We start from the raw sequence: 144,179 nt of genomic DNA on the forward strand, positions 1-144,179 counted from the left end.
GTCTTGTAATCTCCAGAATAATGGCTGGTAATTGTTTAACTAAGCCTACGTTTTAGCAGAATTCAGAATTCAGGTCATCCTAACCTGGTGGCCTTTCTTTAGTTTTACAAAGGCAGTTTAGTTTTGAGAAGGGTTACTATCATTTAAACTATAGACAAAATTTCTCCCAAAGTTAGCTTGGCCCACACCTGCACCCAGGAATAGCTTGGAGGTTAGAAGCAAGATGGCACCAACAATGTCAGATTTCTCTTACCGTCATAATTTTGCAATGGCAGTTTCAACTGCACCCTCTATTGTCCCAGGCTCGAGCAATCCTCTCACCTCAGCCTCCTGAGCAGCAGGGACTACAGGTGTAAAACACTTGGCCTGGCTAATTTTTACAATTTAGTTTTTGTAGAGATGGGGTCTCACTGTGTCGCCCAGTCTGGTCCAAACTTTTGGGCTTAAGCAATCTTCCCACCTCAGCCTCTCAAAGTACTGGGATGGTAGGTAGGAAACACTGTGCCCAGCCCATTCAAAATTTTTAGAGAACATTTTATGAGACCTTTATAAAAGCCATCTAGCCCGTGGCCCTCTGGCTTGTGACTGCTGATTTACATATAACCAGTGTATAAATGGGTTGGGAAGAGGAGAGCCTGGGCTCTCTCTTCAGAGGTTTCTCTTCCCCTGTGTACACACTCCTTCAAACTTCATACTTGTCTCTGTGAGACCTTCCATTCAATTTAGCAAGTGTATGGTGACATCATTGTTTGCCCTGGGATGAAAATTCTCACCTCTAGTTCTCACTACTACTTTGAAGACTTGATATAGTAGGTTCAGGTATCAGATGCTATGACAGTGGTTCCAATGAGACTAGATTAGAATCATCTGTGGCAGGGTCACATCCTAGTGTTCAGTTAAGTTTAGCCATGGCTGGGTGCAGTGGCTCATGCCTGTAATCCCCGCACTTTGGGAGGCGGAGGCAGGTGGATCACCTGAGGTCAGGAGTTCGAAACCAGCCTGACCAACATGGAGAAAACCTGTCTCTACTAAAAATACAAAAATTAGCCAGGTATGGTGGTGCATGCCTGTAATCCCAGCTATTTGGGAGGCTGAGTCAAGAGAATTGCTTGAACCCGGGAGGTGGAGGTTGCAGTGAGCTGAGACAGCACCACTGTACTCAAGCCTGGGCAACAAAGTGAGTCTCTCTTAAAATAAATAAATAAATAAACAAACAAACAAATAAATAAATAAAGTTTATCCTAAAGCTACCTCCCTACATATTTTAAGTTTGGCCTAAAGGTTTATCTGTACATAGTGAACTGGATGTGTAACTGGATGTGTAAACAGACTGTAACTGAGTAAGAAGCCAACTCTCAATCACAGCAGCTATACTTCAACCATCCACAGGGGGCCAACGATTTAAGCAAGACAAATGCTGAGCTGTAACCAATCCAGCTCTTTCTGTCTGTACCTCACTTCCATTTTCTGTCTGTCACTCTTTTTTCTGTCTATAAATCTTCTCTGACCAGGCAGTAGTGCCAGAGTCACTCTGAATCTATTTTTGGTTTGGGAAGGTGGGCTGCCTGATTCAGAAATCATTCTTTGCTCAATTAAACTCTGTTAAATTTAATTTGTCTAAAGTTTGTAACAGTAGATCCAAGGATTAGGATCTAAGCCCACCCATAAAGAAAAAGTTGGATGTATCAATATCATCCTTGAAAAGTTCCCTAGAAATTCTCCATCATGGCGATCGTTTTAGACCACCTCTTGCTATGTTAGGTTTCTTTCTGAAACCACCTTTGCAAAAATTATGACAGTAAAAAATAATCTGACGTAGGAAAACTATGACAGTGAAAGAAATCTGACCTAACTGACTCCATCTTGCCTTTAACCTCCAAGCTGCCCTTGTCCATTCCTGGTTGTAGGTCAAGCTAACTACAGGAGGAATTTAGCTTATTATTTAACTTTGAAACAAAGACGATAGCTGGGATAACAAAGGGTTTAAGTGAGTCTCCTCCTGCTTTAGCCTCCTGAGTAGCTGGGATTACAGGCGTGTGCCACCACACCTGACTAATTTTTGTATTTTTAGTAGAGATGAGGTTTCACCATGTTGGCCAGGCTACTCTTGAAATCCTGACCTCAGGTGATCCATCCACCTCGGCCTCCCAAAGTACAGGGATTACAGGCATGAGCCACTGCGCCCGGCTTAAACTTTTAATTGCAATTCTCTTGGCTTAATAAATTGGCTTTATTTGGGCAGTGGGCAAGAAGAACCTGTTGGGCAGTTACACTTCCAGTATTGGAATAGATTCACTGCTTCTTGGGCTGAGCACAGATGAAGTACTTGTGTGGCTTTTAGGGCTGAGTAGTTTGAAAATACAAACTACAGCTTTAAACATGAGAATTGCACTCCATGGAAAAAATGTTCACATTTTGAGAGACCCTCCCCCAGGAAGTGAGACCTCTAGAAGAAAAAGCACATTTATATTCCCAATTTCAAAAAGCTCTCTGAGTGGAATGACCACTATTTCAATTTTTTTCTTTATAATATTTTAGTCATATAATTTAATTCACATATGTTAAGGCATGGGATATTGGCAACTCCACTGTAAATAATGTATCTTCAAGCACTATTGTTTTTTGTTTGATATTTAACTTTCATGTAATCCAACATTTTTCCAAGTATAGCTCAGCTACCTTTCAGGGGAACTGGGCACTGTGGCTCATCCCAGTAATCATAACACTTTGGGAGGCTGAGGCAGCAGGATTGCCTGAGCCTGGAAGCTCAAGACCAGCCTGGGGGCCAGGCTTGGTGTCTCACGCCTGTAATCCCAGCACTTTGGGAGGAGGCCAAGGCGGGTGGATCACGAGGTCAGGAGTTTGAGACCAGCCTGGCCAAGATGGTGAAAAAAATTAGCTGGGTATGGCGGCGGGCGCCTGTGATCCCAGCTACTCGGGAGGCTGCAGCAGAAGAATCACTTGAACCTGGGAGGTGGAGGTTGAAGTGAGCCGAGATAGCATCACTTCACTCTAGCCTGGGCAACAGAGCCAGACTCTGTCTCAAAAAAAAAAAAGAAAAAAAAAAAAAAAAAAGACCAGCCTGGGAATAAAGGGACTCCATTTGTACAGAAAAATTAGCAATTTAGCTGGAGATGGTGGTGCGCATCTGTAGTCGCAGCTACTCTGGAGGCTGAACTGGGAGGATTGCTTGAAACCAGGAGGTCAAGGCTGTAGTGAGCTGTGGTCATGCTACTGTGCCTGGGTGACAAAGTGAGACCCTGCCTGGGGAAAAAAAAATCTTTCAGAGGGTCCATGAAGTCAAAACTAGTTTTTTAAAATAATACTGAGATATTATTTTCCGTTTTTACCCTCATTCTCTCATACATGTGATTGATGATGTTTTTGAAGTGTCAGCCTGGCCAGGATATTGTCTCTAGTTATTCCAGAGCTGTAGTCCTCTAGTTACAATCTAGAAGTTACTGTGAAGTTATTTTATTGATGTGATTAAAGTTGAATTTAAGTAAAAAGGAGATTATCCTAGATAATCTGGGTGGGTGGATTCAATCAGTCCAAAAGCGTTAAAAGCTGAGCTGAGGTTTCTCTGAAGAAATTCCAAGTGGACTTATAGCTTCTTGTAGCCTTAGAATTTCAGATTTATAGCCTTAGAATTTCAGTCAGCCACATCTGAGAGCCTGTGCTATGATTTCACACTTGCCTTGCCTGTCCCCCCAATTGCATAAGTGATTCTTTACAGTATCTCTTGATACATATTTTTTTTCTGTTATGCTTCTCTGATCAAGATTTTGACAGAGGTCAGGCATGGTGGCTCACACCTGTAATCCTAGCACTTTGGGAGGCAGAGGCAGGCAGATCACTTGAGGTTAGGAGTTCAAGACCAGCCTGGCCAACATAGTGAAACCCTGTCTCTACTAAAAATACAAAAATTAGCCAGGTGTGGTGGCAGGTGCCTGTAATCCTAGCTGCTCAGGAGGCTGAGGCAGGAAAATCACTTGAATCTGGGAGGCAGAGATTGCAGTGAGCTGAGATCACAGCACCACTGCACTCTGGCCTGGGCGACAAAATGAGACTCCGTCTCAAAAAAAAAAAAAAAAAAAAGAAAATAAAAAAACATTTTGACTGATAGAAATTTTGGTAGTGGAAGTCGTTATAGAGAAACAGAATCATAACAATGAGTTTTTTTGGAGTTGGTTTTCTAATCTGATTAGATTTGAAGGCACCAGTGCCTCTATTTTCAGTTATAAAGAGGGTACTGGTAGTCTACATTATGATATTAAGAGATATGCAAGACATGGTCCTGGGTACTCCTAATAAAATATCTATAAGAGGCAAGGTTCTGGGTGGCCAAGTATTTGCTTTTACTCAAACTACGGTATATAATGAGATTTGCTGATTGTTTCTAACTTCACCGAGTAGTAGGAAAAGAAAAGGATGAGTTCAAGCCTTCAAATTCTCAGGTCATACTCCACATAAAAGACCTGAAAGCTTCTATGTCTGCCCTGAAATAAACCTTCATCTGCTGTAGCCACATGGTAAAGATTTCTGAAAACCTACCCCTGAGTTTCCCTCTGCCAAGGGCTGAATTAAACACAAAAGTGAATCCTTGATTGAGAAGGAACAGGATCCTGAAATTTGACTCCAAATTCCATGTTATTACCATTGCACCATTCAGCTGTGGAAGAATAATTCTTCCATAACAGTTAAAAAAAAACCCAAAACCAAAACCATTTTGTGGAGTTTGTTTATGAGCAGCAAAAATCACTGGAGAATGTTTGTACTCAGCACACGCAAAGATATGTATTATCTCCCTCATGGGGTAAACTTTGGTACAAGCATTTAACCTCCCTTAGTCATCTTGGTTTGAGGAAATAAAAGGAAAATAAGACTTTTGCCTGAACATATGGTGTTAAAAGTGCCAATATAATCTTTGAAGTTTTGCACTAAATGTATACGGTTTTTGTGAAAGCAAGGACTTTGGGCAGCTTTCGGTAGTTGCGTTTTCCTTGTTTTTCTAAACTAGCCAACCATACAGAGGTTTAGTTTTGAGAGACCAAGCTCCTAACAGTTCTTCATTCATAACCTTTTTTTTTTTTTCTGAGACTAAGTCTCACTCTGTATCCCAGGCTGGAGTGCAGTGGCAACATCGCAGCTCACTGCAACCTCCTTCCCGCCTCCCGGGTTCAAGCGATTCTCCTGCCTCAGCCTTCTGAGTAGCTGGAACTACAGATGTGAGCCACCACACCAGACTGATTTTTTGTATTTTTAGTAGAGACGAGGTTTCGCCATGTTGGCCATGCTGGTTTTGAACTCTTGACTTCAAGTGATGTGCCTGCCTCGGTTTCCCAGAGTGCTGGGATTATAGGCTTGAGCCGCCACGCCCGGCCCATAACCTGGTTTTAATCACCTGGTTTTAATTAAACAAATTATAATTGTTTCTGTTCTTAATGTGGGAAGAGACTTGTGACATCTACCTGGCATTAAGTGCAGAAGGCAAACATCTACATTCTTTACAGAGGGGCTTCTCACTTCCGTGGCTACCCACTTCCTCCACACCCTGGGCAAGGACCATTTTCTCTGCATTATTTACTATCAACACTGTTTTAATTCAGTTTGCTGGCCCTCCCAGTTTTTCCAGCTTGAAACAACACCTGAAAAGTACCTGTAAGAGATTTTGGTCGAATTCAGCGGCAATTTGGAAACCCTAGGTAGGCAGGCTGTTCTTATCTATTGCACTTCTCAAAATCCCTTCTGTTCATTCTTAAAAATAGTTCAAGTCTCTAAGAGAACTGCAATGGAGTAAATAACATACAGGGTTTTGCCCTTCGTTTCTTTAATAAGGGCTGGCGCGGTGGAGGCGAGGAGCCTGAATACCCAGGAGGCGCGTGTCAGCTTGGTGAATGAAGGCTTGTGCTGACCAGGCATTTCTGCTACGCCTAAGCGCGGACAGTATTGGCTGAAAGGTAGGGGAAGGTGTGGTTGGAATCCTCCCCCAGGAAGGGAGTGACACATACTCAGCCGCAGGGTTTCTGTGCCAGGGAGATGGAGGCTGAATGGGTTAGGCGACCCGTGTAGAGAGCTTCCTACTCTCGGGATAAGCAAGATTGAGCCCCACAGCTGTAGGCCGTCCGGGAAGGAGGTGTGGGAGCCTTAAGTGGCGCCCACGGCTGCTGGGTGCGCGCTGCATTTTCCAGTCCTTGGACGCCCCTCCCAAGAGGTCGTTTTACATCCACACAAACAAGACCTTCTCAAGCGTCCCAGATACGTCAGCAGTTCATCTGCGGGTGAAGAAAATATTAACATTTTGCAGATGAAAATTCTCCTCCTGAAAGGACCTTTGCTGAGTGCTGGGGGAGGCGGGGCGCCGGAAAGTAGGGAGGCCGCCCAGGAGGCTGCGGCGCTCCGGGTCCAAGTCCTGCCACGGAGCTTCCCCGTTGGGTGACGGAGGAGGCGGGGTGAGGGCAGCGCGCAGAAATAGGGCGCTGGGCGCCCGAGCGCAGCCAGCCTCCAGCACGGCCCGAGGCCCAGTGCCCCCTCAGCTGGCGACCGGTGTGCCAAAGTGCTGTGCTCCCGCAGGGATCCTGGCTCGGGAAGGGCCTCCGTGAGTCATCTGCTGAGTTATCGCAATCGCCACCCAGAGGAAATCAGGCACCGGTTGGGTCGTGTTCCTGGCTGCGCCCGCGCGCTCTACCAGCGCTGCGGTTTCCCTGGGCTCCACCGCAGCTCCGGCCTCTAGCTAGCGCTACCCAGGTCTGCGGCGGCTTCAGCCCAGACCTGGGCCGCCAGTGGAGAAAGAGTTAACCGGCAGGGGCGAGGAGGAGCCCCGGGAGGAAGGAAGGATATTGCCGTAATCCTGAAAGTTTTTTTCCTTCCTCTCTTCCCCTCTGCGAGGTGAGTGCCGAGCTCGGCTCTCTGCTCCCGGAGCTCCTGCGGGACTGCCTGAGGACAGGGACTGCTGTGGCGCTTGGCCCTCCACTGCGGACCTCTCCTGAGTGGGTGCGCCGAGCCATGGAGGGAGCAGAGCTGGCCGGGAAGATTCTTTCCACCTGGCTGACGCTGGTTCTCGGCTTCATCCTTCTGCCTTCGGTCTTCGGAGTGTCTCTGGGCATCTCCGAGATCTATATGAAGATCCTGGTGAAAACTTTAGAGGTGAGTACCGGGAGGGATGCGGCCAGCCCCACACCACTGCGGGCTGAGAACGCGGGGGTCCAGTTCTCAAGGTCGGTGGTCGCGGATCAGGGGTGTTTGTGTGTGTGCGCCTGTGCATGCGTGCGTGAATTTCGGTTCCTTGTCCGCAGTAGTGCGAAAAGCAGCATCTCGGCTTCTTTCGCGGAGCTAGAGGGATCTAGGCTGAAACCACTGGACTACCCTGTTCCTCTGGTTGAAGGCAAAAAGTCACTCCACTCCTGGAGTATCAGTATTATTTTACTGATTAGAATAACAATGCAACTAACTTTTTGTATCAGGATTTGCTTGTATCCATTATGCGGTGCTGTTGCAGCGTCACCCTCTAGTTTTTACAACCCCAGGTTTCAGAGGTCCTTTTGTGTACTCAGGCATCCTGTTCAGAAAGGCATCATGTTCTTATTTATGCCCAAGATAAAAGACCAATTGCTGGATGGCAGAAAGAAATCTGATTTTATTTTAGTGGAGTCATGGAAATTTTATCTAACCAACAATACTTGAAATGCCATTGAAAAGGTATATATTCTTTGACCTCAGGTCTCCCTACATTCCTGTTTCCAAATTCTGCAAAGAAAAATGTTAGATGGAAGAGGGCCTGGCAGAGAACAACTGGAGCTTACTCTTAGGGTTTTATTAAGTGTCAAAAGGCTGGGTAGGGTAGGTGGGGGCAAGAGCTATCCCCCTTTTACAGACAGAGAAACTGAGAGCCAGAGTTCAGTGGTTTGTTTGAATTAAGTGTTACAAACAGGACTATTTAAAAAAATTTTAATAATATATATGTATTTTTTTTTTACATAAGAGACAGGGTTTTGCTATCTTGGCCAGGCTGGTCTTGAACTCCTGCCCTCAAGCAATCTTCTTGCCTTCCCCTCCCAAAGTGCTGGTATTACAGGCGTGAGCCCCATGCCTGGCCTGAAACAGTAGTCTTAACTGAGAAGGAGGCCCTACAGCCTAGTGGTTAGGAGTAGAGACCCTGCATACAGGTTTGCTTAGATTTGACACCAAAATTGCGGTCTGTTTCTTAATATGTGACCTAACGGAGGTCATCTACTCTTGTGCCTCATGTTCTTCATGTATAAAATAGGAGTAACAATAACTCCTATTTCCATAGGGTTGTCCAAATGAGTTAAAATGTGTCAAGCACCTTAGAAGGCTGTCTGCACCTGCTATATGAATGTTTGCTGCTATTAAAGAATAATACGATTACTGAGATTCTAGCATTCACAGTGCCTTCTAATAAGTTTGGTTCCCATATTTATGACCTTATTTTCTCTCTGCCCTCAAAATGTGGCTTTATCTGCTCTTCTTCCTCAGCTAATTGGGTGGCTCCCAGGTATACATCTCTAACTCACTGGATACTGTCTTGGACCTGCTAACCTCCTCTATTGCCCTTGACCCTTGTTTATGGCTGTTCCTTTGCATGGTCTTTGAAGTTATATGTGATTCTTCATCCTCAGCCCTCATGTTTTTAAAATTATATTGTTTCTACTTGGGAGCTATTTCTGTTTTTTTGTTTTTTTTTTTGAGACAGGGTCTTGCTCTGCCACCCAGGCTGGAGAGCAGTGGCACCATCTTGGCTCACTGAAACCTCCACCTCCTGCCTCAGCCTCCCAAATAGCTGGGACTATGGGCGCCTACCACCACACTCGGCTAAGTTTTGTATTTGTAGTAGAGATGGGGTTTCACCATGTTGGCCAGGCTGGTCTTGAACTCCTGACCTCATGATCTGCCTGCCTCAGCCTCCCAAAGTGCTAGGATTATAGGTGTGAGCCACTGCACCCAGCTATTTCTCAGTTTTAAACTCTTCTGACTTTACATTCTGAGCTTGGTCACATTATGCTGTGAATTTCTTAGCTGCCTCCTACTATTAGACCTTCTTCAGAATCCTTTCCCATAGAAGATGATTCTCTTTAACTGGTGTTCCCTCTTTCTCTGCACTCTGAAATCATTGAAATGTTCTCCCATGCAGCAATGTCTTTTGGAATTTATATCCCATGTGAGATTAGTATAAAGGAAAATCACACCTACTGGCTTCCAGGGGCTCACTCCTGTCTGTTTTGCTTTAGTAACTCAAGGAACAGCTAAGGAGGGAGGCCAGCTAGTTACTCTCAGCTGGCAAATTATTGTAACTGATAGGATGATCTCCAGTGCAGGATCTGACTTTCAGTTTGATAGAGCCATAGGTTTTAATTTTTGTCCTTCTGGACAACTCTAGAGCTGAACTTCTTGTCAGTCAAACTGTCAAGAATGCCAGTTTTCTAATTCTGGTGGGAGAAACGAGATAGCTTGGAAACCAGGTAGGTGGCACATAAGGAACAACCCTGTTTGCTGATGCTAAGTTATTAGGTCAGAGAGATGCTTGCTGTATGTGGAATTTGAATATAGATTCACTGTGTGAGCCAGCTCTAATTTGTTGGTTGTGGCTGCCTGGAACTCCTATGTTTGGGAGCATCTGAGCTCATCAGGAAAAAGAACTGTGATCTCATAGTGATTTCTGCTTTAGGTACAGGAGAAGGAAACAGTAACCCAAGATCTTCCATCCTTCAACTAGACCAATGTTAGATGTTTCAAAGACATTTTTTTAGACTGGGGTTAATATGGTGGATTGTTTTTCTCAACTATAGAACTAATTCCTTAAAGTATTATGCTGATGTTTAGTATTAGAACATCTTCAGTGCTGGACAAATACCCTGCCTTTCTGTAGATTCCATTCAAGGCCCAGCCCTTGTATCACTTTTTGGTAAATTCTTAATTGATTTAGTTGTTTCTTTCTTTACATTTCATTCCCAAGAATATTCTTTGGGCTCTGATCATAATTGTATATTTCTCAAGTTTCTTTGGTTATAATTTATGTATCATTTAAAAAGATCATTTAGTTTTGTCCATGATATGTTTACTTTGTCAAATTTTACTGTCAATGAGTGACTTTCTCATGACCACAAACTCAAATTCTAGAAGTTGGAATGAGTGTAGGGTACCTTCTAAATTGGTGATTTTGGTAATTGTTATTTGTTAACTCACTGAGCTTTATGCTTTTCTCTGACCCCTTCTTAACTCACTGGTTCAAGTAATAATCATTTATTGAGTGCTTACTTCATACTTTCTTCTGCATTGCTGAGTATCTCTAGATGTATGCATAAGTTACTGATAGGCAAGATACTCGAGGGTGAGCCTTGAATATTTAGCTTAGAATAAGTTTAGTGATTCTCCAAGCCAGTGATTTTCAAGGGATATAAAATAATTTGTTGGGTATGTACGTTAATATTACGCTTTATATTTAATAAAATTAAAATATTGTTTCAGGAATACAAATTATGAAAAGTAAAACTTGGCTGGATCACACCTGTAATCCCAGCACCTTGGGAAGCTGAGGCAGGCAGATCACCTGCGATCAGGAATTTGAGACCAACCTGACGAACATGGTGAAAACCCATCTCTACTAAAAATACAAAAATTAGCTGAGAGTGGTGGTGCGCAGCTGTAATCGCAGCTACTCAGGTGGCTCAGGCAGGAGAATCGCTTGAACCCGGGAGGCAGAAGCTACAGTGAGCCTAGGCCATGCCACTGCACTCCAACCTGGGTGACAGAGAAAGACTCAGTCTCAAAAAAAAAAAAAAATTAGACTTAAAGCCATTTTTTTTGGTGAATTTTGGAGAGCTACCTTTTTCCCTCTAAGAGGGTTTGGAAATTAGGTGGAAAGAGAACTTGATTGATAAGTGTCTTTCAACTTTCCTCGTAGGGCAGAGAGTGAGGGTTGTTAGAAGCCACTTTTGTACTTGAGGACCCTTTTGCTGACAGAGCTATCTCTTTTGTGATGCCTTGAGGCAGATGTGTTCCGAGATACCCCTGTAAGAGACTCAGAACCTCAAGAAGAGATATTCTGTCTTTGTATTTGGGTTGGTCTGATTGGCTAGAGAAGCTGGCATGGTGAAAGAGAAATAGCAATTTATAGGGAGAGGCATTGACGGTCTGGAAAAAACTGGCCATTTTGGGGGCCTAAAATGTAGACTATAGGGAGGAGGAGGTGACTTTGTGCCTCTTGTGTTGGAGGCAGCAGCTACATTGCCTCCTTCAGCCTTTACAGCCACCCTTGATATTGTCCTTGTTTTATTTTTATTTTATTTCTTTTTTTGTGAGACAGAGCCTTGCTGTGTCACCCAGCCTGGAATGCAGTGGCACAATCAGCTTACTGCAACCTCCCCCTCCCAGATTCAAGCAATACTCCTGCCTCAGCCTCCTGAGTAGCTGGGATTACAGGCACAAGCCACCATGCCTGGCTAAGTTTTGTATTTTCTTACAGACGGGGTTTCACTATGTTGGTCAGGCTGGTCTCCAACTCTTGTCCTCAAGTGATCTGCCCACCTCAACCTCCCAAAGTGCTGAGATTACTGGCATGAGCCACCATGCCTGGCCTTGTCCCTGTTTTAGAGATGATGAAATTGATGCCCCAAGACGTTAAAGTCTCTTGTCTGAGATGATTGCTAAAGTCAGGAATTGGCAGAACTGCAATTCAAATGTATATCTATCTAGCTGCAAGGCACAGGTATGTTTTTACGTTCACTGGAGAGTTAACCTATGGAAGAAAAGGGTTTTCTAGTGCAAATTCCCTTAGGCATTAAATGTCTGCTTCTTCAACCTTAACATTTGCATATCTTTTTTTTTTTTTTTTTTTTTTGAGGCAGGGTCTCCCTGTCACCCATCCTGGAGTGCAGTGGCATGATCACAGGTCACTGGAGCCTTGACCTCCTGGGCTCAAGCAATCCTCCCGCCTCAGCCTCCTGAGTAGCTGGGACCACAGATGTGTATCACCAGGCCCAGCTAATTTTAAACGTTTGTTTTGTAGAGACAAGGTTTCACACTGATGCCCAGGTTGGTCTCAAACTTCTGTGCTCAAGCGATCTTCCTGCCTTGGCCTCACAAAGTATTGTGATTATAGGCATGAGCCACTGTGCCTGGCCTAAAATTTGCTTATCTTAACACAGTGATTGTGCTATGTAGGATAGGTCTTTAGAGCTATCATTTCAGGAGAAATGCATTCTGAAACTTGTCTGGTGCCAAAACATGGAATGCTTTCGAGCACATCATGCTATTTGAGGAATGTCACTGTATTAGTTTGCTAGAGTTGCCATAAAAAAGTACCACAGACTGGTGGCCTAAACAACAGAAATTTATTTTCTCAGTTCTGGAAGGTACAGGTTCAAGATCTAGGTGTTGGCAGGTTTAGCGTCATTCTGAGGCCTCTCTCCTAGGCTTGCATGTGGCCACCTTCTAGCAAGAAGGTGTAGTGTCCTCACATGGCCCTTTCTGTGCTCACAACCTGTGTGTCTATTTGCATGTCCAAGTTTTCTCTTCTTACAAGGACATCAGTCAGATAGGATTAGGGCCTACCCTAAGGGCTTTATTTTAACTTAGTCACCCTTTAAAGACTCTGTCTGCAAATATAGCCACATTCTGAGGTACTAGGGATTAGAGCTTTAATATATGAATTTTGGAGGGACATAGTTCAGCTCACAATAGGCACAGAATACCAGCATTTTTCATCATATGAGCATGGAATAATAGTTCTAGCCTAAGGTAACTACCATTTGTATAAAATATAAACTCACCCACCCACAATGAAAAAAGGTGACTCTGAGATTAACCATGATTGATTGTTTACAAAATTTTATTTTAATCATATCTTGGGTGGATTACTTACAAATGATAATAGGTGCTAAAGCTTTAAATAAAATACTATGGAAACAAACAGTTACCTCAGTTGAGAAAAGCTGAGTGGTATTAGTCCAGAGTTTGAGAACTCCTGCACTAAATCTGCAAAAGATAACAGGATGCATGCAATCAGATTAAGACTGAGTCTTATTATTTAGTCACTTGTCACTGGAAGCTGGAAAGATTGGCCTCTATTTATAGGCTGTTCCCTAAGTGCAAATGGCATGTTCTTGTTTGGCTCTGTGGGTTGTTTTGCAGGGGTTCTGACGTAGTCAGATATCACGCGTTATTTCCTGACCTTCATGTACGTGTTGGGTTATTTATTCTCTCTCTGTTATGTTTTTATTTGTTTGAAAATTTTTTTAACCTCTCCAGTCAACAAACTCTTTTGAGTCTAGTAATAACTAAGGTTTTTGACTTGGCATATTAATAAATCTATCTCTGGGCTGGGTGTGGTGGGTCATACCTGTAATCCTAGCACTTTGGGAGGCTGAGGAGGGTGAATAACCTGAGGTCAGGAGTTCGAGACTACCCTGGCCAACATAGTGAAACCCCAACTCTATTAAAAATAAAAAAAATAGCCAGGCATGGTGGTGGGTGCCTGTAGTCCCAGCTACTTGGGAGGCTGAGGCAGGAGAATTGCCTGAACCCAGGAGGCAGAGGTTGCAGTGAGCCGAGATCACACCATTGCACTCTAGCCTGGGCAACAAGAGCAAAACTACTTCTCAATAAATAAATAAATAATAAAAAATAAAAATAAATAAATTTGTCTCTGGCTGAACATGGTGGCTCATACCTGTAATCCCAGCACTTTGGGAGGCTGAGGCCAGTGGATTGCTTGAGCTCAGGAGTTTGAGTACAGTCTTGTTGACAAGGTGAAACCCAGTTTGTACAAAAAATACTAAAATTAGCTGGGAGTGGTGATGTGGGCCTATGATCCCAGCTACTCAGGAGGCTGAGGTAGGAGGATTGCTTGAGGTCAGGAGGTCAAGGCAGCAGCAAGACCCTGTCTCCAAAAAAAAAAAAAAAAAAGAATTGGCCTCTGCCTCTTCAAGGGTGCTTATGTTCAAATATAATTATTACAATCCTTTTTACCGCATATTTTGCTCCTTTTCCCTCATCCTAAATTAGTCAGTTTAGACATTGATAACTTTTGAAATGTAATCCTCTAGGTATCATATTAATTGCTTATTTTCTTTTTTTTTTTTTTAGAGAGAGAGAGAGAGAATAGGAAGGAGGAAAAAGGAAGAGAAAGAGAGAGAGAGAATGGGGAGGAGGAAGAAGGAAAAGAAAGAGGGAGAGAGAATGGAAGTATTGCTTTCTTGCTCAGGCTAGAATGCAATTTAGTAATGGGTATTGAAAACCTCTTTTATACTGATAATTATACTTAATGATGTAGTCAGGAAGGAATAAGGGAAGAAGATAACAAACAAGTAGCCAACCAATATTTAATTTAAACCTATGAAATGCTATGCGATTACTGAGGAGTGATTTACTTCCAATTATATAGTCACCTTTGGAATAGGTGTGAGGTAGTAATGTATGTTTTGTGTATTTGAAGTGGAGAGTTCTATAAATGTTTATTAAGTTTACTTGTTCCGGGTCTGAGTTCAAGTTCTGAATATCCTTGTTAATTTTCTATCTCGTTGATCTATAGAATCGTTAGCTCTTCTTGTTGCATTGATCCTTTTGCCATTATGTAATGTCCTTCTTTGCCTCTTTTGATCTTTGTTGCTTTAAAGTCTACTTTATCAGAGGCGAGAATTGCATCTCCTGCTTTTTGTTTATTAGTTTATTTTTACTCTCTGTTTGATTGGTAAATCTTCCTCCTTCTCTCTGAGTCTTTGTGTATTGTTGCATGTAAGATGGGCCCGGATGCAGCATACCGATGGGTTTTGGCTTTTTATCCAATTAAAATATATATAAGTTTAATACCGGCATTTGATGCTAGCTGGCTGTTTTGCCCATTAGTTGATGTAAATTTTTTATTGTGTTAAAGTTCTTTGCTTTTTGATGTATTTTTGGAAAGGCTGATATTGGTTGTTCCTTTATATGTATAGTGCTTCTTTCAGAAGCTCTTGTAAAGCAGGCCTGGTGGTGGTGAACTCTCTAAGTACTTGTTTGTTCGCAAAAGATTTAATTTTTCCTTCGCTCATAAAGCTTAGTTTGGCTGGATAGGAAATTCTGGGTTGAAAGTTCTTTTCTTTAAGGATGTTAAATATTGGTCCCCACTCTTTTCTGGCTTGTAGGGTTTCTGCTGAGAGATCTGCTGTAAGTCTGATAGGTTTCCCTTTATGGGTAACCTGACTTTTCTCTCTGGCTGCTCTTAGTATTTTCTCCTTCATTTCAACCCTAATAAATCTGGCGATTATGTGCCTTGGGGTTGGTCTTCTTGAAGAATATCTTTGTGGTGTTCTCTGTATTACCTGGAGTTGAATATTACCCTGCCTTGCCAGGTCGGGAAAATTTTCCTGAATGATATCCTGAAGAGTATTTTCCAACTTGGATTCATTCTCTTCATCACATTCAGGTACACCTATCAAACGTAAATTAGGTCTTTTCACATAGTCCCATATTTCCTGGAGACTTTGCTCATTCCTTTTCATCCTTTTTTCTCCATTCTTGTCTTCTCGTTTCATTTCACTGAGCTGGTCCTTGACTTCTGATATCCTTCCTTCTGCTTGATCAATTCGACTGTTTAAACTTGTGCATGCTTCGCGAAGTTCTCGTGTTGTGTTTTTCAGCTCCATCAATTCACTTATATTCCTCTCTAAATTGTCCATTCTCGTTAACATTTTGTCAAACCTTTTTTCAAGGTTCTTAGTTTCTTTGCATTGGGTTAGAACAAGTTCTTTTAATTCACAGAAGTTTCTTATCACCCACGTTTTGAAACCTGCTTCTGTTATTGGAACACAGGTGTAATCTATTAAGCGTTGTTCCGTTACTGATGAGGAATTGCAATCCCCTGTAGAGGGAGAGGCATTCTGATTGTGAGTATTCTCTACCTTCTTACGCTGGTTTCTTCCCTTCATTATATATTTGTCCGTCTGTCGTCTTTATAATTACCGACTTTCTAACTGGGTCTCTGACGTCCAACTTGTTGATTCCCTGCGCCGAAATCTGAGCAATCCACTGAGCCGGCCAAAAGAGCGGTGTTAAGATTGATGGTGCTTTTCTGCCCGGGAATATCCGGACTCTGCACCAAGAACTGGCGTGCTAAGGCACCAGCAAAACCGCCACGCCGGCCACAAGAGTCGCCCTGGCGACCCGTGGAGCTCCTCCACTGGGAATCTCGTGGTCCGTGAGCAACTAATATTCGTCTGAAAGTGTGGCGTCCTCTCGTTCTTTGCGCTTTCACTGGGAGGTACATGCCCGAGCTGCTAATCATCAGCCATCTTGGATCTCTCTCCTAATTGCTTATTTTCTAATGAGAATAAGAGCCCTTGGGAATCTCTAGAATGATGACTTGAAAAGTTCACTAGTAGTTTTCAAACTACGATGTTAATAATAAATAATTCGGGAAATGTGTAAAACACGTATAGAGAAAAAAATAAAAAAATATTACATTTGGGTACATTTCTTTATACTCCTAGGTACATTCAAAACAAAGCGAGAGTTGTTTTCCAGTTCTTAAATTCCCTCAAATCTGTAGATCTTCATAATCATAACATTTTCCCTATGCATCTTCATAAGTAACCATGTGGACAGATGATTTTCTGTAGTTAATGATTTCTTTTTCCTTCTTTTTGAGACAGAGTCTCACTCTGTCACCCAGGCTGGAGTGCAGGGGCCCTATCTCCACTCACTGCAACCTTTGCCTCCCAGGTTCAAGCAATTCTGCTTCAGCCTCCAGAGTAGCTAGGATTGTAGGCATGGATTACCATGCCTGGCTAATTTGTGTAGTTTTTAGTAGAGATGGGGTTTCGCCATGTTGGCCAGGCTAGTCTTGAACTCCTGACCTCAAGTGATGCGCCCGCCTTGGCCTCCCAAAGTTCTGGGATTACAGGCGTGAGCCAATTGTGTTCTAGTTAATGATTTCATCGAGTCCTTTCCAGCTTTCTAAGTCCATGCTGCCTCTTTCTGCAAGCCTATATCTGATGCATCTTTGAGTGTGCCTTAGCCCTGAATGTCTAATTTGTTGTGAAAATAATCATTACACTTTATGTCCTACAGTTAGGCCCTTACATGTGTCATCTCGTTTAATGTGGCAGCAATCCTATGGGATAGGATCTGTTATCCTGATTTTACAATGAGGAAATGAAGGCCTATAGAAAATAAGTAATTTCAAACCCAGATGTTCTTGATGCCATGACCTGTACTCATGCCCCCCATGCTTCACAGCCTTTTTAAGGAGTAATTTATTAAGAGACTGATGCGTGTGAGGTAGTTGAGAAAGGGTAAATATTGTCCTTTCCGCATTTTATTAGGGCATTATCAGTAACTGATCGAAAAGTATACTTGGGACTTGGAACACTGCTACATCAGAGATTCACTGGGTTATCTCTTTAGTTCAGATACTGCCAGAGCTTAATGTGTAATTTCACTTCTGTATAATCATGGTTGAAGTACTTTATGTTGTGTTCGTGGGACAGTTTAAATTAATATTTCTTGTTTTTGAACAGTGGGCGACGATACGAATTGAAAAAGGAGCCCCAAAGGAGTCGACTCTTAAAAACTCTGCTTCTGTTGGTGAGTCTTCCTTTTCATAATGATTGTTACCATATTGGGTAGGTTTACATGTGATTCTCAATGTATGTTCCTCAAAATACTCTTTTCTGCTGAAGGCTAATTGGTAATACACGAAATGAAAAATAATTTTCTTGCAAAATAAGTTTAGGAACTTATTTCTTGCAAAATAAGTTTAGGAACTGACTATGCTTTCCTTTTGGAGAATACTATTGCATACTAATAAAGGCTCAGAAAAGTCCTGAAATAAAGAAACATGCTTGACCAGGTGCAGTGGCTCATGCCTGTAATCCCAGCACTTTGGGTGGCTGAGGCAGGCAGATTGCTTGGGCTCAGGAGTTCAAGACCAGCTTGGTCAACATGGTGAAATCCCATCTCTACAGAAAATACAAAAATTACCTGGACATGGTGGTGTGCACTTATAGTGCCAGCTACTTGGGGTTGGGCTGAGGTGGGAGGATCACTTGAACCTTGGAAGTTGAGACTGCAGTGAGCCATGATCATGCCACTGCACTCTCGCCTGGGCAACACAGTGAGACCCTATTAAAAAAAAAAGTCAAACTATTAAACACTTCATTAGAAGGAATTTATGTTCTGGAAGCTTTTCTAAAAGGAATTGTAGAAATTGTATTGTATAATGAGTTTTGGAAATAACAAAATATTAGACTGAAAACATTTGAGCATTTTTGTATAATTGGATTATGATTTTCTTTCTTTTTGTTTTTTGAGATGGAGTCTCGGCTTACTGCAATCTCCACCTCCTGGGTTCAAGAGATTCTTCCTCAGCCTCCTGAATAGTTGGGATTACAGGTGTACGCCATCATGCCTGGTTAATTTTTGTATTTTTAGTAGAGAGGGAGTTTCGCCATGTTGGCCAGGCTGGTCTGGAACTCCTGACCTTGTGATTTGCCCGCCTCAGCCTCCCAAAGTGCTGGGATTACAGGCATGAGTCACCATACCCGCCCACGAAGTGTTTCAATTTGATAGGTGATGGGATTAAAAAAAAAATCACTAGATGAGAGTGTCCCATAGCATGGGTTTTTTTTTTTTTTTTAGCCTATATGGAAATGACAACTTTTTGAATATTTATACTTGTTTGATTACTATTTTTTTATTATAATTTTTGTCAAATGTCTGCTTTTTGTGTTTTTGATGTTTGTCTTTTCCATGGTGTCTCCAGGAAAGAATGGAAGTGAACAGGAGGAGAAAATATAAATCATAATATTTTAGAGTAAGGCTGATACCTGTAAAATTTGTCATATTTAATGCAGAGTGTCTACCATTCCTTTTAGCCTGTGAAATTAGAAATTGACTCTCATAGTTATTGAACATCTGCAACATGTAGGGTTGACAAAGGATCCAAAGTTGATTAAATCATGGTCCCTGTGGGGAGACAGGCATCGGACAGACCACTGTCATAAATACTGAAATAGGTGCATAAGCAAAGGACAGTGTGAGATCTAATTTCAGCTCTGATATGTACTACTTTCATCTCTGCTAATCTCACAGCTGTGCATGGTATGCAACTCCACTCCTCTCCTGACTTTGTGCTTAGGTGTCCAGGGGTACTTAATACCCCTGGGTATTAAGTAAGGGGTGTGTGCCCTGTTGCTACATACTAGTATATGTAGTCATTGGAGAAGCAGGGTCACAATCCTAGACAGACTAATAGCGGGTGATGATGAAACATTTAGTACTTGTGTGCTTGGCTAGTGCAGTTTTTGGCCTTGAGAGCACCACATCTCTGTTCCAGTCAAAGTTTAGGCAAGGGTCACAGGCAGGCCAAGTACCCTGGGGTGTGGGTACAATTTTGAGATGTCTCTGAATGATACAGTCCTGAAAGTAGATTTTGAGGAGCTGAGAGGGAGAGTTATGCTTATTTTCTGCACTGAAAAACTTCCTTCTGCTGCTCTTTCAATTAGTGAAACACATTTTTTTTTTGAAATGCATTTCAAGTCTCTCTTCCCAGTTGAATCCCTCTTGCACTGTATTTCTTCTATGCTTTTATTGAATAAGCCAGCTGAAAGCTGAGCCTAGGCAAATTATCTTTGTGGTTAAGTAATTCTCTTCTGTCTTTTTTTTTTTTTTTTTTTTTTTTGAGCCAGTCTCACTCTGACACCCAGGCTGGAGTGCAATAGCGCGATCTCGGCTCACCTCAACCTCCCCCTCTGGGTTCAGGCAATTCTCCTGCCTCAGCCTCCTGAGTAGCTGGGATTACAGGCACACACCACCGTGCCCAGCTAATTTTTTGTATTTTTAGTAGAGACGGTGTTTCACCATGTTGACCTGGATGGTCTCAATCTCTTGACCTCGTGCTCCACCCACCTCGGCCTCCCAAAGTGCTGGGATTACAGGCGTGAGCCACCGTGCCCGGCTCTTCTGTCTTTAGCCATAGTCTGCTGTGTCTTTTATTTAAAAGCTGTTTAATTTATTGTGCTTCAGATATGATTATGCATAAATCTCGTTAAGAAGCTCCATTATTGCACCTTCACCTTCCTCTTTTTCTCCTTTTATTTGTTTTGTTTTGAGATGGGGTCTGGCTATATTGTGCCAAATTCCTGGCCTCGAGCAGTCCTCCTGCCTCAGCCTCCCAAAGTGCTGGGATTACAGCCATGAGCCATAGTGCCTGGCCATACCTTACTCTTCTAAGCTTAAGGACTTTTCCTCATTGTTAACACAATGATAAAGGTAAATCTTCTTCCCCACTTCAAGTAACTCTGTTATTCTGAGCACTGAACTTCAGTGGAGAATATAGAGTTACCCTTCTACTCTAGTTTTGTCCTCTGAAAGCAGTAGTGCTAGAGCTACAGCATAGAAGGTCAGGACAAGAAAATGCAAGAATAATGGCTCGTTTGCTTCTTTTTATCAGCTGTGCTTTTGTCGCTCCAGCCATAGGACAAATGCATGTCCTTGGACCCTGGGACTTGGTCTGACTGAGATCTTAGCAATTTTTATTTTAGCCTGTTGTAAATATACGAAGGATTGTTTGACTTTTTTTTTTTTCTTTCCAAATTCTTTGGGAAAGAAGATCATTTGACGTTTAAGAGGCACCAGCCTTACTTTTGGGCATCTGATTTCCAGGGATTATGATGCTGTTAGGTTTAAATCGGTTCGTAGTTTTGATAGTAATTGTGATTAATATTAGTAATTATGTAATTTTAGTGACTCAAGAAGAATTCTACTCTAATTGCCTTATGACACTAGGACATTTTAAATGATTACCAAGAAAAGTCAGCAAGCCTGAATAAAGGCCTGCATTTACCTGGGAGTGAGTCATAAACACCACAAATATGTAGAGGCGGAGGCTTGTCCTTTTGGCATTATTCCCTTAGAGGTTGATGCTGGCATGACTCAGCATTGTTGGCCACAAAGTGCACGAAGCCATTGCAAGTCCTGCACCGTGCCCTGCTCCAACAGCACCACACACGAAGACTGTGATCGCATGGCCAGCTGTTGATTTAGCCTCTGTGCTAAACTTCTCTCAGCCTTGTATCTCATGTCCCCGTCTCTGCCCCTTTGTCCACCTAAACGCTCAAAAAAGACAAGATGCTAAGGTGAAACTTCTGTTGCTATGCCTATTCAGAGAGAATTCAGGTTGCCTAACATGGCCCTCTAATTTTACTTTGGGAATTTTTTTCTGTGAAGCAATTGAGTAGCCAGTTGAAGTCCTGTGTATATTGGTTACATGAACATTAATGTCTTATACATTCACAGAAAATATGGGATCATATTTTGTGACGGAAGTTTGAGAAATATCAAGTCAGGTGGGGTCATGCATGCCTATAGTCCCAGATACTTGGGAGGCTGAAGCAGGAGGATCTTGAGTTTGAGCCTAGCCAGGGCAAAATAGTGAGACCCATAAAAAAAAAAAAGAAATTTGGGGAGTATTTTTATATACTTATTTTGTCTTGGGCAGGTTATTTTTGATAGTTTAAATTAGCTAACTTGATTTAATGGTATAAACTCTGTGAATACAAACCAGTATGTGTTGCCCTCAAGAATATGAAGTACAATGCATCTAATGGGGTTATCTTATTGATAAAATACAGAAACTTGACTAGCTACTTGTAGAGAGCAATACAATCCAGTTATGTGGTTGGAAGGATTATAGATTGAGGCTTTCTTTTTTATTTTGCATGTGTGTGTATATATGTAATTATTATGTATTAGTATATGAAATATATATCATTATTATTATTTTTACGATGAGGTCTCACTGTCACCCAGGCTAGAGTTCAGTGGCACAATCTTGGCTCACTGCAACCTCTGCCTTCTGAGTTCCAGCAATTCTCCTGCCTCAGCCTCCTGAGTAGCTGAGATTACAGGGGTATACCACCATGCCCGGCTAATTTTTGTATGTATTTATTATTATTATTATTATTATTATTATTTGAGATGGAGTCTGGCTCTGTTGCCTAGGCTGGAGTGCAGTGGTGTGATTTCAGTTAACTGCAACCTCCACCTCCCGGGTTCAAGCGATTCTCCTGCCTCAGCCTCCTAAGTATCTGGGATTACAGGCATGGACCAGCACGCCTGGCTAATTTTTGTATTTTTAGTAGAGATGGGGCTTCACCATGTTGGCCAGGCTGGTCTCAAACTCCTAACTTCAAATGATCCATTTGCCTCGGCCTCCCAAAGTGTTAGGATTACAGGTGTGAGCCACCATGCCCAGCCCATTTTTTATTTTTAAATAGAGATGAGGTCTCACTATGTTGCCCAGAATGGTCTTGAACTCCTGGGCTTAAGTGATCCTCCTGCCTCAGCCCCCCAGCAGGTGCTTGGATTACAGGTGTAAGCCACCATCCCCAGCTGAGTTTTTCTTCTTTTTTAAAAAATATGTTATAACTAATTTAAAAAATATAGAGATAGGGTTTCACCATGTTGCTCTGGCTGGTCTTGAACTCCTGGGCTCAAGCAATCCATCTGCATCTGCCTCCCAACGTGCAGGGATAACAGCTGTGAGCCCCCACACCCAGCTGAGTTTTTCTTTAGCCTGACCAAATGTCTCCCCGCTTGCATTGGTCTATCCCTGTTTATGAATATTGTGTCTGATGGGGATGATGATAATTTTCAAACATACTTGACAGTAGAGAAAATAGTAAATGAGCCCCATATCACCAGATTCAGCATTTGTCAAGATTTTGCCATGCTCGATTCACTTATGAACCCTCTCCTTTTTTTGCTAAAGTTTTAAAATTTAAATACAAAAATCTCATGTCTTTTAACACATATTTAAAGGACTTTTTCAAACAACCACAATGCTATTATCCCTTTAACAAACAATAATTTCTTAATATCATGTCATATATTATTCATATTTAGATTTCCCTAACAGTCTCAAAAAATTTTTTTATTGATTTGCTTGAATTGAGTTTCAGTCATGGTTCACAAAAACATTTATATTTTAATTTTTGCAGTGCTTTAAGTTGGAAATGTGGAGGTTTTTGTGGAGGTAGGGGTGCAGTTTTATTTCTTGGAACAAAAATTACTTAATAGCAAGTGATTCTGATAAAACTCACTAGAATACCATGCATTTTAATCTTTACATCTTAACATAGCTCTGTAGAAGGCTAAAATTTGATTCTTTTGTTTGAAAACCAACAGGTTAGTCATTTGTATTTTTTTATGTACAATATAATGAAAAGTTAAAGGCTGGGTACGGTGGCTCATGCCTATAATCCCAGCACTTTGGGAGGCCGAGGCAGGTGGATCACGAGGTCAAGAGATCGAGACCATCCTGTTTCAACATGGTGAAACCTCGTCTCTACGAAAAATACAAAAATTATCTGGGCATGATGGTGCACGCCTGTAGTCCCAGCTACTCGGGAGGCTGAGGCAGGAGAATTGCTTGAACCCAGGAGGTGGAGGTTGCAGTGAGCCGAGATCATGCCATTGCACTCCAGCCTGGGTAACAAGAGCGAAACTCCGTCTCAAAAAAAAAAGAAAAAGAAAAGAAAATTTACTTCAATCACTTTGGAGAGCAATTTGGCAATACCTAACAAAGTTAAACACCAGAAAATTATGTGATGATCCCATAGTCTACTTCTCCTAAAATATCAAATGTACTCAGAGTCTCAGCATGTTTGTATTAGGTGACATGTTACAAGTGTTTACAACTAATGAAAATGTGGAGACAATCCATCAGGAGGAAAGTTAATATGTGAACTTCTTTATTTATACTGTGAAGCAGTTAAATTGAAGTAACTAGACTTACATGGAAAAAAAAAGGAAGTGAATTTCAAACCATGTTGAGAGAAAAGAAAATGTATAGCATAATAACATTTATTTAAAATTTAGAATCACAAGTAGATACTATACATTTATGTGAATATATGTAGATAAATATATGTATGGAAATGATATATACTATAAGACAGTGGTTATTTCTTTTTTAAAATTTATATATTTATTTATTTATTTTATTTTTTTATTGTACTTTAAGTTCTGGGGTACATGTGTAGATCTTGCAGGATTCTTGTATAGGTATACACATGCCATGGTGGTTCGCTACCTTCATCCCCCCGTCATCAACATCAGGCATTTCTCCCAATGTTATCCCTCCCCAACCTCCCCACCCCCTGCTGTCCCTCCCCTAGTCCCCCATCCCCCAACAGACTGCAGTGTGTGATGTTCCCTTCCTTGTGCCCAAGTGTTCTCATTGTTCAGCACCTGTCTATGAGTGAGAACATGTGGTGTTTGGTTTTCTGTTCTTGTGTCAGTTTCCTGAGAATGATGGTTTCCAAATTCATCCATATCTCTACAAAGGACGTGAACTCATCCTTTTTTTATGGCTGCTTAGTATTCCATGGTGTATATATGCCGCATTTTCTTTATCCAGTCTATCATTGATGGGTATTTGGGTTGGTTTCGGGTCTTTGTTATTGTAAACAGTGCCACAATGATCATACATGTGCATGTGTCTTTATAACAGAAAGATTTATAATCCTTTGGGTATATACCCAGTAATGGGATTGCTGGGTCAAATGGAATTTCTATTTCTAGATCCTTGAGGAATTGCCACACTATCTTCCACAATGGTTGAACTAATTTACACTCCCACCAACTGTGTAAAAGTGTTCCTATTTCTCCACATCCTCTCCAGCATCTGTTGTCTCCAGATTTTTTAATGATTGCCATTCTAACTGGCATGAGATGGTATCTCAATGTGGTTTTGATTTGCATTTCTCTAATGACCAGTGATGCTGAGCATTTTTTCATATTTGTTGGCCTCATAAATGTCTTCTTTTGAAAAGTGTCTGTTCATATCCTTTGCCCACTTTTGAATGGGTTTGTTTATTTTTTTCTTTAGTTCTTTGTAGATTCTGGATATTAGCCCTTTGTCAGATGGGTAGATTGCAAAATTTTTTTCCCATTCTGTTGGTTGCTGGTTCACTCTAATGATGTTTCTTTTGCTGTGCAGAAACTCTTAAATTTAATTAGATCTCATTTGTCTATTTTGGCTTTTGTTGCCATTGCTTTTGGTGTTTTAGTCATGAAGTCCTTGTCTATGCCTATGTCCTGAATGGTATTGCCTAGATTTTCTTCTAGGGTTTTTATGGTGTTAGGTCTTATGTTTAAATCTTTAATTCATCTGGAGTTAATTTTAGCATAAATTGTAAGGAAGGGGTCCAGTTTCAGCTTTCTGCACATGGCTAGCCAATTTTCCCAACACCATTTATTAAACAGGGAATCTTTTCCCCATTGCTTGTTTTTGTCAGATTTGTTAAAGATCAGATGGTTGTAGATGTGTGGTTGTAGATGGTTGTTACTTCCGAGGCCTCTGTTCTGTTCCATTGGTCTATATCTCTGTTTTGGTACCGGTACCATGCTGTTTTGATTACTGTAGTCTTGTAGTATAGTTTGAAGTCAGGTAGTGTGATTCTTCTAGCTTTGTTCTTTTTGCTTAGGATTGTCTTGGCTATGAGGACTCTCTTTTTGTTCCATATGAAGTTTAAATGTTTTTTTCCAGTAATGTGAAGAAGGTCAATGGTAGTTTGATGGGGATAGCATTGAATCTATAAATTATTTTGGGCAGTATGGCCATTTTCACGATAATGATTTTCCTAACCTTGAGCATGGAATGTTTTCCATCTGTTTGTGTCCTCTCTTACTTCCTTGAGCAGTGGTTTGTAGTTCTTCTTGAAGAGGTCCTTTACATCCTTTGTTAGTTTTATTCCTAGGTATTTTATTCTCTTTGTAGCAATTGTGAATGGCAGTTCGTTCTTGATTTGGCTCTCTTTAATTCTGTTATTGGTGTATAGGAATGCTTGTGATTTTTGCACATTGATTTTGTATCCTGAGACTTTGCTGAAGTTGCTTATCAGTTTAAGGAGATTTTGGGCTGAGATGATGGGGTCTTCTAAATATACCATTATGTCATCTTCAAATAGACACAATTTGACTTCCTCTTTTCCTATTTGAATATCCTCTATTTCTTTTTCTTTCCTGATTGTTCTGGCTAGAAACTCCAATACTATATTGAATAGGAGTAGTGAGAGACAGCATCCTTGTCTAGTGCCAGTTTTCAAAGGGAATGCTTCCAGTTTTTGCCCATTCAGTATGATGTTGGCTGTGGGTTTGTCATAAACAGCTTTTGTTATTTTGAGATATGTTCCATCGATATCTAGTTTATTGAGAATTTTTAGCATAAAGGGCTGTAGAATTTTGTCAAAGGCCTTCTCTGTATCTATTGAGATGATCATGTGGTTTTTGTCTTCTGTTCTGTTTATGTGAGGGATTACATTTAAATTGCTGCCTCAACTTCAGACCTTGTTATTGGTCTATTCAGGGATTCAACTTCTTCCTGGTTTAGTCTTGGGAGGGTGTAAGTGTCCAGGAGTTCATCTATTTCTTCCAGATTTACTGGTTTATGTGCACAGAGTTGTTAGTAGTAATCTTTGATGGTAGTTTGTATTTCTGTGGAATCAGTGGTGATATCCCCTTTGTTATTTTTTATTGCATCTTTTTGATTCTTCTCTCTTTTCTTTTTTATTAGTTTGGCTAGCAGTCTATTTATTTTGTTGATCTTTTCAAAAAACCAGCTCCTGGATTTATTGATTTTTTTTGAAGGGTTTTTTTGTGTCTCTATCTCCTTCAGTTCTGCTCTGATCTTAGTTATTTCTTATCTTCTGCTAGCTTTTGAGTTTTTTTGATCTTGCTCTCCTACCTCTTTCAATTTTGATGATAGGGTGTTGATTTTAGATTTTTCCTTGCTTCTCATCTGGGCATTTATTGCTATAAATTTCCCTCTAGACATTGCTTTAAATGTGTCCCAGAGATTCTGGTATGTTGTGTCTTTGTTCTCACTGGTTTTGAAGAACATCTTTATTTCTGCCTTCATTTCATTGTTTATCCAGTTGTCACTGGGGAGCAAGTTGTTCAGTTTCCATGTAGTTGTGCGATTTTGAGTGAGTTTCTTAATCCTGAGTTCTAATTTGATTGCACTGTGGTCTAAGAGACTGTTTGTTATGATTTCCATTCTTTTGCATTTGCCGATGAGTGATTTACTTCCAATTATGTGGTCAATTTTAGAGTAAGTGCGATGTGGTGCTGAGAAGAATGTATATTCTGTGGATTTGGGGTGGAGAGTTCTGTAGATGTCTATTAGGTTTGCTTGGTCCAGATCTGCATTCAAGTCCTGGATATCCGTGTTGATTTTCTGTCTTGTTGATCTCATATTGACAGTGGAGTGTTAAAGTCTCCCACTATTATTGTGTGGGAGTCTAAGTCTCATTGTAGGTCGTTAAGAACTTGTTTTATGTATCTAGGTGCTCCTGTATTGGGTGCATATATATTTAGGATAGTTAGCTATTCTTGTTGCATTGATCCTTTTACCATTATGTAATGCCCTTCTTTGTCTCTTTTGATCTTTGTTGGTTTAAAGTCTGTTTTATCAGAGACTAGGATTGCAACTCTTGATTTTTTTTTGCTCTCCATTTGTTTGGTAAATCTTCCATCCCTTTATTTTGAGTCTATGTGTGTCTTTGCACATGAGATGGGTCTCCTGAATACAGCACATTGATGGATCTTGACTTTTTATCCAGTTTGCCAGTCTGTGTCTTTTGATTGGTGCATTTAGGCCACTTACATTTAAGGTTAATATTGTTATGTGTGAATTTGATCCTGCCATTTTGATGCTAGCTGGGTGTTTTGCCCATTAGTTGATACATTTTCTTCATTGTGTCGATGGTCTTTACCATTTGCTACATTTTTGCAGTGTCTGGTACTGGTTGTTCCTTTCCATGTTTAGTGTTTCTTTCAGGAGCTCTTGTAAGGCAGGTCTGGTGGTGACAAAGTCTCTCACCAATTACTTGTCTGTAAAGGATTTTATTTCTCCTTCACTTATGAAGCTTAGTTTGGCTGGATATGATATTCTGGGTTGGAAGTTTTTTTCTTTAAGGATGTTGAATAAATATTGGCCCCACTCTCTTTTGGCTTGTAGGGTTCCTGCCGAGAGATCTGCTGTGAGTCTAATGGGCTTCCCTTTGTGGGTGATCTGACCTTTCTCTCTGGCTGCCCTTAGCATTTTCTCCTTCATTTCAACCCTGGTGAATCTGATGATTATGTGCCTTGGGGTTGCTGTTCTTGAGGAATATCTTTGTGGTGTTCTCTGTATTTCCTGGATTTGAATGTTGGCCTGCCTTGCTAGGCTGGGGAATTTCTCCTGGATAATATCCTGAAGAGTGTTTTCTGGCTTGGATTCATTCTCCCGGTCACATTCATGTACACCAATAAAGCGTAGATTAGGTCTTTTCCATATAATCCCATATTTCTTGGAGGCTTTGTTCATTTCTTTTTACTCTTTTTTCTCTAATCTTGACTTCTCATTTTATTTCATTGAGTTGCTCTTCAATCTCTGATATCCTTTCTTCTGCTTGATCGATTTGGCTATTGAAACTTTTGTATGCTTCACAAAGTTCTTGTGCTGTGTTTTTCAGCTCCATCAAGTCATTTGTATTCTTCCCTAAGCTGGTTATTCTAGTTAGCATTTTGTCTAGCCTTTTTTCAAGGTTTTCTGTTTCTTTGCATTGGGTTAGAACATGTTACTTTAGTTCAGAGATGTTTGTCTGAAGCCTGCTTCTGTCAATTCATCTCCACCTCCATTCTGTTTTGTTCCCTTGCTGGTGAGGGGTTGTGATCCTTGGAGGAGGAGAGGCATTCTGATCTTTGATGATTTCATCCTTTTTGTACTGGTTTCTTACCATCTTCCTGATCTTTGAAGTTGGTGATTGTGGATGGTGTCTCTGAGTGGACATCCTTTCTGTTGACGTTGAAGCTATTTCTTTTTGTTTTTTAGTTTTCCTTCTAACAATCAGTTCCCTTTGCTGTAGGACTGCTGGAGGTCCATTCCAGACCTTGCTTGCCTGGGGATCACCCACAGGGGCTGCAGCATAGCAAGGATTGCTGCCTGATCTTTCTTCTGGTAGCTTTGTCCCAGAGGGGTACCCACCAGTTGTCAGGCAGAGCTCTCCTGAATGTGGCATCTTTTTTTGTTATTCAGGATTCAGGGAGTCATTTGAGAAGGCATTCTGTCCCTTGTCTGCCTGTAGGGGTGCTGCTGGGCTGCCACGGGGTCAATCCAGCTGCTGTGTAAGCTTCCTCTGGCTTTTGTTTACACAGGTAAGATCAGCTATGGCAGACGCCCTTCCCCTCACTGAGCTCAATTGTCCTGGGTTGAGCTCAAACTGCTGTGCTGGGTGCCAAACTCTTGAGCGAGAGGGCTTCAGTTTGCCAGTCTTTGTGGGCGTGGGACCTGCCAAGCCACATCACCTGCCTCTCTGCTTTTAGCTCCCCCTCTTTCTGGGGAGCAGGGAGTTCCGTCCAGCAGGCACACTTGGCGCTGGTCCAAAACGTCTGACCAGATCTGTGCTGGCAACCTGCAGCGCGGCAGGCCGGAGCTGCCACTCAGATCTGTGCTAGTAACCCATGGCCCTTTTTAGCCTGTCGGGGATCCCTTGTCTGTGGGTTGCAAAGGTGATGGGAATGTGCAGTATCTGAACTGAAGTACCGAGGGAAGAGTCCTGGATCCTCTGTCCAGTTGCACTTCCCGGTTGTGGCAGTGTCCCGCCCTGCCTCAGGTTGCCCTCCTTGGGCTACACCCACTGTCCAACCAGTCCCATTGAAATGAACCTGGTACCTGGGTTGGAAATGTGGAGATCGCTCATCTTCTGTGTTGCTCTCGCTGGGAACTGCACTCTGGAGCTGTTCCTATTTGGCGATCTTGGTGAAAATCCCTTAAATTTATTTTTTATTAAAACTTTTTTGTTTGTTTGTTTTTTGGTAGAGAGTGGTCTTGCTGTGTTGCCCAGGCTGATGTCAAACTCCTGGTCAAAGTGATCCTCCTCCCTTGGCCTCCCAAAGTGCTGGGATTACAGGTGTTAGCCATCATGCTTGGCTGGGAGTGATTATCTTTTGGAGGGAGGGCAACAGGTGGTGAGGAAGGGCTCTAACTGTATCTGTAATTGTTTTTCTTTAAAATATATCTGGGCTGGGGCCCGGCACAGTGGCTCACGCCTGTAATCCTCACACTTTGGGAAGCCGAGGCGGGCAGATTACCTGAGGTCGGGAGTTTGAGACCAGCCTGACCAACATGGAGAAACCCCATCATTACTGAAAATACAAAATTAGGTGGGCGTGGTGGCACATGCCTGTCATTCCAGCTACTAGGGAGGCTGAGGCAGAAGAATCGCTTGAACCTGAGAGACAGAGGTTGTGGTGAGCCAAAATCGGGTTGTTGCATTCCAGGCTGGGTAACAAGAGCAAAACTATCTCAAAAACACACACACACACCTGGGCTGGGAGTGGTGGTTCATGCCTGTAATTCCAGTACTTTGGAAGGCTGAGATGGTGGGATCGTGAGGTCAAAAGATTGAGACCATCCTGGCCAACATGGTGACACCCCGTCTCTACTAAAAATACAAAAAATTATCTGTACGTGGTGGCATGTGCCTGTAGTCCCAGCTACTCGGGAGGCTGAGGCAGGAGAATTGCTTGAACCTAGGAGGTGGAGTTTGCAGTGAGATTGTGCCACTACACTCTAGCCTGGTGACAGGGTGAGACTCAGTCTAAAAATGAAATAAAATAAAATAAAAATTTATATATACCTGAAGCAAGTATGACAATGAGTATATCTTTTTTCCTTTGTCAACTCGTTTATGGGGGTTAAATTTATATTTTAATCATAAAAAATAGAAAACCCCAACCAAATAAAACATCAATAATCATTCTGACAAGTAGAACTAGTTATATATGAATGGAAGATAGGTACTTTCTTGGGGTGTGATTTGATGGTTATTTGCTCCAAAACACATCTCCATTCAGCCTGACCGGTGCCTGGAATTTCAACTGAAACCTATGGAACAAAGGAGTTTTTAATAAAAATACATGACCTCTAAGAGCTGGTTTTCTCACCCTCGGCACTACTGATGCTTTGGATTGGGTAATTCTTTGTTGTGGGGAGCAGTCCTGTACAATGTGAGATGTTTAGCAGCATCTCTGGCCTCTACCCAGTAGATGACTGACCGTAGCACACTCCCATTGCGACAACCAACAACGTGTGCACACTACAGGTGTGCACTACCAAGCCCGGCTAATTTTTTACTTTTTGTAGAAGTGAGGTCTCATTATGTTGTTCTGACTTGTCTCGAAATCCTGGGTTCCAGTAATCCTTTAGGTTGGCCTCCCAAAGTGCTTGGATTAAAGACTGACTGTCTTATTTATTCAGGGAAGTTCTCTTCACTATCGATAGGAGCGGGTAGCTAGTATCTACCATCTTGAAAATCCAGCTTGTCCTTTTAGAAGTATTCCCAAAACCAGCCTCCCCACCCTCTGCATATCTCCTGGTATCTCTTTTTATGGAGATAGGGTTTCACTACGTTGGTCAGGCTGGTCTTGAACTCCTGACCTCAAGTGATCCACCCGCCTCGGCCTCCCAAAGTGCTGGGATTACAGGCGTGAGCCACCACACTTGGCCCTCTCCTGGTATCTTTATCCCCCAGAGAAAAATCCCAATTAAAACTTCAAATCTTTTTTATTTTGTTTCTATATTTTAGGCAAGAACCTATCAATAATAACAATCATAATCACCACCACTTGTTGAACATTGGCCCCACTGTGCCAAATTATTTATTATGTATGAAGGGGTCTTGTTAATTGTCATTTTACTTGCTCTACATTGCATGGCTGGTCAAAGGCAGCTTGAAAAGAATCCCAGTTTTTCTGTTCTACTCAAAAGTCCCTGTTACCTCTTCCTATTACTCTCTCTCTCTTTTTTTGATCTTCCGAAACTTTCTATTACTCTCTTACTATGCCTTCCTTACTAGCTCCTCTGGTCCATACCTTCTGATTCTCCCTTTGATGTTTAAGGTGACTCTTCTACAAATGGAATGAAAGCTCCTTTTTTTTTTTTTTTTTTTTTTTTTTTTTTCGAGATGAGGTCTTGCTCTGTAACCCAGGCTGGAGTGCAGTGGTGTGATCTTGGCTCACTGCAACCTCTGCCTCCCCAGTTCAAGGGATTCTCCTGCCTCAGCCTCCTGAGTAGCCAGGACTACAGGCATGTGCCACCATGCCCAGCTAATTTTTGTATTTTTAGTAGAGACTGGGTTTTGCCATGTTGGCCAGGCCAGTCTTGAACTCCTGACCTCAGGTGATCTACCTGCCTCGGCCTCCCAAAGTGCTGGGATTACAGGTGTGAGTCACCATGCTCGACCTCCTTTTTTGAGAGTTGGCTTTGTCACTGTGACACAAGAAGAAATATGTATTGGATTTCTGTCCCCTCCCCCTTTCCTGGCACATCTAGAACCTTTGGCATTTCTGCAGTGATAAACAATAGTGTCTTTGTGTATGCTGATGAGATGACTGGTGGCTGGGAGCTCCTCGAAAGCCTCAGGATGGTGGCTGATTGCCAGGTGAGCCAAACTTGTGATTAGAGGGATGGAACTTTCAGCTCCCCTCCACATTGCTCCCCAAAGGGCAGTGATTTAATCAATCATGCGATGTCATGAAGCCTCTATAAAAACTCAAAAAAACAGTGTTTAGAGAACTTCTAGGTTGTTGAACACATCTAAGTGCCTGGTGGGAGGTGCACCCCAGCTTCATGGGAACAGAGGCTTCTGTGCTAGGGACATTCTGCACCTTGTCATCTGTGCAGTCTTCATCTGGCTGTTCATTTGTCTGCTTTAAAATATCCTTTGTAATAAATCAGCACTAGTAAGTAAAGTGTTACACTGAGTTCAGTGAGCCATTCTAGCAAATGACTGAACCTGAGGAAAGGGGCTGTGGGAACCCTCAATTTATAGCTGGTAGATCAGAAGTACCAAAGGCTTGGACTTGCGATTGACACCTGAAGTGGAGGCGGTCTTTTGAACTCAGCCCTTCATTTGTGGGATTTGACTCTAAATCCAGGTAGATAGTGTCAAAATTTAATTGAATTATGGGACATCTAGCTGGTGTTGGAGAATTGTTTGGTGTGGGAGAAAACCCACACATCTGGGGTCACAGGAGTGTTCTGTGTTGTGGTGAGAGTATAGCAGAAGAAAAGTCAATTTGTTTTTTTCTTATTATATAGTCACTTACCAGGACACTCATAACAGTTCATCCTCAAGTCATCAATGAAGTTTTTGAAGAAACAAATCTATTAAGAATATTTAGCATTACAGACCGGGCATAGTGGCTCATGCCTGTAATCCCAGCACTTTGGTAGGCTGAGGCAGGAGGATCACGAGATCAGGAGATTGAGACCATCTGGCCAACATGGTGAAACCCTGTTTCTTCTAAAATACAAAAAATTAGCTGGGCGTGGGGGTACACACTTTTAGTCCCAGCTACTTGGGAGGCTGAGGCAGGAAAATCACTTGAACCCAGGAGGCGGAGGTTGCAGTGAGCTGAGATCATGCCACTGTACTCCAGCCTGGCGACAGAGAGATACTCTGTCTCAAAGAAAAAAAAAGATTATTTAACATTCCAATCAAAGATACCGTGCATAAATGACAAACCACAAGGCTGACATTTTAAGTGAATTGATGTTTCATTTGACAGTGGAGTTTTATGAATGCATCTCTGTTGTGGGATTTCTTGTTTAATCAAATTAGCTGTTTCCAAATCAACAGAGATAATGTGGGCTGCCAGCCAAGATGTGGGTCAATAGTGTGTTGAGTGGGTTGTTAGGATGGTAGTCGTTGGCCAGTCGTGGTGGCTCATGCCTGTAATCCCAGCACTTTGGGAGGCCGAGGCTGGTGGATCACAAGATCAGGAGTTCAAGAACAGCCTGGCCAACATGGTGAAACTCCATCTCTACTAAAAATACAAAAATTAGCCAGATGTGGTGATGTGCGCCTGTAATCCCAGCTACTCAGGAGGCTGAGGCAGGAGAACTGCTTGAACCTGGGAGGCTGAGGTTGCAGTGAGCTGAGATCTCACCACTGCACTCCAGTCTGGGTGACAGAGTGACTGTCTCAAAAAAAAAAAAAAAAAGATGTTAGTTGTTAAAATGGAACTCTGTTGAGACCATTCTGGCCATCATGGTGAAACCTCATCTTTACTAAAATACAAAAAAATAGTCGGGCATGGTGGCGCACAGGTGTAATCCCAGCTGCTTGGGAGGCTGAGGCATAGGCATGAGAATCACTTCAGCCCGTGAGGTGGAGGTTGCAGTGAATCAAGATTGCACCACTGCACCCCAACCTGGGTGACACAGTGAAACTCCGACTCAGAAAAAAAGAAAAAAGGAAAAAAAAACACTAAAAAAAAAGGAACTTTGCCTGTTAGTCTCTTTTTTTTGGCTGTTATTTTCAACAGTTTTTTTTTCCCAGTGTTAACTGACAACAGGTTAGTGTCCACAGCTCCACCCCACCTCCATTTATGCATGAAAATTCACAGTTAATTATGTGGTTAATACTTATATTTGGGGTTAAAATTTCCCTATTATAATCATCATTGATTATTTTGTAAGTTTTTGGAGAATTACTGGAATATGTAATGATGAAAAAAGAAATAGATTCTCTCATCTACCTTTCCCCCAAAAATGTTAATTTACTTTTTCTAGCTTAGTGTTTGTCTTAGTCCACTCAGGCTGCTGTAACAAAATACCATAGAGTGGGTGGCTTATAAACAACAGACATTGAGTTTTCACAGTTCTGGAGGCTGGAAAGCCCAAGCCAAGGCCCAGCTTCCTAATTTGTACAGGGCTGTCCTTTTGCTGAAACCTCACATGATAGGAGGAGTGAGGGATCTTTTTAGGACCTTTCTTTTTTTTCTTTTTTTTTTTTGAGATGGAGTCTTGCTCTGTTGCCCAGACTGGAGCACAGTGGCACGATTTAGGCTCACTGCAACCTCCACCTCCCGGGTTCAAGCGATTCTCCTGTCTCAGCCTCCTGGGTAGCTGGGACTACCAGCTTGTGCCACTATGCCTGGCTAATTTTTTGTATTTGTAACAGACGGGGTTTCACCATGTTGGCCAGGATGGTCTCCATCTCTTGACCTCGTGATCTGCCCGATTCAGCTTCCCAAAGTGCAGGGATTACAGGCGTGAGCCATGGCACCCGGCAGGACCATGCTTATAAAGGCACTAGTCCCATTCATAAGGGTTCCACCCTCATGATCTAATTACCTCTCAGAGATCCCAGCTCCAAACACTCTCACATTGAGGATTAGGTTTCAACACATTAGTGTTGGGAGATGCAAACATTTAGTCTATGGCAGTACTTTTAATTTGGTTTTGATAACTGAGAGATGCTAGCAGAAAATTACTCAGTTATAAAAAAGGGGAGGGGTGCAAACTATTCTATTACCGACATGCAAACCATGTAGAAATGGAAATATTGAAGGTACCTTTATTTTAGTAAAGCTTTTGATTGTATTCTAATCCCAAGTAACAGGGTCATCAGATCCATTCTGCCTGTTCCCTTGCCATCATCCTGGCAGACATCACTAGTTGATGAAGTCTGTCTCTAACTCAGGGGTCCCCAGTCTTGTGGCTTCCCTGGGCCACAATGGAAGGAGAAGCATTGTTTTGGGCTACACATAAAATACGCTAACACTAACGATAGCTGATGAGCTTAAAACAATTGCAAAAAAAATTCATAATGTTTTAAGAAAGTTTATGAATTTGTGTTGGGCCACATTCAAAGTGTCCACATGCAGCCCACAGGCCATGGGTTAGACAAGCTTGCCCTAAACCATGATATGGCCTCAGAACTCCTCTTTCATGCAGTCCAGTAGACGGCTACTCACGTCTCACTGTTTTGGAGTTGGCCTTTGCACCACCTCTGAGAATAGATAGGGGTTCTCATGCTGTGTACCAGAGAGGATCACTAACAGAGGTGGGAAAGCTGTTGAATAGTTGAGTTTTTGCATGCATTTGGTTTTACTGTTTGAGGTAGTATTGATGAATTTGACATAAGGTAAAGGGCAATGTAGTTGATTGGATGCTCTTAAGAGTTTTAAACAATGTAGAAAACTGGAATAGAATTTAAAGTCTTCTTGGCCAGGTGTGGTAGCTCATGCCTGTGATCCCAGCACTTTGGGAGGCTGAGGTGGGTGGATCACCAGAGGTCAGGAGTTTGAGAGCAGTCTGGCCAACATGGTGAAATCCCATCTCTACTAAAAATACAAAAATTTAGCCAGGTGTGATGGTGCATGCCTCTAATCCCAGCTACTAGAGAGGCTGAAGCAGGAGAATCGCTTGAACTGGGGAGGTGTAGGTTGCAGTGAGCCCAGATCATGCCACTGCACTCCAGCCTGGGAGACAGAGCCAGACTCCGTCTTAAAAAGAAGAAGTCATCTTGGTGGTTTTGATGAATGAGCCATCAGAGAGTGGGACTACTTTTACGATTGTTTACCCAAAGTTGATGCTCTAAAGTGGGATTAACAAAAACTAGGCTGGGTTATGTGATAAAGGCTTGCTACAGAATGGCAAAGGCAGAAGTTTAGATAACCAGACAGTGAAAAACAAGGCAAAACACAGAACCTAAAATGATGCTAGAGTGCATAACAGAACCGGCATGTTGAACTACACAACCATGACTGGACCACTCACCCTGGTTTCTGCCATGAGCAATGCTTGCTGAGTGTCTTCTGTGTGCCTAGGTTATATGCTGAACTATATGACACTGGGCACGCTCTCAAGTAATGCTTAGCCTAGTTGAGGAGATACCACTAATATCCATGTGACAATTGAGAACCAGGCAGTGTTTGTTATTAAATTCTGCAAACATATAAACATAATTAAATTTAACATATAAGCATAATTAATTTGAGGAAGAAAATTCTTATATGCAGTATGAAAGGAGATCATTTTGGATGGGGGATATTAGAATATGTTTTTTGGTGGATATGTTGGTGTTGAACCGGTCATGTGGAGATGGATTGGGATTGCATAAAGTAAGAAGACTGAACTGGAGTGATGAGGGAATAGCTTAAGTAGCAGTGGGAATGTGTTTAGTTTATAGAAGGGATGCAATGTAGAAATAAGGTTGTCAGAAGGCAAGATTAGGTTTTGGAGCCCCTACAAGCAGTTTGGATTTCATATAAAAGCATAGATAAGCCCAGGTTTACTGTTCATATCAAGGGTGGTAAGCAGGAAATTCTGAAGCCTGAAAAATGGTTAAAATAAATAAGAAATGAGCAGGTTTGGGCTGCCTGGGCACCATACCAGAGAAGCTTGGAGGCAAGGCCTGCCCACCCTAGGGAGAAACACTGAGGCTCAAACTGGTGAAAAGCAGGCCACATCGAAGACTGTAAATGAGTAAATGACATCTGTGAAGGCTGATTATTGAATTTAGAGAAAAAACCAAGGGATGACTCATATTACGCTGGTTAACTAAGTTGGAAAGAGGAAGAAACCCATGTTTTCTCAAATTCTTAAGAGATGGAACAAAAAGATTGGCTTAAATGGAAATAAAAGAATTATATATAAGAAAAAACTTCTTATTAAAGAAAATCTGTAAAAATTTTAAATATCTGTTTATTTTTAAATCCTCTTTAGGGAGTGCTTATCTCTGTAACCGTGGGACTATCTCATGTGGATTACTTACTCTATAGGCAAAGAAAGCAGGAAAATTTCTTTTTTTTTTTTTTTGAGACAGAGTCTTGGTCTGTTGCTCAGGCTGGAGTGCAGTGGCCCAATAATCTGCTCACTGCAACCTCCACCTCCCAGGTTCAAGTGATTCTTCTGCCTCAGCCTCCTGAGTAGCTGGGATTACAGGCGCATGCCACCACACCCGGCTAATGTTTTGTATTTTAGTAGAGTCAGGGTTTCACTGTGTTGCCCAGGCTGGTCGTCAACTTCTGAGCTCAGGCAAATCCATCCATCTTGGCCTCCCAAAGTGCTGGGATTACAGGCGTGAGCCATCACGCTTGGCATCTCATTTCTTACTTATTTTTGTTTAAAAAATTAAAAAAAAAAATTTTTTTTTTGTATTTAAATGATGTCACAGCCATACATACCTGCTCATTTCGCCTGAGAAATAGGAGTGAACCCTGAAGCATGAGGATGCAGGGGATACTGAGGACAGATTTTGTGGGTGGGATATTTTGGCTCCTTTTACCTTGAAGTGTCTGGGAAAATGCACTCTATGCAGAGGATAGCAACTTGGAGGAATAGTGATGATACAGTTTTGATGTGTGTCCTAGCCTAAATCTCATGTTGAAATATAATCCCCAGTGTTGGAGGTGGGGCCTGGAGGGAGGTGATTAGATCACAGGAGTGGGTTCTTATGAATGGTTTAGCAATATCCCCATGGTATTGTCCTCATGACAATGAATGAGTTCTTACAAGATGTGGTTATTTAAGTGTGTGGCACCTCTCCTCCCTCTCTCTATCTTGCTCCTGTTCTGGCCATGTGATGTGCCTGTCTGCTCTTTTGCCTTCTGCCATGATTGTAAGTTTCCTGAGGCCCAGCAGCAGATGCTGTCATACTTCCTGTACAGCCTGCAGACCCATGAGCCAATTAAACCTCTTTTCTTGCAAATTACCCAATCTATGGTATTTCTTTATAGCAATGTGAGAACAGACTAATACAACTAGTGTCAGGCCTTTATAAAAAGTTAATATACTTCGGAGACAGTGTATACACATAGCAAATGACACCCTTATTCAAGTTATTAGAGAATACAGCACTATGGGGGGTGATTTCTAGTATCCTTTTGCAACCAGCAGTTTACTCTTGGTTTAAGGGGAGAGAAACTGATAATGAATTCCAGAGGCCATCATTTTGATAAACAAAAACAAAACAGAATTTTGTTAAAAAAGGAGATTAATGCCAGAAAGAGATTACAGGCTTTGGCTATGTGTAATCAATAACATGCTTGGTAGAATATGTAAAGTACTTAAAGTCTTTGCAAGGTAAGTATATGTCTTTTTTTTTTTTCAAGGTTTACAGCTTTTTATTTATTAAGTTGGTATCTGTCAGTGTATCATTCATATCCCTTATGGAGAAATTTTGTTATATAAATGCAAATAGTTCAATTTGCCTGTAGTTCCCAACCTTTGCTGCTAAAAAAGGATGCTGAAGTAAATATATCTGTAACATGAATTCTTAGCAATAGGATTGCTCTGTCAGAGAACATGTGTGATTTGGATTGGTAGTGTCAAACTGCTCTCCATAATGCCCTCTATTATGGAGGCTAGTGGGGCTATGAGTTCCCACTAGGAGTGTCTGTCTCCCCATAGCTTCACCAATGTTGTAAATATGTCGAACTTTTGGATTTGTGCCAATCTGAAAGACAGGAAGTGGAAACTCAGTTTAGCCTTAATTAGCATTTCTCTGATAAAGAATGTGCATTTGTACATGTTTTTATATTTAAGGGCCAGTTGCATTAATTATTCTGGGAATTATCTACTCATGTTTTTTGACCATTATTCTATTAGGCTATTCTGTTTCTTTGTTTTCTAGGACCTTCTCATATATTAAAATTAGTAGTGGGTGTGGTGGTTCATGCCCATAATCCTAGCACTTTGGGAGGCTGAGGAGGGAGGACAGCTAGAGCCCAGGAGTTCAAGACCAGCCTGGACAATGTAGCAAGACCTTATCTCTACAAAATCTTAAAAAATTAGCCAGGTGTGGTGGTATATCCCTGTGGTCCCAGCTACCTGGGAAGCTGAGGTGGGAGGATCACATGAGCTCAGGTGGTCATGGCTACAGTAAGCTGCAGTCACACCACTGAACTCTAGCCTGGGCAACAGAGCAAGACTCTGTCTCAAAAAAAGAAAAAAAAAAAGGATTAGTTTTTATCTGTGGTGAAAGAAATATTTGTTTCAGTTTGCAATTTGTATTTTTACCTGTGCTTATCATACTTCTTACTATGCAGACATTTTTTATTTTTATGTAGTCTGATTTATCAATATTTTCTTTTTCTAACTTCTGGATTTTGATCCACCCACCTCAGCCTCCCAAAGTGCTAAGATTACCGGCGTGAGACACCACGCCTGGCCTAGAGTTTTATTTTTGTTTTTAAATCTTTGATTCATTTATTCTCGTGTGTTTTTCCTGATGTCTATCTAGTTGTCTCAATACTCTATGAAAAAATCCTCTAACCAACTGATTTGAGATGCATCTTTAATAATTTACAGAATTCCATTATACATATTTTTATTTATTTGAGATGGAGTCTCACTGTGTTGCCCAGACTGGAGTGCAGTGGCACGATCTCAGCTGGCTGCAACCTCTGCCTCCCGTGTTCAAGTGATTCTCCTGCCTCAGCCTCCCAAGTAGCTGGGAATACAAGTGCCCACCACTGTGCCTAGATAATTTTTGTATTTTTAGTAGAGATGGGTTTCACCATGTTGACCAGGATGGTCTTGAATTCCTGACCTCGGGTGATGATCCTCCCATCTTGGCCTCCCAAATTGCTGGAATTACACGTGAGCCACCACGCCCGGCCTCCAGTTTATACATGTGGATCGTTTCTGAGTTATTTTATTTCATTTGTGTACTTGTCTTCTCACGCACTGTTATATTATTTTAATTATTGATTTTTTTTTTTTATGAGACAGAATCTCTCTCTGTTGCCTGGGCTGGAGTGCAGTGGCAAAATCTCAGCTTACCACAAGCTCCACCTCCCAGGCTCAAGTGATTCTTCTGCCTCAGTCTCCTGAGTAGCTGGGATTACAGGAACCTGCCATCATACCCTGCTAATTTTTGTATTTTTGTAGAGATGGGGTTTTACCATGTTGGCCAGGCTGGTCTTGAATTCCTGACCTCAGGTGATCCACCTGCCTCAGCCTCCCAAAGTGCTGGGATTATAGGCATGAGCCACTGCACCTGGCCAGTAGTTGTTTTAGTGTCTGGTAGGAATAGTTGTTCTTATTATTTTTAATATTTTTTAAAAATTAATTAAATAATTAATTTTATTTTTTGAATAGAGACAGGGTTTTACCAGGTTGGCCAGGCTGATCTGGAAGTCCTGACCTTAAGTGATCCACCTGCCTCAGCCTCCCAAAGTGCCGAGATTACAGGTGTAAGCCACCACAACCAGCCTCCTATTTATTCTTGTTTACTTATTTTTCCATATGATCTTTAGATTCAACTTTCTATGATACAAGGAAATACAATGGCCTATTTTTATTGGAGTTGTATTCAACTTATAAATTTATTGAGGAAGGTTTGACATTATCTATGTTAGGTCTTACTTTCCGAGGATATTATATCTTTCCATTTGTTTAGGTTTTCTTTATTTTCTCCCCGTTTGTTAGGTTTTCTTTTGTATCCTTAAGTGATGTCTTAAAATTTCCTTAGACAGGTATTGTACATTTCCTCTTAGCTTTATATTTTAGTTGCTGTTATAAATAGGCCATGTTCTTCAATTATATTTTCTAAATAATTGTTGTTCATGTATAGGAAAACTTTCTATTTTAGTAAGATAGAAGGATATAAAATTAAGAATTCTCATACTGTACATGGTTTTTCACGAATTTCCTTTTGTTCAGATATATAATTATTTTATCTTCAGCTATTGATAGGCTTACCATTTCTTATTCAACTTTGGTTGACATTTTACTTCTTTCCCAGTTTGTAGTTCATTTTTTTCCTCTTGTCTGGTTGTGCTGGCTGATGCTCCCTGCAGTGCTGAACAGTAGTGGTGCTGGTTGGCATTCCTATGTGGATGGTCTTCAGTGCCTCCAGGGTCTTCCCAATAAGGATCATGTAGGCTTTGATCTATTTTTCCATCTCATGTTAAATAGCTGTTGATTCTTGTTTTATTATTTTAAGAATGAATGTTGAAATTTTCATGCATTTAAAGCATGTCTGATGCTGAAGATATATTCCCCCCATTAGATCCATTGTGGTGAATTTTATTAATAACTTTGAAAATATTTGAATTATCTTTGCATTTATGGAATAAACATTACCTGATCATAATATGACGCTTGAAGTTGTCTGCCGAAATTGAAGTTAGGATTTTTACAGTTGATTCTTATACTTGCGATGAGTGTGGTACTTACCTATCTTCCTTCGTTTCTCCCTCCCTTGTCAGTTTAAATGTTTGGTAGAATTCCTTAAAAAAAAAAAAGGTCTGGGCCAAAAGCAGGAGCTTATGCCTGTAATCCCAGCACTTTGGGAGTCAGCGGGTGGATCACTGAGCTTGGGAGTTCAAGACCAGCCTGGGCAACATGGCAAAATCCTGTCTCTATTAAAAAAGAAAAGAAAAGAAAAGAAAAAAAAGCCCTGGTCTGGTGCTTATTGGTTGGCTAGGGGTGGGTATGTAAGTATTTTTTTGTGCCCTGCAACGTTATTTCATCTGTGCAAATGGTTCTCTTTAGCGTGTTCATCTCTTGGTGTCAGTAAAGCTTTGAACATTTTATTTTTTTTAAATAGAAAGTTATCCATTTGCCCAGATTTTTAAAAATTTATTATTATTATTATTTTTGTATTTTTAGTAGAGACGGGGTTTCACCATGTTGACCAGGATTGTCTCGATCTCTTGACCTCGTGATCCACCCGCCTTGGCCTCCCAAAGTGCTGGGATGCGGATTTTTTTTTTTAAATTGTACTTTAAGTTCTGGGGTACATGTGCAGAACGGTAGGTTTGTTACCTAGGTATATACGTGTCACGGTGGTTTGTAGCATCCGTCACCCTGTCATCTACATTAGGTATTTCTCCTAATGCTATCCCTCCCCTAGCCTCCCACCCCCCAACAGTCCCCAGTGTGTAATGTTCCCCTCCCTGTGTTCATGTGTTCTGATTGTTCAACTCCCACTTATGAGTGAGAACATGTGGTGTTTGGTTTTCTGTTCTTGTGTTAGTTTGCTGAGAATAATGGTTTCCAGTTTCGTCCATGTCCCTGCAAAGGACATGAACCCATTCTTTTCTATGGCTGCATAGTATTCCATGGTGTATATGTGCCACATTTTCTTTATCCAGTCTATCATTGATGGGCATTTGGGTTGGTTCCAAGTCTTTGCTATTGAGAACAGTGCTGCAATAAACATATGTGTGCATGTGTCTTTATAATAGAATGATTTATAATTCTTTGGGTATATACCCAGTAATGTTGCCCAGATTTTTATTAAAGTTATTTGCATAGGACTTAGTATAGAATTCTTTCTTATGATTTTTATGATTTTCTGTTTTTTCTTCTTTGCACATTTTTATTTTGTATTATACGTGGGCTTTCTCTCCTGCTGTTATTTTATTTTTCTTAATTGGATTAAATAGTGGGGTATACAGGTGCTTAAAGTAAACTTTACCCTTTTTCATATTAAAAAAAAATTGATTATAACTTGTAACTTTAAATGTGCCAACCCAGGCCCCATTACTAGGGGCAGCATGAGTAGTTTCATAACTCTGAATGCTTTTTAAAAATAGGCAACTGTGATTGAGTCATCATGATTGAGTAGTGCTTAGGAAAACCAAGGGAGATGCATTTATTTTGAGCACATTTCATGTATATTAAAGGTCATGATGGTTGTGCCGACTTCTTTCCTTTTTCGTTTTATGGACCTATTGTATGATATATCATAATCTATTTCTTCTAAGGCAGGGTTGTTGCTACCAGAAAACCTGTGAAACTTTTACGTAGTGTGTTGTTTTCATTTTTTATTTGTATTCACTTTTTTTTTTCTCTTTGAGATGGAGTTTTGCTCTTGTCACCCAGACTGGAGTGCAATGGTGTGGTCTTGGCTCACTACAACCTCTGTCTCCCGGGTTCAAGTGATTCTCCTGCCTCAGCCTCCTGAGTAGCTAGGATTACAGGTGCCCACTACCATGCCCAGCTAATTTTTTATATTTTTAATAGAGATGGGGTTTTCACCATGTTGGCTAGGCTGGTGTTGAGCTCCTGACAGGTGATCCATCTGCCTTGGCCTCCAAAGTGCTGGGATTACAGGTGTGAGCCACTGTGCTCAGCCTGTATTCACATTTTTCATTTGTCATCCTCTTCAATTCTCCCATTTCCAATAATTGAGAAACTTAAAACCTTAAAATAACAACAAACTGCCTAACAAGGAGCAACCCATGTTACTAGTACATTGCTAATGTAACCATTAAATAGATAAAATACTACTCATAATAAGTGAAATTAAGTGGAAAGATGTTAATGTGTGTCATAAGTTGGTTCTCTCATCTTAAGTATTTCTCCTAAATCAGCTTCATTCGTAAGGTGAATAGTTTAATATAGATCTGTTGTTTGTATCAACAAAATGATAATGTAATTCAGAGGTACGGGTAAGTCCAGGTCTTATGGGGGCTTAAAGCTTGCACGATTTGGATCCCTTCTTTAATAAAGAATACAAAGTGACCCACGCAAAAGTAAGTTTAGGTCCTTGGAAGGTGCCTGTGTAAGTCTGGACCCTGAAGTTTAACCTTACTGGCTTCACAGTCAATCTGTCTTTTGCTTGAAAACCTTGAACTCAAACCTGGAGTATTGACTGAGGATATAGCAGGGCTGCCTGGCTATTTGGACCAAAAAAGAGAGGCCATTTTCTATAAACCATGTCTGGCTGACAGTCCAGGTTAATAAAGATGTAAAAATGGTAGAAGGTGTGAGAATATATCTAACAACAATAACAAATCAAGGGTGATTATCCTTTCTAAGCCTTGACTAATCTGTAAGATGTGCAGGGAGGATACTTCAGCCTTGGAGAGGCCTTGAAGAGTGATGATACTGGCAGGATGCCTGTATACTGATGTTACAGAGTCTTACTGGAGGGCAGAATGGTCTCCTTGGACAACGTGGACTTGGCTGAACTACAGAAATGGGGGATTACTGGGTGGACCGCTGCCCACGGGATGGTTTTGTTCGTTTGTTTGGCTTATTGTAGGATGGTCCAGAGAGTCTAAATGAGAGGAAATTAGGTGGGTTCCAAGCTATAAAAGATTCTTGCCTCAGTTAAAACAAAGGATGAATTGAGTCACAACTTTCTGGGAGAAATGATCAAGTGTAAGTGAATTATAAGTGCATCTCTAGGTTAATGTTAGATGAGGGCCATATATAGATTTTCTTGTATCAATTAAGTTTTCTTTCTTCCCTCAAAGGTAGGAGAAATGCTAGGAAGAACTGCTACTCATGGCGTTCTGTTTAGCAAGGAAGAACTAGGGGTGAGGAGGTATTGATGGGAAAGATCTTACATATTTGGGGTTTGTCGTGGGCAGGTATTGGACAGAGTGATGTGAAACTTGAAGCATTAAGATATGAGGAAGCACTTGGTTTTGTAGTCACTGACTTGGTTGCAAATCCTGGCTCAGTTCCTTCTTCTTGTAGCTCCAGGCAAGTTACTCAACCCCTCTGAATGTTAATTTCCTCATGTATAAATTGGAGAAAATACGTAATTCCTCATAGGATTGTGAAGACTACAAAAGTGTAGGTGTCAAGGGTTTTACATACAGGCTGGCATCAGGAAACAGTCAATGTCCGCTGCCTTCTAGTTTAAGAAGGAAGCTTTAAAAATACACATAGGAAGATAGGTAGGATTGGCTAGAGCCTTTAATTAAAGTTAGAGCTAGAAATTTGGGAGAACTCTTTTCTATTTTTATTTGTTTATTTTTTTGATACGGAGTCTCGCTTAGTCACTCAGGCTGGAGTGCAGTGGTGTGATCTTGGCTCATTGCAACCTCCATCTCCCAGGTTCAAGCAATTCTCCTGCCTCAGCCTCCTGAGTAGCTGGCACTGCAGACATGCACCACCGCGCCCGGCTAATTTTTATATTTTCAGTAGAGATGGGCTTTCACTATGTTGGCCAGGGTGGTCTTGAACTCCTGACCTCAGGTGATCTGCCCGCCTTGGCCTCCCAAAGTGCTGTGATTACAGGCATGCGTCACCACTCCTGGCCTGAAAGAACTCTTAAAGGTAACCTTTTTTTCTGATTTAAAAAATTGACATATAATTTACATATGTTTCAGCGCACATGTTAAGTTTTCAGATACGTGATTTTTTACATATTTGTATACTTATATGATTACCCCAATTGAGCTAAAGAACACATCCGTGATCTCAAAGTTCTCCCTGCTCAGTATGTGCCCTTCATCTCTCAGTCCCAGTGGTACCCTCTCTTCTGGTTTCTCTCATCATCTTTTTTTCCTGTTTTTGACATTTACATAAATGAAATCATACATTATGCATTCTTTGTGTCTGTTTTGTTCCCATTCTGTAAAATATTTGTGAGATTTCTCCATGTTGTTGCATGAATCAGTGAATTAAAAAAATAATAATTGCTATGGAGTATTTCTTTATACAATACCAATAGTTTGTTTATTATTATAATGTTGTTTGATAATTGGGTTAGTTGTAGTTTTTAACCATTAAAAATAAAGCTGCTATAAACATTGTACAGACATTCTTGTCACTGTCCGTGCTATAGGTAAGCAAGTATTTGTTGAACTCTATTAGTAACTGCTACATGGTATTCTAAAATGTTTGTACACTCAGCAGCAATGTTTGAGAGTTCCAGTTGGTCCCTAGTGTCTCCAGCACTTGGTATTTTTGACCTTTTGAAATTTTAGTCATTCTTGTGGGTGTGTAGTAGTATCTCATTATAGTGTTAAAAATCACATCTTAAGTATTTTTCTTAAATTAATATATATACTTGATTGAAAAATTAGGCATTGCAGAAGTATAAATACGAAAGTTAAAAATCAGCTATATGAAATACTTATTAATCAGAAAAGGTCTTAATATTTTTTTGTATTTCCTTATATTTCCCCCATTCATATATATATATATACACACACACACACACACACACATACACACACACATATAGTTATTTTGTTTTTTGTTTTTTGTTTTAAATGGAGTCTCCCTCTTCTATCCAGGCTAGAGTGCAGTGGTACCATCTCAGCTCACTGCAATTTCCACCTCCTGGGTTCAAACAATTCTCCTCTGAGTACAGGTGTATGCCACCACACCAACTAATTTTTGTGTTTTTAGTAGAGGCAAGGTTTCACTATGTTGGCCAGGCTGGTCTCAGACTCCTGACTTCAAGTGTTCCGCATCCCCCAGTCTCCTGAAGTGCTGTGATTACAGATGTGAGCCACTGCACCTGGCTTCATACATATATGTTTGAATTAAATTAATAACAATAAAAAATTTAAAAAGTGTTTGGGAAGGGAAGCAGTTATAATCAGGATCACAAAGGAGTCAATGTGAAGTGAGCTTAGCTAAGTGGCCTAACTTATGTCCTGGAAATCCTAACTTGACTAATGGCTCAGAGAACGGTTTGGACTCGGTATATCTAGAACTTAGCCTTGCAGCATTACAGGTACATTATTGTGAAAAAAGGTGGCAAAAAGTGGACTGGAAATTTGTGCAGTTAGGTGACTATGTTGTTGATACAGTCATTAACATGTTAACATATATAGTGATTAATGAACTGTAGGAGGACAAGATGGAGATCAGATCAGTTGTATGGTTCTGGGATCTGTCCTTGGTACCGGCTTGTTAAGATGGTATTACAATCTTTTTCTTTTTTTTTTTTGAGGCGGAGTCTCTCTCTGTCACCGAGGCTGGAGTACAGTGGTGCCATTTCAGCTTACTGCAACCCTCACCTCCCGGGTACAAGCGATTCTCCTGCCTCAGTCTCCCAAGCAGCTGGGACTATAGGCACCCACCACCACACCTGGCTAATCTTTTGTATTTTTGGTAGACACAGGGTTTCACTGCATTAGCCAGGATGGTCTCAATCTCCTGACCTCGTGATTCACCCGTCTCAGCCTCCTGAAGTGCTGGGATTACAGGAGTGAGCCACCGTACCTGGCCTTTTTTTTTGTGATGGAGTCTCGCTCTGTCTTCCAGGCTGGAGTGCAGTGGCATGATCTTGGTTTGGTTCACTGCAACCTCCACTTCCTGTGTTCAGGCGATTCTCTGCCTCAGCCTCCTGAGTAGCTGGAACTACAGGTGCATGCCACCGTGCCTGGCTAATTTTTGTATTTTTAGTAGAGATGGGGTTTCATACGGGCTGGTCCAAATGCCTGACCTCAGGTGATCCACCTGCCTCAGCCTCCCAAAGTGCTAGGATTACAGGCATGAGTCACCGCACCTGGCCATAATGATCTTTTTAGTCTTTACATCTAGGTGATTGCTTGAGCATGGTCCAGACCTCTTCCTTGACACTGAAAATTTCTGTTCTTTAATCCCAGTAGCACTGGTCCGTCTCATTCCCCAACGTACACATACAGTTGGTCATTATACTATCTTATTGTGGTCTCTTCTTTAATCATGCTAATCACATTTATGGGTCAGGAAGGAAGTTGGGGATGGTGGGGAAGGATCTAGGCCTGGCTTCTTTGCCAAGGACCTGAGCCCCTCTGAGGAGCTTCTCATGACAGGAAAAGGACACTGCCACCAATAAATGGTGTTGGGACAGGTAAGCTCCTCCCTGCCCAATTCAAAAATAATAACACACATAGACAGGAGTGTGAAGTAATAAGTGTAAAACGTCATGCATTTTCCAAAATGAACTTGTCTGTAGACCTCTCATCGAGGTCGAGAAATTGAACATTACCAGTACCCCGGAATATTCCCCCAAGACTCCCTTTCAGTCTCTATGGGATCTAGGAGTATATTTTTGTCAATTCCAAACTAGTTTTAGTTTAAAATTTTCCTATAGAAACAGTGTTAAGAGAGATATTCTGTTTCATGCTATTACTGCTATGTGATCACCTGTGTTTTTGAGTGAGTGAGGCTTATGACTGGGTAGGGTTCTTGCTCATACAGACCATTTCAAACAAGGCTCCCACGAGAGAGTGTTTTGAAGGCTGATTGTCTGACATATGGAACACAGGCCATTTGTAGATTAAGGGTCTACTTCTGTATATAAGCTACTATATCTTCTTTGGTCTGCAGTCGACCCTGATTTACTTAACTGCTTGCTTAGGAAGTTTGCTTTACAACTGGAGGACAGAAAAACTAGTGTGATTTATAAATGGGCTGTTATTCTAAGAGTTCACTTCGCTGATTTAGAGTTAATTATGTTTGAGATGGTTTCAACTTCTGCCTTCATTTCCACAGGCCTTTCATATCTGGTATAATTTATGTACAAGTGACTTGCTAAAGGCACAGGGGCACAGGGGCACAGGGCAGCTTGTGCAATTAATCTCTTGCATGAGATAGAGAGACAGTTGTAATTTTATCTTTATCAGAGCACGGACTGTTTTGGCTTGGTGAAAGCATTTGGTGTAAGAACAAAGTTCAAACATTTATGGCTTTATTCTTTTAAAGTTGACTTCTGAAGTAAAAGGAATTTCTTTTTCAAATTAGAGTTTTACCATTTTAAGAACTGTGGGCTGCTTTAAAGGACAAGGATTAACTTATTAAAAATAATGGGATTGCTTTAATAACAAAACTAATATAAGAATTGAATCTGTGTTAGCTAATCTGCTGTGTGTTTATAGCTATATATTTTGAAGACTTTTGATCTACTCATGAATATTTGTTGGTTCCAAAACAAATATTTCCTTTCTTCCTTTCTAATCTGTAATTTGAGGCATGACACATACTGAGTGTTCCCTATATGTTGATTGAATTGAATATTTTTTCCTGTCAGAGTTTATATTTAGGTAAATTGGATCTGTAACTCAGACCCTCAATAGTCAACATATCTCAGGAGAAAGTAACATGTTTTCAGTCGTGCTCCTTTTGACACTGAATTTTGTAATAGTACCCATTTTCAGATATTGTGTGCCTAATATTACAGCACTCATAAGCTGGTACCTGCTCTTCTACAGTATAGATTTTCATCTTAGGGACAACTGTCAGTTCCATGTAGCGTTTTGTTTTTTGGTTATATCACATGTGTACCTGCCACCTCATTTAATAAATACAACATTGCAGAAACAGTGGAATTCTCCTAGGTATCCTTTCTTGATCCCTTACTCTGCTACTCCTTGGAACTATTACTCTGACTTTCATGCTCATCTTGATTCATATTTTCATACTTCCCTTACATATGTATATATGCTTCATACATAGTATTTATTGTTTTGCATTATTCAAACTATAAAAATGTTGTCTTCCACCTATCATTTTGTGTTCATTCTGACTTTTGCTCATTCCGATGGTTTCAGAATTATCTAAATTGGTAAATGCTCTAGCTAATTTATTTTGACTCTTGTATTCACATCATATGTCTATCAGTTTATCTAGTCTCTCCTTAATGGACTTTAGATTGTTTCCACTATTTTGCTAAAGCAAACAATGTGGCAGTGTTCTTGTATATGTCTCCTTGTGCACAATTTTATAAGAATCTCTCTGGAGAATAAGAGAAAAAGCTCTTTAAGGTGGAATGCCAAATAATAAATGTGGAATGATTGAAGGAGTGAGAAGATATTATTTTATTTATTTTTTTTCTTTTGAGACAGAGTCTTGCTCTGTTGCCCAGGCTGGAATGCAGTGGTATGATCTTGGCTCATTGTAACCTCTGCCTCCCCCGATTCAAGCGATTCTCATGCCTTGCTTCCCGAGTAGCTGGGATTACAGGTGGGCACCACCACGCCCAGCTAATTTTTTTTGTATTTTTAGTAGAGAAGGGGTTTTGGATGTTGGCCATGCTGGTCTCAAACTCCTGACCTCAAGTGATCTACTTGTCTCTGCCTCCCAAAGTGCTGGGATTACAAGTGTGACCCACTGCACCCAACAGAGTGAGAAAATAACATTTAAAAGACACATAGTGGGCCGGGCGCGGTGGCTCACGCCTGTAATCCCAGCACTTTGGGAGGCCGAGGCGGGTGGATCATGAGGTCAAGAGATCGAGACCATCCTGGTCAACATGGTGAAACCCCGTCTCTACTGAAAATACAAAAAATTAGCTGGGCAGGGTGGCACGTGCCTGTAATCCCAGCTACTCAGGAGGCTGAGGCAGGAGAATTGCCTGAACCCAGGAGGCGGAGGTTGCAGTGAGCCAAGATAGTGCCATTGCACTCCAGCCTGGGTAACAAGAGCGAAACTCCATCTCAAAAAAAAAAAAAAAAAAAAAAAAGACACATAGTACTTATTTGTTAAGGCCAATAGATGGTAATACCATGGGTGAAAGTTGGAATATACAAAGTTTGATATCCTAACTATCCATGGGGAGCAGGTTATTTACATAGTCTCAAAGTATCTCCCCTTTATAGATGCTTATAGATAATAAGTACTTATTAATCATAAAGAGAAAAAATATTAATGTTTCATAAAGAAACCTGGAAGCCTCAGTTTAAACCAGGTGATCCAAGTCACACATCACCGGTCATGACCAACTGTCTCCTGATAAGATGCACTGAGAACACAACATTCCTTACATTGTATTACTTCTGAAAGTATACAGTCTGCATCTAATCATGAAGAAACATTAGACAAATCCAAATTAAGAGCTACTCTACTAAATAAATGGCTCATACTTTTAAGAAATGTCAATATCTTGAAAGACAAAGGAATACTGAGGAACTTTTCCACATTTAAGGAAATTAAAAAGACTTGACATGTAGTAAATGTAAGGTGCAATCCTGGACCAGAAAAAAAAATTGCTATAAAGGATATTAGCGAGACAGTTGTCAAAATTTGAATAAAGTCTGTAGATTAGATGCTCATATTGCATTGATATCAACCTCCTTCATTTTGATAATTATAATTTGGTTGAATAAGTGAATCTCTGTGTCCTAAGGAAACATATGCTGAAGTATTGGGGGTAATGGGTATGATGTTTATTACATATGCTAAGTGCCTTGGAAACATTTTTTTTTATACATATAAAGATAGAACAATAAAGCAAATGTGGCAAGATGTTGGCAATTAGTGAACCTGGGCGAAGTGACCTATTGTTGCAAGTTCTCTGTACGTTTGAAATTATATTTTAAAAGGTCTTCCTGAGTTATACCTGGGAGTGGCATTGCTGGGTCATAGGCTCTGAATGTCTTTGGATTTACTAGATAGTGCCAAGTGGTTTTCTAGTATGATTGTTCCACATCTTGACCAGTACTTCATATTATAAGATTAAACATCTTTATCAGGCTTATGGGTATGAAAGAGTATCTCATTGTGCCTTTTTTTTTCCCTGAGACAGGGTCTTGCTCTGTTGCATAGGCTGGAATGCAGTGGCATAATCTCAGCTCACTGCAACCTCTGTCTCCTGGGTTTAAGCGGTTTAATGGCCTCAGCCTCCCCAGTAGCTGAGATTACAGGTGCCTGCCACCATGCCCAGCTAATTTTTTGTATTTTCAGTAGAGGCAGGGTTTCACCATGTTGGGCAGGCTGGTCTTGAATTCCTGACCTCAAGTGATCTGCCCGCCTTGGCCTCCCAAAGTGCTGAGATTACAGGTTATGAGCCACCACTCCCAGCCTCATTGTGGTTTTAGTTTGCATTTCTTTGATTATAGTGAGGCAGAACATCTTTTAAATATTTCATCAATAAGGATACTCTTTTATGAATCGCTTGTTATATTCTTAACCATTTTTAAAACAGAGTTCTTTGACATTTTTAATTTTTTGTATGTCTAATATATTCTGGATATTAATCCTTTGGGAAATTAATCCTTTGTCAGCCAGATACATTGCAGTTACCTATGTACTTTTGAAAGATGCTTAACTAAAGTTTAAAATTGAGTTATATTTTATTTAAGTTGCATAGAATAAACTAGGTAAGAAGGCAGAGGAGACATTGTACAACAAGTGTGTAGGGGCTGGAGGGCTGGCATTGTTTACTGATCTCTTTTCTCTTGGCTCAGTCAAATAATATGGGGCAACTTGAACTTGTATTTTTATCTCTGGCCCCTCTGAAAAAGGTTATTTTTAGGAAGGCTGTCTATTGTCCCCAGTGTATTTCATTCAGAAATTTGCTGAATAATGTATTCTTCCCTCCTGCTGTAGACTTAAAAGGAAACAATGAAACTTTTGCACTGCTAAATACTGGCCAGTACTTGGATTGAGGAACCTGTTTTGAATGGTATTGCAGTGCCTGTAGAGCAAGAGGTTAATTCAGTAGGGACATTATCTTGGTTCATCCTCTAATACTAATTAAACCTTTTTTGGAGATGGTAAAAAAAAAAAAAAATGGTTAAACCACTTAGACTTGACTTCTGAAAAGGAGAACCTAATTATCATTCAGGAACTTACTTTTAGCCTGGGTAACAAGAGCGAAACTCCATCTCAAAAAAAAAAAAAAGAACCTACTTTTCCCTTCCCCTCCCTCACCTCTCACCCTCCCTTCCCCTCCTTTCCCCTCCCCTCCGCTCCCCTCTCTTTCCCTTCCCTTTCCTCCTCCAGGGGATAGGTAATATAGCACTGTCCTGTTTCCTTATTGATTTCCTAGTAAACTGGAAAATGATGTGATCAAAAAAGATCTTTCAGGAAATTTAATACCTTAATCTCTATCTCAAAAGAAAAGATTTTTCTTTGTAGCCTAATGTCAGAAGTAAACTTTTGTGATAACCCCAAAGTTTGCCCACTTTGGCCTCCCAAAGTGCTGGGAAAATGAATGATCATATGACTGTGTATATAGCTACTCTTTATTCTTTGAAGACGTTCTCATTTTTTGTAGTTAGTAGTTAGAATTGAATGATAGTAGTCATTTTTCAATTCATAAAAATTTATGCTGCTTTAAAAATCATTGAATTATTTTCTTGATGGGAAATACAATGATAGTATAGAGAGGAAAATCTAATCCTGTTGTCTAGAAATAGCTACTTAATGTTTTCATTTTGACATTTTTTTCTATGTGTATGTGTTTCATAGAGTTAAACTATAGTTTTAGAGTCTGTCTTTTTTTTTTTTTTTTTTTTTTTTTTTGAGATGGAGTTTTGCTCTTGTTACCCAGTCTGGAGAGCAATGACGCCATTTCGGCTCACCGCAACCTCCGCCTCCTGGGTTCAGGCAATTCTCCTGCCTCAGCCTCCTGAGTAGCTGGGATTACAGGCACGCGCCACTGTGCCCAGCTAATTTTTTGTATTTTTAGTAGAGACGGGGTTTCACTGTGTTGACCAGGATGGTCTCGATCTCTTGACCTCATGATCCACCCGCCTCGGCCTCCCAAAGTGCTGGGATTACAGGCGTGAGCCACCGCGCCCGGCCCGAGTCTGTCTTTTTTTGATTAATGTTATAGTATTTATTAATGGATGCATTTTATATCATTGTCTTGATTAATTATAACGAAGAATGCTACAGTGAACACTCTTGCTTACATTTCTAATTATTTTCTTATGACAGATTCTTAGAATTGGAATTATCGATTATTAGCAAAACTGTCTTCAGTCTTTTCATGCCAAACCCATTTTGACAAAGTTGCTACTGCTTCCATACTTGTACAAGTTGAATATGAGAGTACCTGTGTCATTTCAAGAGTCACTGAATAAAATGCTGCTGATTTGATAATGTAAATAGGCCTTTGCCTAATTCACATTTCTTTTTTTACTAGTGAAAATTTGTATTATATTAACTATTAATATTTGTGTTGTTGTGAATTTTGCTTACTTTTGTGCAGGAGGCTGTGATTTTCTTATAAATAATTTTTATATATTAAAAAAATCAACTTTTTGCTATTTATGGTGAATCTTTTGCCATTTTGCTTCCTTTTTGTCAGGGAGAACAGAAGTCTTTGTTTTTACACAGTCTAGAGCTATACTTGGGGAGAGTCTTTTTGTGTGTGTGTGAGTTCTTTGGCTAATGGTACGGAGGGAAGAAATCCAAGCAAGAGGATTGTGGAGGACCAAAACTCCCCTATATAATTAATAAAGATCATAGGATAGAGGCCATTGCATGCAGACACAGTGATTTCACCTCTTTTCCCACTCCAATTGTTTGTCTCTTACTTCTGATGACGACTGATGTCACCCATTAAACTTATTGACTTGTTTGCCATATTTAAGTTCTACACAGTTAAAGCTGCCGCTTTGGTCAATTCTTCTGTCCTATGGCATTTTCTCATGTCCTGATGCTTTCTTTTAAGGTATTATCCAAAGAGATGAGTCACCCATGGAAAAAGGGCTCTCTGGTCTACGAGGAAGGGACTTTGAGCTGTCTGATGTGTTTTATTTCTCCAAGAAGGGATTGGAAGCCATTGTGGAAGATGAAGTGACCCAGAGGTTTTCCTCAGAGGAGCTAGTGTCATGGAATCTCCTCACAAGAACCAATGTAAATTTCCACTACATCAGTCTGCGGCTCACTATGGTGTGGGTGCTGGGCGTCATAGTGCGCTATTGTGTCCTACTGCCTCTGAGGTAAGTCACGTGCCTGATAATTTGATGATAAGCTTGGCTTAGCTTTCTTTCTTTCTTTCTTTCTTTCTTTTTCTTTCTTTCTTTCTTTCTCTCTCTCTCTCTTTCTTTCTTAGTTTTAATAAAGATGGGGTTTCACCTTGTTAGCCAGGATGGTCTTGATCTCCTGACCTCGTGATCTGCCCACCTTGGCCTCCCAAGGCGCTGGGATTACAGGCGTGAGCCACTGCGCCCAGCCTCAGCTTTCTTTTTGAGCCATGTACATGATGGCTATACATAGTGTTCCATGGTGCTAATTCCACCCATTCCCACGTAGGAAACGCCACCAAACATGACCTCTGTGGGAGTGTATTGAGTATCCATTTTCCTTTGACAATTTTTCCCCAAATGAAGTTGTATATTCAGAATCCAATGTATATCTTAGAATCTGGATCCACTTTGCTATTAACGTTTGAGTTAACTTCAGGATGGAGAGAAAAAAGAAGTTAAGAAGAGGAAGAAGAGAGATGATTAATAGTTTGATATTCACTAGAGTATCAACCAAACTGTAAGAGCGGAACAGAACCCATGACTTTCCTTGCCAGTCCATAGCAGTTAATAATTGCATGAGAGAGAAAAAATTCTTGATTATGGTTACATGAGGGAGAGACTCATTTGAAGTGTGAGTTTGTTCCATCCAATTTGTTGTGATAGTGGACTTCTCTTATTAAAGGGTCCCCACCTGGGTCACCTGGATCCCCTTCTGCTTCTGAGCTTGAGTACCACCTGGTGAGGAGGCAATGTTAAGCCTAGTTTACTGAAAGCATGATGTGGAATGTGAGTAGAAGGCACTGCGTGGTGGGATGAAGCTGCAAGTGGCCAAGATCTGATTAGCATGGTGGTGGAGGTAGTAGGCTGTATACCAGCCACATTATTGTTGATCATCTTGCTTCATTTTTCTGGACATGGCCTTGGCATCCTCTCAGCAGAGATTTCCAGGCAGTGGCTACCTGCCAACTAACTTGGCACATGAGTTGAAATCTCTATACCACCCCCAGGGTGGCCTATGCTTGACTCATTCAGATTTATTACCAGGGAAAGCATTGCTTAACTATAGGCAAATGCAGATTTCCAAGAAATTATTTCTGGGTTTGTTTTTTTTTTTGCCCATATTGCTAGTTCAGACATTGGGGCATATTATGTCTTTTGGGAATCATTTCAGCTGTGATAATGAAGCAAAATTAAAGGTTTCACATACACTTTTGCTTGAACCTTAAACTAGTGCCCCCAAAGTGGGGTTCATGTACTCTGGGAGTGTGCAGGGCTATCCACTGGCAGGCAGGAAGGAAATATTAGAGCTTTTATTTATTAAAAGCTTTTTTCTATTTATAACCAGAGCTTCCACTTATTCTGTTTTCATTCTTAAAAAGAAAAAGGCCAGGGGCATGGTGGCTCACACCTGTAATTCTAGCACTTTGGGAGGCTGAGGCAGGTGGATCACTTGAGGCCGGGAGTTTGACTGGCCTGGCCAGCATGACAATACCTTATCTCTACCAAAAATACAAAAATTAGCCAAGTGTAGTAGCGTGCACCTATAGTCCCAGCTACTTGGGAGGCTGAGGCAGAGAACTGCTTGAACCCAGGATGCAGAGATTGCAGTGAGCTGAGATCATGCCACTACACTCCAGCCTGGGTGACAGGACAAGACTCTTGTCTCAACAACAACAACAACAAAAGAAGCTTGGCCAGGCACAATGGCTCATGCCTGTAATCCCAGCACTGTGGGAGGCTGAGGTGGGTGGATTGCTTGATGTAAGGAGTTCTATACCAGCCTGGCCAACAAGGTGAAACCCTATCTCTACTAAAAATACAAAAATTAGCCAGGTGTGGTGGCACATGCCTGTAGTCTCAGTTACCTGGGAAGCTGAGGCAGGAGAAATCACTTGAACTTGGCAGGTAGAGGTTGAAATGGGCCACTGTATTCCAGCCTGGGCCACAGAGTGAGGTGAGGCTCCATTTCAAAAAAAACAAAAAACAAAAAACAAAAAATGAAGCTTTAGTCAAGTTTAATGTATGGATTGGTTCTTGCATTCTCGTCCAGTCCATGTGTCAGGCACTGTATCCAAGGTCACTGGAAGGAAGAATGAGGAATTCCACCACACAGGGCTTGAGGTGCCCTTGTTTGTTGTTGGTTTGCTTTCACCATGCTGTGGGGGCCCAGAAAATGGTGTTATGATTCCCTTATCTAGTTTTGACTAAATGAATGTTACAAAATAGATAAGTAACTTCAAATATTTTTGCAAAGAAACTGCAGATTTAAGATAATACAGCAATGTAAGCATTTACCACTTCTCGGCCTTTGGGCTAAGATCAAGTGCAGTGATAAAAGCATCCAAGAACAAAAAGAAAATGCAGAGTTAAGACTCTTACTCTTAGTAGATACTCTTCAGTGTGGAAGAATTGCCTTGTAAATGCTTTTTAAAATAAACAGCTGCTATAAAATGAGCTTTTTAAAAACCAGATTGTATTAAGATAGATTGTGGTAATGGTTGCACAACTCTGTGAATATGCCAAATATGCCAGAAACTATTGAATTGCATACTTTATTTTATTTATTTGTTTTTATGAGACAGAGTCTAACTCCATCACTCAGGCTGGAGTGCAGTGGTGCGATTTTGGGTCACTGCAACCTCTGCCTCCTGAGTTCAAGCTATTCTTAAGCCTCAGCCTCCTGAGTAGCTGGAATTACAGGCATATGCCTCTGTGCCTGGCTATTTATTTATTTATTTATTTAGAGATGGGGTTTCACCACGTTGGCCAGGATGGTCTCGGTCTCCTGACCTCGTGATCCGCCCGCCTCAGCCTCCCAAAGTGCTGGGATTACAGGCGTGAGCCACCGTGCCTGGCCCAATTTTTGTATTTTTAATAGAGATGGGGTTTTGCCATGTCAGCCAGGCTGGTCTCAAACTCCTGACCTCAAGTAATCTGCCTGCCTTGGCCTCCCAAAGTGCTGAGATTATAGGCATGAGCCAGAGTGCCTGGCCTGAACTGCACACTTTAATGGGGTGAATTGTATGGCAATTCACAGACTGTGGCTGAAAACTTATGTAATGTATGAGACATTGTCTCTCTTAAACTGGGAAACACAATGTTCTGGCCTATTAATCTAGCAAATAAATAGTTTCGGTGGTTTTAAGCCCAATTGTTAAACATGTTAACATGAAACTTCTTCTGATTTAATGGGCACGAACAAGTGATTCTCATTGGGGCAAGATGGCAAAACATTATTTTAAAAGTTTTGCATAAGTGATGATGAGATTAAACAATAATTTACTTATTGCATCAGTAACTGATTAGAAAAAAGAACCTGACCTTCAAATTGCTATGTCAAATCTTTTTTTTTTTTTGAGACAGAGTTTCGCTCTTGTTGCCCAGGCTGGAGTGTAATGGCATGATCTCAGCTCACTGCAACCTCCACCTCCTGGGTTCAAGCGATTCTCCTGACTCAGCCTCCAGAGTAGCTGGGATTACAGGCATGCATCACCACACCTGGCTGATTTTGTATTTTTAGTAGAGACAGGGTTTCTCCATGTTGGTCAGGCTAGTTTTGAACTCCTAACCTTAGGTGATCTGCCTGCCTGGGCCTCCCAAGTACTGGGATTACAGGCATGAGCCACCGTCTATGTCAAATCTTTAACAAGATTTAACACCTTATTTAACAAGGTATTTATAGGAAAGCATATTCAAAAAGCTTTCTTCTCACTCAAAATAGTATTATATTTATTAACTATACTAATATATCATGCTATTAAATTATAATTATGCAATTGATAATTATAATTATAAAATTAATAATATATTTATTAATGTGTTACTATATTCTATTTTGAGTGAGGACAAATTGCAACATTAATATAATTTCAAAATACTATATTTTAAAATAAAAATATTTATTTTTTTTTACATTCTTTATGTTTCCAGATGTTTTATAATATACATTATATCAGTACAGAATATGCATATTATTCTTATTGGAATACATGTTCAGATGTGTTATTGATGAAGTATTTCTCCAACTGGGTTGAGACTGCTGCCTTAAGCTATTTCTTTTTTTTGTTGTTTGTTTGAGACAGAGTCTTGCTTTGTTGCCCAGGCTGGAGTGCGGTGGCATGATCTTGGCTCACTGCAACCTCTGTCTTCTGGGTTCAATGATTCTCATTACAGGGGTGTGCTACCACACCTGCTTAATTTTTGTGTTTTTAGTAGAGACAGAGTTTCACCATGTTGGCCAGGTTGGTCTCGAGCTCCTGACCTCAAGTGATCCACTCACCTTGGCCTCCCAAAGTGCTGCGATTACAGGTGTTAGCCATCACATATTTCTTTTGTTTTAAGTAATACTAAACTGCTATGTTAAATAATAACAATCTCCTGAAAGATAGAATAATATAATGCTTAGGAAAATGAATTCTGGAGCCAGACTCTTTGGGTTCACATCCTGGCTCTGCTGCTTACCCTCTATGTAACTTTGGGTAAGTTATTTAAACTTTCTATGCTCCAGTTTTTTCAGCTGTAGGATGAGATGATGATAATATTATGCCTCATAGAGTTTTTGGGATGATTAAATGTGTTAAATATTAAAAGTACTTAGAATATTACCTGGCATAGTGTTAGCTGTTGCTTTATCATCATTTAATGTAAAACCTGGGATTGGTTAGGACAAAGGATTTTGTTCTCCAGATATCTGATCAGGAGGTAAAGATAGCTACATGCCAGCAGTAAATGCGCTTGACCCTGGAGAGCGTTACTGTTCCTGACCCTTGACCTTAGGCAACCACTGTAGCTTCTCCAAACCCACAGGGTCCTTTTGATACGGCATTGGTGGTCTCCTTCAGTCTGCTTACTGAATACTCTTCAGTAATGCTCTTCAGGGAACTGGAAGACATAGATAGGCCTCTGGTTTGATTTGAGAGAGCAATGAGATAATCTAGTTTCTGCTTTCTCCATTTGACAAAGTAAAATGGTTTAAAGAATCTTATTAGTAAAATGTGATTAAACTATTGATTTTTCCTGTCTTTTGACTAAATCCTATTTATTTTGAAAGATTTTAAGTCCTAACCTTTCCTTTTTGAATAATTCTATTTACATTTCTAGAAATTACTATTTTCCTTTTGAAGTCATTGGAACATATATTAAAAGCACTTTTCAAAAAGAAGGCAATGTCTCCATGGAGGTTAGAGGTACTGCCAGTCACCTTGTTTGCTCACTTCTGGGTTATCTTGAACCATGCAAAAGGACAACAGTTAGATTTGCATTAAAAGATGTCTACATGTTGATATATTTTCGTGTTCTTATTATGAAAGCACCTTTAAATATATTCCCTTCACTAGCCCTCTTAACCCTTTGATGATTAAATAGATTTAACTTGATAGTTTTGTGAAAATTTTCAGTCCTTTTCTATGCATATATAGACTTGTTACACATGTGTTTGTTGTTATTTTGCAGATGGCATCATATTCTGTATGTTATTCTGAAACTTACTTTGCTTTTTGCCTCTTAAAATGTATCGTGGAACAGTCTTCCATGTCAGAAGTTATATAGATTTACCCAATTATTTTAGTGGCTGTATCATATTCCATCATGTGGATACTCTACAACTTATTTGCAATTTTATTATTTATGAGCTTTTTGGTTACTTTCCTATTGTGTCAAACTTTTATATGACCTTTTTTTTCTTTTCTTTTTCAGGGTTACCTTGGCTTTCATTGGGATCAGTTTGCTGGTTATAGGAACTACACTGGTTGGGCAGCTGCCAGATAGCAGGTAAAATGTTTCCTTCCATCCAGCCATAAATAGGACTATCTTTTTTCTTACCCGTGTCCACAAAGAGAATATTTGTTTGATTCCTATGTATTGTATTAATTTTTTTTTTTTTTTGAGATGGAGTCTTGCACTGTCACCTGGGCTGGAGTGTAGTGGCGCGATCTTGGCTCACTGCAACCTCCACCCGCTAGGGTCAAGAGATTCTCCTGCTTCAGCCTCCCGAGTAGCTGGGATTACAGGCGCCCACCACTAGGCCCAGCTAATTTTTTGTATTTTTAGTAGAGATGAAGTTTCGCCATGTTTGCCAGGCTGGTCTCGAACTCCTGACCTCGTGATTCACCCACCTTGGCCTCCCAAAGTGCTGGGATTACAGGCGTGAGCCACTGTGCCCGGCTGTATTGCATTAAATTTATGTTCTTGACTCATTTATAAGAGTCCCCCTCGCTTACTTCATCTTCGTAGTTTTTCTTTGTATTTTTAGTAGAGACATATTAATTGAAAGAAGTTTTTTCAAAGGAGAATTGAAGAGAAGAAAGAAAATGAACTGAGGGAACTAAGAGTCATATATATTGGGAGGCTCATAAGGCCAAGATCAAAGAAACTTCAGTTTATCTTGCTCAGGAATTCGTCATAATAGCCTAGAGGTTTTGAGCTACTTTTCATTAGAGTTATGTCCAGTTCTTTTGGTAGACTTTTGTGATCTAATACTAAATGCGCCAGTGAGACTATAACAGTTGAATTGTGCTGGTTTCACAGAATAGAATGCAGTATGCTGTTGTGAAAAAGCACATTAAAACTTTCATTATATTGTTTCTTAAGAGTGCCCAGAATGGCACAATAAAATGTTACTTTTTACTTCAGCCTCAAAAACTGGCTCAGTGAACTGGTCCATCTGACTTGCTGCCGGATCTGTGTTCGAGCCCTCTCTGGTACCATTCATTATCATAACAAGTGAGTATCTGCTGCCTCTGTGCCTGTCTTTTTCTATGTCAATTCAGCATCAGATTGACAAGGAAGCATTGGAAGTGGGCGGGAGGAAGTGAGTAGGGTCAGAGTGCTTTCAACGTGTTTATCCCTGCTTCTCAAGATGGCATAGGCATAATGCACAAAAACACTAAACAGTAGTCTGTTTGCAGAAAGAATATAATAAGAAACTTGTAGTTGTTTGTGCTCAATAATTGGGCATTTATGGTGTACAGGCCAGACCCTATGTTTCTTATAGCTCATCCCTGTGAGATAGGCACTGTTAACCCATTTTATAGAAGAAGAAATGTAAGCTTTGGGATATCTTGTTCAGGGTCACAGTGAATAAGCAACGGAATCAGGTTTTGAGCCAGGTCTGTCTGATTTTAAAAACAATGAAGTTGACAGGCCTGTAGTGTGGTAGAAATGGCACTAGACATGGAGTCTGGAAATGTGGTCTCTAGTCTTAGTCCTGCTACTTCTAAAATTCCATAATTGAGCTTTAAAACAAAATTCTGCTTTTCTTTACCAGAATTGCAGAGAATGAAGGTAGCAAAGAAAAGTCATCAGCTAGTGAAAATGATTTTGATTGCATTTGAACTACTTTTCTGTTATCTCAATTTTTTTAGATTTAACATCATTGCTTTAAAAGTTCTAGGCCAAGCTTCTCTTTTTTACTGATTTGGTTTTTCTTTCTCATTTGTAGAAGAGAAACATTTTGTAATTTGGCTTTACCATGTGGTACCAACATAAAAGGTCCTTTAAACATTTTAAATTATATGATATTGAAATTGGACTATGAGTTTTAAAATGAAGAGTAAAAGAAAACACTCTGGCAGAGGTGTAATCAGAAGAAACACCTATAGAAAGGTATACTTAGGCCAGGTGCAGTGGCTCACGCCTGTAATCCCAGCACTTTGGTAGGCCAAGGTAGGTGGATCAAAGGTCAGGAGTTCGAGACCAGCCTGGCCAACATGGTGAAACCCTGTCTCTACTAAAAATACAAAAATTAGCTGGGTGTGGTGGCAGGCACCTGTAATTCCAGCTACTCAGGAGGCTGAGGCAGGAGAACCCGGGAGGAGGAGGTTGCAGTGAGATCACGCCATTGCACTCTAGCCTGGGTGACAGAGCAAGACTCTGTCTCAAAAAAAAAAAAAGAAGAGAAAAGAAAAGAAAAGTTGCACTTACTACATAAAGAGGAGTTCTTAACTTCTTACAGAATTGCTTCTAATTTTAAAGAAAGTATGTTAAATAATTGTGTATTTAGTTCTCTTTCTTTTCTGTATAGGCCCAAACAAAACTACTTTGCTTTATTAGTGTCAAATACTGTTTTAACTCTAGGGTAGCGATCAACAAACTGAACTGGTAGCCTCTAGGCCAAATCTGGCCCACCATCTGTTTTCTGTAAATAATGTTTTATTGGAACACAGCCATGCTCATTCATAGACGTGGCTGCTTTTGTGTCACAACAGCAGAGCCAAGGAATGGTGACAGGCATCGTCTGGCTTGCAAAGCTTAAAATATTTACACTCTGGCCCTTGATAAGAAAAGCTTGCCAACCTCTGCTCTGGAGGATAGGAGGGAGGAAAGTATGGTGAATTTTCTCTGCGGATTATCATGAAGCTACTAAAAGTGATGTATATGAAATCAAAATAATATGAAAATACTTGGGATTAAATAAGTGAAAGCTACGTATTATCAATGGAAAATCATGGTCCCCTTACCACACTCTCATTATACTATGTAGGGATCACCTTTTAAAGATGGCCCATGTACCTCCAAACATAATTTAAAAAATATACTTAAAAAAGACTGGGCATGGTGGCTCAGCACTTTGGGAGGCCAAGGTGGGGGGCAGATCACTTGAGGTCAGGGGTTCAAGACCAGCCTGGCTAATATGGTAAAACCCCGTCTCTACTAAAAATGTAAAAATTAGCCAGGCCTGGTGGCATGTGCCTGTAATCCCAGCTACTTGGGAGGCTGAGGCAGGAGAATTGCTTGAACCCCCAGAGGCAGAGTTTGCAGTGAGCCAAGATGGCGCCACTGCACTCCAGCCTGGGCGACAGAGTGAGACTCTGTCTCAAAAATAGTACTACTAATAATAAATGTGCATATATATGTGTGTGTAAGTGTATATGTGTGTGTGTGTGTGTGTGTATATATATACTTAAAAAAATAGGATGAGTCTTTACATGCTGTTCTATAAAATAGTGGCATTTTAGAAGACTTAGAATTTTCCATTGTTTGTAATTGCAGGCAGTACAGACCCCAGAAGGGAGGCATTTGTGTTGCCAACCATACTTCCCCAATTGATGTTTTAATCTTGACGACAGATGGATGTTATGCTATGGTAAGAGCAGCTCACTGCTGTTTTAAGTAGTTGCATGTTTTATGGATTTTGCTCAAACTTTTTATTTTGGCACAAATTAGCAAGTTAGTTTTATGTTAGAAATTTGACTGTATTACACTATTGTGGCTCTATAGGTTATGTAATATACTTACATGACGAATGTATAGTGTAAGAAAAGGAAGGAAAATAGCCATTATATTTAAGATGGTAAAAAATTAACTTACTGAAAAGCAGACATTTTTGAGCTTGATAGGGCTTTGTGAAGTTTATTTCATTTTGGTTGTAAAATCCCTGCCAGTGTTTAATAATGTTTGCAACGTTACATTCTTTCTCTTTACAGTTGTACATATCCCCTAGCCAGTCAATTAGTTCTTTCTTCCTTCAGGGGCTTATAGGCAATTAGAAGAAATTTGGATCTTTGATGAGGATCTAGCAAGAAAGGCAAATATTTATATCAGGTTGTCTTTCTCAGTCCTTGCCTGTAGCCCAAAAGAAAAGAAAATGAAACAAAACCCAAGAACAAACTACAAAGCCCACTTTAAAGCTGTATACCTCAAAACAGCCTTTCATGGGGATGGATACAGGAATCATATAATGGCATTTTTTTTTTGTTTCAATTCTATGTTTTCTGATGCCCTTGCAAACGTATCAAGACTTTCTGTGTATCCTTTTTGTGTCAGGTAAATTTTGCAGGATAATTGAAGCTGCATGGTGGTTAAATATGCCTTCAGTTGGTGTTTGGAAGAGAATGCCTGAACAACAGTCCTGGGGGATTGCCTTTTCATATTTTCATGGTGGTGGGTTGGGCTTCAGGGAGAGTAGATGGGTTTTATTTCACTTACCAATTCCAGGGATTGATAATCATGGTCTGGTGTGTTTTTCTGAGAAGGCATTTGAAGGGAGCTATTCTTGATTAAATGTCTGCTGCAAGTAGGAGAGTGGAGAGTACTGGCACACGTGCAGGTATTTGACTATGCAGGGGTTACACAATCATTGAGGGGATTTTGAAGGCCTTTGCAAAAATTTCTACTTATTACTATGTCTTTAATCTGTCTAAAATATGTGGTCAGATATATAACACTTGGACTGTACATGCTAACACATTATTAAATTACTCTAAATAATGGAGCTGTTTTTGAATCTAAGAAAGTCTTAGCCATCTTTATGAAGAGACTTAGGGAATTAGTAGTTCTTAATCTTTTCTTAGGTTAGGAGTTAGTTGATAGTTATGTGCCTTTTTAAAGAAAAAACTAACATACATCTGCATCATACAAACAGAATTTTATGTATAATTTCAGATGTTTATGGGTCTCCCTAAAGACCGTCCAAGGACCCTCATGTTAACAGCCTTGATAGATGCCCCCACCCCGGCCCAGTTCTCAGATGTAATAATCCTTGTATTTATGTGGGCAAACACTTTCATTCATTATATTTGACCTTCCCTGTAAGCCAATCACGTTAGGACTGAGATTTTATTATAGATGAGGAAGCAGAGGCTTAAGCAATCAATCTGCCCGTCTAAGTTGATTTTGTGCTGCTATACAGAATACCACAGACTGTAACTTATAATGAACAGAAACTTATTGGCTTACAGTTCTGGAGCCTGGGAAGTCCAATATCAAGGTGCCAGCATCTGGCCATCCTCCTCTTGCTGAGTCATCACATGGTGGAAGGCAGAAGGGCCAACAGCCCAAGAAAGCACACCTACTCCCAGAGCCCATTTTATAAGGGCATTAATCCATTGATGAGGAGAGCACCTTCATGACCTCAGTATCTCCTGTTATGCCCACCTTCAAAACTGTTGCAAACCGTAACACTGCCTAGTCATGGTTTTGTGTTTCAGAAATCATGTTCCTCCTGTATCCTGGTCAAAAAAGAGTTGAGTATAACTTATTTGTGACCAAGGACCTCAGAACTTTGTTGGTATTTTTCTTACTTTTGAATCATGTATAACTGCAATTATAATATATTACCCAGTTTAGAAAAGTATAGTAACTGCAAACTGCTCAATGGGTTGAGTGCAGAAACCTAAAGCTGATTCAATTTAAATGCGAGGTGGTGCAAAGCAGATGTGGCGTGCCTCTTTTGAATAAACATAAACTCTGTATTCAAAGAATATTAAAGATCTCTTCTCAGTGACTCTCCTTTTATTAAAAGAAATTTATTGTTTAATTGACAAATAAAAATTGTATATGTTTAGAATATACACAGATGTTTTGATAAATATATACATTGTAGACTAGCTAAATCAAGCTAATTAACATATTCATTACTCACTCAGTGACTTTTCTAGACTTTTTTTCCCTTCTAGACAAAGACCTCTACTTTTTAAAATTTAGAAATATTTTAAGCTTACAGAAAAGTTGTAATAATAAGATAATCACATTAGAGCACCTTTATGCCCTTTGTCCACATTTACCTATTGGTAACATTGTGCCTTATTTGCTTTGTCATTTGCTTTCTCAGATACTGGGAAAAGCTCTCTCGTTCTGTCTCTCTTTATAAAAATGTGGGTAAAATATTTGTATTTTTGATGTATATATATTTAATTTTTTTTTTTGAGATAGCATCTCACTCTGTTGCCCAGGCTGGAGTGCAGTGGTATGATCTTGGCTCACTGCAACCTCTGCCTCCTAGGTTCAAGTGATTCTCCTGCCTCAGCCTCCCTAGTACATGGGATTACAGGTGCCCACGACCGTACCCAGCTAATCTTTGTATTTTTAGTGGAGACGGGGTTTCTCCATGTTGGCCAGGCTGGTCTCCAGCTTCTGACCTCAGGTAATCTGCCTGGCCTCCCAAAGTGGGATTACAGGTGTGAACCATTGCTCCTGGCCTTTTTTTTTTTTTTTGGAGACATAGTCTCACTGTGTTGCCTAGGCTGGAATGCAGTGGTGCGATCTCAGCTCACTACAACCTCCGCCTCCCGGGTTCAGCAGTTCTCCTGCCTCAATCTCCCAAGTAGCTGGGACTACGGGCATGTGCCGCCACACCAGGCTAATTTTTTTTTGTATTTTTAGTAGAGATGGGGTTTTACCATTTTCACCAGGCTGGTCTCAAACTCCAGACCTCAAGTAATCCACCTGCCGTGGCTTCCAAAAGTGCTGGTATTATAGGCCTATATTTAATATTTATTTCCAATATTTACATTGGAAATCTGAATCTGTACCAATACATCCAATTCTTAAAGTTCTTTCTTGCTTTCCTTCAATTCATATTTGTATATCCCCTTTTCATAGTGAAAATCCTATTTTCCAACAATATCAATATATTTACTCATTTTCTCAATTCTGTAATGCATCTAAAATTATTTCAGAATTGCTTCACTACTGCAAAAAAAAGGTAGTAAAAAGAGTTAGGATGCTTTGCATTTCTTACAATGCCATCCAAGGTGGAGGGTATGTGGTCAGATACTGTCTTTGCAAGTCTCTTGGATATTTCCCCCTTCCTTTAATGCTGTTCTTTTATTCATTTAAAATACAATTGGGTTCATTTGCTTCAGTTTGCTTTAGTTTGTCATTCACTCCTTACTGATGTAATTTTATTTTATTTTTTTGAATATGTGGCATATCAATATGTCAAAATTAAAGAGAAAAGGTATACTCATTGACGTGCCACTCCTTTCCATGCTCATTCTACCCCATTCCTTCCTACTCTTGTAGGTTCATTGGCTTTGGTTATCCTTTCTGTATTTCTTTTTGTAGAGATAAACCAATGTAAGTGAATTATTCCCCCTTAAGTCTTACACAAAAGGTAGCGTATTGTATTTTTCTTTTGTGTTTTTCATTTAACAATATCTCCTGGAAATCACTCTTAATCAGTCATAGAGATCAATCTTGCTCTGTTCCCAGCTGCATAGTTCTCCATTATTTGTATGTATCATTGTCTATTTATCTAATTTCTTATATTTGACCAGTTAGGTAGTTTCTAATATTTTACCATAATAAGTAATGCTGTAGTTAATAGCCTTGTGCATATATTTTCATTTTGTTGGATGTATATCTTCAGGGTAAATTTCTAGGAGAGGAATTATTGAAATGAAAGGTGAACGTATGTGCAATTTTGTAGATGTTGCCAAATTTCCTTCCATTTGTGTTGTAATCTATTCCCTTCCGTCAAAGTGCCTGTTACCCATAGCCTTATGTCAGAGTGTATTGTCAAGCTTTTAAATCTTTGTCAGTGTGATGGGTTTGAAATGGTATTTCAGTGTGGTTTTAATTTTCATTTCTCTAATCTTGATCAAGTTGAAAATCCTCTACTTTTTGAAGTAGGAGGATTGCTAGTACAGCAACATAACTTAAAATTCAAGGTGCTACTAAAGGATACATTTTTGTTTACATTTGGCCTTTCAGACTCTTTGATCAGACTACAAACTTCAGTCAGTAGAAGAAGCCCAATCTTATCTTTGAGCAGAGAATAGAAATTTGTTGGTACTTAAAAAACTTCCTTTGGACAACTCTGCCTTTACATTTCTCTTCTTTTCTTATGTTACTTCTAGGTTGGCCAGGTTCATGGTGGCTTGATGGGGATTATTCAGAGAGCTATGGTCAAGGCTTGTCCTCATGTCTGGTTTGAACGCTCAGAAATGAAGGATCGACACCTGGTTACTAAGAGGTAAGCAGTCAAATTACTCAGCAATCACTGGAGTAGCATAAAACGAGCAGCACTGACTCTCAAAACTAAAACAGAGCTCTGTTTGCAGTTGGATTTTTTCTGGCAAATCACCTGTCTTAGCCAGATTTTAGAAATATATAATTCTGTAGTCATGGTGGGGTATGTGCTGGGATTAGAAGGCCAATGTGTTTATATTGCTGTGACTTAGATATAGCCCAGTTGCTGAATTTGCAAAGTTAAAAATTACCACCTTTAAATTAGATATGTTCTCATTTGAGTATGAGCAATCAAAAAAATAAATTAGGTATGTTTACTTTACCTCAATTTAAAAAAGTATACAAAAAGGAAAAAAATTACCACCTTGAAGATTAAATAATTAATAATTACTTGCTAAATAAATAGATGATTAATTAAGTGTTTGCTGGATGACTGTTCTCACTTAAATCCAGCTAGAAGCTGGGCATGGGGTCTGACATCTATAATCCCAGCACTTTGGGAGGCCAAGGCGGGATAATGGCTTGAGCCCAGGAGTCTGAGACCAGCCTGGGCGACAGAGTGAGACCTCATCTCTACAAAAAATAAATAAAATTAACTGAATATGGTGGCACATGCCCGTGGTCCCAGCTACTTAGGTGGAAGGATTGCTTGAGACCACGAGGTTGAGGCTGCAGTGAACTGAGATTACACTACTGCCCTTCAGCCTGGGCAACAGGGGGAGACCTTGTCTTGAAAAAAAAAAAAAAGTCCAGCTAGAGACAGAGAAATGGGAGAAGGAACCTCTGGGGTTTGGGGTAGAGATGAGCTATTAGAAACCTTGGTTAGGAAACAGCTTTTGGCCTGAGGCCTTTAACTGAAGGCACATTGGTTGTTGCTTCTATAAACACAAATGTGGTCCATTACTCTTAAGAGTATAATGAAAAGTACTTGCTGAAGTTAGAAAAAGGATTCCCTATCTTGAGATCATTTGGCAGTGGGACACTCCGGCAGCTGTAATCTGGCTACCTCAGCTCTTACCAGGTCTGGAGAGAAGAGTTGGGAATATAGGGTTGGCTGCAGGGAGGACAGGACCTGAGCCTGGAAGAACGTCAGTCTTTCTCAGCTTCATGGTGTGCATTTAATAGGAAAGTTCAACCTGAATCACTTAAGGGTTGTCTTGTACTTAATGGCCATAATGCATTTAGGTCCAGCAACCCAATATTCCCGTTTTTCAGATGAGAAAACCTAAGTACGTGGAGAAGAGCACAAAGTTCATGACATGGAGGCTCCAGAGTCCATGTCATATGACTGTCTAGTATTCAAAGAGTAGGTGAAGACACTGAAAATCACTTACTTTGGTCTAGGCATGGTGAGGCTTTGGTCTGGGCACAGTTGCTCATGCCTGTAATCCCAGCACTTGGGGAGGTTGAGGCAGGTGGATTGCTTGAGCTCAGGAGTTCGAGACCAGCCTGGGCAACATGGTGAAATGCCATCCCTACAAAAAATATGAAAACTTAGTTGGGCGTGGTGGTGCACATCTGGGGTCCCAGCTACTTGGGAGGGTGAGGAGGGAGGATTGTTTGAGCTCAGGGGATGGAGGTTGCAGTGAGCTGAGATTGTGCCACTGCACTCCAGCCTGGATGACAGAGTGAGACCCCATCTCAAAAAAAAAAAAAAAAGAAAAAAAAAAGGGAAAATCACTTACTTTGAAATTAGAGAAATTGTAATGGTGCAGACCTTCTTATGCTTTTTAAGAAAGGAAACAACTCATATTTATTTCTTTTACCCATATCTCAATTCTTTTCTCCTTATTGCTTCACAGTTGTGCCAGTAAAGTACAAAGAATATCAAAAAGGACATCCACTTCTCTCTTTGTAAAGGTGGAATTTTGATCCTTTATATTTTTTCACAGACTAAAAGAACATATTGCTGATAAGAAGAAATTACCCATATTAATTTTTCCTGAAGGTAAGAATGGGACTGCCTTTTGAGCCACAGTTGATAACAATAAACCACCAAAAGTGTGTGAGGAATAGAATTGCCATCGAATTGACCATCTTAGCCCAGATCTCTGCTCTAATAGGAATGAGGTGGCATTCTCTGAGCTACTAATTCCTTGCTTTCTTTTGAGATTTGATAGAAATCATGTTACCTTTTTAATTCAATAGTCATTTCTGGGTAATGAACTCAGAGCAGAATTGTCCATGGCTTTAAGAGTTGCATGTATTGAAATTTTCACCTGTTGATAAGAAGTTGTACCCATAGGCCCATAGAGTGTTCAGTAGAAAAGTAAAAGCTTGTTAAACCTTCTTAGTTGGAACTATGAGATTACTACTTTTGCAATGGTTGGTTTGTGATATGGTAGTACAATGCCTGTAATTTTGATATTTTAAATTACTTTATATCAAACTAATTCCTTTTAATGTTTATTTTAAAAATGACTGCCTTTAAAAATATTCACACTCCTACTCTCACTCTCTTGCAGGAACCTGCATCAACAATACTTCAGTCATGATGTTTAAAAAGGGGAGCTTTGAAATTGGAGGAACCATACATCCAGTTGCAATTAAGGTAAAACATACAATAATAATAATAATAATAATAATAATAAAGATATTGGATTGGTAACTTTATTTTGGTAGCATTTCAAACTTAAAATTTGCAAAAATGAGGAGCACTTGTATGCTGTTTTCGGATGCACCAGTCCTGTGCACTTTGCCTTCTCTGCTTTCTCGTGTGCTCTCTTTATCTGTAGATAGATGTGTACTGGGGGACTCTGTGCCAGGTGTTGTCTTTGTTCATAGTGTTAAGCGAAACAGTTGCTGTCCCTGCTTTAATCAGCCTTCTAGTTAAGTGTGGAGACAGATATTTAATAGTCACATAAATAACTCTTGTTGCTCAGCTCTGTGGTTCTATTTAGAAAAACAGTCAACTCTAGTCAGATGTATTAGCTAGCTTGGTTTACTTTTTTTTCTTGATAAATTCTATCAAGTGAAGTAACTTCCTTTTTTCTTAGAGTCTGATAAAAATGTTTGGCCTACCACCTTAAAAATATTAGGCACGGATGAGAAACCACCCTTAGTTAATAACTGGGATGTATTTTCTTTTCTTTTCTCTCAGTATAACCCTCAGTTTGGTGATGCATTTTGGAACAGTAGTAAGTACAACATGGTGAGCTACCTGCTTCGAATGATGACCAGCTGGGCCATCGTCTGTGACGTGTGGTACATGCCCCCCATGACCAGAGAGGTATTTCTTAGCTTATACTTTATCTAATCGGGTAAAGGCAAGGAGATCTTCACGTGAAAACCTAGGTGTCTCCCTTCTCCATGTCATGCTTTTCTGCTTTCTCAGCAACTGAGTCATTTTTTAAATAATGTATTTAGCTCACTTTAAATCGGACCATTTTATATTTAGAGCCTCTTTTTCATAATGGTTTTACAATTGCTGTTGGTTTATTGAACCTATAGATATTATCTTGGGTAAGACTAATGAAGAGTGATAAATATATGCACATGGGAAAAAATTAAGCAATACAGCACTGCATTTTCTTGATAGAACAAATTATATTTGCTATGATTGACTAAGAATAGAAAGCATTTGAGCTGAAGCATGAATCTTATATTTTAAAACAAATATAAATGATTATGAGATGGTATTAAAAACTCAATACCCAAGCTGTTCTTTTAATTTTTTTTTTTTAACCAGGAAGGAGAAGATGCAGTCCAGTTTGCTAACAGGGTTAAGTCTGCTATTGCTATACAAGGAGGCCTGACTGAACTTCCCTGGTAAGAGATCTTTCAGAAGTACTATCGCTGTTTTTTTGTTCGTTTTTTGTTTTGAGACAACGCCTCACTCTCTTACCCAGGCTGGAGTGCAGTGGCACAATCATAGTTCACTGTGTCCTTGTCCGCCTGGGCTCAAGGGATCCTCCCACCTTAGCCTCCTGAGTAGCTGGGACTACAGGTGCTTGCCACCATGCCCAGCTATTTAAAAACTTTTTTGTAGAGATGGGGTGTCCCTGCATTGCACAGGCTAGTCTCAAACTCCTGGGCTTGAACTCCTGCCTCAGCCTCCCAAAGTGCTGGGATTATAGTCATGAGCCACTGTGCCTAGACTTTTTTTTTTAATTAAAAAAAACTCTGCTAATAATGCATTTATCATCCTAGTTAGTTATAGGTTTAGCTGAAAGTAATAGTGGTTTATACATAACAATGGCTTAAGTAAGATAGAAGTTCATTTCTCACTTAAACATAACCAGTCATGGCTGGTAACAGCTCTGTCTGTATTGCTTGACTCTCCTCAATTTGTGTTTCTCTTATGGTCCAAGATGGCTGTTCCAGCTCTATTGTGTGTGTACAGCAAATGGCTATGAGGAAGGAGTTTTAAAAAAGACACACTCATCTCTAAGAGCACAAGTTGAAAATTATGTATTCTACTTTTACTCGTATCCATTGACTAATACTCAAGTCATGTGATAACACTTAGCTGCAAAGCAAGCTGGGGAATGTAGTCTTGTTCTGGATGGCCATAAGCCTATCTCACATTTGGGGTTATTTTTCTGAAGAAGAAAGGGAGAACGGATTTGGGAATGGGGTGGGTATTGGGAGGCAAGGGGCTACTTAAAGGCTCACTCATATTTAACTCTGCTATAACTATATTATAAGAAAACTGAACAACTTGAAAGAAGTGAAATTTTAATTATGGATCACTTTAGTTTTGGTTTTGGCTTTAGTTTTGTTTGTCTGAGGAAGACTGAATGTAGGTGAGTGTATTAGTCTGCTTGAGCTACCAGACAAAATACAGTAGTTTCCTGTGGATAATGGGGGATATGTTCCAAGAGCCCTAGTAAATTCCTAATACCTTGGATAGTACAAATCCTATATAGACTATGCTTTTTTCTATATGTACATAGCTATGATAAAGCTTAATTTATAAATTAGTCATAGTGAGAGATTAACAACAATAACAACTAATAGAACAATTATAATAATACACCGACTAATAAAAGTTATGTGAATGTGGTTTCTTTCTTTCTCAAAATAGCTTAATATTTTCAGACCATGGTTGACTGTGGGTAACTGAAACCATGGAAAGCAAAAGCTTGGATAAGGGGAGAGTTAGTGTACCACAGACTGGGTGGCTTAAACAACAGAAATTCATTTTCCCACAGTTCTAAAGACTGGAAGTTTGAGATCAGCATGATCAGTTTTTGGTGAGGTTTCTCCTCTTGTGTTGCAGATAGCTGCATTCTCCTGTGTGCTTATATGATCTCTTTTTTGTGCAGGCATGAAGAGAGAGGGTGCAAGTTCTCTAGTATTTCTTTTTATAAGGGCACTAATCCCATCATGAGTACCCCACCCTCCTGACTTCATCTAACCATAATTACCTCCCACAGGATCCATCTCCAAATACCACCACGTTGGTAGTTGGGGCTTTAACATATGAATTTTTGGAGGGACAAAAACATTCAGTCTGTATCAGTGAAGGTTAACTATATTTACATTATAATGGGAGATTGAATTCTTTTTTTTCTTTTCTTTTTTTTTTTTTTGAGACAGAGTCTGCTCTGTCACCCAGGCTGGAGTGCAGTGGCATGTTCTGGGCTCACTGCAACCTCCCAGGTTCAAGCAATTTTCCTGCCTCAGCCTTCCAAGTAGTTGAGACTACAGGTATGCACCACCATTCCCAGCAATTTTTTTTTTTTTTTTTTTTTTTTTTTTACTAGGGATGGAGTTTCACTGTGTTGGCCAGGCTGCTCTTGAACTCCTGACCTTAGCCTGCCAGAGTGCTAGGATTACAGATGTGAGCCACTGAGCCTGGCTGGGAGATTGGATTCTTATTTACATACAGGATGTTAAATTAGCAGGCTGTCACAAAACAGTCTATACTTAAAGTCTTATAAAGTTAATAAAGTCCCTGCTGTCTTTCTTGGTGTTTCAAAAACAGTTTGCATGAAGAGTTTATTTGAAGCAATTGTAGCAATGTTTCTAGGAGCAGGATTTGGCCAACTGATTTAGGCTGTCAGTCAGGAAACCAAGGACCCTCCTGAACTAGCACAGGATGGTTTAAGGTGTCAGCCTCTAGAAGAAGGGCTGGCTGGATATTATACAGTAAGCATTTACTTCACATCATTGACAGATTCTTGTAGGTTGTGACTTTAAGCACAATGACTTTATAGTAGGTTCTGGAATAAATAACATCATTTTGTTCAATGTTATTTCTTTATAATGTCGATGAGAAAAAAATTAGGTTTTGTTATACATCATTTTGTTTAAAGTTGCAGTTTCTAAGAAGCTATCAACAATGTTCAGGGAGGACTTACTGTACTCCATTATGCAAGGGTGGTGAATATCACTAAAATATTTATCCATTCACAAAGTGTGAATACAACTAGTTGCATCCAGGTAAACCAGTTTCTGATATCCATTATGATAATTAACAAGCCACTAATTTCTACAGTGAAAACTCATTTCTAAAATTTGTTATGTGGCCGGGCACAGTGGCTCACGCCTGTATTCCCAGCACTTTAGGAGGTGGAGGTGGGCAGATCATGAGGTCAGGAGATTGAGACCATCTTGGCCAACATGGTGAAACCCTGTCTCTACTAAAAATACAAAAATTAATGGGGTGTGGTGGTGCACGCCTGTAGTCCCAGCTACTCGGGTGGCTGAGGAAGGAGAATAGCTTGAATCTGGGAGGTGGAGGCTGCAGTAAGCCAAGATCCCACCACTGCACTCCAGCCTGGGCGACAGAGAGAAACTCTGTCTCAAAAAAAAAAAAAAAATTGTTATGCAAGGGCTGGGCACAGGGGCTCATGCCTGTAATCCCAGCACTTGGGAGGCTGAAGTGGGTGGATCACCTGAGTTTAAGAGTTCGAGACCAGCCTGGGCAACATGGTGAAGCCCCATCTCTACAAAAAGAATACAAAAATTAGCTGGGTGCTGTAGCGTGCACCTGTAATCTCAGCTACTCCAGAGGTTGAAGTATGAGAATCCTTGAAACCAGGAGGTTGAGGCTGCAGTGAGCCGAGATTATGCCACTGCACTGCAGCCTGGGTGACAGAGCAAGACCCTGTCTCAAAAGTTAAATAAATAAATAAAATAAAATTTGTTATGCTAATTAACGAAGCTTGGGAAATCAATGAGCAATAAAGATAAAGATAGCTGAAGCCATTAGTGGCAGCTGTGAAAGGCAGCCTTCTGATTAAATGCTGGCTGACTATCGTGGAGTATGAATTCTTGACCAACAAGGTCTATGACTTGAATTCCATACACCCTGGAGTACGAAACTGACTAGCCTTAAGGTATAGGTTAAGACTAAACATTTGTATCACACTATCTACATTGGAATATATTAAACAAAATGACAGACACCATAACATCATAAAACTATATAAAACTACCTTGGTCCACAAATGTTGTCCTAGCAGCCTAGTTTTATGTGTAATGAGTTCCTTTTCCTTATTCATTTTTTAAAAACTCTTTACTCACCCTTTGTCTTACCTGACACCCAGCCCTCCTGCTCCTACTCTGAAGTCAGTGTCTGTAGTCTCAGATACAGAGGAAGGGAAAAGAGCTTTGAGAGACAAAAACAACCCAGAGGAGTCAGCCAAGTACAGACTCTCCATCAGATTGGCTGAATAAAATGATCCTCAGAGCTACCACTTTCCTTTTATCAGGCCATAAGCAATTGTACAATAAAAATTACTTTTAATTACCTAGCCTCTTAAAAAAAAAAAGAAAGTGGCCTCATTGCCCTTCTAGATATATTTGTCATGTACTTACTGGATATGAATTAACATATCTAGATTGCATTTTTCATAGATTGAGTGAAAATATAATTTTATGATCTTAAACTGGCCCTTATATATGGTTACTGCCTTCCTTAAGAACTAAGATCTACTGCTATTGCAAAGGGGAATTGGGTAAAACTTTGAAGTCTCTAGGGGTAGCAAGTCACAGTTTAGGTGTTTAGCACAGCATGAGGTTTACTGGGTCCTTGGGAACTGTACAAACTGTACAAAAATGTAAAAAGTACAAAAATGGTGTCAGATCGCTCAAGACTTAAATTTTTGCCTGTTTTGGGCTTGGATCTCGTGAAAGGAGAAAAGCCTTTCTTATCTCTCCCTCCTTTCCTTAGTTCTCACTATTCAGAATTCAGGTAAGTGCTCTTAATAGAAGAAGCTCATTTGGATAAAAGAGGCTTATGTGGACAATTCTGTGGACCTAACAACAATTTATAATCTTGTTTCTTGAAAACCGCCCACAACTGACCCCCTGGATTATCTGTGGATCGCAGTCTGTTTTTAAGTTGAGGACTGATTGCTGTGTCTCAGATTTGACTCTAGAAGCCAGAACATTGCAGTGGTCTCAGGCAGGTGTCTCTATGGAGGTCAAGTTCTGTCCTCATGTCATTGAGTTCACTGGCTAACCTATGATCATCCATCATCATCAGAAAGCATTTGGTAAACATGCATGCTTGACTGGGTTAAAAGTAAACAGTCACAGTATAAAGTAAGCAAGTTCTCAGCTCATGCTCTCCTTGGAGTTAAAATCTAAAACATTAGATTAGGAGGGAGACAGTGACCTCTGATAGTCCAGTCTACTCCCAGCAACTCCAGTTTGTTATTTCTTGGGGTGTAATCCAAAGAAGGAAAAGCATACAGAGTTCTTATACCCAGGCAGGCATATGTTTTCTCTACTCTGGAGAGAGTTCAAAGATTTGCAGGCCCTGAATGAAGGAATGCTGCTTACATAGGCACTTACTTCTAGTTGAATGCAGTTTATGATTTTGTTGTTTGTTTTATTCTGAGTCTGTTTATGAAATATAAAAGATTATAGATACTGGAAATATGATGTTTTGAATGAAAATACAACTTGTTAAACATAGATAGGGTTAGATTTGAACAACGATTTTTTAAAAAATGATTATTTATCTTTAACAAATTTACCCACACATATACAGTACCCTTACCATTTCTTCTGCATATATTTTCGGTTTTCCTGTGGTTTTCTAGTAAGACATAGGTAGATGAATACCAGTATTTTGTTTTCCTGAGGGAACAAAATAGAGAAATAATCCAGTTTTAATAATCTTTGTTTCAATCCAAATATATACATATATATTTTTTGAGATAGAGTTTTGCTGCTGTTGCCCAGGCTGTAGTGCAATGGCGTGATCTTGGCTCACTGTAACTTCCACCTCCCAGGTTCAAGCAATTCTCCTGCCTCAGCCTCCCAAGTAGCTGGGATTACAAGCATGTGCCACCATGCCTGGCTAATTTTGTATTTTTAGTAGAGATGAGGTTTCACCATATTGGCCAGGCTGGTCTTGAACTCCTGATCTCAGGTAATTCACCCACTTGGCCTCCCAAAGTGCTGGGATTACAGACGTGAGCCACTGCACCTGGCCAATCCAAATATTTAATACAGCACCCCTTAACTTCTAAAGAGAAACTGAGTTGGAGATATTGTTACTTATTTTAACCAAATATCAGAGAGATTGTTCCTTTAATGTACATTTAGCAAGTGGTAGGGCAGAGACTGAAACCTGGGTCTTCCTGTGTCCAAATCCAGTGTTCTTTCTCTTATTTCATCCCAGCTGCCTCAGTGTCATGGCATCATGCTGCATGTGACTATTAAGTTAACTCTTTTAAATCACCACTGTAAAGTATCGTTTATGTATTTGTCTTTCTGTTCGCAGGGATGGGGGGCTAAAGAGAGCAAAGGTGAAGGACACCTTCAAGGAAGAGCAGCAGAAAAATTACAGCAAGATGATTGTGGGCAATGGATCTCTCAACTGAGTGGATGGATGACAGCCTGTAGATATACTTGGCTTTCTAGAACTAGTCCTTAGAAATGGAATGGCTTTATTTTTTTTTGTTTTGTTTTATTGTTTTGTTTTTATTATTGTTAATCTTTTCTACAGAATGATTGTCTCTACCTCTTTATGCCAGAGGCAGAACCTACAGGTGCCCTTTTTGGCTTTTGTTATTGTTATAACATTAGCCCCATGGATCGTAAGGTGGTTTACTGAGTTAAAACAGATTCTGCTTTTATAAAATGATGGTGTCACTGTTGACTGAATGAAATATTTGTACAGGAAAAAGTGTGTGTAAGGTGTGTTTGGAACTCATCGATAGGGTAATTCTCAAAAAGTGCCCAAACTTTCTTTCTGTGCTTAGCCTTGCCACTTTCTTGAGTCACTTAACTGGTGAGATTACACATCAGTGCAAGATGACCATTATGGTATGGTCTACTTACTGTAAGGCTGAAAGGAAAAATGGAGGATTATATTTAGGAAAAGGGATAACTCTGTGGCCACCTGCTCCGAAAGTCAAAAGAAAATGTAAATTAGTGTTATTAGCGTGTTGGAAGAGAATACTATTCAGTAAGCTTTGCCAAAGAACAGTGAGTCAAAGTTAATGTGTGTGTGCATTTATATGTAGGCAGCTCGTAGACACATTTTAGCCAGCAACTGACAACAAAGCGCTTACTTTTCCTTGTTTGAATGCTGTAGATCTATACCTAGTTCCCTCCCATCTACTGATTTGTTTGTTTTTGTAACCAAACATATTTTCAGATAGAAGGAGCCTTAAAAAAAAATCACATTGAGTATCTTAAGTATGAATGAATGAGAGTGTGTGGAGCTGCCCCTCACCCTCCACCCCTTTGTGTTTTATTCCTGAATTTTCCCAGTCTCTTAAACAGATAAAATGACTGATATTATAATTACCTTTTGGAAACTGAGCCTTAATTTTTTTTTTAGAGGGGGAAATAAGTTTTTCCCAACTCACACAGCATAAGCAATGTTTGACAGCAATATGATGCCATTGTAAACTCCTGAGAGTATTATATCTGTTCTGGTAACTGTATACAGAACGTGAAACTGTCTTCTCATGACTATAAATAAATTCTATATTTCTAAAGGCGTGTTGCATTATGTCTCCCTCCCTCCCCCCTTTTCTGGTTTTGAGTAAGTTAAATTCATTCTTATTACAAACAAGGGTTGTTTGATTTTCATTTCAGTGGCATGGTTAGATTTTATTGGACTGGAACAAATGGGAAACAAGAACATGAGCCACAGACTCCCCTGCCTCCACCTGCTTAAATCTTGTTTTTTTAGCCGAGTTATTTGGACTCTGGCCCTGTGAACTCCACCTTGAGCAAAGTCACAGACTACAGTCATTTTGCAGGTGAATTCAAGCAATTACATCTAACTATCTAGGTAGGCCTGGCATAGCACTATCAGTGTATATACTCTTCTTATCTAGCTAGCTAGTTGGATTTTATCCCAAAAGGAAACTTGCAAACAGGTTACTCTCCTGGTCGTTCACCTCTCTGTTCTCACTCTCCCCACTTTCCCTTTGTTGTTTGTTTAAATTTTGTCCCACAAACTCTAGTAGGAGTGATCTTGACTGAAAATTAGCAAGTCTAAATATGTATGTTGGGTGACTTTTTGTCTTATTTATTTTTTCTCAGAAAAAGGAGTGCCTTTTTTTAAAAAAAGAATTTTATGTTAATTGTGGCTTGAATTAATAAATCTATTTCATTAGCCCAGTTCTCAGAAAAGTGTATCTTTCCAAGAGCACTGTAAAAATACCAGTACCTGGGCCTTGCTCTGACTTTGGTCTTCCAGCAGTGTGCAGGCCCACTCTGCCCCGCTGGCCTCACTCAGCCTTTCTCTTTCATCATTGTTCACCTCACTTTCATCCACCTTCTTCCCTTGTCCCCAAACCTAAAAAAACCAAAAAACAAAAACACAATGCTATCATGTATTCACTAGGTAACCTAATAGTGTCTCAGTCAGAGCTTTTGTCTCGTAGGTCTGATTCACACAACTGGTTTCCAGGTTGCTTAAGGAACTGCCTTGTTGTTGAAACCATGTTTTTGGGAAGCTGATATTGCTCAGATTTAGCATATGCTCCTTGGAACTCCTTTTACGTTTGCTTTCCCTAATATTATTCCATACCCACTTCAGAGATACTGTGTCCAGAGTTTAGTATTCCTGAGTCTTCCGTAATTATAAGGCAATATGAAGGGAAGGCAGGATTTGGTAGAAAAATCTCATCAGATAAATAAGACCTTTCATCTAACCCTTGCATACGTTCATGAATTGAGCCTTGAGGTTGCCCTATTTTTATTTCAATTATTTGTTATGTGGTCATATTTATAGACAGCAGGTTCTAGGAATGCCAAGGGTTTCTAAAATATCATGCCACATTCTGAGATTGGATGAGCAGCCATGTGTGAAACAGTAAATATACTCAGAGCGCAGGGGAAATAGTTTTGGATGCCACTCTGGGGCAAAGAACAGTCTCAGGGGAAGTTTCCTTATGTCAACAGACTATCCAAGGTGTAGTCACCTTTGTCTTGGTGATTTGCATGATCTCAGTGCGTATGTTGCAGTCTGCACGTTCTGTTGACATTTTAACTTACATGATAAGGATTATTGATTTCCTGTGATTACAAATAATGTATTGTAGTCATGAGGACTGCCTCTTGGCCAAAGCTGCTCTCAGGTTTTTTTTTCCTTAAATGTGGCATCACTGACCTGAACTGCATCATGATAGAAAAGGGTAGGTTATGATGGGAGGTTAGGCCGGGGGTGGAGGTGTAGTGGAGGGAAGTGGGGAAGGGTGTTGTGGGGAGGAGGATGGGGGGCAAGGCTGGGATCTGGGATTGATACTGCTAGGGGCCCTGATAAGTATCTTCACAAAAGCTGTGTGTTTGCTTTTGTTTTTTAACACCTGTTTCTAGTGGATTGATACAAATGATTTAAAAAAAAATGGTTAAGATAATGGGATAGAGAGTCATAAAACATTTTCTTTTCTTTTTTCTTTCTTTCTTTTTTTTTTTTTTGTGATAAAGTCTCACTCTGTTGTCCAGACTGGAGTGCAATGGCGCAATCTCAGCTCACCACAACCTCCGCCTCCTGGGTTCAAGTGATTCTCCTGCCTCAGCCTCCTGAGTAGCTGGGATTACATGTGCTACCATGCCTGGCTAATTTTTGTATTTTTAGTAGAGATGGAGTTTTACTGTGTTGGCTAGTATGGTCTCGAACCCCTGACCGATCTACTCGTCTCAGCCTCCCAAAGTGCTGGGATTATAGGCATGAGCCACCATGGCTGCCCAAGCTTTTTTTTTTTTTTTTTTTTAATTGCACTTTCCTTTTGTAATGCTCAGCAAATATTTGTTATTATTACTACTGCTGTAAGCAAGAATTGGTGATTGGCTCATAATGTCTTCTACTGGCCATATGTCTTCATTAGCTCAGTTCATGTTCATACCCCTTTTTATTGGTGATAGATTGTAACTTCTCAATCCTATGTCTTTTCCTTCAGAATTAGCCCTTGTTCCTAAATAAAATAATTTCAGTCATCCACAACAGTGTCTTGCAGACGTATTTTTCAAAATTGGGCTGTCTAGGGAAAGGGCTTTCCTTTGATTTTGTTGCTTTCTTTCCTCTTGTATAGTGGCTGTGCCCAAAATGTAAGGAAAATCAAGAAATTGTAAAATATCAGGCTATTCATATTAAATATAAAACATAAAGTAATATTTAAATTAATTCGTGGCTTGTAAAAACTTTGGAAGCTTATATAATGAACTAATGGCACATAATTTCTGAATTTTAATTAGACTCTGTTGATATTTGAAACATCAGCCTTAGCATACCTATTTTAAAATTATTATTAATTGATACATAATTGTATATATTTATGAGGTACAGTGTGGTATTTTGATACATGAGTACAATGTGTAGTGATCAAATCAAGATAATTAGCAAATCCATCACTTTAAACATTTACCATTTCTTTATATTGGAAACATTAAAAATCTTGTCTTTCAGGTATTGAAAATATACAATAGGCCAGGCGTGGTGGCTCACATCTGTAATACTAGTACTTTGGGAGGCTGAGGTGAGCTGATCACCAGAGATCAGGAGTTTGAGAGCAGCCTGGCCCACATGGTGAAACCCCATTTCTACTAAAAATACATAAATTAGCTGGGCATGGTGGTGTGCACCTGTAATCCTAGCTACTCGGGAAGCTGAGGCAGGAGAATCGCTTGAACCCAGGAGGTGGAGGTTGCAGTGAGCCGAGATCACACCACTGCACTCCATTCTGGGTGACAGAGTGAGACTCCATCTCAAAAAAAAAAAAAAAAAATATATATATATATATATATACACACACACACATATACACAATAAATTGTTAACTATAGTGACTCTACAATGCTATATAGAACACTAGAATTTATTGCACTTATCTGGCTGTAATTTTGTAACTTTGAACCAATTTCTCCCTATACTCCCCTCCATCCTACCCTTCTCAGCCTCTAGTAATCACTATTCTACTCTCTACTTCTATGAGATCAACTTTTTTTAGCGTCAACATATGAGAGAGAACATGTGGTATTTATCTTTCTGTGCTTGGCTAATTTCAGTAGCCATTAATGTCCTCCAGCCTCAGCCAGGTTGCTGTGAATGACAGGATTTCATTCTTATTTATTTATTTATTTTTGTTATAGATTTCATTCTTTTTATGGCAGAGTAGTATTCCATTGTGTATATATACCACATTTTCTTTATCCATTCATCTGTCGATAGACACAGATTGATTCCATATCTTGGCTACTGTAAACAGTGCTGTAATAAACATGGCAATGCAGATATCTCTTTGATGTTTTGATTTTCTTTCCTATGGATAAATACTCAGTACTAGGATTGCTGCATCATATGGTAGTTCTATTTTTAGTTTTTGAGGAACATCCATGCTGTTTCCTATAAAAGCTGTACTAATTTAGGTCTTTACCAACAGTGTATAAGAGTCCCCCTTTCTCTGCACCTTTGCCAGCAGTTGTTACTTTTTGTCTTTTTGATAATAGCCATTCTAACTGAGGTGAGATGCTATCTCATTGTGGATTTGATTTGCATTTTCTTGATGATTAATTATGTTGAGCATTGTTTTGTAAACTTGACCATTTGCATATCTTCTGACAGATGTCTATTCACATCATTTGCCCATTTAAAATCAGATAATTATTATTATTTTGCTATTGAGTTTTTTAAGTTCCTTGTATGTTCTGGATATTAATCTCTTGTCAATGGTTGGGTGCAGTGGCTCACACCCATAATCCCAGCATTTTGAGAGGTGGAGGTGAGAGAATAGCTTGAAGCCAGGAGTTTGAGATCAGCCTGGGCAACACAGTGAGACCCCGTCTCTACAAAAAAATTTTTTTTTATTTAAATCAGCTGGGCATGGTTGTGCATGTCTGTAGTTCTAGCTACTTGTAAGGCTGAAGCAGAAGGATCACTTGAACTTAGAAGTTTGAGGCTGCAGTGAGCTATGATCACTCCACTCTAGCCTGGGTGACAAGAGTAAGAACTTGCTCAAAAAAAAAAAAAAAAAAAAAAATCCTAGCTTTGCACAGTGGCAGTATCGTAGCCAATGAGGTTTATACAAGGTGTGATTATTGCTAATTAAAACTTTTCACAATAACTTGCTGTGATGACTTGCAATATAGTTGGCATTGGCCGTTTTTGATAGTCTCTATGGAGAATGATAAACAAACAAAACAAGCAAAAAATTCCCTTGTCAGATGATTAGTCTGCAGAAATCTTTTCCCATTCTGCAGGTTGTCTCTTTAATCCATTTATTGTTTTCTGTGCTGTGCAGAAGCATTTTGGGTATATACGATTCCATTTGTTTATTTTTTCTTTTGTTTCCTTTGCTTTTAAAATCTAATTCATAAATTTTTTGCTCAGACCAATGTGCTGAAGCTTATCTGCTGTTTTCTTCTAGTAGTTTAATAGTTTTGGGTGTTTAAAGAAGACCAATGTCCTCAAGCATTCCCCCTGTTTTCTTCTAGTAGTTTCACTGTTTTCAGTTTTTCATTTAAGTCTTTAATCTGTGTTGAGTTGACTTTTGTACTAGGGATCTAGTCTCATTTTTCTACACATGGATATCTAGTTTTTCTAGTACCATTTATTGAAGATACTGTCCTTTTCTCATTGAATGTTTTTGGCACCTTTGTAAAAAATTAGTTGGCTTTAAGTACATGGATTTATTTCTGCATTGTCTGTTCTGTTCCATTGGTCTATTTTTATTTTTTTATGCCAGTATCCTGTTGTTTTGGTTAATACAATTTGGTAGCATATTTTGAAGTCAGGTAGTGTGATGCCCATAGATTTATTCTTTTTGCTTAAAAATCATATGGTTTTTGTTTTTCATTTTGTTGATGTGATGTATCACATTTATGGATTTGCATATATTGAGCCATCTTTGCATTCTTGGGATTAAATCCAACTTGATCATGGTGTATATTTTTTATGTGCCGTTGAATTTGGTTTACTAGTATTTTGTTGAGGATTTTTACATATTTGTTCATCAGAGATTTTGGCCTATAATTTTCTATTTTTTGTTGTGACTTTGTCTGGTTTTATTATCAGAGCAATGCTGGCCTCATACAATGAACTTGGAAGAACTCTCTTCCTTTCAATTGTTTTGGAATAGTTTGAGAAGCAGTGATATTAGTTCTTCTTTAATAATTTTGTAGAATTCAGCAGTGAAGTCATTTGGGCTTGGATTTTTCCTTTATTGGGATATTGGAAAATGTTTTATTACTCATTCAATCTGATTGCTTGTAATTATTCTGTTCATGTTTTTCATTTCTTCTTGGTTTAGTCTCGGCAGGTGGTATGTGTCCAGAAATTTATCCATTTCTGTTAGGTTATCCAATTTGTTAGCATAGGGTTGTTCATAATAGTTTCTAGTGATCCTTTGTATTTCTGTGCTACCAGTTGTAATGTCTTTTTATTCACTTCTGATTTTATTTATTTGGGGTTTTTCTCTTTTTTCTTAGTCTACTGTTCACTTTCAAATTTTGTTTATTGTTTTGAAAAAGCAACTCATTGTTTCATCTATTTTTGTACATTTTTTTGGTCTCATTTCATTTATATTTGCTCTGATACTATTATTTATTTTCTTCTACTGCTTTTGGATTTGGTTTATTCTTGCTTTTCTTTCTTTTTTTTTTTTTTTTTTCTTTTAACTTATCTCTATTTGTTACAACTTTAAGCAGAATGTGACTCGAGCACTACATTTCCATCCACAAGACTGGCTCTGAGTTATTTTTGAACCGCTTATGATATGCTTAGGTAGGCTAATAACTGCTCCTCCAAACAATACTTTTCTTTGGAAAACAAGCCCTGTGGAGAGTTCCATCAAGTTGCTTCAGTTTAACCTATTTCTAGGGGACTAGTACATGCAGAATTGGAAACTACAGGGGATGAAAAGTTCAGAAAGTAGATCCTACAAGATATAACAAATACTTTTCTTCTAAACATCAAGGTATAACTTGGGAACACTTTGATAATAAGATTTGGTCTACTAAGGAATCCGACTTGATAGCTAAACACTTTAGACCACAAAGTTAACGTGTTACATATATCTTACAAGTACACGTTACCTCGATCTGTTAATGAAAGCCAATGTGAAACTGAAAAAGCATTACTAGCTCTGCTTTACTGCCTAAAATATCACAGCATCGCTTAGAAGTCGACAGAAATCTTTATCTTCCCCTTAAAGTAGTTGTTGTCATCCCATACAGACTTTTTAATGTTAACAAAAATAAAGAAAAGCATCCTTGAAAATACATTATTAGAGGAACTGTAGAGTATTGAACAGATAAGGCATCCCTCAGCTGGAGCTTAGTTTACTTCGATGTGTGATGTGTCATCATCTCCTTCGAGGGGTGGCATTTCTTCAGTTACAGCTGCACTGGTATCATCAGCAGTAGGGTCATCTTCATCAATACCTAGACCAAGTTTGATCATCCTGTAGATCCTGTTAGCATGTGTCTGGGGATCTTCCAGACTGAAGCCGGAAGACAGGAGCGCAGTTTCATAAAGCAAGGTGACCAGATCCTTCACAGATTTGTCTTTCTTATCAGCCTCTGCCTTTTGCCTTAAGGTCTCGAAAAAATATGGAACGCTTCTCGAATTTGCAGGTCATCCTTGCACAGGGGCCATGCTAATCTTCTCTGTATCGTTCCAATTTTAGTATATGTGCTGCCGAAGCGAGCACTATTCTTGTTTTTCCAATTCCTTGGGGTGCACTGTTATTTATTTGAAATCTTTCTACTTTATGGATGTATGTGTTTACTGATGTAAGCTTTGTTCTTAATACTGCTTTTCTATATCCTATAGATTTCGGGTGTTGTATTTCCATTTTTATTTGTTTAAAGAAATTTTTAAATTTTCTCTTTAATTCCATCATTCACTCATTGGTCATTCAGATTCATCTTGTTAATTTCCATATATTTGTATAGCTTCTCAAGTTCCTCTTATTGACTTTTAGTTTTATTCCATTGTGGTCTGAAAAGATATTAGATGAGATTTTGGTTTTTAAAAATTTGTTGGGACTTGTTTTGTGGCCTAATGTATGGTCAGTCATAGAGAATGTTCCACGTGCTGATGAGAAGAATGTGTATTAAACAGTTGTTGAATGAAATTTTGTTAACGTCTGTTAAGTCTTTTGGTTTATGTTATGTTTAAATTTGATGTTTCTTTGTTGATTTTTTGCCTCGATGATCTCTTCAATGCTGAGAGTGGGGTCTTGAAATCCCCTCTATTATTTTATTGTAGTCTATCTCTCCTTTTAGATCTAATAATATTTGCTTTATATATCTGGATACTCCCACGTTGGGTGCATATACAGTTACAGTTGTTATCCTGTTGCTAAATTTATCCCTTTATCAGTAAATATTAACCTTCTTTCTCCCTTTTTTAATAGTAGGTTTTTCTTTTACTTAATGCATATTTTTTATCAGATACAACTGTAGCTACTCCTGTTCACTTTTGGTTTCTGTGTGGATTATCTTTTTCTATCCCTTCGATTTTTGTTTATGTGTATTTTACAGGTGAAGTGAGTATATAGATGGGTGTAGGCAGTATATAGTTAGGTCATTTAAAAAAATCCATTCAGCCAGTGTATATCTTTTGATTAGGGGATTTAATCTGTTTAAATTCAAGGTTATTATTGACAGGTAAAGACCTTATTCCTGTTATCTTGTTAATTGTTTTCTAATTGGTTTGTATAGCCCCTGTTCTTTTCTTTCTCTCTTATCATTTATCTTTGAAGTTTGGTGGTTTTCTGTGGTTATAAGATTTGATTTATTTCTCTTTTTCCTTTGTCTATCTGGTGTATCAGTGGGTTTTATGCTTTCATGTTCTTTCATGTGTTTTCATGATGGTAGTTATTGTTCTTTCGCTTCCAGATGTAGAACTCCCTTAAGCACTTACTTTAAGGCAAGCCTAGTGTTGATAAATTCCCTCAGTTTTTGCTTGCCTGGGAAAGGCTTTGTGGACTTCGTTTTTCAAGGATAGCTTTCCTGGGTATAGTATTCTTGGCTGACATTTTTTTTTGTTAATGCACTTTATCACCTCATTCTTTTTGTCCTGTAAGGTTTCTGCTGATAAATATGCTATTAGTCTAATGGAAATTCTCTTATATGTAACTTGACATTTTTCTCTTGCTGTTTTTAGAATTCTCTGTGTCTGTGACTTTTGACAATTTTACTATATGTGCCTTACAGAGGACCTTTCAGGGTTGAATCTATTTGGGAATCTCAGTTTCTTGGATCTGGTTGTCTGTATCCCTCCCAAGACCTTGGAAGTTTTCAGCTGTTAATTCATGAAATAGATTTTCTATGTATTTTTGCATCTCTTCTTGCTATAGTTTGAATATTTGTCTCCCCCAAATTTCATGCTTTATGATGCCCAGAGTCCTGTAGTCTTTCCTCATTCTGTTTTATTCTTTTGTTTTTGTTGTTGTCTGCCTAGGTTATATCAAAAGACCCGTCTTCAAGTTCAGAAATTCTTCTGCTTGCTCTGGTTTTTTGTTGAAGGTCTCCATTGTATTTTTTATTTCATTCATTGAATTCTTAAGTTTCAATATTTATTTCTGTTTGTTTCTTTTATTCTATCTATCTCTTTGTTAGATTTCTTATTTGGATCATGAAATATTTTCCTGATTTTGTTGAATTGTCTATATGTATCTGGCATCTGATTGGAGAAGATTGGTTAAAGTGGTGGGAGAAGCTATAGAGAACGATGCAAGCCTTCTTGAAAGGTCGGAAGGTCTTGCAAAAGCTTCAGGAGTAATGCAGCTATGTTAATTCCAATCAGCTCCCCAAACTGGGCTAAAAGCTTTTGAAGACAGTGGGATTCTCCTATACTACAGGAATCTACAGTTGTAGTTCAGGCAGGTAGGGGCCTTCTACTTACCTTTTCACCATAAGGGGAAGTCCTTCCTGGATCTGAGCCAATCTCAATGGGAGAGATAGGGTGGCAGGGGCAGGGTGCCTTGCTCCCCTCTCTTTGCTGCCATCCTGGGCTTCTGTGCTCCACAAGGCTTTCACCAGTCCCTTTCTATACTCCAGTGTTGTCCCTCAGACACTACAGTTGGATTTTAGTTGTTTATTTGTTGTTTTGGTTGTTTTTTGTTGGGAGGGAGGGATAAGTGCCAGGCAATTGTAGTCAGCCATCTTGTTAATGTCCTTTATTTCTCTTTAGGTTTTTTTAAATCCCCAGTCACCCCCTCCCACCTTTTTTTTTTTTAAGATGGAGTCTCCATCTGTCACCCAGGCTGGAGTGCAGTGGCACGATCTTGGCTCATTGCAACCTCCGTCTCCTAGGTCAAGCAATTCTCCTGCCTCAGCCTCCTGAGTAGCTGGGATTACAGGCATGCACCACCACCTCCAGATAATTTTTGTATTTTTAGTAGAGACAGAGTTTTGCCATGTTGGTCAGACTGGTCTTGAACTCCTGACCTCAGGTGATCCACCCACCTTAGCCTCCCGAAGTGCTGGGATTACAGTCATGAGCCACTGTACCCAGCTTTATTTCTCATTTTTAAGTTATATCTAATTTTTTTTCAAATGTGGTTACTCTCATATAGTTTTGAAGTACCTTATGCTTATTGATTTTATATTTCTAAGTAATTCATTCCTCTTAATTGCCAAGTAGTTTTAAATCTTTAGGGGAAAGTTATTTTTCCCTTTCACTCAGCAGTAAGGTTTGACACAAGCAATTTAGCTTGCTTACATCTGGAGATGGGGATGGATGATTTCTACTTTACTCTTACACAGAAGTTATAGTCCTTTGATATCTCACCTTCAAAGGAAGACTCTAATTAGACTTCCCATCTTGGACAGGACTTCAATTTTCTGTTTTGTCCTTTAGGCCCTTGAGGCTCTAGAAACCAAAACTTGAGTTTGCCTGGTTCAGCCAATGCCTGCAAAGGATACGACAACTGCTGGGCTCTCTGTTCTGCTTACTTCTCTGGGAATTGATCTTCCTTTAGTCCTTGACTTGAGTAGTCCTAACTTTCTTGCTAGTTACAGAAAAATTCAAAATCAGTTTCTTTTATCATATAGGAAGTGAGTGAGTACTTGTTGCTAAAAATAAAAGTTCTAGAAAGAGACAACTTTAAATTTAAAAAGTACTTTCTCTGAGTGTTTTACTCTAGATTAAAGCCATATTTTAATATAAAAAGAAAAACTTCTCCCTTAGAATCATTATTATTCATTTGCAAATTAAACATTTTGCTGAAAGGTTTTATAAGATAAAGCAATTTATAGGAGATCTGAACTAACACATATGTGTAAGATTTTGATGTTGGTGGAGAATACAAAAACCCAACAGCAGGAAGTCAGCTGAAAGAAGCTACCAGGTTAGTGGTGTTCTTGGCATCGTGGGTGGGTGGTGAGTTTTCAGGCTGTGCATGTTACAGCCTAGGCTGAGGATCCCATCAAGGATTTTGATGGCCCTCCATGGTCATAAATTCCTGTTGTAAGCACTTCTTGCTGTTATGAGAAGCATATAGTAATTCAGATTACTTGCTGGCTCTTGGTTCTATGTCTGGAAAAGATGTCTGGGAGAACGCCGAGAATAAAAAATGTATACTCTGTCTTGGTGACCTAAAACATTTCAGATCCCTTTGCTCTCTAAGATGTGATTGGGCAGTGGATATCAGAAAGAGCAGAACCAGTTAATCTCCTCTCAAGGTGAAATATATGTTTCTTATAAAAACAGGTGAATTTAAACTTTTTTGAGAACCTTTGAAAATTGTATGCCTTGGCTTAATTAAGATATACCCTTGGTGATTACACAAATCAATTAGGGATCACAGGTTAGAGTTGGGTACGTTTTCAAATCATTGTTTCTCTAGTTTTATGAAGGAAAACACCTGTATTTGGTGTTTACGATTCCTACACGGTTCTGGGTCTGAGGATACAACAATGACAAAGAAAGACAAAAACCCTGGGCTATGGAAATCCACTGAAGCAGGTGGAAAATAAAAACAGAATCAAGAAATATGTTTGGATGAAAATGTCATAGGGGATTTAGCGTGCCTTTGAACTTTTTTGTATACGTTTGGGATAGTAAATGCCTAAGCATTCCTTTGAAAGAGTTTACAGAAAAGTATACTTCCCTTACAACTAAAGTGTGTGTCAAGGGGATTGAACTTTGTGACTAGGAGCTGGGAGTGAAGCTGGCATCTATGGAATGCACACGTGACACTGCTCATGTGCTGAGTCACTTGTGGGGTTGACCTTGGTTCAAACCCTGTTTTTCATTGCAACCATTCTTTGATAAAGGCAGTCCTGATGTCTGTTGCTAAATCAGGCACGAGTGAACCTGTTGAACTTCCTAACTAGAAGGAATTTTCAGTGCTGATTGTAAGGCAGGTTCTAAACTGTTTCTGCAGAACCAGAATTTTTTTTTAGGATAGGCAGAGAAATGACTTTGGAAATCCTGTTCCATCCAGCCAGTTCTGCAGATATTTGGTTAACCAATGGAGTGGTGAATGAAATACCATAGCTTCACCTAGTAAATTTGTTGGTCTAATAGCTCTCTTTGGTAACTGCTTCTGTTTGACAATTATCCTCTTTAGACATTTACACATATTTTATAAAACACATACTGTAATTCAGACTCTGTTAGTCCTGAGGCTCTTTGCTGCCCAAGACAGGAACTTGCCACTCAGGATCTTAGAAGAATCTGGAAGTGGAGACAAGCACCACTAAACCACAAGAGGAAGTGGCAAGGCCCTGTTTCTCAGCCCAGGAACAAAGTGCTGTGGGAGTGTGGAGAAGTGATTAATGTTGGGTGGAAGGGTGTGTAGAAGGGAGGACATGAGTGTGCCTTGGAGAATGAGTAAGTGCTCTGCAGTGAAGTCAGGAAACGTGCAGGTGATTCCTTGTTTTGTACATGTACTGTCCTCCCCAGGCCCCATACCTTGGAGAAAAAAAAAATAAAACACATACGAGAGGGTTGTTTATAATCCTAGATGTTTTTGACTCCGAAATGCCCCCTGTTCTTATTTTGGAGCCATTTATCACTTTCCCAGCATCACCACCGTAGCCCAAGCCATCATCGTCTCTTACCTGGGCTACAGTAACTCTTCTAATGGATCTTCCTGCCTCTTCTCTTGTTTTCCAAATAGTTTGGTAAACAGAAGCTAGTGTGGTAATTTCAACTCATACATTGAATCATTTATCTGCGGTGCCCTTTTCATTGTATCAGGAGGTATGTACTTTTGATTTGAGCCATGACTGAGGCACAGTACTCTGGGTGCTTGATTAAGGTGGTGATATGGTTTGGAGCCGTGTTCCCCTACCCCAAATCTCATATTTAATTGTAATCCTCAGTGTTGGGGGTGAGACCTGGTGGGAGGTGATTGGATCATGGGGGTGGATTGCTCATGAATGGTTTAGCGCCATCCTCTCGGTGCTGTTCTCATGATGATGAGTGAGTTCTCACAAGATCTGGTTGTTTAAAATTGTGTGGGACCTCCCCCCTCCCTCTTTTCCTCTTGCCCCAGCGACATGATGTCTGTGCTTCCCTTTCACCTTCTATCATGATGGCAAATTTCCTGAGGTTTCCCTAGAAGCAGAAGCTGCTATGCTTCCTGTACAGCTGCAGACCCATAAGCCAATTCAACCTCTTTTCTTTATAAATTACCCAGTCTCAGGCATTTCTTTGTAGCAGTGCCAGAGTGGACTAATACAGGTAGTGTATTAGTTTCTTAGGGCTGCCATAACAAAACCACAGGCTGAGTGGTTTAAACAACAGAAATTTATTTTCTCCCAGTTCTGGAGTCCAAGATCAAGGTGTAGGCAGGTTTTGTTTTCTCTATCCTTGGCTTGCAGATGGCTATCTTCTCACTGTGTCCTCATACGGTTGTCCCCAGTCTGTGTGTTTTCTGTGTCATAATCTCCTTTTCTTACAAGGACACCAGTCGTATTGGATTAGGGTCCAAGCATATGATCTCATTCTACCTTAATTGCCATCTTAAAGGATCTGTCTCCAAACAGTGGCAGTTAGAGGTACTGGGTGTTGGGTCCTCAGCATACAAATTTTGGGGAGTACACAATCCAGCACATAATAGGTGGTGTCTGCTGGGCTTTTCCATGGTAAACTTACTCTTTTCTCCTTCATTAGTTAATGAGTCATTTGGAGAGAGATACTTTGAAACTACACAAGTATCTGATATGGTTTGGCTGTGTCCACACCCAAATCTAATCTCGAATTGTAGCTCCCATAATTTCCACGTGTTGTGGGAGAGACGTGGTGGGAGATAACTTAATCATGGAGGTGGTTGCCCCGATACTGGTCTCGTGATAGTGAGTCTTATGAGATCTGATGGTTTTATAAAGGGTTTCCCCTCTCACTTTGCTCTCATTGTCCTTGCCTGTCACCATGTAAGACGTGACTGCTCCTCCTTGCCTTCTGCCATGATTGTGAGGCCTTGCCAGCCACGTGAAACTGTGAGTCAATCAAACCTCTTTCTTTATAAATCACCCAGTCTCAGGTACGTCTTTATCAGCAGCACGAAAATGGACTAACACAATATTCCATTCCTCATCAAGCTTTCAATTTATTCATTTGCTTATTTAGAATACTATAAACTCATGGTTTCCTATTCATTCGATGAATTAAAATCCGTTATTATTCATTTTGATGTTAAATTTGTCCCAGATTTGGCCAAGGAGCCCACTACAAGCCTGCTTTTATGTCCTTTTGACAGATCCCCATCATTTCAGGCCCTTCCTTTCAGGCACAATATGTTCCAAACTTATCTTGAACTTTCCTTGTCCCAGCCCCCAAATTAATCATCTCCTCAGAAACCCCTGATTTCTTTTAGTGGAGAATTTGGAAGCCAAGATTTGGGTGCTAGATGTGTGCATTGCTTTGGGGTATTGTCACTTCCAGGCCCTATTGGTGGATAGAGCTAGAAAAAATATATGTGTATACACACACACACACACACACACACACACACTCACTTATATCTATGTTTGTTTTTGTCTATGACCTATCATCGATATGTTATCTATGTCAACCCACCTATCATAATTATCTCTAATCTGTCATCTATATCTATTTATAATCTGTATCTCTCTCTATAACTCTATCACTCTATGTATTTGATATCTATTACTCTATTATCTCATTCTCTATCATCTATCTATCTATCAATCTCTCTCAAAAACCATAAGTTCTCTCTAACACCTCCATTTCCAATCCAATATTACAGGTTTATTTTAATTTTCTCCCTCTTTTATTTGTGAGTCCTCTCTCAAACAGTGAAGAGCCTGGGTCTCTATCTTTGATATATTTACTTATTTGTAATCAGTCTCAATGGCTTTGCACTCTCCCCATATAGATGCCCTCCTCACCTCACTTAGTGTCTACTTTATGCAGGACCACTCCCTTCCATGAAGGCCTTCCTTACCCTGCACAGGAGAGGCCACTCCTTCATGTGGATCCTCCTATTACCGCTCTAGGCTTGACTCCCCACATCAGGATGTCCCCTCCCAATGAAGATGTCCTCCTCAGGCTCTGTCACCTCACCTGTTTAGGTTCCAATGCCCTGCACCGGGCAGCCTTCCTCTGAGAATGTTCTCCCCATGCCCAGGCTCCACAGTGCACAGACCCTGCTCTGGGTCATCAGTGCTTCCCATCACCAATGTGGAGGCCCACCTTGCTCTGCCCACCTATGGCTTTAGGACTGAAATATGCAAGGAAGGGAAATCTCCCAAGTAGCTGAGATTACAAGCATGTGATACCACACCCAGCTAATTTTGTATTTTTAGTAGAGACAGCGTTTCACCATTTTGGCCAGGCTGGTCTTGAACTCCTAACCTCAGGTGATCTGCCTGCCTCAGCCTCCCAAAGTGCTGGGATTACAGGCATGAGCCACCACGCCTAGTCGAGATCTGATGGTTTTATAAGGGGCTTTGCTCTGCACTTCTCCTTGTTGCCACCCTGTGAAGCTGCCACCATGCTTTCCCTTCCACCATGATTGTAAGTTTCCTGAAGCTTCCCCAGCCCTGCAGAACTGAAAGTCAATTAAACCTCTTTCCTTCATAAATTACCCAGTTTTGGGTATTTCTTCATAGCAGTGTGAGAGCAGAACTAATACACTGAGTGAATTTCAATTTGGCTTTAATAAACAAAGAATGTTAGTATATTTAGGGCGATGCCTTCAAGTTTAATTTTGAAATTGGAGGTCTGATATTACCATGAAACAAAGTTGTCCTACCTTATTTCATTAATGTAAGGGCTAAGCATTACCTTTTATCTTCCATATGTTCTTTCCTTTTGTTGCTATATTATTGGGCAGGCATCTTCTTCCACAGAGGTTGGCACATGTCCCCATGCTAGCTGCTTAGAGAATGTCTTCTGGCTCAAGGGTGGACACATAGACTAAGAGTATCAAACAGAGTCCTTTTGAAAGAGCAATAAGGACACAGAGAGACAGGTTCTTAGAGTGCAGCTGGTAAGAACTATGCAGATCCAGAGATCATGGGAGTCATCTTTGCTGCCACAAGGAAAGTACCTTCTGAGAATGAAGCCAGCACAGAGTAAGTGGAGAAAAGGAAGAGAGACCCATCCTGATGATACAGCTTGATACCCTTCATTCATCAATGTTTAAGCCAGAAAACCCTTTGACTTTCCAGATATAATAGTTAATACAGTCTTCAATGTTTTGCTCATGCTTCAGCTAAAGTGAATTGGGTTTGCAATTAGAGTTAATTGAATTTACAGCTATAGTGAGTTGCAAATGAAATAGTTCTAAAATGAATGGTTTTATAAACATATGTGTAGTATATATGTGAGCATATCTATACATATGTATGTGTGTTTTTCTCCAATGAAATCTTACATAATACTTTGATTGAATCAGTGATCAGGTTCCAAAGGCTCAGAGCCCCATTCCCTTGGTCTCCTTCTGCTTCTTTTTTTTTTTTTTTTTTTTGAGACAGGGTCTTGCTCTGTCGCCCAGACTGGAGTGCAGTGGTGTGATATCGACTCACTGCAACCCCTCATGTTCAAGCGATTTTCCTGCCTCAGCTTCCCAAGTAGCTGGGATTACAGGCACCCTCCACCATACCTGGCTAATTTTGTATTTTTAGTAGAGATGGGATTTCACCATGTTGGCCAGGCTGGTCTCGAAGGCCTGACCTCATCCTTCTGCCTCTATTGATACTCTCCAATGCACTTTGCTAAACCCTGAGACTCTGTGAAGCAGACACTAAAACACAGTCTTAGAGCAAGAAATACATTATTTTAAGAGATTCTTCCCCTCTCTATTGTAGGACCTAATTTTAATGATTTAAATATAAAATATTCACAACAGACTCTGTTGAATATTTATTGAATCTAAATGTCTATTAAGCTAAATTAAACATTAATTAAACCGGACACTAGCTATGATATGCAATGGTGCACAGAAGCCTTTGGAAGTTTCCCACCTGCTACTACACTCATGTCTGTTGGGTGTTTCCCAGACAGCAGAGGCCTCAGAAGTGCATGAGTTCTTCAAAGATCTGTACAGCACACATTCTTTGGTCAGTGCCAGGAAAGCCAGCCAGGGAGAGTATTGCAAACTTATAAAAACTGGAGGAAGACTTTCCAGAAGTCCTCCTTTCCAATTTATGAATGAGATAGAAAAAAACAGAGCATTTGAGGCTGTGAATATCTCTCACTGCTAATTTACACCTGATTCTACCCCCTATCGCCCAAAAGAAACCTCCATATTCAATGCTAAACACACACATTTTTTTCAATGTTGCAGTGGTTAATTTTGGCATGGAACACACCACTCTGAAATCTCATCATAAAAGGGAAAGTTAACTCTAACAGAATTACGAAGGGATTTGTAAATACCGGTAGTTAGAGGTTCTGCAATGCTGCAGTCCCTCTTTTAGGGGGAGGCGAGCAGGCGAAAATTCTAGCAGTGCATTTCTTCTGTGAACATACACTGCTGTGAGGAGGCAATACTGCTTCACAGAAAGCTACTCCTAGAATTCAGGAGCTTGTGTAAACCATGTCAGCCTTCAATAAAACTATATAGGAAGTAACCCATTTCCTCATTTTCTCTGGACAAGAGAATCAGTCTGTGTTAGAAAAGCATTCTGGTTGTTTCTTTAACCTTGTTTTCTCTGGATCCTCTTTCCTTTTGTTTATAGTGTGGCTCGAGCGTGTGTCTGGCGCCGGTTACCTATGCTCAGTTCATCTGGGTTTGCTATTTTAGACACTGTGTGGAGGTAGTTTTGGATCAAAGTCATGGGTTTGGGCAGCACAAGTCACTCAACTAACAAAGGCATAATCATCACTGAGGTGACGTCCAAATTAGACTTTTTTTTTTTAGTGTAGCCTTCCTTTCCAAGTAGATCTGTGAATTCTTATCAGATTTGCTCTGAAGCAAGAAGCATTTCTTTTCTAGTACTGATATTATTTCCTTCTAAAGTGGTCTCATCATGTAATTGGTTACATCATTAAAGGAAAATTCAGTTTTCTAAACATAAGCCTAAGTCTTAGGCCAGAAGTTCAATTTCTAACAAAGTAAACAATGTCCTCTTAGAAGCTTTTCTTTGTAACGGGAAATTGCAAAGCATCGCTACACAGTTGTAAGTTTTAAATTTCTTTCTTTCTCTACACTTTCTGATAAATTCCAATTCCGAGGATCTTTTTCTGTTTTTGTCACATATTTATGGATGAAGTTAGGAGAGTGGATCTGCTGGCAGCTGTTCAAAATATTTCACAGATAAATCTGTTCTGTAGTCCATCTTTCTTAATGAAAGCTTGAGGGATATTCATTCATTCGTTTAATCAATGCTCACTGAAGTACAGAGCCTTTCCCAACAACCTGCTGTCTGGGCAGGAATGAATGTTGTTTTTCCATGTTGGGTGCCTCGCCTGTCTGTCTGATGGCCTGTCTTGGGCAACCTCAGATTGTCTAACTGGTGTGGCCTTGGGGCAGGATCTGTTATCTGCAGACCTTTCTCTAGTCTTGGGCTAGATGTCACTAGCCTTTTGAGATAGGGGGCCAGGCCGGGGCCATAACTGGTGAGTCAGGCTGGCTCCTGAGGCTGGCTACAGGTGTTTCTCAAGAGGAGTGGTGGGTGGGTGGGATGCAGCCTCGGCCTGGTGCATGCACGTGTCTCAGATTGGCAGATGGCTGGTAAAAGTGGTTGGTACTTTGAGAACACTGAATTCAAATAAGGAAACGTTTTGTTACTTTTTGCTTATCCCCCATGATTGGGCTTTCTGTGATATTAAAGCTAGTAGATTCATGTAATTTCCTGGAAGAGAAAGGACCTTCACCTATCTGCTGCTTTAACAGGTGGATCTGTTTAGGCCACTCAGCTGGGCATGCCATGAAGTGCCAGGTATGCTTCTATTCCCCTTTTTAGTTGCAAAATTAGATGTAATTGTCATGGTTTACTCTGTGTACCAGGAACTCTCATCTTGCAAGGTAGGAATCATTATCCTCATTTTCAAATGAGGAAAATTGAGACCCACAGAGCCTGAGCGTCTTCCCAGCGAAGGCTTGCCTAAATTGTGAGAGATGGAGCCACACGTGGTATACACTTAAGTTATATCTCTTATAAATATTTCACTGCTCTGGCTTTCACACTGGCCGCCATGCCTCATCATTTGCCGTCCTTAACTCTCGCAGTCAGCCACAGAGTTCTCCTTGCTCCTCCTGTTCTGTTGACATGGGACCTCCTTAGGTTTTCCTGTCTCATTTTCTCTCCACCAGCTCGGCTTTTTTGTCCTCTCTCCTGCTCTGTATACATAATTGGATTTTTTTCTTTAAAATATTTCTTGAATTTTATTCTTCCCTGCCATCCCTATTCAGGTAGCAATCAGATCTTTTCATCTCTTGCTAGATCATAACAGTCTTAGAACTAATATTCTCTAAGTCTGAAGCCACAGTTATATTCAGCTTCCTAACACACCCCTTTCATCATGTCACTATTCCTTATTAGATACTAAGTGAAATGCAATCCCTTAGCCTGCAATTCTAGGCACTCTACAAATCTAGTTCGAAATTGTTGAAATTTCTATTTATTCCCTTTCCTCTAGGTAGATGTGTATACTTGATGTTTCTAAAACATCTTATGAGGCCTGGCACAGTGGCTCACACCTGTAATCTTAGCACTTTGGAAGGCTGAGGGGGGTGAATCATTTGAGGTCAGGAGTTTGAGACTAGCCTGGGCTGTAGGGTCCAGCCCAACAGGGTTCTGTGAGCCCCTCACAGCTGGTGTGAAGACAAGAACTTGTAGAAATAAAAGGCCAAGACACAGAGATAGAGAAAAGAGAGTTTGGGCCCGGGGGTCCACTGCTACCCAAATCGCGGAGACCAGTAGTGGCCCCGAACGCCTGGACGCTCTCACTTTAATTGAGTTGCAAATCTAGGGGCAGGGAAGGTAGGGTGTAGGTAGGGTGTGGCCTTGGTGGTCGGTGACTAGGGGCAGGGCAAAATAGGGTGTGGCATACAAGTGGGGGCTCAGGAATTTCTGGCTCCCAAAGTGAGGTCAGGAGCATAATGCATCAGCACTTTTTCCATACTTATCAAGAAAGAACTAAAACATTAAGATTTATATTACTATTACCGATTATCTTTTCTAAGAAAAAAGGAACCAGGTGCAGAACCAGCACATGAGAGTAGACATGGAATGTGACCGCTGATGCACAGCATCACATAGAGACAGTTAAGCCCCCAATGTTTGCGGGTCTGCCTGACAGTCGTCAGGCCTTACCACAGGAGCTTGGAGAAGTGGAGTTTTCTCCAAACTTCCCCAGGAAGGAGATGTCTAGGCCATTTTGGATGTTTCCTTCCCTTGCTGGCTAAACAGCAGGCGCTTTCATGGCGTGGGCGCTGCCGCACAGCCAAGGCGCCCTCCAGCAGCCCTTATGTGGGCGTGACAGAGGGCCTAGGGCATCTTGCCTTAGTGTCATTCATTTCACAATGTCACCCCAGGTTCACACTTCCGACCTGAGAGGCATTACTAAAAGAATTAAGATGTCCTATGAATAACTAAGGTCACATATGAATAACTAATAACTACTAAGGTTATGTTTCTAGTTACTTTCTTCTTCATTATTTATATGGAAATAGACTGAGCCTTTTGCTCCTGCCTTGGTGCTTATGGGATCTCCCCCTTACACTGGCCAACATGGTAAAACTCTGACCCTACTGAAAACACAAAAATTAGCTGGGTGTGGTAGCTGGCACCTGTAGTTCCAGCTACTCAGGATGCTGACGCAGGAGAATGGCTTGAACCAGGGAGGCGGAGGTTGAAGTGAGCTGAGATTGCGCCACTGCACTCCAGACTAGGTGACACAGTGAGACTCTGTCTCAAAAATAAATAAATAAAACATCTTATGGCTGAGACCATTTACTCTCTCCAAATTCATTCTCTTCCTCTGTCTTAGTAACAGAACCCTACATTTATTCAAGATGTTAGCATACCCAGCTGGAAACTATTTCCCAGGCTCTGTTGCAACCACGTATAAGAATGGGATTTAGTTCTTGTCAAAAGGACATGAATCAAAGCCTTAGGTAGGACTTCTGGGAAGTATCTATAAAAGGTATTTTTTCCTTCTAGCTGTCTGGTTTCAGAATGTAATGGTTGGCGCTCTAGTAGCCATCTTGGGCCTTGAGAACAGAGGCCGCACTCTGTTCTCAGACAGACAAGAGAACTGGAAGGTGTCTTAATCCTCAGTGCTTTTGTGGATTTGTATTATCAGTTCTGGCTTCAAAATTATTTGAGCCATCATTTGAACCTCATCCCAACTGATATACATGCTTCATGGAGGAGATAGCATTGAGATCATCCTCGAGGGAAGAATAGGATTTAGATAGGCAGGAAGAGTAGGGAAACATCACAGGCAGGGGGATAAAATAAAAATAAAACCCATTAAATTTACAGAGTACTTTACAGCTTATAAAGTGCATTCACATCTGCTATTTTATTTGTTCCTCGTAATAACTGGGTATATTATATGCAAATATTATCTTCATTTTACAGAATAGAACTGTGGAGTCCAAAGACAGACAAATGATTAAATGGGAAGGACATTGGATTTGTAGTCAGACAGTCTGGGTTTGAGGTTTTTATTGTGACGGACACATTTTAAGGTGGTTCCCATGATTCTTCTCCCGGTGTTTATGTTTTTATATAATCCTCTTCTCTTGCATGTAGGTAGACCTGTGAATTACTTCTAATCAGTAGACTATAGCAAAGGTGAGGAGATGCTGCTCTCATAACTTCATTATATTATATACCACTCCTGAGCCTCCTGCTCCCTCACCCCCTCCACCATCTCCATTGCTGATTTTGAAGAACGAAGCTGTCATAAATCTTACAGCTTCAAGGAACTTAACGCTGCCAAGAACCTTTTGAGAGGGAAAATGGATTCTTCTCCAGGCAAGCCTCCAGACAAGAAGTTAGCCCAAGCCAACACCTTGACTACAGGCTTGTGAGACTCTGAAGCAGAGAACCCAGCTAAACCATGTCCAGACTCCTGGCTTAGACTGCGTGTTATTTTAAGTTACTCAGTTCATGGTAATTTGCTATGCAGAAATAGATAGCCAATAGACTATCTCCTAGTTGTGTGGCCTTGAGTTAATAGCATCTTCACCTTGTCATGGCAGAGGTGGTTAACTGTTCACCATAAAGTCATGCTTCCTCTTCCACAGAACTTATCACTGGGAAGCAGCCACCCCACGAGAGCCTACATTTCACAATACCCCTTGCATCTGGGTGGAGGCATTGACTGTTCTCACCAATGAGATGTGAATGAAAGTCATTTGGGTCACTTCCAGCATGAGGCTGTTAAAAAGCAGGTGTGTTTTCTCCAGCCCTTCTGCCTGTCTGCCAGCTTGAGACAGGAGACTGTAAGGCTGTAAGGCCTGGTGGGACCACAGACAGAAGCAGCCAGGGCTCAATGACCTCATGGAGGAAACTGCACGCTGACCAGGAACACCCTCAGTACACAGTCACATGAGCAGGAAATAACCCTTGTGTTAAACGCTGACTGTTTTGTTTATTGTAGAAACTGTTTCCCTAATATAGCGTTAATTTTCTTATCTATAAAATGGGGATAAAGTTGTTGTGACATGAATGAAACAATTTATTTGAAACACTTATCAAATTGTAAACTCTTTTTTTTTCTCAAATTGTAAACTCTTATCCTAATATGAGATGTTAATAGTGTCTTCACAAAACCCCTGTGATGTAACCAGAGAAGGAATCATTCCTTCGTTTTATAGGTGATAAAACTACATGAAATAGCTATGTGGCTTGTTTAAGGTAACTCTGAATTAGTGACAGGGGTAGGACTATCCCTCTTGATTCCCTGCCTAATATTGTTCCACACTTCCATAACATTACACAGGGTTCTGGGGAGTGGAAGGTGTGCAGAGACAGGGGGAGTTGCAGACAGACACATTTCTTTAAATATGTGCAGATGAATGCAGTGATTTCAAAGGTGGCCTTGTGGAGTTGAACCAAAAGCCTTTCTTTGCAGAGGCTGTATGCTTAGTTGTCAGGACATGGAAGAGAAACATAGCTTCACCTTACATATGTTTTAGTTCAATTACAAGATTGATGTATGTTTACTTTGAGGTGATTGTTGAAATACCTTCCTTGTATGTAATGGAATTTTCTCCTTTTGGTGACGCCAAAGACAGTTCATTTAGCTACATATGTTGCCAGTGAAATTTCCCACATGCTTCCATGAAACATTTGTCTTCTCCAGATGGCCTGTGTAAAGCCCAGTTGTTCTTCCAAATAAATTTATAGTTACAACAAATGTGTTCTCTCTCTAGACTAGCTGAGAGTTCTTTTTTGGAAAAAGAAACGGTCTCCTACAATTCAAAGAGGGTAAAGTGGGCATGAAACTCTGTTCTAAGGCTGAAATTTGGTGGGATCTGAGTTTTAAAAATTAATCGGTAGATGTGTTGCTTTCATTCCCCTCCACCCATAAAATCTGTGTGGTTTTAAGTCCAGCCAGCATGTCCCCCTGCCCATCCATCTCCTCACACATGAAGCTGCACAGAAGAGTTCCCCACAGGGGCATGAAATTGACCAGGAGCCTGACTAGAGAACTTGGGGCGGGGATGCCTTGCAGTTAGAATGAGGAGGACCCAGGCTGTCTTGCTAGGGGATGGTGACCAAAGCAAAAGGAGACAGGGGTAAGATATGTCTGCATGCAGTGGCGACTGAGTCTTGGGAATCAAAGAAAGAGGGGATGAATTGTGTCAGCCACAAAACCAGCATGAGAGGAGATGGATCAAGAAGGGCTGGCTGACGATTCCTACCGAGCCCAGGGCAGTAGAAACAACAGCTTAGCTGGGGGACAGATACTCGGAATGACAAGGGATGCTGGGTGTTGTGTGTTATTCTGAATTACGTTCAAGGTGCTGTGGTTATGAGAATATGACAGAGGGAGTAAGCAGCTCCAAAGAGATGACGATGTGTGCTGGGTTTTAAAGAAGCTCATACTGTGGAAAAGTGGAAGGCAGTCATTCAGAGAAGGAACATGTTCAGACTCCAAGAGAGGTCAAGAGCATGAAACATATGGCAGACAGTGAGAAGCCCAGATGTCTAGAAGGTCAGATCCAAGTGAGAGAAAGGCAGGACAAGAGGCGGGACAGGGATGTGGAGGCCGTTCTGCAGAGTGCGTGTGTCTTTTTTTGGTAGAATGATTTTGGGCACATACCCAGTAATGGGATTGCTGGGTTGAATGGTAGTTCTAAATTATCTGAAAATCTCTAAACTGCTTTCCACAGTGGTTGAACTATTTTATTTTATTTTTGAAATGGAGTCTCACTCTGTCGCCCAGGCTGGACAGAGTGCAATCTCAGCTCACTGCAATCTCCACCTCCTGGGTTCAAGTGATTCTCCTGCTTCAGCCTCCTGAGTAGCTGGGATTACAGGTGCCCCCCACCATGCCCAGCTAATTTTTGTATTTTTACTAGAGACAAGGTTTCACCAGGTTGGCCAGGCTGGTCTTGAACTCCTATTCTGTGGTGATCCACCTGCCTCAGCTCCCAAAGTGCTGGGATTACAGGCGTGAGTCATCACACCCGGCCTGGACTAATTTATATTCTCACCAACAGAGCAGCATGAGCGTTCTTATTTCTTTGCAGGCTTGCCAGCATCTGTTATTGTTTTTTTTAATAATATTGTCTTTTTAATAATATATTGTCTTTTTAATATTAGCCATACTGACTGGTGGGAGATGGTATCTCATTGTGGTTTAGTGAGATGGTGATTAGTGATGATGAGCATTTTTTCATATGATTGTTGGCTGCATGTATGTCTTCTTTTGAAAAGTGCCTGTTCATGTCCTTTGCCCCCTTTTTTATGTGGTTATTTGTAGAATAGTGATTGAAATATATCGGGAGGCCAAGGTGGGTGGATCACTTGAGCCCAGGAGTTCCAGACCAGCCTGGGCAATGTAGGGAGACCTTGTCTCTACAAAATAAAAAATTATCAGCCTAGGCAACATGGTGAAACCTTTGCTGTGCCTTGTATTTGTAGAGTAGTCCAGTGAAGCTCAGAATAATATTTTTCAATGCATAATGTAAAATAAATAGGATCACAAAAGAAACCACTTATACTGAAATACAGTTATTAAAAGAGAAAATTTGTAACAGGTGTTCTAAGCAACATGCTAAACTCTATAGGTAGGTCTAATAACTTGTAATTTGAAAATAATGACGAGTGTATATATTTTATGATATCTGGAGCAACTACAAAGTAATACAAAAGTAACTATGATATTGGTTGGTTGAGTAAGTCACAGGTGCTGCCTAATACTGTAATACTTGGTTCATTGCCTAAATTCTTTGTTTTGGTTTTGTTTTTTAAAGGCTGGTCAGCTGGGTGTGTTGGCTCATGCCTGTAATCTCAGCACTTTGGGAGGCTGAAGTGGGCAGATCATGTGAGACCAAGAGTTTGAGACCAGCCTGGCCAATGTGGTGAAACCCTGTCTCTACTAAAAATACAAAAAATTAGCCAGGTGTGGTGGTGCACACCTGTAATCCTAGCTACTTGGGAGGCTGAGGCAGGAGAATTGCTTGAACCTGGGAGGTGAAGGTTGCAGTGAGTCAACGTTGCCTGGGTGACAGAGTGAGACTCCGTCTGAAAAAAAAAACAAACAACAGAAGAAGAAATAAAGGCTAGTCAAGGGAAGCAGTGGGAGTGGAGAAGAAATAAATAAATCTGTAACTAGTTGTGATCAATTAGTTGTAAGCACTCGGTCCAGACTGTTGCCTAAATTCTTTTTTTTTTTGGAGATAGAGTTTTGCTCTTGTTGCCCTGGCGGGAGTGCAGTGGTGCCATCTCGGCTCACTGCAACCTCCGCCTCACTGCAACCTCCGCCTCCCGGGTTTGAGTGATTCTCCTGCCTTGGCCTCCAGAGTAGCTGGGATTACAGGCGTGCGCCACCATGTAGAGCTAATTCTTTTTTTTTTTTTTTTGTATTTTTTGTAGAGACAAAGTTTCACCATGTTGGCCAGGCTGGTCTCAAACTTCTGATCTCAGGTGATCCGTCCCTGCCTCGGCCTCTCAAAGTGCTAGGATTACAGGTGTGAGACACTGCACCTGACCGTAAATTCTTAATTGAAACAAATTTTAAATTTTAGTTAGAGGTTAGTGAAAATAAAGATGTAACTTTTTCCCCCAAGTTGACAGATCCTTTGAATTCTGTGGTCCTTCGGCCCTAGAGAATTAAGTAGGTACTATTCAATACCTATGCCAGATCAGACAGAAATTCTTACTAACTAGGGAAGAATGCCTCTTTTCCTCTCCTGATTTCCATGAGGAGGAATTGCCTTCCCCTCGACGCAGCTGGCTTCTATCCTTGCTTGTGTTCTTAACTATAAATAGGGTTAAGATGGGTGCCTCTGTTAGGATTCGTCTGCAAGGGGAAGAGACCTAACATGACGGTTCATTAAACAAGGTAAAGTGTATGCGCCACTCACCGAATGTGAAGGTACACGGTGCAGGGTGGGATAGCAATTCTGCCTTGTGGTGTCGATCTGTCTGCACTGTACAGGATGCCTGTCAATCTGGATGCCCCAACTCCAGTCAAGGGTTGGTCCAATGACCTACTCTAGGCCAATCAGATGCTCTCTCTGAAACTGGCATCTGGAGTGAAGTGTCCATAAGGACTGAACATGGACTGAACTCGTTGCCTTTGTGGAAGGCATCTTGAAGAGAGAAGCTGTTCATATTTCCCGCTACCCAGATCCTCAGCGCTGCCATTTCTATTCTACCTAAAGCCTGATTCTACGCTTTTTTTCTTTCTCTTTCCCTCCCTCCCTCCCTCCCTCCCTACCTGCCCCTCTTTTTTTTGAAACAGGTCTCACTCTATTGCCCAGGCTGGAGTGCAATGGTGCACTGAAGAGAGAACCTGTTCATAATTTCCTGCTACCCAAATCCTCAAATCTGCCGTTTCTATCCTCCCTGAAGCCTGATCCTTTCCTTTCCCTTCCTTTCCTTTCCTCCCTCCTCTTCTTCCTTCCTTCCTTTCTTTCTTTCATTCTTTCTTTTTCTTTCTTCTTTCTTTCTTTCTTCTTTTTCTTTCTCTTTCTTTCTCCCCTCCCTCCCTTCCTTCCTTCCTTTCTTTCTTCTTTTCTTTTCTTTCCTCTCTGTTTTTTTTTTTTTTTTTGAAACAGGGTCTTGCTCTGTCACCCAGGCTGGAGTGTAGTGGTGCGATGTGCACCCCAGATCTCCTGGCTTAAGCCATCATCTTGCCTCAGCCTCCTGAGTAGCTGGGACCACAGGTGCACACCACCATGCCAGCTGATTTTTCCTTTTGTAGAGGTAGGCTCTTGCTATTACCCAAGCTGGTTTTGAACTCTTGAGCTCAAGCAATCCACCCACCTATGCCTCCAAAAGTGCTGGGATTACAGGTGTGAGCCACCACTCTTAGCCTTTTTTTTTTTTTTTGATGCTATGAATTACTACCTATCCTTCTATTACTTTCTAGTTTAAATCAACCAGAGTTAACTTTTGTTCCTTAAAGTTAAATAACCCTAACAGATACAGGGGCAGTAAAGCATTGTTCGGTGTCCCTTTTGTTGTGGGCAGTTTCCATATTCTATGCAGGTATTTCTGCACATATACTAATTTGTGGGAAAAAAGAACTTTTTAGACAGAAGGCAATCTAGAACTTGGCTGAACAGTTAATAAAAATGAGGAAAACCTGACTGAGATGACCAGAAAAAGTGAATAGGACAGGGAGAGGAAAAGACAAATGAGAGGTGGCTAGAAATATGTTAACTGGACAAGAACCCTGTTTAGGGTTGGAGACCGGGGTAGGTTTGATCCATGTATGGCCAAGAGAGTTTAGGAAGAACTCTGGTGGGGACGGAAATAGATCCAGAGCTTCGTCGTCTGCCTCTGTACCAAGTAGAGGAGAGGATGTGCTAGGATGAGTTGGGTACCAGTGATCCTGGGCCTTCTGCGTCCCTGCCCAAATCTCATGTTGAGTTGTAATCCCCAGTGTTGGAGGTGGGGCCTGGTGGGAGGTCACTGGAACATGGGGGTGGATTTCCCCTGGGTGCTGCTCTCATGATAGGGAATGAGTTCTTATGAGATCTGGTTGTTTAACAGTGTGTAGCACCTCCCTCACTCTCTCTTCCTCCTGGTCTGGCCGTGTAAGACGTGCCTGCTTCCCCTCTGCCTTTCACCATGATTGTAAGTTTCCTAAGACCTCCCTAGTCTTGCTTCCTGCACAGCCTGCAGAGCCATGAGCCAATGAAACCTCTTTATAAATTACCCACTCTCAGGTATTTCTTTATAGCAATGCAAGAACAGACAAATATACTGACTAAGGCTTTTCTACCAACCCAAGAGGGCTGGCATGTGAGACTGTTTTCTGTATCTTCCATTGTTTATCAAGACATGGATTGTGTCTTGATAAATGGTTGCACTTATTTTATAGTAATTTTCTGTATTGACATAATTTTGACATTCTCATTTGTTTATTCATTCGATAAATATTTATTGGGTGCTTACATAAATATTTATTGAGTGTTGGTCATTTTTGTTGGTGCTAAGTACATAGTGATACAAAATATACTTCCTCCCTCATGGAGATAGATAATGTGGAGAAGGGGACAAAAATAAACAGTTAAATAGAAACATGTAATTACAGAACATGCCAAGTGCTCAAAAGGACAATTGCTGGCTTTAAATAGAATGTGACATGTGATGGGGTTTTACTATCAAAGGAGAGACAAGAGGGAAGAACTTTTCTTCATAAAGAAAGTTCACAAAGCTTGTGATGATGGTAGGAGCCTTGTATTTTACCCAACAGGCCTTTTCCTTTCATTTTCATGCGCTCACCTTAAAACGTGATTCAAAGAATCTGTAAAATGTAAGGTATTTTGGTTTTGACTTTATGTGTTGTAGGTTGTATCTGGAAACTGAAGGCAAGCTTTGAGACTTCTTGGCCCAGCCTGGTTGAGAGACAGGGACATGAACTTGTGACCTTGTTGTCAATAGGGAAAACAACTTAAAAATAATGTAAAGTTCTGTTTGCCCTTGAAGATGGGGAAGGTAATCAGGTTAATGTAATGAATGCATAATAGGGGTTTGTTGATCTCAGCTGTCCTAGAGCATTTTTATTTGACTAAATTTCCTGAACCTGTTGCTGGTTGATTTGTCATTCTGTAAGAAATGACCAGACATTTCACATTTATTCAGTGTTTTGGTGATCTGACCATTCACTGAAGACCATTATGTGAGTGATACTCTGAAGGCTACATTGTAACTACCAGAGTGCAATTTGGAATAATCTAGGATGGAAAGATTTTGCGTCCTAATACGATTCTTTACATAGAACATGAGCGGCCTTTGAAAGAATGCCTTTGGCGCCATCTTGTGGTCAGAATTATGAATGCATTGAATTCAATTCATCCTCAACTTGCCGGGAGACTGTGTTTTCAGTTCATGAGGGCCTTGGGGCTGTTGGACTTGAATACATATAAAACCAATGTCATAAAGGGAGGTTACATTATCCTACAGTGGCAAAGACCTGGTATATCAGTCAGGTCTTTTTCAGCTTCAGGTGACAGAAACCTATTTCAAACTGGCTTTGGCGAGAAGAGGGGTTTCTCACAGAAGAAGGAATTGCTGTAGGAACCAGGGCCTTTGGTTTTATTCCATCTTGCTGCAAGGAAAATTGTTTTCAGAAATCCAGATTTTGAATAATTTTCCACATTATGACTCAGCTAGCTACTAGCAGAAGCATCTCAAGGAAGGACTCTCCCTGATTGGGTCTCATGCCAAGCCTTGTATCAAGCATGTGTTCTGGGGAATGGGACCCCGTGAACAGCCAGCTTGAGTTGGATGATCGTCCTCGGTGGTTGGGGGGTGGAGAAGAAGGGACAGAATATGTTACCTTAGCTTGCTGGGCAAATAAGCAAACTAAAGAGAGCAACCCCAGCCTACTACATTCTGCTATTCAGACACCAGAAGACACCTGTACCCTTCTCCCCAGGCGTGCAATTCCCAAAGTGCCTAAATGCTGTAACTTTCCTGAGTATGACACAGTACAAACTCATCTTCTCCCCAAGGGGACTGAAAGATACATCGAGCTGATGTGTTCAACACCACGTCTAGGATTTCTGGATGATGTGTGTTCCTCTTAGGTTCAGATGTAGTGTATACTCTAGGTCCAATAATCTATTTCCATTAAGAAAAAAACTTGACCACAAAGCCAGTCATTTAAATTAATCTGTTTCAGATTCACTTAACATACATTTTAAGATTTCCAAAAGAGACAAATCCTGTGTCGTATTTTATTGAGTCTAACACTTGAAAGCTATTTATTCATTTAATTCAGGATTTTGGGTAAGTGTTTATATGAGCCCTAATATTTGTCAGGTTTCATTTTAGGTGCTAGGAATATGTCCCTCATTTATCTGAACTTAAAGACATGAGCAAATAACTAAGCAGTAAGGGGCTGTAATTGCAGCATAGATTGCATGTATGTTCTATTTGTACCATTTTTACAGAATTGTATATATTTCACAAGTGGTATTTATGAAAAAATTGAAACCACAGAAACAAGGGAATCTCACTGACACAGAGAATAGGGATAAATAGAACCTCAAAGAGTTAGAGTTATTACTAGGATCAATTTTAAGCTGGAAGATACTTGGCAACGGTTTGTCAAAAATGATGGAAACATTTTCTTCCTTTTTCTGGTTTATGTGGCCTTTTGTTCTAGCAAATTTTGGTTTGTGCACTTGAGAGCCAATTACTCGTGAAGCAGAATATTTGAATCAATTTGCTTTCTTCATTAATTGATTGTCCTACTGGCATTTCTAATTTAAAGCACATTGAATGACATCATAAGACAAACACCTAGTTTAATGATTAGACAGAAGGCTGGTTAGTGCTTCAGAGCATGAGTTTTGGCATAAGAGTCACTAAGGTTTAGTCCTGGCTTCGTTCCTATTAGCTGTGACCTTCAGCAAGACTCTTAGCCTTTCTTAGTTTCCTCATTTAAGTAGTGAGATAATACTAGTACTCAACTCGTAAGGTCATTGTGATTGTTAAATAAATATGTCACAGTATTAGCATATAGTAAGTGCTATATAAATATTGAAAGAATAATTAGAAAAAAGCAAAGCCTTTCTTAAGTGCCTGTTAAAAGTAGGTTCTACCTGGCTAAAATCCATTTATTAGTGCCATAGAGACTTGATTATTGTTCATATAATTGATTATTGTTTGTTTATATAACTGATTACTGCTTTCTTAATTGGGAACCAGTGTCACTCGAAAGAGTGTTGAGAGTATGGAAATTTAAAAAGGTGTTGTTTTTACTTATGTCGAATGGTGGTATGAGGGAGTCACTGGACTAGCAAAACTCTCTTAGAGTTTTGACATGGGATGGAGTGTATGGTGGTGGGAACGCTTTTCCCCATTGCTGAGGTTTTATTCATTGCAGAGGGAGCCCCACTAGTCTAGGATTTCTGGATGATGCGTGTTCCTCTTGGGTTCAGACATAGTGTCCACTCTAGGTCCCTTACTTGGCCTTTTTATGTCCCTGCCTTTCTCCTTTCTGGAGGATAAGTCACTATCTGACTGGTGAATGTGGAAGGAATAACTGTGACCAAATGGCTCGACCTCTTCCCTTTTCCTCTTGGGAGGAGGCTGTCTTCTGGAAGTTTGCATTCCACTCTGATCCTCCTTGTCATAAGTGTACCAGGCAGGCCCTATTTTTCAGAGGCTTGCCCCAGTCCAGTGCTACTTGGGATTCAGAAAATAAGCATTGTTCCAGTGCAGTGGCTCACGCCTATAATCCCAGCACTTTGGGAAGCTGAGGCAGATGGATTGCTTGAGCTCAGAAGTTTGAGACCAGCCTGGGCAAAATGGTGAAACCCTGTCTCTATGAAAAATACGAAAATTAGCCAGTCTTATAACCTGGTCTCAAATAAATAAAGAAAAATTTAAAAAGACAAGCAGTTTAATTCTTGAGTGTGATGTGATCCACTTGCCTGGAGACATGGCCACATTCTTCAGTATTAACACTGTGATATCCACTCTCCTATCTGCCTTATTATTTGGTCAGATTTCTGGATTGCCTCACAACATTTGTGGGAAAGATGCAATGAGGATGTCATTTACTAAGCCTGTTGAAATCCCAACAGTCCTGTTAACACACGAATTGTGCACATTCTGCTGGGGACTTTCTAAGAGCCTGAGTGGAAGACACTTCAGAATTATCTAGGCCGGTTGTGATGGCTGACACCTGTATCCCAGCACTTTGGGAGGCCAAGGAGGGTGAATCACCTGAGATCAGGAGTTTGAGACCAGCATGACCAACAAGGTGAAACCCCATCTCTACTAAAAATACAAAAAATTAGCCAGGCATGGTGGCAGGTGCCTGTAATGCCAGCTACTTAGGAGGCTGACGCAGGAGAATTGCTTGAACCAGAGAGGCGGTGGTTGCAGTGAGCTGAGATCACACCATTACACTCCAGCCTGGACGATGGAAAGAGACTCTGTCTCAAAAAAAAAAAAAAAAAGAAAAAAAAAAGAATTATCTATTGAAGGGCAAGGGAGCTGGGGTGTCTACTCAGCAACTCCTGTCCCTCACTGGCTAAGGGTTGCTTAATTCCCTGGTACTTTTAGCTTGCCCATTTTGTGGCTAGTGGAAGTCCTCAGTCAGAGAAATGCAGGTGTTCCATGCGGGAAACCAAGAGTGAGGTGAGAACAATCTACTGAAGCTCCAAATGACTCTCAGTGTGTCCCGGGGAATGGATGGGACACCCACGGTGCCTGCGATAAGGGTGTCTCTAAATTCCCCTTGCCTATGCTAGTGGCCTTGCTCTGTGATTCCACAGCTGTTTCCTTAGTAAAATCCACCATTGGATGGGTTTATTCTTTCACCTCAGCTGTAAGCTCTATGCGGGCTGGGACCAGATCCACGTTGTTCACTGTGGTATTCCCAACCCTAGGTGATCAGTAAATATTTGTTAAATGTAGCCACGTGCAGGGGCTCACGTCTCTAATCCCAGGACTTTGGGAGGCCAAGGCAGGAGAATCACTTGAGATCAGGAGTTCAAGATCAGCCTCGCCAACATGGTGAAATCCTGTCTCTACAAAAAAAAAAAAAAAAAAAAAAAAAAAAAAAAAAAAAAATTAATTAGCTGGGCATGGTGGCACATGCCTGTAATCCGAGCTATTCATGAGGCTGAGGCGGGAGAATCACTTGAACCCAGGAGGCAGATGTTGCAGTGAGCCAAGATCATGCCACTGCACACCAGCCTGGGGAACAGAGTGAGACTCCATCTCAAAAAGAAATTTGTTGAATGAATTCTGTGGTCAGGAATGAATAAATGGTCACAGTGAAAAAAATCATGTACAATTATTATTAAAGCTAGTTTTGGTGTTTTGTAAGAAAGTACATTTGCTATACGAAGAATAGTACTGCTGAACCCATTTAACACAGAGACACGAAGTGCATGGTTTGGACCCACCTGATGTTAGGTTTGAAGGAAACTTGCCTTTTAGAACTTTATGGTCCTAGAAAAAGTAGGGAGATCAGATATTTTCATTTTTTTAACACAAGCTATTAGCAAGGAATAGTTTTCATTGAAGGTAAAGCAGAGTAAGAAGTTTATTCTATTTGAGGTATTTTAAATAGGCTCTGTTTGTGAAGTTACTTGTCAAAGTTTCTCAACAGGAGAGAGATGGATTTCAGGGCTGAGGCTACGATGAGGTAATGTGACAATATTGCCAGTAGGTGGTGCTGTTTCACATAGCATTAGAAGGTTTATGGATTTGGATTCTGTAGAATTCACATTATTCTCAAAATGAATTAGATTAGTTTCTGAACGATTGATAGGATTTTTAACATCAGACAGGCAATAAGGGAGAAAGCGCTAAAATTGGTCACGTCATTCTATAAGCAAAAAAAGGGAGACGAAAATCTGTAATTCATACAACTGCAGCCAATATGGGAAGAAATAATAAAACAGAAAAAATGGCTAATTCCAAATTGATTATATGCTCCAGCGTAGCCTGGATAATCCCAGTTTTGAAAGACTATTCTGGATAGGCACATATGCTGAGAAAAATTCAGATAAAATGGATAGTGGATAGTTTTTGTTGAGAGTCAAGAGTTGCCTGGATAGATAGCTTTAAGATGAACTGGGAAGTACTGGGCTTAACTTTGTGAATTACCACATATGAAATACAATGATGCTCACAAATTACTATATTTAAAAACAGCTCACAAAGTAATTCTCACACTCTGATATTTATAACTTGACAAACTGCGGCGCTGTCTTAATATTTCAATTGAATCTAATAAACACTTATTGGGGGTCTACTGTGTACCAGGCAGTCTGCCAAGCACTGGGAATCCACAAATTTAGGAAGACAGAGCCCTTCCTCCAATGTTAGCCTTTAGCCAGGGGTTTTTAGGCCTTATGGAGACACTGCTTCTTTTCCATCACAGCCAAAGAACTCAGTCCAAGAGCTGTGGTGCAAGGAGAGAAGTGGTTGCTCCCTACCTCCGTGATCTTCTCTGTAGCAAGGTCTCTGCTTTTCCAAGATGAAGACCTTGTTTAGTCTGGAGGCAACCAAGAAGTAAGAACTGCCAACGCTCTGATTATTCCTCTTGCATCACACCTTTTGATGCAGAGGGAAGAACTACGGTGATTTTAGATGTTTATCAGAATCTAGTTAATAGATTTTTAAAAATTATCATTCATCATAGCTAAATGTCATAATAATATGCTTTTCCAGGATGCCTGAAGAAGGCTCAAAGACAGAGTGAAATGTTCAAAATCACATTCTAGGACTAGCCTAGAATATTCTAGTCTTCTAGCAGGTTCTAAAATGACAGCTGTGGTGCCGGGACCCTAACACGACTGCCCCTAGATTTACCCCTTCTTCTCCCTCCAGAAACATTCGAGATGATGAAAGTTTTCCCATGCAGCAGCAGAAAGCTATCCAATTACTTTCTGGAGGAGTGAAATCTTTTAGAAGACACGAGCAACAAAGATTTTGAAGTGGGGTCACAGAACAAGGATGTCTTTGGAAAAACAGTCCTGGTTTGGATCTAACTTACATTTTGAGCCCTGTGATTTTGGGCAGTTTGCTAAGCCTTGGCTTTCTTGCTTAAAGGCAGGAATTATTATTCCCACTCTTAAGATAGTTGCAAAGTTTGAAATGGGATAAACTATGGGAAAGCACCTATAACAATTCCTGGCATGGTGGGCATCCTAGAAAATATTAGGATTCTCCCGTCCTTCTTTGGAGGGGGTATAGGTCATCAGTTATGTGATCATCAAATATTGGTCATTAGTTATGTGATTATCAAACTGCATATAAGCATGTTTAGTATCCAAGTCATGTCATCAACATAGACCCATCATCTCCTCCTGGCCTGCTACGAACGCCCCTCATTTTGATAGCAATGTCAATATGCTCTTTGAAGTCAGTGAATAGCTATGATCATGAGGGCTAATTCTGAAAGCCTTCATAGGCAAATCCAAAGCAGGAAGAGGCTATTTATATTTTTCCTTTGTTTTCTTATAAGAGGTGTTCCTGAAAGCAGGCATTCTGAAAGAAACTGATTAAATGGTGCATCATTTTGATGCATTCCAGAGCCTTCCCTTTGTTTACCGTGTGATTCTCAGCCCGCCGGCTCAAGTGAAGTGAGGAACAGTTTCTCTTCATATGCCATGCACAATATGGGAGCATGGAGGCTTTTGCTGCTGATGAAAATATTATGGTCTCAGTTCTCTGTAATCAATTTACTGCTTTATGGACCCAAAGTCCTCCAGAGAATTTAATAAATTCACATAATGTTTCTAAGTGCTGTATTGTGCATTTGGAGCGCTGATTTAGCTGACAAATGTGAAAAATTCGTGTAGTTAGACAACTCCCTAGCGATTAGACGTGGGGAAGCTAAAGAGAACACGTTGCTCCAGAGAAGGTCAGCATTAACATACAGCCCAGAAGCTTCTCTTGACTGGCCTCATGTCCCTTCAGCTCTGATGGATAACACCATCTGACCAAACATTTATTTGGGGGATAGGAGGTTTACTTATTTCCAGTGGGGCTGTGCTTTTGATTCTCTAAAAGCCTGCTCTGGTCTAGGCAGAGTGAAGAATGACAAAGTTAAATGTGTGACTAGGATGGCACCTACAGATTTAGAGGATGAAATGCTCACTAAATTATGCGTATTTGACCCTGAGGGATGTTAGAGGTTTCCAAGGGAGCATTTTGTGGGACAGCAGCACAGTCACTTGTTTAAAACCAGTTCCATCTAGGCCAGGCGCAGTGGCTCATGCTTGTAATCCCAGCACTTTAGGAGGCCAAGGCAGGAGGATCACGAGATCAGGAGTTTGAGACCAGCCTGGCCAACATGATGAAAACCTGTCTCTACTAAAAGTACTAAAATTAGCTGGGTGTGGTGGCAGATGCCTGTAATCCCAGCTACTCAGGAGGCTGAGGCAGGAGGATCGCTTGAACCTGAGAAGCGGAGGTTGCAGTGAGCTGAGATTATGCCACTGAACTCCAGCCTGGGTGACAGAGGAGGCTCTGTCTCAAAAAAAAAACAAAAAACCTTTTCCATCTAAAGTTATATTGACTCTTTCTACACATGTCTCTTCCATTCTAATTTCTTTCCAAATGTAAACAGATTTACCAAAAATAATTATTAAACCACTTTATTATTCAAAATAATCTATCTTTACTAATGTACATGCGAGCATTCTGCATTGTGATAACCGATCTGTTACATTGTCCTAACATGGACAGCTTCATCTGAAGACTTGAAGTCAGCTGAGCCCAGAAGGTCTGGAAAGAGCAGCTCTAGCTGCATTAATGGAGATTCTCTACGGATGCAAATTTCTCCCACAAAAGATGGCTTTGCAGGGGTATTTCTACTATTTGGGGCTGGGCATGGTGTCTCATGCCTGTAATCCCAGCACTTTGGGAGGCCGAGATGGGCAGATCACTTGAGGTCAGGAGTTTGAGACCAGCGTGACCAACATGGTGAAACCCGTTCTCTACTAAAAATACAAAAAATTAGCCGAGCATGGTGGTATGTGCCTGTGATCCCAGCTACTTGGGAGACTGAGGCAGGAGAATCATTTGAATCTTGGAGGGAGAGGTTGTAGTGAGCTGAAATCATGCCATTGCACTCCAGCCTGGGTGACAGAATCTGAGACTCCGTCTCTCTCTCTCTCTCTGTGTATATATATACACATATATGTATATGTATATATATATGTAAAATATTTTGATTTTCTTGAGGGTCTGCTGTCTGTCATGTGATGATATATACCAGGGTCCAGTTGGAAAATTATTGCACAAGTTATTTTAATTTCTAAAGGCTTTTAGTGAACTCTGGCCTGGATGGTACTGTGAAGCACAATACAGTGATACTATAAACAATACGTTTAATTGTGAAGCTTCCTGCCTCCTGGGAGTTAACAACAGATGATGAGAAATGGAAAGGTTGGAGGTTTAGTGAAGGTCCGTTTTAAGAGGAGCGTACTTGCTAATGAACTTGCTTTCTAGAAGTTCAACTTTCTCCATGGGGGATGGCACCCAGTGCCAAATCTAACTGTATTATACTCCACCACCCATCCTGAGACAGTGGAGCTGAGACGTCTGTGCCCGGCAGACAAGATTCCACATTATTACTGAAATGACAGATCATTGAGGCCAACCTGTTTGTGAGGTTGTGATTTTATTTTTGCCACCATTTTGCTGCTGTCATTCCTGATAAGTATGTCTCCACACTGGTCAGGTCAAATTTGCTGTCAATTGAAATACATAAAATGCATATCTCTGTACATATACATAGTTTTTGTTTTCTAAAACGAACATCATAAAAACAGAAACGTGACCTCCAAAGGCAGGATACAGACTCCAAATATGGTACAGCAGCTTCATTCTTTTATTAGATTTTCTGTGTTTTCTTCCCCCCCAGTTGCTGGATAAAATCCATACAAATGAAATACTGGCTCACTCAGTAAATAATAATGAAAAGGTAAATTCATTTTACAGAGAAGCCAGTGCATGTAAGACATCATCTTGAATGACTGTGATTTTCTTGAACTGATCACCAGGCTATTATAGTCTCTCAAAAATAATATCTGGTTTTAGGTTCTCCAACTGTGCCTATGACCTCTCCTTAACCCTTTGGCTCTTAAGAAACATTGATTTTTTTTTTTTTTTTTTTTTTTTTTTTTTTAAAACGTGCAACAGTATGCTGCTAAAATGACACAGGTACAGTTTTTTTTTTTTTTTTGAGACGGAGTCTCACTCCATCGCCAGGCTGGAGTGCAATGGCACGATCTTGGCTCACTGCAACCTCTGCCTCCCGGGTTCAAGTGATTCTTCTGTCTCAGCCTCCCGAGTAGCTGGGACTACAGGTGTGTGCTGCCACGTCCGGGTAATTTTTTTGTATTTTTAGTAGAGACAGGGTTTCATCATTGTCCAGGCTGGTCTCAAACTCCTGACCTTGTGATCTGCCCTCCTTGGCTTCCCAAAGTGCTGGGATTACAGGAATAAGCCACCGCTCCTGGTCAACACAGGTACAATTTAGTTCACATTAACTTGGAATTCTAAAAGCTGAAGCACACACTGAAAATCTGGCCTCTTCCTGCCATTATCTGACCCCCTCCTCTTGTATCTTTTGATAGTTGTGATGTAACTATAAAATTCTTTAAAAGAGCGTAGAAAAGAAGTATCTTTAGGGATAAAATCTTGTTTTCTTTTTAAGTTTGTTGTGTAGCTTATAATATCTCCAAATCTGCTGTATTAGGTTCCATGTTGGGTTTTGGAAAAGGCTAAATGTTTATGTAAGATACTTTTTGTTTTTTTCCTGAGTGGGAGGCTGATTTTTTTTTTTTTTTTGAAACAGAGTCTCGCTTTGTTGCCAGGCGCCAGGCTGGAGTGCAGTGGCTGATCTCGGCTCACTGCAACCTCTGCCTCCTAGGTTCAAGCAATTCTCCTGCCTCAGCAGGATGCCGACTTTTAAGGAGGTATACATATGCCAGAGAGGACCAGCTCCCTGGTTTGCCCCAAACTGAATATGCTCCCAGGACATGAAGCTTTCAGTGCCCAACCTGGGAAAGTCTCTGGCAAACCAGGATGAGTGTGTCACTCTAGGAGATGGATTTTCTTTAGACTTTGTTTCTGTCTGAATTAAAGGTAAAATTCAACTCAACAACTTTTTTTTTTTTTTTTTTTTTGAGGACATAAACATCCTTTAAGAACAGAAGATCAGCAAAACAAATCTCTTCTCGGAGAGTTTTCTGCTTGGACTAACTGGTGAATCCAGTCCTCAGACAGCTGCAGGTCAAGATGACCCCAGCTAAGAGCTACTGGAGCCCATACACATGCTGAGACGATCAAAGGAAGGAACGGCCCCTTCCAAATGAAGTAAGCGGTGCGCTGGCATTTCTTTTCAAATTAAAAATAAAATACCCTTTTAGCTGGGTGTGGTAGCTGTGCCTGTGGTCCCACCTACTTGGGAGGCTGAGGTGGAAGGATCGCTTGAGCCTGGGAGTCTGAGAATGCAGTGAGCCAAGACTCGGCCACTGCATTCCAGCCTGGATTAGAGAGTGAGACTGTTTCAAAAAAATTAATACAAAAATGCTTAAAGCTCAGTAATGCTATGCAAATAGCTTAGTGTTTCTTTCGTCTCTAAGAAGATAAAAATATGCGAGTGAGCCCTTAATCTGAAGTCGTTTGTCCACTGCATTCAAGATGAATCTTGGGCTTCATTGAAAGCTTTAGTGTGCTCTATTGAAAACTTTCAAGATGGAAATAAATTGGCATCTCGAATATATTTGTCTTCAGTACCAAGATGTGAGGAAACACGTCTGTAATGTGAGAATGGGTCCCGATTCAAGTAGCTTTGAAAGCGAGGAAAGAGAACTGTTAGTTTGACCGGACAGGCATCTGATGTGAAGAGAATCCAGAATGGTAGAGTGCATGTCTTTTATTTATTTATTTATTTGATGGTGTCTCACTCTGTCACCCAGGCTGTGCAGTGGTGCGATCTCAGCTCACTGCAACATCCGCCTTCCAGGTTCAAGCAATTCTTGTGCCTCAGTCTCCCAAGTAGCTGGGACTACAGGCATGTGCCACCATGCCTGGATAATTTTTTTGTATTTTTAATAGAGATGGGGTTTCACCATATTGGTCAGGCTGGTCTTGAACTCCTGGCCTCAGGTGATCTGTTGGCCTCGGCCTCCCAAAGTGCTAGGATTACAGGCATGAGCCACTGTGTCCAGTCTGTGAAAATCTTTAGACAGGTGGCCTCGGGAATCAAACCATGGAGTCCCTTGGTTTAATTTCAGGACAGGCAGGCCCTGGTATTGCTACTAACAGGAGAGAGAATGGCTCAGTGCAGAACCTCTATCCTGGTTTTTGTCACAAAGGCGTGAAAAGCTGGCAATGGCTAATAAATAGAGATTAAGGGCAGAGTCAGGCTGTCTTGATTGGAATCCTTTTCTCTAGTTGTGTAATCTGGGGCAGTCTACTTTCTCCCTCTAAAATCCTGTCTTCTTATCTGTAATCCAGGGCACAATTCCTACACTATAGTTTAGTCATTGGGATTAAATAAGATAATGTAAAACAATTTAGCATAATTCCTGGTACAGGTGCCTAATACATAGTAGCTACGCATATTATCATTATCAATAATGGGATAGGCATTTCATTTGATTGCTGTGATGGATTAACATGTGTGAGTTCTTTCTCTTGTCAGTTTATGTAATCATTTTTCCCCCTGAACTAAAATCATTCTTTTATTGGTATGTACGATAATTATAAGAGCCATTTTCTAGTGGATGCATAGATTTAAGGCATGAAATATCCATTTGATAATCTCTTAGGATTAAAATTTGACCTATGTTAAAAAGGGCTGATCCAGGATTTCTTCGAAAGTAAGAGGCTTATCATTTTTCTGATAGGCGGCCTGGGTTTTCGCTGGGATGTAGTTTTTCCTCTCCTCTGTGGGCACAGGTACACCTGTGCCGTCTGCTCTCCTGGGCTGAGAACCAGGATGGAAAGTGGGAGGCCTGCTCACTGCACGTGGGATGAGAGCTGTGGATAGCTGTCCGGACACATGAAAGTATGATTGACAATGGGAGCAGCTGAAACAGAATCACCCTTGTCCACAGACCCACACTGCCCGATTTGTTTTGTTCTTTCTTCTTCAGCAGCCATTCCACTGACTTTTCTGCACTAGGTAAAGTCATCCTGGTGTTGGGGATTAATCCTCCTCAAGGGCTCTGGTAGCGATGAGAGCATGAAGCAGATACATCTAAGGCTAAGTCTGTGCTCAAGGAGAAGAAAGACACATTTGAAGTACCTGCCCTGGGCTGCAAAGCAAATTCATGTCATGTCCTCCTTATTAGGAAACTAGAAATATACACAAGCCAGACAGTAAATGTCCTGAATTCACCCTCATATGGGTGAATTCTGCTTCTAAGACAATTCTTTTGGTTTCAAAGATAACTAACAATTGTTCAGTCTTTTTTAAATTACAACTTCTGACTGGGCTGAGTTTGACTCTTCTCTGTTAGAAGGCAAATATTTTTGCTTGCTTCCTTCCAGAAAACAACGTTGAGCAGTTAATAGTAAATCAAGGGTCCTGGGCAAGCCATGTGAACATCAGTAGGGTTTGCAGCTGGGGTTCAAGAAGTCTATTTGCCTAAGGTGCTGGGAAGCCTCATGAGTGAGGACTCGCCTTAAGTGAGGTAGGAACCAGGCCTCGTGAGCCTAATCCTCAAATGAAGCTCAAGTAAGTTGTTAGGAGGAACATGCCTTGAACGTATTCTGCCCCAAACCCCAGATAGATAAACAAAACAAAACAAAGAGCTAGAAAGAAGCTGACAAGGTTTCTATTCCAATAGAATTCACTATGGACCATCCTACTGGAGGGGAGGCCCAGGAGCTGGGGAAATGCTCAATATGTACAGTTGAGATGTGGGTACGGTTGACCTGTGGGTACAGTTGACGGGTGGGTACAGTTGAGATGTGGGTACAGTTGACATGTGGGTACAATTGACCTGTGGGTACAGTTGACATGTGGGTACAGTTGAGATGTGGGTACAGTTGACCTGTGGGTACAGTTGACATGTGGGTACAGTTGACATGTGGGTACAATTGACCTGTGGGTACAGTTGACATGTGGGTACAGTTGACATGTGGGTACAGTTGAGATGTGGGTACAGTTGAGATGTGGGTACAGTTGACATGTGGGTACAGTTGACATGTGGGTACAGTTGAGATGTGGGTACAGTTGACCTGTGGGTACAGTTGAGATGTGGGTACAGTTGAGATGTGGGTACAGTTGAGATGTGGGTACAGTTGACCTGTGGGTACAGTTGAGATGTGGGTACGGTTGAGATGTGGGTACGGTTGACACGTGGGTATGGTTGACCTGTGGGTACAGTTGACCTGTGGGTACGGTTGACATGTGGGTACGGTTGACCTGTGGGTACAGTTGACATGTGGGTATGGTTGACCTGTGGGTACAGTTGACATGTGGGTATGGTTGACCTGTGGGTGCAGTTGAGTTGTGGTTAGTTTTGAAGAGAGCAGTTTTGACATGTAGCAAACTTGGAGTTCACATCCACAGAATAAATGTTGTAGGTTGGATTCCTTGGGAAGTAGTCAGTCACGTCACAGCTCAACTTCTTCTGCCCAATCCTTCCCCAGTAGGCATTAATCCCAAAAGGCTAAATCTTTGTCCACAAACCCCAAAGTTAATGCTTTTGGGATTAACACCTACTGGGGAAGAATTGGGCAGAAGGAGAAGTTGAACTGTGATGTGGCTGACCTCACAGAGCTTTGCAGCTGGCACAGCTCTTTGTAGTTGTCCCCACTTGGGGCTTGGAGGCTGGATTTTCATACTCCTACATCCATGACTCATTGAATGCAGATTGGGAATGGCTCGCAGCTGGCTAAAGACAATCATCTCAACCAAGGTCTTGCCCACTTCCCGGGGTCAATCTGCATTCAATGACCCTGGAAAGTGGGCAAACTCTTGGCTGAGATGGTTGTCTTTACCCAGCTGAAGGCTGCTCCCAAAGGGCTGGGAGCTGAGTGTTGTTGGAGGGCAGGGTGCCCAGCGGCAGCGGGAATGAATTCTTCAGCCCTGAAGCTGGGATTTGGGTGGCACAGCACTATCTGTTATTACAAAGGGACTTATCTTTTTTTTTTTTTTTAATTGCATTTTAGGTTTTGGGGTACATGTGAAAAACATGCAAGGTTGTTGCATAGGTGCATACGTGGCAGTGTGATTTGCTGCCTTCCTCCCCTTCACCTATATCTGGCATTTCTCCCCATGCTATCTCTCCCCAACTCCCCCCAACTGCTGTCCCCCCCACTCCCCCCAACCAGACCCCAGTGTATAGTGATCCCCTCCCTGTGTCCATGTGTTCTCATTGTTCAACACCCACCTATGAGTGAGAACATGTGGTGTTTGATTTTGTGTTCTTGTGTCAGTTTGCTGAGAATGATGGTTTCCAGGTTCATCCATGTCCCTACAAAGGACGCAAACTCATCGTTTTTGATGGCTGCATAATATTCCATGGTGTATATGTGCCACATTTTTCCTGTCCAGTCTATCATCGATGGGCATTTGGGTTGGTTCCAGGTCTTTGCTATTGTAAACTGTGCTGCAATGAACATTCGTGTGCATGTGTCCTTATAGTAGAACGATTTATAATCCTTTGGATATATACCCAGTAATGGGATTGCTGGGTCAAATGGAATTTCTATTTCTAGGTCCTTGAGGAATCGCCACACTGTCTTCCACAATGGTTGAACTAATTTACACTCCCACCAACAGTGTAAAAGTGTTCCTATTTCTCCACATCCTCTCTGGCATCTGTTGTCTCCAGATTTTTTAATGATCGCCATTCTAACTGGCGTGAGATGGTATCTCAATGTAGTTTTGATTTGCATTTCTCTAATGACCAGTGATGATGAGCATTTTTTCATATGCTTGTTGGCCTCATGTATGTCTTCTTTTGTAAAGTATCTGTTCATATCCTTCGCCCATTTTTGAATGGGCTTGTTTGTTTTTTTCTTGTAAATCTGTTTTAGTTCATTGTAAATTCTGGATATCAGCCCTTTGTCAGACGGGTAGGCTGCAAAGATTTTTTCCCATTCTGTTGGTTGCTGATTCACTCTATTGACTGTTTCTTTTGCCGTGCAGAAGCTGTGGAGTTTGATTAGGTCCCATTTGTCTATTTTAGCTTTTGTTGCCAATGCTTTTGGTGTTTTGGTCATAAAGTCCTTGCCTATGCCTATGTCCTGAATGGTTTTGCCTAGGTTTCCTTCTAGTGTTTTTATGGTGTTAGGTCTTATGTTTAAGTCTTTAATCCATCTGGAGTCAATTTTGGTGTAAGGTGTCAGGAAGGGGTCAAGTTTCTGCTTTCTGCATATGGCTAGCCAGTTTTCCCAACACCACTTATTGAACAGGGAATCTTTTCCCCATTGCTTGTTTTTATCAGGTTTGTCAAAGATCGGGTGGTTGTAGATATGTTGTGTCGCCTCCGATGCCTCTGTTCTGTTCCATTGGTCTATATCTCTGTTTTGGTACCAGTACCATGCTGTTTTGATTACTGTAGCCTTGTAGTATAGTTTGATGTCCGGTAGTGTGATGCCTCCCGCTTTGTTCTTTTTGCTTAGAATTGACTTGGCTATGCGGGCTCTCTTTTGGTTCCATATGAAGTTTAAGGTGGTTTTTTCCAGTTCTGTGAAGAAGGTCATTGGTAGCTTGATGGGGATAGCGTTGAATCTGTAAATTACTTTGGGCAGTATGGCCATTTTCATGATATTGATTCTTCCTAACCATGAACATGGAATGTTTCTCCATCTGTTTGTGTCCTCTCTTATTTCGTTGAGCAGTGGTTTGTAGTTCTCCTTGAAGAGGTCCTTTACGTTCCTTGTTAGTTGTATTCCTAGGTATTTGATTCTCTTTGTAGCAATTGTGAATGGCAGTTCATTCTTGATTTGGTTCTCTTTAAGTCTGTTATTGGTGTATAGGAATGCTTGTGATTTTTGCACATTGATTTTGTATCCTGAGGCTTTGCTGAAGTTGCTTATCAGTTTCAGGAGATTTTGGACTGAGATGATGGGGTCTTCTAGATATACAATCATGTCGTCTGCAAATAGAGACAATTTGACTTCCTCCTTTCCTAATTGAATACCCTTTATTTCTTTTTCTTGCCTGATTGCTCTGGCTAGAACTTCCAGTACTATATTGAATAGGAGTGGTGAGAGAGGGCATCCTTGTCTAGTGCCCGATTTCAAAGGGAATGCTTCCAGTTTTTGCCCATTCAGTATGATATTGGCTGTTGGTTTGTCATAAATAGCTTTTATTATTTTGAGATATGTTCCATCGATACCTAGTTTATTAAGAGTTTTTAGCATAAAGGGCTGCTGAATTTTGTCAAAGGCCTTCTCTGCATCAATTGAGATAATCATGTGGTTTTTGTCTTTGGTTCTGTTTATGTGGTGAATTACATTTATAGACTTGCGTATATTGAACCAGCCTTGCATCCCCGGGATGAATCCTACTTGATCATGGTGGATATGCTTTTTGATGTGCTGTTGCAATCGGCTTGCCAGTATTTTATTGAAGATTTTTGCATCTATGTTCATCATGGATATTGGCCTGTAGTTTTCTTTTCTTGTTGAGTCTCTGCCGGGTTTTGGTATCAGGATGATGCTGGTCTCATAAAATGATTTGGGAAGGATTCCCTCTTTTTGGATTATTTGGAATAGTTTCAGTAGGAATGGTACCAGTTCCTCTTTGTATGTCTAGTAGAATTCGGCTGTGAACCCATCTGGACCTGGGCTTTTTTTGGGTGGTAGGCTCTTAATTGCTGCCTCGACTTCAGACCTTGTTATTGGTCTATTCAGGGTTTCGACTTCTTCCTGGTTTATGCTTGGGAGGAGGCAACTGTCCAGGAATTTATCCATTTCTTCCAGGTTTTCTAGTTTATGTGCATAGAGTTGTTTGTAATAATCTCTGATGATGGTTTGAATTTCTGTGGAATCTGTGGTGATATCCCCTTTATCATTTTTTATTGCATCTATTTGGTTATTCTCTCTTTTCTTTTTTATTAGTCTGGCTAGTGGTCTATTTTGTTGATCTTTTCAAAAAACCAGCTCCTGGATTTATTGATTTTTTGTAGGGTTTTTCGTGTCTCTATCTCCTTCAATTCTTCTTTGATCTTAGTTATTTCTTGTCTTCTGCTAGGTTTTGAGTTTTTTTGATTTTGCTCCTCTAGCTCTTCCAATTTTGATGATAGGGTGTCAATTTTAGATCTCTCCTTTCTTCTCATGTGTGCACTTAATGCTATATATTTTCCCCTAGAGACTGCTTTAAATGTGTCCCAGAGATTCTGGTATGTGGTGTCTTCGTTCTCATTTGTTTCGAAGAACATCTTTATTTCTGCCTTCATTTCATTGTTTATCCAGTCAACATTCAGGAGAAAGTTGTTCATTTTCCATGAGGCTGTGTGGTTCTGGGTTGGCTTCTGAATTCTGAGTTCTAACTTGATTGCACTGTGGTCCGAGAGACTGTTTGTTATGGTTTCCATTCTTTTGCATTTGCTGATGAGTGATTTACTTCCAATTATGTGGTCAATTTTAGAGTAGGTGTGATGTGGTGCTGAGAAGAATGTATATTCTGTGGATTTGGGCTGGAGAGTTCTGTAAATGTCTATTAGGTTTCTTGTTCCAGGTCTGAGTTCAAGTCCTGGATATCCTTATTAATTTTCTGTCTCATTGATCTGTCTAATATTGACAATGGTGTGTTGAAGTCTCCCACTATTATTGTGTGGGAATCTAGGTCTCTTTGTAAGTCTTTAAGAACTTGCGTTATGTATCTGGGTGCTCCTGTATTAGGTGCATATATATTTAGGATAGTTATCTCTTCTTGTTGCATTGATCCTTTTACCATTATGTAATGTCCTTCTTTGTCTCTTTTGATCTTTGTTGCTTTAAAGTCTATTTTATCAGAGATGAGAATTGCAACTCCTGCTTTTTTTTTGCTCTCCATTTGCTTGGTAAATCTTCCTCCATCCCTTTATTTTGAGCCTTTGTGTATCCTTGCATGTGAGGTGGGTTTCCTGGATATAACACACTGATGGGTTTTGGCTTTTTATCCAATTTGCCAGTCTGTGTCTTTTGATTGGGGCATTTAGGCTGTATACATTTAGGGTTAATATTGTTATGTGTGAATTTGGTCCTGTCATTTTGATGCTAACTGGCTGTTTTTCCCATTGGTTGATGCAGATTCTTCATTGTATTGATGCTCTTTACCATTTCGTGTGTTTTTGGAGTGGCTGGTACTGGTTGTTCTTTTCTATGTGTAGTGCCTCCTTCAGGAGCTCTTGTAAAGCTGGTCTGGTGGTGTTGAAATCTCTGAGTACTTGATTGTTCTCAAAGGATTTTATTTTTCCTTCACTTATGAAGCTTAGTTTGGCTGGATATGAAATTCTGGGTTGAACGTTCTTTTCTTTAAGGATGTTGAATATCGGCCCCCACTCTCTTCTGGCCTGTAGGGTTTCTGCTGAGAGATCTGCTGTGAGTCTGATGGGCTTCCCTTTATGGGTAACCCGACCTTTCTTTCTGGCTGCCCTTAGTATTTTCTCCTTCATTTCAACCCTGGTGAATCTGATGATTATGTGCCTTGGGGTTGCTCTTCTAGAGGAATATCTTTGTGGTGTTCTCTGTATTTCCTGGACTTGAATATTGGCCTGCCTTGCTAGGTTGGGGAAGTTTTCCTGGATAATATCCTGAAGAGTATTTTCCAGCTTGGATTCATTCTCTTCATCACATTCAGGTACACCTATCAAATGTAGATTAGGTCTTTTCACATAGTCCCATATTTCTTGTTGACTTTGTTCATTCCTTTTTACCCTGTTTTCTCTAATCTTGCCTTCTCATTTTATTTCATTGAGTTGATCTTCGACCTCTGATATCCTTTCTTCTGCTTGGTCAATTTGGCTGTTGAAAGTTGTGCATGCTTCGCGAAGTTCTCGTGTTGTTTTTCAGCTCCATCAATTCGCTCATATTCCTCTCTAAGTTGTCCATTCTCGTTAGCATTTCGTCAAGTCTTTTTTCAAAGTTCTTAGTTTCTTTGCATTGGGTTAGAACATTTTCTTTTAGCTCATGGAAGTTTCTTATCATCCATTTTCTGAAAGCTGATTCTGTCATTTCATCACACTCATTCTCCATCCAGTCTTGTTCCCTTGCTGGTGAGGAGTTGCGCTCCCTTGTAGGAGGAGAGGTGTTCTGGTTTTGGGTGTTTTCATCCTTTTTGCGCTGGTTTTTTCCCATCTTTGTGGATTTATCCACCTATCGACTTTGTAGTTGCTGTCTTTCTGATTTTGGTAATTTTAAATCTGCAGCAACTGAACTCATAAACCCCCTTTTCTTCCCCCCAGGTGTTCTGTCCCAGGGAGTTAGGGCTTTATGATTTCCCACTGTCTTGCTACCGTTTTCCCTGCCCACAAGGTGGCAGCCTAGTCACACTCAGCCTGCAGAGGCTTCACTGAGCTGCTGTGGGCTCCGCCTAGCTTCCATGTGAACTTCCCTGCAGTCCTTTTTTATATGGGTGTAGTTAGAACTGCTTCCGCTATGTTGGCCCGCCCCTGTAGTGATGGAGTCTCTGTGGTGGCGGGTTACCTTGGTTACAGCAAATTGCCCTGGGAACTGCAGGGTGTTTCCCAATGGAGGCTGCTCCTCCCCCACAGAGCTGGACCGACACGGGTTCAGCCGTGCTTGCTGTGGCGCCCTCTTTGCCTGGGAATCTCTTGGCTTGACTCCCTGCCTCAGCTCCCCTTGCTGGCCCAGAGGGGACCCAGTCTTGTTCACTCTGCACAAGGAGCCACTGCCCCCTGCCCCAGGTGTTGGCTGAGCGGCCGTGTCGGTCCAACCAGCGGCGCTGACCACCCGTGGAGCTCCTCCATCTGTGAATATCCTGGTCCGTGGGCAGTAAAAATCTGCTGCCCTGTGAGCCGCTGCATCAGCTGAAGCAGTGGCTCTGAGATTCGTGGTGCACCCTTGCCCAGGAATCTCCTGGCTTGACTTCCTGCTTCAGCTCCCCTTGCTGGCTCAGAGGGGACTCAGTCTCTCTCACTCTGCACAAGGAGCCGCTGCCCCCTGCCCCAGGGCATAGGCTGAGCGGCCGCACCAGTCAGACCAGCGACGCTGGTGACCCGTGGGGCTCCTCCTCCTGTGAATCTCCTGGTCTGTGGGCAGTAAAAATCCGTCTGGAAATGCGGCGTCCACTCACCCTCTGCACCTTTTCTTGGAGCTGCAATCCCAACTTCCTCCTAATCGGCCATCTTGGATCGACTCCGGGACTTATCTTTTGAGAGACTAGTAGAAGGTACTGAAGTACTGACTTGGGGAGACAGACATCAGTGTGGATTTTCAAAGCAAACTATAGTAACCCACACATTTGGGCATAAGGGACTGCCTTGGTTTAAAGCTTAAGTGAGGTAGGAACCAGGCTTCATGAGCCCAATCCTCAAATGAAGCTCGAGTAAGTTGTTAGGAGGAACATGCCTTCTCCAGAAGTTGGAGAATCAGGAGGTCACAGGGCCCACTGTTGGTGACAGGGTCATGCTACCAAGCTTAGACCAAGTCAGGCTAAAATGAATGAGCTGGAATCTGTTTTCTGTTTTGTTTTGTTTGGTTTTCCCATCCTGAGAGGAGTGTTCCTTGAGATTTTCTCATACTCTGGTAAATAGTAAGTACTCTGTGTACTTCTAAGGTTGTGTGGTGCTACAGTCATAACAGTAAGAATAATTACAACCATAAGTGACACTTATTGAGTGGTACTGTGTGCAGCACTCTTCTAAATGCTTTACTTACACTTGTATATTTGTAAGTCAAGTCCCTTTGTAATAGATGGTGCCGTGCTACCCACATCCTACCATAACTCCCAGGACATAAGTCATTTTATTATGATCACTCTCAAGATGAAGAAACTGGGATACAGGGAGCTGAAATCGCTCTCCCATGGTTACATCACCAATAAGTAGCAGTGCTGGGTTGCAGACTCACACATGAAAAGCAAAAGGGAAAAGGTTAGAATCAAAGCAAAGTGTTCTTTAAAAGAGATGCTCCTTGATGCCTTGAGAGCTGATCACGTGAGGTTTCCCAAGCAATGGCAGTTTGCATGACCAGCTATCCTCTGCTTGAAATGGGTGTGCTGTAGAACTGTCTGATCTATTCACAGCGACACTTCCTACTCTAGCCCCCTACCTGGCTCCTTGGGAAGCACAGTCCCTTTGAAGCACGCAAAGAGAAATTTAATGAAGGATTAAATGAATGTACCAGAAGGATTGTTTTTAGAGTTGAACAGAGTTAAAACCCTGGGTAATTTGCTTATTCTTTCCCGGCCTTGGTTTTTCATCTAGACAAGGGAAATGATGTCTGGAAATAATAGTTGATCTATCATAGCGTCTTGCACAGCATTAACTCCCAATAAATAGAAGCTACTATTATTATTATCATAATGATTTCTCTCTACATGCTGGAAGGTGATAGTTGGCTTAAAAATGGCAAAGAACTAAATATCTCATTCTTTTAATCAACTTTGGAAGGCTTGACTACATTATCTCTAATGTTCTATCTTAAAAGTAAGTATGGAATCCTAGATTTTGATGTTTTTTCAGGCACCGTTTTTCAACAAAATAATTTGTACCAAGGTAAGAGTGGAATTTCTCACTTTCATCCTGCACTACCCTGTCCCCTTCCAATATTTTCCAGGCACGTCTTGTTTTTATTACCCTTGCATTAACAGATCTACTTCAAGGAGCTTACCATGACCCAGGAAATGGAGGCTGACCAAAAATGGAGGAGAAGAGAGGACAAAGAGACATAAAAGGAATTTTATGTTCTTTTTAAGGAGTCATTAAAGTAGTATAAAATAAAAAACCTTAAAATGCCACACAAAGTCTTGTTTAGATAAGACTCAGGGAAGGTTTTCTGTAGACATGAAGAAAGCAGAGGCGGCCTGGATTTGACAGTTAACCCTGGGGTAGAATTGTGCTTAGAGGGCCTATCAGTCAGCATTCAGTTGTATGCAGGAGAAACCACTTCAGTTATTTCATGCAGAAGAAGATTAAATCATGAAATGAGGGTGGAAGGACTGGAGGAGCAGGTCCTAGGCTGGCCCTCCAGCAGCTACTATCAGAAGGACAGTTCAAACCCGGCCTGGCAAAGGGACTTTGACTGGATACAATCAGGAAGTTAGAGAATCAGGAGGTCACAGGGCCCCTTGTTGGGTACAGGGTTATGTTACTCTAGCTTTGCATCTGGAATCAGGAAATCACTGCCTCCACTACTGGCTCAGAAACATACCTCCCAGGCTGAGATCTAGGGATCAGGAAGTTGGCTCCAACATGGTAGACTCTGGAGCTATGACTTGCCTGCTGAAGCTGCACCAGCGGGATAAATATGTCCCTTCCCACTTACACTAGCTTGAATTTGAGTCTTGCTTAAGTGCGTCTTCACATGAGTCAGGAAAATGTGGTTTGTATTTTTCCAGTATCTGCAGCGCAGAAAGGCATGGCAGACACGTTGGAGTGGATGTTGAGCAAACCCATCTATGATTTCTCTCACTATAGTTTACCCAGTGGAAAACTGAAAGATTGGGAAGGCCTCAGTTCTTTTCTGTTCTGTGTGTTTTGCATGCAAGTGGAAGAATAGAATGCACGTGTTTGTAAGGACAAACAACACAACATTCACCTTATCTTGATCCCCTGACTAATTTCAGTTAAGCATAACACAGAACCTGAATTATTAGGACTTTAGTAAAGTCCAGCACGTTGCTAATACCAAGTACACTTAGAGAGCAAAGGCAATTTAACTTAAATATTGGAATATCATTGGAAAATACAGTCCTAGTCCTTTAAAACTGTCTGTAAAAGCCATACCCATTAAAACCCCATCAAGAAATAAATAACAACTCATATTCTCACACACAAACATATTTAATAACACTGAATTTAATGGAGCTGTTTATTTTGTGATACACTTAGAGAATCATCACTTTTCTTGTGGCCATGGTCAAATAAGAGCCCAAAGTGTTTCTCCTTAGACTCTTTGGTTGCTGCTGGATGCTTGGATCATAACCAACTGTCTTTTTAACAAGAGCACCAGACAGCAGTCATGTTTGAAGCCTAATTGACCAATACAATGGCCTGCAATTTCTGTGAGGTCAGACGACATCTCTCAACCACTTCTCACCCCCATACCCTTGCCACAATTAATGCTGTTTTTCTAGCACCATAGACATAGTAAGATTGTAACAAATGTTTGAACTATTTTTTAAATGAATGATGAGATGCATGAATGTGTAATTGCTAAATGGATCACATGTTCATTGTTAAGTGTGATGAAACAATGGGAAATGTAATACGAGTTTTCTCATTTGGAAGAAAAGCATTTTGATTTAACACTTAAAAAATAATGGTTATAAAAACAGTTCCTGGATATCATGGATATTTTCCTCCTCAGGGTTTTATTACAGACCAAATCTGATTTTAAATGACATTCACATTGTGATTATAACTTGGTTTTCTCTTTCCCTGGAAGACGTAGCTGTGGCCTCAGCAGAGGAAGCACATTCTGCCAGGAGCTTTCTAACTCTAGGCTTTTCCCCAAGCACTTAGCACACTTCTCATGCATTCCTAGATCTCGTCATTCAACCCAGAATGACTATTTCCTCAGCATCTCTCACCCGTCCTGAACCCTCATCAATACTATCCTTTCTGACCTTTGCGAAGAGCAGTAGGTAAAGTAAAACTTTCCTCCACAAATTATGAACTGCAGATTATTTTTCCCAATGAGCTGGCAACGAATGACCCAGAATAGTATTTCATGATAGGAATTTCCAGACTGCATTATAATTATAAAGTCAAATACTTTTCTTTTGTATGAGACTTCTGAGGAGCAAAGATATGAGTTCCAAGCATTCTGTTCTCATCAAGTAATTATTACATCATTGTGTAATTTGTGTGCCTAAAGGAATGTGATAGATTACTAGGTAAAAAAAGACCAGCAATTATTTCATCACTTCCCCATTCCAAAATTATTTTTGAGCACTTGCATCCCAGAAACTGTTTCAGTGGCTGGAATTACAGCAGAGAACAAAACAGGCAAGATCTCTGGAAGTCCTCACAGGACTTACATTCTAGTAGGGAGATGTATTCAGTAATTACATACATATATAATAAATATAATATCAGGTTTGGTCACTGGAATGAAGAAGAATAAAGCAGCACAAGGTAGTAAGGGATGATATGCAAGTAGATAATGATGTGAAAGCGAGTGTTCCAGGAATGGGGAGCAAGTGCAATGGCGCTAGTACCAAAATGAGCAGGGCCCTAATCACAGCTTAATAAGCAAGAGCAGGAAGGGGCATGGCTGGGGTGGGGAGCAGATGGGCCATGATAGGGAGTTTGGATTTTTTTGGAGGGGTGTGTGTGATGAAAAGCCAAAGAGTACTAACAGCAAGGGTTCAACATGATCTAATTTATATTTTGAAAGGATCTCTCTGTTACTACTGTATGGAAAACACACTTCAGGTGAGGTAAGGTGGAAGCAAGTCAGCAATTGGAGGCTTGGCTGGGTGCCGTGGCTCACACCTGTAATCCTAGCACTTTGGGAGGTCGAAGGGGGTGGATCACCTGAGGTAAGGAGTTCGAGACCAGCCTGGCCAACATGGTGAAACCCCTTCTCTACTAAAAATACAAAAATTAGCTGGGTGTGGTGGCAGATGCCTGTAATCTCAGCTACTCGGAAGACTAAGGCAGGATAATCGCTTGAACCTGGGAGGAAGAGGTTACAGTGAGCCGAGATCATACCACTTGTACTCCATCCTAGGTGACAGAGCAAGACTCTGTCTCAAAAATAAATAAATAACCGGCTGGGCATGGTGGCTCACGCCTGTAATCCAAGCACTTTGGAGGCCAAGGCGGGCGGATCACCTGAGGTTGGGAGTTCAAGACCAGCCTGACCAACATGGTGAAACCCCATCTTAAAATAAATAAATAAATAAATATATATATATATAAATAAACAGTTGAGGATTCTTGCAGTTATCTGATCGTCTGCTCTAGAGCACCGGCTGTGGGGGTGTTGAAAAATGGTTGTGGAACTATACTCAATACAATTTGGATTTACGTTACAAATAGTGACAATCTGATTTTCATTTCTGCTGTGTTGTATTATAAGAAGAAATGGACTCAGGTGGTAAGTAGAGGAATTTAGTTTAAAAGCAGAAAAAAGGGTGGCAAGAACAAATTCTGCATTGGGTAGATGGAGGTAATGTTGGAATAACTTTCTCTGAGATATTGTAGAAAAAGGAAGTATTGAGGATTTAAAGAAAAGATTCCAAGTAAAAGTAACTCTATATTCTTCAGTGTTAAAAAAAAATCCCAGCGACAACATGCCATTTCTCTGTTTTCTTTTTGTTATAGACTATTTTTTAGAGCAGTTTTAGGTCACAGCAAAATGAGAGGAAGGTACAGAGGTTTCCTACGTATCCCCTGCTACACCTGCCTAGCGTTTCCCGTTTCCAGTGTCTCCCAACAAAGTGGTACGCTTGTTACCATTGATGAACCTACATTGACACATCATTATCACCCGAAGACCATAGTTTACATTAGGGTTCACACTTGGTGTTATAATGATATGTTTTCTTAGCAAAATTTCTGCTCACTTGGGTTCCTTCCTTTCATCTCCTTTTCAACTAATTACTTAGACATGAGATTAGATTTCTTAAAGTACATCATTAGAATTTTGTCAAGGGTATAAGGGAAGAATAGGTTCACATACAGGTTTTAAAAAGTTGAAAAGAGAAAAAATCCAATTGATTTATCAAGGAACGGCATAAGCTTCTGAAATAGAATTCTAGAAAAAGCTGAAGCTTCAAGGACAAATACCTGTATAAAGGTTCATAGAAGTAAGGTCAGAATTACTAAAGCAGGAAATGAGATGCAACTTCCAAAGGCGACATAGAGTATTCCTTTTTTTTCTACTCTATCAGGATCAAGAAAAGACTAGAGTGGAGTGTTGTCCTTTAATTAGATAGGAAAGAAAGAGACTCACTGATGACATCAAAAGGCCACAGGGCATTCAATGTCTTTTTTTAAAAACCTTTCTGCATGATCAAGTGAATGGGCTCTGGAAATAGGTAATGCACACTTTAGGAAAATGAAAAGGGAAAACGAAGACTTGGAGGGAGACAATTTAAATAAGTGAGATCTGTATCTAAATGTGCAGGCCCTGATGATTTGCATTCAAGGATACGAAAAGAATTGGCTGAAGTATTGTGGCCCATAAATTGAATATGAGTCAGCAGTTAGTAATGCTATTATTTAAAAAAGGGAACATGATTGAGAGCTGGATTAACAGGAGTAAGACATGAAAAGGGCAAGGGTATGTTCTCAATACGTGGCATTGATCAACCATTATTTAGAATATAATTACCAACTTTGGTCCCTGTATGTTAAAAGAGAACCACAAAATGATCAATGAAACAAAAAGTAAGTGACAAATTCCAATAGCTGTAATAAAAAGTTAAATTCTCCATTTTATGTTATCTTAGTTAAGAGTACCAACTTCCAGATCATACTGACTCAGAATGCCTAGGATTTACATTTTAAGTCATCTCTGTCTAAGTAGCCATAGCCTCAGGTTGAAGACAGTGGGCTTGCTCTTTTTAGAAAAGAGACAGCTAGTGTATAAGAAAGATTATTGCGAAAACCATTCTGGCTAATTGTTCTTTATATTTTCCAGACAGGAGCAGGAAGGAGTTGATATATATCGGAATTAAGAGAGTTTGACCAAAAACCAAAACCAAAACAAAACAACACCAACAAAAATCCCCAAACCCTAAACTAACAGTGATTAAATACCAGAACTGAGTGCTACTTTTCTCTCATATCCTTAGCATAACTCAGGGTCCCTATGTCTACACGATTTTCCTAGTGTGGGATACATCATGCAACTATTTTCCTAGTGTAGACATAGGGACCCTGAGTTGTTATGTGCTGTCATGGAACCCTCTGTATCTTAACTCAGTGGAAGGGCAACGTTTCCATAAGAGTTGTGATAAACAGGTGCCCATTTCAATGGGAATTCTGGTGAGATGTCAGAATTGCTAAATTGGCAAGATTTGTTTTCTATGCCTCCCAATTACCCTTCAATTGTCTCCTTTTCCCACAGACCCACCCCAGAACATCTCTTTCCCAGATGCACAGGGCACTTCTGTGGCCTCTTCCTGGTAGCTCAGGAACCTCCTGGCAGCTTGCTTTCATGTCTTCCCTGGGGCTGCTTTCTCTGTGACATCCCTCCATGCCTGGGGTTCCCCTTCCTCACAGACCTCTCAGAACTTACTGCTCCTCTCATTCATTGCCTAGGGTCCTTTACTTGGCACTCCAAAATGACAGTTTATGAATTCCATAAACTTATTCTAAAGGGGTTAATGGTTTTCCAGTGTCTCTTAGTTACTGCGTGGCACGGTGGGACCAGCGGTATCGGGGAGAACATTTTAGGTGGCGGGATATGAACGTGACGTTACATAACATTGAATCACAGAGAGTGAAATTATTTCCTTTTCAATTTCTTCTCAAGTCTTTCTGACTCAGTCAAGGATAAAGTTTCATTTTGGTGCTAGTGTGTTTTTAACCCTCTAAAATTGCTCATCTCCCTTTTAAATAAAGCAAGTGTAGGCTTCAGGCTCAAAGTCTTGGAAGCTAGAATAATTTCTTAGACTGCTTTTTGTATTGAAGTATAATATACACACTAGAAGGGGGCATAAATAAAAATGTACACTTAGATTAATTATATTAGCTAGAATTTAAATTTATTTCTTTGTTTTCATTGCATTTATTTACATAGTTCCCTTTTATTTATGCTAGTGATACTGGTTTCTAGGACAGTGATTTTAAAAAGTTTTATTTTAAAAAGAAATTTATTAATTTAGAAAAAAGAGTTCATTTAAGGAGAAAAATATTGCTGTATTTTACTGTTTTTTTAAATTTTTTATTGCATTTTAGGTTTTGGGGTACATGTGAAGAACATGCAAGATTGTTGCATAGGTGCATACGTGGCAGTGTGATGTGCTGCCTTCCTCCCCTTCCCTATATGTGGCATTTCTCCCCGTGCTATCTCTCCCCAACTCCCCAACCCCCGCTGTCCCTCCCCTATTTCCCCCCAACAGACCCCAGTGTGTAGTGCTCCCCTCCCTGTGTCCATGTGTTCTCATTGTTCAACACCCGCCTATGAGTGAGAACATGTGGTGTTTGATTTTGTGTTCTTGTGTCAGTTTGCTGAGAATGATGGTTTCCAGGTTCATCCATATCCCTACAAAGGACACGAACTCATCGTTTTTGATGGCTGCATAATATTCCATGGTGTATATGTGTCACATTTTCCCTGTCCAGTCTATCATCGATGGGCATTTGGGTTGGTTCCAGGACTTTGCTATTGTAAACTGTGCTGCTATGAACATTCGTGTGCATGTGTCCTTATAGTAGAACGATTTATAATCCTTTGGATATATACCCAGTAATGGGATTGCTGGGTCAAATGGAATTTCTATTTCTAGGTCCTTGAGGAATCGCCACATTGTCTTCCACAATGGTTGAACTAATTTACACTCCCACCAACAGTGGAAGAGTGTTCCTATTTCTCCACATCCTCTCCAGCATCTACTGTCTCCAGATTTTTTAATGATCGCCATTCTAACTGGCGTGAGATGGTATCTCAATGTAGTTTTGATTTGCATTTCTCTAATGACCAGTGATGATGAGCATTTTTTCATATGTTTGTTGGCCTCATGTATGTCTTCTTTTGTAAAGTATCTGTTCATATCCTTCTCCCACTTTTGAATGGGCTTGTATGTTTTTTTCTTGTAGATCTGTTTTAGTTCTTTGTAAATTCTGGATATCAGCCCTTTGTCAGATGGGTAAGCTGCAAAATTTTTTTCCCATTCTGTTGGTTGCCGATTCACTCTAATGACTGTTTCTTTTGCCATGCAGAAGCTGTGGAGTTTGATTAGGTCCCATTTGTCTATTTTGGCTTTTGTTGCCAATGCTTTTGGTGTTTTGGTCATGAAGTTCTTGCCTACGCCTATGTCCTGAATGGTTTTGCCTAGATTTTCTTCTATGGTTTTTATGGTGTTAAGTCTTACGTTTAAGTCTTTAATCCATCTGGAGTTAATTTTAGTGTAAGGTGTCAGGAAGGGGTCCAGTTTCTGCTTTCTACATATAGCTAGCCAGTTTTCCCAACACCACTTATTAAACAGGGAATCATTTCCCCATTGCTTGTTTTTGTCAGGTTTGTCAAAGATCGGATGGTTGTAGATATGTTGTGTTGCCTCCGAGACCTCTGTTCTGTTCCATTGGTCTATATCTCTGTTTTGGTCCAGTACCATGCTGTTTTGATTACTGTAGCCTTGCAGTATAGTTTGATGCCTGGTAGTGTGATGCCTCCCGCTTTGTTCTTTTTGCTTAGAATTGACTTGGCTATGCGGGCTCTCTTTTGGTTCCATATGAAGTTTAAGGTGGTTTTTTCCAGTTCTGTGAAGAAGGTCATTGGTAGCTTGATGGGGATAGCGTTGAATCTGTAAATTACTTTGGGCAGTATGGCCATTTTCATGATATTGATTCTTCCTAACCATGAACATGGAATGTTTCTCCATCTGTTTGTGTCCTCTCTTATTTCGTTGAGCAGTGGTTTGTAGTTCTCCTTGAAGAGGTCCTTTACGTTCCTAGTTAGTTGTATTCCTAGGTATTTGATTCTCTTTGTAGCAATTGTGAATGGTAGTTCATTCTTGATTTGGCTCTCTTTAAGTCTGTTATTGGCGTATAGGTTTGGGAAGGATTCCCTCTTTTTGGATTATTTGGAAAGGTTTCAGAAGGAATGGTAACAGCTCCTCTTTGTATGTCTGTTAGAATTTGGCTGTGAACCCATCTGGACCTGGGCCTTTTTTGGGTGGTAGGCTCTTAATTGCTGCCTCGACTTCAGACCTTGTTATTGGTCTATTCAGGGTTTCGACTTCTTCCTGGTTTAGGCTTGGGAGGAGGCAAGTGTCCAGGAATTTATCCATTTCTTCCAGGTTTCCTAGTTTATGTGCATAGAGTTGTTTGTAATAATTGCTGATGATGGTTTGAATTTCTGTGGAATCTGTGGTGATATTGCCTTTATCATTTTTTATTGAATCTATTTGGTTATTCTCTCTTTTCTTTTTTATTAATCTGGCTAGTGGTCTGTCTATTTTGTTGATCTTTTCAAAAAACCAGCTCCTGGATTTATTGATTTTTTGTAGGGTTTTTTTGTGTTTCTATCTCCTTCAGTTCTGCTCCGATCTTAGTTATTTCTTGTCTTCTGCTAGGTTTTGAGTTTTTTTGATCTTGCTTCTCTAGCTCTTTCAATTTTGATGATAAGGTGTCAATTTTAGATCTCTCCTTGCTTCTCACGTGGGCACTTATTGCTATATATTTTCCTCTGGAGATTGCTTTAAATGTGTCCCAGAGATTCTGGTATGTTGTGTCTTCATTCTCATTTGTTTCGAAGAACATCTTTATTTCTGCCTTCATTTCATTGTTTATCCAGTCAACATTCAAGAGAAAGTTGTTCAGTTTCCATGAAGCTGTGTGGTTCTGGGTTGGTTTCTGAATTCTGAGTTCTAACTTGATTGCACTGTGGTCTGAGAGACTGTTTGTTATGGTTTCCATTCTTTTGCATTTGCTGAGGAGTGATTTACTTCCAATTATGTGGTCAATTTTAGAGTAGGTGTGATGTGGTTCTGAGAAGAATGTATATTCTGTGGATTTCAGGTGGAGAGTTCTGTAAATGTCTATTAGGTTTGCTTGTTCCAGGTCTGAGTTCAAGTCCTGGATATCCTTATTAATTTTCTGTCTCATTGATATGTCTAATATTGACAATGGAGTGTTAAAGTCTCCCACTATTATTGTGTGGGAGTCTAAGTCTCTTTGTAAGTCATTAAGAACTTACCTTATGTATCTGGGTGCTCCTGTATTGGGTGCATATATATTTAGGATCATTAGCTCTTCTTGTTGCATTGATCCTTTTACCATATGTGATGTCCTTCTTTGTCTCTTTTGATCTTTGTTGCTTTAAAGTCTATTTTATCAGAGATGAGAATTGCCACTCCTGCTTTTTTTTGCTCTCCATTTGCTTGGTAAATCTTCCTCCATCCCTTTATTTTGAGCCTTTGTGTATCCTTGCATGTGAGATGGGTTTCCTGGATACAGCATACCGATGGGTTTTGGCTTTTTATCCAATTTGCCAGTCTGTGTCTTTTGATTGGGACCTTTAGTCCATTTACATTTAGGGTTAATATTGTTATGTGTGAATTTGATACTGCCATTTTGATGCTAGCTGGCTGTTTTGCCTGTTAGTTGATGCAGATTCTTCATTGTGTTGATGCTCTTTACCATTTGGTATGTTTTTGGAGTCGGTGGTACTGGTTGTTCTTTTCTATGTGTAGTGCCTCTTTCAGGAGCTCTTGTAAAGCAGGCCTGGTGGTGATGAAATCTCTTGAGTACTTGATTATTTGCAAAGGATTTTATTTTTCCTTCACTTATGAAGCTTAGTTTGGCTGGATATGAAATTCTGGGTTGAAAGTTCTCTTCTTTAAAGATGTTGAATATTGGCCCCCACTCTCTTCTGGCTTGTAGGGTTTCTGCTGAGAGATCTGCTGTGAGTCTGATGGGCTTCCCTTTGTGTGTAACCTGACCTTTCTCTCTGGCTGCCCTTAGCATTTTCTCCTTCATTTCAACCCTGATGAATCTGACTATTATGTGCCTTGGGGTTGCTCTTCTTGAGGAATATGTTTGTGGTGTTCTCTGTATTTCCTGGACTTGAATATTGGCCTGCCTTGCTAGGTTGGGGAAGTGTTCCTGGATAATATCATGAAGAGTATTTTCCAGCTTGGATTCATTCTCTTTGTCACATTCAGGTACACCTATCAAACGTAGATTAGGTCTTTTCACATAGTCCCATATTTCTTGTTGACTTTATTCATTCCTTTTTACCCTATTTTCTCTAATCTTGCCTTCTCATTTTATTTCACTGAGTTGATCTTCGACCTCTGATATCCTTTCTTCTGCTTGATCAATTCGGCTGTTGAAACTTGTGCATGCTTTGCGAAGTTCTCATGTTGTGTTTTTCAGCTCCATCAATTCATTTATATTCCTCTCTAAGTTGTCCATTCTCGTTAGCATTTCATCAAATCTTTTTTCAAGATTCTTAGTTTCTTTACGTTGGGTTAGAACATGTTCTTTTAGCTCACAGAAGTTTCTTATTATCCACCTTCTGAAGCCTGATTCTGTCATTTCATCACACTCATTCTCCATCCAGCCTTGTTCCCTTGTTGGTGAGGAGTTGTGATCCCTTGTAGGAGGAGAGGTGTTCTGGTTTTGGGTGTTTTCATCCTTTTTGCGCTGGTTTCTTCTCATCTTTGTGGATTTATCCACCTGTTGGCTTTGTAGTTGCTGACTTTCTGATTGGGTCTCTGAGTGAACATCCTGTTTGTTGATGATGATGTTATTTCTGTTTCTTAGTTTTCCTTCTAACAGTCTGGCCCCTCTGCTGTAGGACTGCTGAGGTCCACTCCAGGCCCTGCTTGCCTGGGGATCACCTGCAGCAGCTGCAGAACAGTAATGGTTGCCACCAGTTTCTTCTTCTGCTTTGTCCCAGAAGGATACCTGACAAATGTCTTTCTGAGCTCTCCTTTATGAGGTGACTCTTTAGATATATGGGGGTCAGGGAGCTGCTTGAGGAGACAGTCTGTCCTTTATAGTTTCTCAGGTGCTGAGCTGTGAGCTCTGTTGTTCATTCAGAGCTGCTGGGCAGGTACGTTTAAGTCTGCTGCAGTAGAAATCATAAACCCCTTTTTTTCCCCAGGTGTTCTGTCCTGGGGAGTTAGGGCTTTATTTATGAGGTTCCACTGTGATGCTGCCTTTTTTTTTTTTTTTTTCAGAGCTGCCCTGCCCGGCAAGGAGGCAGCCTAGTCACTCTCTGCCTGCAGAGGCTTCACTGAGCTGCTGTGGGCTCTGCCCCCCTGCCATGTGAAATTCCCTGCAGTCCTGTTTATATGGGTGTAGTTAGAACTGCGTTGGCAATGGTGGCCCACCTCTGTAATGACAGACTCTCTCTGTAATGGCGGGTTGCCTTGGCAATGGCGGACTGCCTCCGTAGTGGTGGAGTGCCTCGGTAACGGTGGACGCCCCTCCCCCACATAGCTGGACCGTCCCGGGTTCAGCTGTGCTTGCTGTGAAACTCTCAACCCAGAGCGTTTCCAATTGCTGTTTTTTTGTTTTTGTTTTTGTTTTTGTGGGGGTGGGACCAGCCAGTCCTGATCACCTGGCTCCCTGCCTCAGAGCCTTTTGTTTTTTAGTTGAAAGGTTGGCTCTCTCCCAGGTGTTCTGGTCACCTGTTGAAAACGGCACCGGGATCTGTGTGATTTCCCATGCAGCGACCCACTGCGCTGGCTGAAACAGCGGCTCTGAGATTTGTGGCGCTTTTTTGCCCAGGAATCTCCAGGCCTGGCTCCCTGTTTCAGTCCCCCCGCCTTTTTTTTAATCAGATGAATGAGCGACTCTGCCTTCCTGGAACTTCCCTTGCTGGCTAAGAGGGGACCCAGTTCCGTTTACTCTTCACTGCGAACCGCCGCGCCAGGGCGCCGGCAAAACAGCCGCGACGGCCAAAACAGCCTGGCTGGCAACCCGTGGGGCTCCTCCACCTGGGAATCTCCTGGTCTGTGGGCAATAAAAATCTGTCTGGAAATGTGGCATCCACTCACCCTCTGCGCTTTCACTGGGAGCTGCAATCCTGAGCTGCTCCTAACCGGCCATCTTGGATCTCTCTCCAGCTGTATTTTACTGTTTTTTAAAGGTTCATATTGTGCCCCACTATTATTTTAACCTTTTTGGAATCATGATACATCATGCAACTGATATTATCTTACAATGTCCATGAACTTGGTCAGGCGAGGTGCTCAGAGTGGTGTACAATCTTCAGCTGATACTTGTCGTTAAACCAAGAAAGGTCAACATTTTGGATTTGGATTCAATGAAATATGATGAAAATACTACAGGTAGTGTTGCAGAACTTTGCTCCTTAGTTCAGCTAAAACTGGGTTCTTGTCACAGGACCATGAAGGATTAGGAACAGACTCACTGAAGGGTGAGGGGAATAGGATTTGCTAAGCAAAATAGGAAAAGAAGAAGAAGAAAAAAGAAAGTATCAGCAAAATGAGAGGGAGTCCTGCTAACAGGCCCCACACTCACAGATTGATTCTATGCCACACACATGAGCTGAAAAGGCCAGGCTCCTCCCCGCTGCAACAGTGCAAATTTCCTGTGGCTCCACCCTATTCTCCCAGTGCACAGGCAGTGGAAGATTATTTGGGGACCCTTCCTCTTACCTGCCCCCTGTATTTATCAGTAGTACGCTGATAGGAGAAAAACGAGAATGTGGTGTGCAAATACTTGAAGTTTGGGAAATAGTAGCTTAGTGACCCACCCTTCCCATCTGATGCCTTTGCATTTTAATAGGAGTTCTCTAGAGATGCAATGCTTTAGCCACAAAGAGCCCTGTGCAAGGTTGTGGTGGGTATTGGGAAATCCTGGGGGTGTGTGTGCAAGTGAGCTTTATTTTGGATCCCCTCAATGTTCCTTGTGATATTAGGAGTTAAAAAGAAATTATTTAGGCAGATAGTGAGGGTAAGAAAGTCCTCAGTAATGTTTCCCTTTTAATAAAAAGCAGCCCCCAATAATTTCTTTTATAACAAAAAGTAGCCTGTAAAATTGAGCTGCAAATGTACATAAGCAAGCTGGAAGCTTGCATGGGTGAATGCCAGCAGCTGACAATAGGAAAAAGCTACCTGGGGGTAGGCATGTTCAACATGGAGGCTCCATCTTCCCTTTAGTGGTCACGTGTACCCTAAGGAGCAGACAATATGGCATGGCAGTGTAAAAAACCCATTTGTTTAATAAAAGATTAGGGTGGGGTGGCCAGCTTCTTCCAGTGCTATGTAAATGTCACACCTGGTCCGACCAATCTTTGGGCCCTATGTAAATCAGACACCACCTCCTCGAGCCAGTTTATAAAACCCTGTGCACTTCACCACTGGACCAAAAGACCTACTTGGGTGCCCCTTTCTGCAGGAGAGAGAGCTATTCTCTTCTCTCTTTCTTTTGCTCATTAAACCTCCACTCTTAATCTCACTCCACCTGTGTCTGTGTTCTTAATTTCCTTGGCATGAGGTAATGAACCTTGGATATAACCCGAGATGAATGATGCTGCTTCACTTGCATATGAACCCTCTG

At 40.6% G+C, this 144,179-nt stretch overlaps 1 protein-coding gene and 2 non-coding genes across 3 annotated transcripts; 2 read left to right on the forward strand and 1 right to left on the reverse strand.

Annotated features, from left to right (window-relative positions):
* Positions 1–6,499: 6,499 nt before the first annotated feature.
* Positions 6,500–79,820, forward strand: GPAT3 (glycerol-3-phosphate acyltransferase 3). Its single transcript, XM_012447061.3, has 12 exons — positions 6,500–7,146; positions 17,514–17,580; positions 54,924–55,194; positions 60,916–60,990; positions 61,852–61,941; positions 64,210–64,303; positions 68,799–68,914; positions 70,803–70,858; positions 71,376–71,461; positions 72,011–72,139; positions 72,599–72,678; positions 78,596–79,820. Exons 1-12 carry the CDS (start codon positions 7,006–7,008, stop codon positions 78,693–78,695), a joined length of 1,305 nt encoding a protein of 434 aa, XP_012302484.1. The 5' UTR covers positions 6,500–7,005; the 3' UTR covers positions 78,696–79,820.
* Positions 79,821–84,315: 4,495 nt separating this feature from the next.
* LOC135272242 (U4 spliceosomal RNA) lies at positions 84,316–84,455 on the forward strand. The gene has a single exon (XR_010340324.1). It is a non-coding gene; the product is annotated as a U4 spliceosomal RNA (small nuclear RNA).
* Positions 84,456–86,874: 2,419 nt separating this feature from the next.
* Positions 86,875–86,981, reverse strand: LOC135271920 (U6 spliceosomal RNA). The gene has a single exon (XR_010340042.1). It is a non-coding gene; the product is annotated as a U6 spliceosomal RNA (small nuclear RNA).
* Between the last annotated feature and the right edge of the window lie 57,198 nt (positions 86,982–144,179).

Source organism: Aotus nancymaae, unplaced genomic scaffold, assembly GCF_030222135.1.
Source record: "Aotus nancymaae isolate 86718 unplaced genomic scaffold, 86718_ANA_hifiasm-v0.15.2.pri h1tg000006l, whole genome shotgun sequence".
Taxonomy (NCBI): Eukaryota; Metazoa; Chordata; class Mammalia; order Primates; family Aotidae; genus Aotus; species Aotus nancymaae.

Coding starts and splice junctions, on each gene's coding strand:
- GPAT3 (XM_012447061.3), top strand. CDS start 7,006: ATGGAGGGAGCAGAGCTGGCCGGGAAGATTCTTTCCACCTGGCTGACG. Junction 64,304..68,798: donor CAGATGGATGTTATGCTATG/GTAAGAGCAGCT, acceptor TGTTACTTCTAG/GTTGGCCAGGTTCATGGTGG. Junction 71,462..72,010: donor TACATCCAGTTGCAATTAAG/GTAAAACATACA, acceptor CTTTTCTCTCAG/TATAACCCTCAGTTTGGTGA.